This window comes from Pyrgilauda ruficollis, unplaced genomic scaffold (genome assembly GCF_017590135.1).
Source record: "Pyrgilauda ruficollis isolate IOZ18807 unplaced genomic scaffold, ASM1759013v1 scaffold43, whole genome shotgun sequence".
In the NCBI taxonomy this organism is placed as follows: Eukaryota; Metazoa; Chordata; class Aves; order Passeriformes; family Passeridae; genus Pyrgilauda; species Pyrgilauda ruficollis.
Genome location: NW_024525823.1, coordinates 11,170,049 through 11,283,635, shown reverse-complemented (window position 1 = coordinate 11,283,635; position 113,587 = coordinate 11,170,049). Strand labels below are relative to the sequence as shown.

General features: G+C 40.6%; 2 protein-coding genes across 12 annotated transcripts; one reads left to right on the top strand and one right to left on the bottom strand.

Moving 5' to 3' along the window:
- Window positions 1-13,881: 13,881 nt before the first annotated feature.
- Window positions 13,882-84,003, top strand: ROS1 (ROS proto-oncogene 1, receptor tyrosine kinase). The gene is made up of 44 exons (XM_041478101.1): window positions 13,882-14,004; window positions 15,697-15,750; window positions 17,636-17,695; window positions 18,372-18,398; window positions 21,153-21,213; window positions 21,770-21,918; window positions 23,122-23,260; window positions 23,738-23,939; window positions 24,613-24,689; window positions 26,870-26,992; window positions 27,940-28,124; window positions 29,209-29,306; window positions 29,831-30,342; window positions 30,952-31,164; window positions 32,021-32,131; window positions 32,636-32,817; window positions 33,769-33,960; window positions 38,424-38,524; window positions 40,089-40,303; window positions 40,681-40,845; window positions 41,412-41,573; window positions 42,357-42,619; window positions 43,425-43,488; window positions 44,137-44,339; window positions 44,820-45,031; window positions 45,437-45,723; window positions 46,648-46,824; window positions 48,672-48,889; window positions 49,301-49,442; window positions 53,481-53,713; window positions 54,538-54,714; window positions 55,721-55,895; window positions 56,369-56,486; window positions 58,457-58,644; window positions 59,263-59,355; window positions 59,702-59,837; window positions 60,247-60,409; window positions 60,678-60,742; window positions 63,442-63,571; window positions 64,416-64,513; window positions 65,127-65,330; window positions 66,467-66,601; window positions 71,720-71,883; window positions 81,971-84,003. Exons 1-44 carry the CDS (start codon window positions 13,882-13,884, stop codon window positions 82,114-82,116), a joined length of 6,942 nt encoding a protein of 2,313 aa, XP_041334035.1. The 3' UTR covers window positions 82,117-84,003.
- On the bottom strand, window positions 72,920-101,307 carry VGLL2 (vestigial like family member 2). Of its 11 annotated transcripts, none has more exons than XM_041478107.1 (6): window positions 101,184-101,307; window positions 98,700-98,991; window positions 96,469-96,984; window positions 92,211-95,545; window positions 79,859-79,999; window positions 72,920-75,753 (listed from the first exon to the last, which is right to left on the bottom strand). In XM_041478107.1, exons 1-4 carry the CDS (start codon window positions 101,262-101,264, stop codon window positions 95,502-95,504), a joined length of 933 nt encoding a protein of 310 aa, XP_041334041.1. In that variant the 5' UTR covers window positions 101,265-101,307; the 3' UTR covers window positions 72,920-75,753; window positions 79,859-79,999; window positions 92,211-95,501. The 11 variants fall into 11 exon arrangements, with proteins under 11 accessions (XP_041334041.1, XP_041334042.1, XP_041334040.1 ...); XM_041478108.1 differs by having other exon boundaries at window positions 92,211-95,383; XM_041478106.1 differs by lacking the exon at window positions 101,184-101,307 and adding an exon at window positions 100,983-101,141.
- Between the last annotated feature and the right edge of the window lie 12,280 nt (window positions 101,308-113,587).

The window sequence follows — 113,587 nt, the reverse complement described above, 5'->3', positions numbered from 1 at the left end:
GGAAAAACACACCGAAGGGTTCTCCTAAGCTTATCTTGCAAGCTTGACACTGTATATATTCTTCCTTTCAAAAGCATCTTGTTCTGTACAGGTTCTGGGGGAAAAATAATAGAAACCAAAAGCTTAATTTATACAAAGGGGTTTAAGTTTCATCTTAATGGAGCAGTCTTGCCTTTGTGCAGCTAACAGGAAAGTTCCTGCTCTTAGTAAGAGGAAAGCTTTTTCTTTGCATAGAAGAAGGGGGAGTAATTGAAAACACAATGAAGTGGAGAGGACCCGAGGTTACAAATTACCAAACAGCAAGAACAATTCTAGACATTGAGAGGTATGTTAATCTCTTCATTAGCAGAAGGATAGCTTGCAGATTGAGAGGCCTTTTAGCAGTCTTTATATATGGGCCAAGTTTTGCATTTTCACTGGGGCAAAAGAAAATGGTATAGTGGATTTACAGGATAAAGCTGAGAACACAATGCTGTGTTTGCCGATCTCCGTGTATTCAGGGATTGTGTTCTGCCAGAAGTGTATGTGGTGGCTATATAAAAAATTCAGAAAATAAAACACACAAGGTAAAATCGTTAAATGTGTCTAGATGCAATATTTGTATAAACTGCATGAGGAGTCCTCTCTGTTCAAAATGATTAGACTACAGCAAAGCAAAGGCCACAAGGCTGTGGCATGGCTTAGGAAGTTTAGCAAATTCCTTGAGATACACATGAATTATTCTGTGGATGTAGAGTATTTTATGGACACAATGCTCTGTGCTTTGTTTTCATCATTGGAATCTAAGGCCCTGCCCATGGAACTGCACGGACATTTCAGCCTGTAAAACACCACCCTCCACCAAGATCTGCATACCATTAAACCGTGAGGAGATGGACTGACCTCCAGGACTCCTCGGGATATTTACCTAGCTACTGTTGCAAAAAACTTTGCAACTTGCTCGTCGGAATTAGAAAAAATCTACCCATTTGTAGTAGACTGTGGGGCTGTGCCCTCCTCCTCAGAGCCAGCCTGGGTTCTGGTGAAGTTCATGTTACCAGCTTCCCTCCTTGCTTAATGTAAGCATCTCTCTCCAGGTGTGGAAATGCCCAGGAGGGAAGGAGTCAGTAAAATAACATTTCCATTTTTCAAGTAGCTTTGAGCCGGTAGCTAAGAGGATAGGATGACCGAATGCTTCATTAGCACTTTAAGGCAAACATGAGGCAAGAATCAGACGGGGGAAAAAAAAAAAATCTTCTGATAGAAGAAACAATTTAACTTGCACTAGTTCTGGTCACTGCCGGCACTCATATGGATGAGTCGGAACCATGTAGTGTCATTATGTAATTACACTGGTAGCAAGAATCCCCAGGGGGCAGAGACCATAAATATTCTTACACCTGAAGAACATGGAAAAAGAAATTCCAGGCAATAAATTCCGGGAGAGAAAACGATACAGCAGCAGGCTTCAAGGCCTTTGTCTTACCCATAGGTCTTGTCTGAGCGGGGGTGATAGCAGGGCTCTTCCCAGCACTGGTAGGGAATGTCTATGGGATAATTGGATGCTAAGAGATAAGCAGCCTCATTCACTGCAATAGCAGCAGTTGGGTGTAACTCTAATGAGAGTCATATAGGGGATGAATGTGCACTTTTCATCACTTTAATTGCTGTAACCTATCCAATCATGTCACCTATTATGATGTAATTATGAGATCAAGTTGAAGACTAATCATTTGTCCCACTGCCACATATTTTGCAGTTTCTCACAGCTGCTTGGTCGTCTTAGGTCATAATTTTTCATACTTTCAAGGAAAAAGAAATAAAGTTGCTAATCATCTGGGTTTTGAAGACAATCAACCAAACATACTATGCTGCTGTCAAGAAATATGGGGCAGAATGTTCCTTTTCATTTACACATATTGTTTTAAGGTTGCCTTGAAAAATATTATGATCTAGAGATTCATGACACTTTTTGTCAAAAGAGAGCCTACTGTTTTATAATTTACTAGTTTGGCAGCATCCTTAGGCATTGTCAGTGACAAAGCTCTGATTGTTTTTTATAGGTCTTTTAAAGAGTTTTTTTTGATGCTGCCAGTATTAGTCCTCATACTTTTAAAAAAGGTCAAAGTTTGCCCATTAGTACATGTGTAATTATTAACAGTAGCATGTTTGGGATTTTCAAAAGGGAATTCACAGCTGAATTTGCACAGTCTGCTTTTTTTTTTTTTTTTTTTTTTTTTTTTTTTTTTTTTTTTTCCCATGGGAAACAAGTAGTCTTAATCATTTACTCATGTTTATGGGGTTGCATCCAAGTAGGAGCTAAGAAATTACTTGTGCAAAATATGAAGCAATCCAGCGGTCACTTCCAGGATAACCAACTATGTTTGAATCACATGTCTTTTAAATAAAGTTAGCAATTGATCTAGTTATAATCTTTCCCAAAAGGTGTGGAGTAATGGGAGATGAATGCAAATAAGCAGGACTTGATAATTTCTCATATAAGTGTGTTCCACTTAAGTACACTGGAGAGGGCAGTTTATATGCTGGTTTATTAATCATGATATGACTAAGAGAGCTGAAAGCAAATGTAAGTATGAGCTGAGTGACTGCTTGGTTTAAAAGAAGTCATCCTGTTTACTCCAGATCTAGCTTGTCTTCCTAATTGCAAGGGTTATGATGCCATGTTGCAGTTTTCCTGCAGGGTATGATATGAACTTAGTCTCAGGAGTAGAAAAGTAAGGCCTTCTTTCTCTTCAGTTCACTTGTTTCAAGAGAGAGGGATGGGAATCATGCTTATTAATTTAGCAATTATGATGTGTGGGAATGTGGTCCCTCCCCCCTCCCTGTGCTCTGTACAGGCCCTGTGGAAGTCTGCACAGCAGTAAGCCAGTTATACATAGTGGAAGCATCGCTCATAAATCTGCAATAATCATTATGTATGGAGAAAAATCTTCTTGTGGAACTTTTCTGCATAGCATTGGGCCACTACGCCAATGAATCACAAGGTCAAATTCTTGTAATTCATACTGACACAGCTGTGGATCACAACTATATATACAGTTTAAGGATTCACTGTGAATTGCTTTTGAAGCCAAGCTATTTATTGAATGTAAAAGCCTGATCAAATGTAATCTGTCTCTGTAAAAAACTTTTTGCCTTTTTGCAAATAATTGGAAACATCTGAGTTTGAATGAATATTTTCTCATATTTTAATTACTTTAATTACATTAATGTACTATCATGCCTGTTTATGAAATACAAAAAAATTAGAGCCTGCTTTAGGTTCCTTGTCAAAGATAATTGCACAACAGAAAGTAAATATATCATGTTGGTGAACACTCAAATCAGTTTTGAACATTCTTTCTTCATAAGATAATAAAAGAACAATAATTCATATTTGTTGCCACCTAAAGTTAGGTTTGTGTGGACAATATAATTTCTCAGATATTCTTTCCCAAAGCAAGAACTTTTAGCTTTCTTCTGCCTTCTTTTCATTAAAGGTACTGTGTTCTTAGTTATGTCATAACTCATGCATGCTGGTAGTTGTTCTTCGCCCTGGGGTTCGTAAATTGTCCTAAAGGCCTTTTTCCAAATGTGATATACATAGTTGAGCTCGAGTTAGGTCTGCATCCCAGCCTCAAATTCAGCCTGTATTTAAATTTTTTGCTCTATATCCAGTCTGGTATTTGTCCACCCAAATTAGATGTTCTTACACTCCTTCCCTTGAGCATGATGAAGGTTTTGGTGCAGGGTGGTGGGGCTGGGCTGACTGTCCATGTGGATTCAGCCCAGGCATGCTCCTTCTGTGGGCTTGCTTGCCTGCACAGGTGAGAAATATAAGGGCCAGGGCCAGGTATTCACTGCATGAGCAGCTCTGCTGCCCAACCTTAGTTTCCATCTCCTGCTGCATGGGCGTGTTGAGTTCCCACAATAACATTTATTTATTTCATACACATTTGTCCTCAATAGCTTAAAAAGTTTGAGTGAACCCTTCATGGCTTCATTCTCCAGTGGATGAACAGAGCATCTGGGAACAAGAAAATCTTCATGCGGCATGAGCAGCCATGGCAGAGAACAACTGTTTGTGGCCAAAGTCCCTCTAATAACCCCCACCATCCAGCCACAGTTCCTCATGTGCACAAATAATCAGGCACCTTCACAGAGGAGATGCCTTGGGACAGCGGGGATTAGTCTGGCACAAAAGGATTCAGGATGCACACCCAGAATGCCAAATGGTGAGCATGGTGTTGGTGAAGCCAGCCACAGCTAAGACTGTTATCCACTGCTCCAACCAGGCCAAAACTGACCCTGACAATAATTACCTGCTCAGGCTCTGCAGTTACCTCTGCTCTCCAGAGAAGGTCTGAGTCCCTGCCATTTCTGGCTTTCTCATGCAGCACCCTGCTCCTGAGTGATTTACGGGGACTCAGCACCTTTTCAGGAGTTACCATAATCTTTTAGGCTCAGACTTCTGCTGTGCACATTTGAATACTGTATCTTCTAGGCATTTATAGGTATTTGACTCACTGTTTCAATAAAGATGAGCATGATATATTAATCAATCATTGGGATTCATGTTAGCATGTGTAACTGCTTTCTAGCTGACTTTGTAACTTTTCCTTGGAAAAGAGAACAATCAAATGGATTTTGATTCATTCTCATGGCATTATCTAATTCCTCTCCCACTCTCCCACCACTCCTGTTACCAGGGATCTAGAGAGGCAAATCCTATCCTCTAAATGAGCAGGAGCAGGAAGCCCAGATGCTCTTCAGCCTCCTCTCAGTTACAAACCACTCTGGAGCACATGTAGGTAATTTCACATTGGCTTCTGCTGGTTGCAGCCTGGATTTGGTGGACCATGAACTTTCACTTACTTCCTTGCATCTTATGCCCAGTAATTTTTCTTGATGTTCCTTGTTCTGTGTTACTGTCCCAGGGTTTGTTGTTGTTGTTGTTGTTGCTTTGATGTGTAGAATTACATTAATGCAATAAAATAGCAAACACTGAAGCAAAGGAAACAAAAACAGCATGACAGAGATACCATAGTCAGAAAATAATTATAACATTCACAGGCAGCCATTCTACCAAGTAAAGGCTAACTTGTTGCTACATAAAGAAAATATTTATAGCTGTTTTGTTTTACTAGTCTTATAATGACATACTTATAGACAATTTCTCATATGTATTACATTTACCTGAAAAACTTGGGTGAAAATGCAGTGAGCTATTTATACTGGCATACAGACATTGGAGTAGATCTACCTGGGCACTCTGTGCACCTGGAATCTCCACTAAATGAAACATTACTGCTTAGCAGTCCTGTTTGGGCAGAGCCTCTTTCTTCAGATTAGTTCTTAGGCCTAATCTGAAGTACCATGAAATTACTGGGGGAGTCTCTCTTGACAGCAGTGCCAAGTGCTCCTCTGGGCCCATGCTTTCTAGACTCTAGTGCTGTAACATTTCAAGATGTTGCTGTATCCATAGCTCTTCACTCTGCTCAACTTCTGCAGCATGCAGAGCAATGGAAGACAGCATGTGTATGCACCTAATTTAAATTGCTGCTAGGATGGATATTCCCCAGTGCACTGGACTGAGAACACAAATGCCCAGGGAGGTTGAAGGATATGGTCTTTACTTAACCTGTGCATTACTGCGAAAGGGCACACTAACCTTTTTTCAGAGAACAGTCTTTCTCTGATTTGTGATTTAGTAGAAATCCAAAACATGGGTGGAAAATAAATTCTAAAAGACCAAACAAAACAAAACAAAAAAAACCCAATCCCCCCCCCCCCAAAAAAACCAAACAACGTAACCAAGCCAAAAGAATCTTCTCAGAAATAATTGTTTTAGTTATTGTTTTAAAATAATTCATTCTCTTATATCCATTTTGATACAGAGATTTTCTCTTTTTAGTGCATCCCTTTCTTCTTTGAGCTCCACTGAGTCCTTTCAGCCTTAGAAAGGGCAAATAATTGTGCTTGTGCATGTAAATAATACTGGGAAAATAATGTACTTTTCATAAACCAATTTAGATCTTTAATCTTGGGAGCATATGAACCTGTGTGACATCCCTCGTTTAATGTTTCTCCTGTCTTAGCCTGCTTTACATTGTGAGGTAGTGTTTGTCATTACAGCTTAAGCATGTGATTGTTCTGCAAATCTTTTAGGAGTCCAGATGCACTCACAATTAAAAGCCACCTCTTACTATTTGTGTTATCATAATGCAGAGAGAGGTCACTGCTCTGTTGTGCAAGATCACATTCAAACATGTCATGAGCAGCAGACCCTGCTCCCCAGGCTTCCCTCTATTAAGGGACAATGATGTATCGGACCTAAATTTAGTTAACAATAGCAGCTGTTAGAGTGAAGGCTCAAACCATCTGGGTCAAAGGGTTCCTTTATTTGCCTCACTTCCCCTCTTCCTGGAGCTCACCTGATGTTGTGTTGAGCTAATTAAATTTGCTGAGGTAGCAGAACATTTTCTTGACAACAAGGTGGGCTTTCCTCTGTGCTGGGAACGTGAATTAGCTCAGTAGAGGTTCAAAACAGCGCCAGAGCTGGTGCAAGGGGGCGGGAGGGACTGCACTGCTGGGGCAGGAAAGGACAGGAAAGCAGGTCTGGGACCATGCCAGGACATGCCAGGGCTGATGTCCTTCACAGGTGATAAATCCTCTCGGCATCGGGATGCGCCCTCACCGGCAGTGTGCGGGTCTAGCTCTGTGTGCCTGTCCCCTCCTTGCTCTGGCATCTGCCTGACTTCTCAGTAAAGAAAACTTCCTGAGGAAGGAAAATTCCCTCAGCCTGAAGGAAATTTCCTCAGCAAAAGAAAATAAAAAAAGTGGTTTCACACCTAAACCACCATCTTGCTGTGATTCTGACAGTATGTCTGTGCCAGCTTGAGGGTCAGCACATATGGCTGTGGGCAGATAATACTCTGGGCTGTTTAAAGCATTGCAATTAATTTAAAATCAATACATCTAAATTCGAGTGACTGCTGCTGCAGTCAGTGGAATTGGCAGACTCAGATCAGTGGCCTTTTGAGATTCTTGGATGATCGCTCTGGATCTCAGCTACTGGTCCAGAAGGGTTGGGGTTCCCTTGCTCTGAGGTGACACTTCCCAGCCCCTGAAACCATCAGCCCCTGCCCCAGTGGTGCAACACCAGGGCCACTCTCCAGCCCTGGGCCCACATCCCAGCCTCGGCCTCTCTGTCCCCAGGAAGGTGCCTGATGACAGCCCTGGCTGCCCTGCTCTTGGCTGGGGGTGGGATGGGCTCTGCCCTGGGAACCTCCTACCACGGTACCTAAACACTGCTGGGCCTGGGTGAACATCTGGGGCTCCCTGCAACAGGGAGGGTGTCACTAGGGACCTGTGTTTAGGGGATGGGACCAAGCCCCATGTTCCCCATAACAGGGAATTGGGTGCCCAGTGGAGGAGCTCAGCAGGGGCTGGCCCCCATCAGGTTAATCTGAATTTGGGGGATGTGGAGCTCTGCTCAGGCCTTCCCCTGCACCCAGAAGGACAAGGAGCAGACTTGTCTAAAGTCATGGGAGCTGTTGGTGTTCCAGAGGGTTTTCTAACCCTTGGAGGATAAAGCCTGAAGCTGACTGGGCTGCCTGTGGTGTTGGTGCATGTTAGCAAGGTGAGACAAAGTGTTGTCTTGCCCTCAGCATTTACCTTCTTAGCAGTTATTGCAGGTGGAAATGATGTGCTGGATTACCATCCCCAGGATTTCTCCTGATGGTAGATCCCAGCTAATTATGGTCTTCCCAGGGAATATTTCCCTCTCCTTCAGAAAAGAAGGGATTAGCTATATCTCCAACTGTTTGCAACAAGCCTGTGTCTTAAAGAACATTTTTAATTTCCCCCCACCCTTCTGTGAGGAGGTTTGCTCTTGCTTGTGTGGAGAAAGGGATCTGCTTGTTCCTGCCACCAGTGCCAGTGCCTGTACCCAGGGGTACTGCTCAGTCAAGAAGAGGAGGGGTGGAATTTATGGCTGGAGAAGGACTGGGACTCTAGATACCTACCAAAAGGTTAGCGAGCAGTACATCCAAATAACAGTCCAGCAACACACTTTCTCAGGCTGGTGATTGAAATGATCAAATCCAGCCCCAGTTAATTCCTGTCTCCATAGTGGGCACTGTTTCTTCTCAATCTGTAAGGAGCTCAAGGCAGATGGGCTCTCTCCTGGATTGCTGGATAAGCAATTTCTTTTTATGGAACTACTGGGAGATGAAATGTTCAGGTATTTGGGAGTACCATGGAAACGAGGAAGTGTTAGAGGTAGAGACTTTTGTGGGAGATGTTTATGCAAACTGAATATCTGACAGTTCTGAAGATCTTTACAAAGATTGAAGGCTGTGTAATCTGCACTACTGCTTCTGCACCTTTTGTCTTTTTCTCCTAATCTTGATTTTATATCTTCTTACACACTGATCTACATGCTCAGAGTGATAAGTCACTCCCTCTGTGGAATGCAATCTTCTTTCCTTCTGTTTCCCTCTAAAGACCTTTGCACATCTTTTTCATGCAATCCTCTTCAGACATCCTGCATCAGGCCATTTTACTCTTATACTGTTGCACTGCCTGCTACTTGTGTATGTTGAAATTTAGTTTTCTTCAAATTTCAGACAGCACATTTGATTAGTAATAGTCAGGAGATATCTAATAGATAACACAGTTGAACAAATCACTAAATAGCTTTGCAAGTACCTTGCCAACTCAACCCCTTTAAAGCAATGCAAAAAGAAGTGCAAGCTTTACCTACTTAACAGCAAGGTTTTTATTGTTGCTTTGTGCTCACTGTCTCTCCTAATGTTGTGTATGATGATCACACAAACATAGTTTAATATATTATTTTTCTTTTAGATTTGATTTTTTTTAGCAATGTATTTATAGTTCCATGTTACCTTTTAGCATTCCTTATCTTTTCTATCCTGGCCTAGCTTTTACATCTCTTCCTGTTAATCTGCACAGCTCAAATTTGCTTAGTCTGAAATCCATCATTGTGCATCGTTTAATGAGACATTTCTCCAGTCATCATTACTGCAGATCAATAGAAGCAAATCCCTGTCTCCTGACTGGTTTAGCTAAGGATCTCATGCATGACTGTCTTTCCAATTTGATCCAGTTCAACAGTCTGTTTCTCCCCCCCCCTCCCCAACCCCACTTTTCTAATCTGCAGAGATAGATATAAATCTTGAGCCAGACTCCAGGGGGTTTCTCTTGTATGGCCTTCCCTCTGTTTGTGCACAGCCCTCCCTGACCGACTGGCTGCTGTTGCCAGACAAACAGCTGTCTTAACAGTTGCACCAACAAATAAAAGGGGAAGGAGGGAGGCCAGGGCAGTGGAGGGAAGCTTTTTGCCCTAAGGGTCCTTGTTCATTTACTTTACTAAGAAATTCAAAATCTAATGGGGGCCCATGGCTGGAGGCAAAATGAGAATAATCTATGATCTTTGGAAAAGAGTGAAAATCCATTATCACTTAGTACTTCACATCAGCATATCTTTTCACGATGACCTCCCCAAGACAAAGAAGGTAAAAACTGATAAGTAAAAACTGAGAGTTTCGTTTTCATTGCTCTGCCCTGTAGTCTAGTTGAGGGATTGACAGTCCCGCCTTTCTCACCTCTCCTAACTTTCCTTCCCATCAAGATAGGACTCATGAACGGTGCTCTATCTTCAAGGAATTTTTAGTGCTGTGTGAAAGGACACAAACAGCCCAGATTAGACAGGAACATCTGCGGGCTTTGGGTGCCCCTGCCTGCCTCCTCAGCCATCCCGTGTTCAGTTTTTGTTGTCCTGCCGATTCCTGCTGTGTGCTGCTGTTTTGTGAAACTTTGCACAGATGTGTTCAAGTAGCAGCACAGAGACAATTGTTTCATTTGATGAGATTTTAGGTGCCTAACTCAAACGTGGGAGGAGATTAAAATTAGATTGCTGGAGTGGGTATTATGTTGAGTTTTTTGGCCAAACTTTCTGATGGATGTTGCTGTCACAAGGGTGGGAATGATGGCACAACTCCAGGTCTGGATCAGCTGTGAGCTGACCATTTGAGAGCTTTTGTCCTGTACTATTAAAATAAGCTGAAGTTGCCATCGGTTTATGTTAATGTGTTGGGCTGTAACCTTTTGGCAGGCCAGAAGGTGTTTCCCAGCTGATCTTTCTGGCTGTATGTGCAACAGCCTGTGGCTGTGCACTGGGGTGAATGGTAGAGGAGGCTGCCAACCAACCTTGAGCCAATAATTTTAATCTTCTGCTGTAAGTGCAGAAAAGCACTAAAGCTCTGTGTCTTTGATCCTTGGTCTGCTTATATTGTACCATTCATGTGTACATGTGCACAGTCTTGTGAATGTCCATGTACAGGAAAGTTTTGTTTTTATTAATTATGATAATTTCAGGTATAAAGGAGCAGTTAGTTACTCATTTTACTGGCAGTAATAATGTACATGTTTCTCCTCAAGGTATGATAGCCCTTACTCATTGCTACCAGGGCTGACCATTTGTCTGTACATAGTTCTATTTCTCTTACAAGAGACCCAAAAGAACTTGAAAGATGAATCCATAGTTTGTAAAGAGCTCTGGTATGTATTTCTGTCCAAGTAGGGAATTGTGATCACGTTTTCTTTTCTCTATTTTTCTCTTAATTCTCAGTCTTCTCCCTTGCAGATGTGCTGGTCTGCAAGCATGTCTTCCTTCTGCTGCTCTTTGAGATAAAGGAAAATATATTCTGTAAGGAGATCTATAATATAAAGGATTAGGTTTATTAATGATATCTCACAAAATCTGGATCCCTACTTCCACATCAGGGTGCAGTGAAATGGAAGGGATGTACTTAAAAATTACACTTAATGCTTTGTTATTTACAGATATTGCAAACAGTCCTTTTAAAGTTCGTATTCTAAAGCCCATAAGTGCTCTCTTCTTGTAGAATTCCTGAAGTTCAGGTTAAAAATCTAAAGACTCAGGTGACTGTTACTATTTGTTTTCCCAATGTTTTCAAAGGAAGGTAAACAAGAAAGGAGATATTGCAGCACTTTTTTTCTTTGAAAGTCGTGGTTTATGGGATGTTACAGTGACACCTGGTGGAAAACGGTGCTGGAAGTTTAAGAAAAATTTCTGCACCATCTGAGTAGTTCGTTTGAACGGTGTCTTTAATATTACTATTTTATTTACTAACTGCAATGGTTAGAGCCCGTTTGTGCGAGGCATGTGTGCACTACCCCTATATGAATGTGCAAAAGCTCACTGACAAGAATTATCCAAATCAGTAACAACCAAGCTTTCTTGTTACAAAGAGTTCATTATGTCTATTTGACAGTAACCAAATTTCCTTGTCTGAAAAGCCAAATACTGTTTTGTTATTGTTACGGTGCTGTGGACTTTTTCTTCAGACTAAGATGCACCTTGATTATATCCCTCACCAGGAGTTAACCTGGTTCTTAACCTGGTGGAGTCACTGTGCCTGGAAGTATTCAAGAAACCCGTGGACATGGCATTTCGTGCTATGGTTTAGTTGGCATGGTGGTGTGCAGTCAAAGGTTGGACTCAGTGATCTTGGAAGTCTTTTCCAACTGTAATGATTCTATGATTCTGTGTTTCTCCTCTTCCAGTGCTTCTCTCTATACATCCTGAGAAAACACCCTAGATATCCTAACAATCAAACAGTTCCTTAAAAAAAAACACAAAACAATTTTTTTTTTAAAAAGTTGACTATTTAAATGCTATTAAAAGATTTTTAAAAAAGTTTGACCTTAGGCACATTTTTTTACCTGCGCTACATCTAAGTTAGTAATTTAAACTCATGCCAGACAGCATTCTTAATCCTGACTGACCACATAGATCAGTTGTTGAACTGTCTGATTTTGATCCACATCAGCACTAGCACAAATAATATCCAGGAACAGTTTGGGACATAGTAAATCCAAGAGCCATTGACCATAGGTATTTCAGCTGTGCCTATTCTCTCTTGGATTATGAGAGATTTTTAAAGTGTGGATGTGGGTTATCCCATGCCACTTGCTGGGGTACTGATGTGGGTACATTGAATTAATTAGTATAGACCTAAAAGTCCTAGAGACCAAATCCTAAAGGTCCTAAAAGTCCTAACTATCCAAAGCCAAAGTTCTTTGCTTCAGGAAGAAATTGCAGCCTCCATCTGCTTGTCACCAGCTTCCTCTTCAGTGTTGCTGGTCACGTGAGCTCTGACGAAACTTCAGCCAAGATGAGCTGGATTAGCAGAGACCTACTGTTTAAGCAGTCAGACTAAACTGGCTTATTTTGGCTGGATCTAAGGAGCTCCTTCTTGAGCAGCTTTGCTCATGGGCTGGAGTGGGGGCAGAGTCCTTCTGGAGTGGAGAAGTGACAAGCAAATTGGGCAGTAATTCCCCCACACCTGTGTAGCTGAAAGCCCTTAGCCGAAAGCAAATCTCACCCTAGATGAGCCTTAGTCTCATCTGGAAACTGCCTTGAATAGTGGTGAGGAGACTGAGATAATGCACAAGGAAACCCCCCAATGCTTCCCAGGGCAACTGGAAGAAAAGAAAGGAACCTGGTCCTAAAAGCCTTTCCTTCCTTGGACCATGTTGAGCCACGTGCTTCCCAATATTCATTGTCTGTCTCCATCCTGGCTTTCCCTTTCCTCCTGCCTTTGTGCATTTACTCCTTTCACTGCATGGACAGAACAGCACAGGGGATTCTACTAGAGCCTAAGCCAGAAAATACAGCATCAGGTTAATGCCCAACAAATCACCTCTGCTGTAGCTGGGTTAGTGTTATCTAGGTTCTCAGCCTGTTTTATTGCATGACTGCAGAAATATTTCCTTGGCAAGTAAATGGGCCTTGGAAAGGTATGGTGAGAAAGCAGGTACCCTTTCTAAGCAGCAATAACAGGATGTGCCAGCCTCAACTGATCATCAAAATGCTACATGATTTCTAAAGTAGTACATTTGGTTTATAATGAGTAATACATGCACAAAATGACTTAGTATTTGTTCATATATACATATATATGTGTGTGTGTGTAAGCTGGATCCATCTTCTACTGCAGAATTACTCTGTGGATGTCTCTGCTGGTACAGCACAGATGTGCCACAGACCAGAGCCTGGATTTGTCTTAAGCTTGACTTTCCATGGACCTCTTTAATGTGAGTCTTCAACTTTTAACTTCAACTCATGGCCACTCTTTAAATCAGACACACGATTTATCTATCAGCTTCATTTTTCTTCCATGATATGGACTCAAACTTACTTGTACAATTGTGCCTCCTCATCTAGAGAACCCCTAGCAAATTTGCTCTGGTTAATTTGTGTCTAGATTGCATCTGAAGGCAGACACAGGTCTGTTCTGCGTGGTATTTTGGGGTGGAAACAGAACATTTGGAAACAGTAATTTAAAAAAAGATTAATTAAAATTTTTGCCATGTCTGATATGACCAATGGTGTTCTAACAAAGTTATTTGTAATCACCAACAAATTTTCTTAGTTGCGTTCATGTACAAATACTTAGAAATAGCTTAATCTAGTAAAAATTAACATTATGCTGGTTTTTCCCTCTGTTTCCCTGTTTCCGTGTGGCTCAGAACACCTGATTAAGCATTGCCCTTAGTTTCCTTTTTACGTTAATGATATTTGTGTAAGTTGATACACTGACTTTCATTTGTCAACTCTTTTGTTTCAGTGGCTTAATAAGAAACTATGAAATAGTGGTTGCGTAACTTCAAGACAAGTGCTCCAGGAAGCTGAGAAGCTGTTGAAGGAGCGGAGTGTAAACAAGGATTCAGAAAATGTTTTAATGATCGGACATGCAGAAATTTCACAGTTGTATATCCGTATCAACCTAAACGTGACTCTGTCCCTAAGTCAAGGGAAGAGGCAGATTACCAGATGAAATTGTTTAAGTTATGAAGAACGCTTGCCTGTGGGTTTTCCCCCTAAAAAGGCTTGTTGCTCTTTGCTGTCTGTGGATTTCTGCAGTTTACTGTGCTTTCTCAAGGAACTGTCAAAACTTATGTGCAAGTAACCTGGTAAGTTTTCAAAACCTGTACCTAATCTTTTGAAATACAGATTGTTGTTAGCACTGTAAGAACTTCATATGACATATCAGTGTTTTCAAAATTTCTCTAAAGAATGTGTTTTATTAAGAGCAGAATTTGAGAATTAATGTTTAACATTTGAATTTGTGGAATCCGGTAAGGAGCAAATCCCACTGCTCTGACTGCATGCAATTACTATAAATGCTAAAGACCCTGGATGGTGGAGAAGATAAACTTTTATTCTTTCAGTTTATTCATTTTACTTATTAATTTCAGTCTAGTCCAGGGCTTTTGTTATATAATCGAGGAAAACTGTAAAGTCACAAGAAATTTTCTTTCTGTGACACACAGAGCTATCCTGAACCTAGCTGCAGCTTAATTTTTAAGTTAGCTGGTTTAAATTGTGGGTAATTCTGTAAGCATTAAAATTAGTGGTCACATCCTTAGTTTTATACTTTCTTGATACTGCTTGGAATAGTTTGCAAAACATTCTATGAATGCAAGAAAAAGATAAGCAAAACGTCTGAAATCTAGACAATTTATCTGCCTTCAGGTGTTGCCTCCTTGCTTCTCTTTGCCAGAAACGTGTTGATGTGTTTTAGAGCACTGTGTGTCTTTGCCTTTTTAAAAGGACATTTTGTGCCTTGGTGCTAATTGTGGAAACCTGCTGCAGAGGACTATCACCCGCTCTATTTTATTTCATACACTTCCCTGACAGTTCCTTTAAAACTATTTGGAGCTCTTGCACCAGTCAAAGAGTTAATTGCCTTCCCTGATGGAAACCTATCATGCAATGATAACTTTAATGGGGATCCTTTGATTTGAGTTTAAATTAATTCAGAGTAAGAAATAAGCTGCTCTTCCTTTCAGATTTGAAAGACAAGAAAATCACATTTATGTTCAGTGAATGTATTGATTCAGGTGTGAAAAATGTAATCTTTGAGTCCGAGAGTTGTAAATATTATTTTTCTTCTCTGGTCTACTTGTTGTGTTTGATTTTTTTTTTGTGACAGCTTTGATTCTCACTATTGTCATGGTGTACCCAGTGTGTTGAAAATTTCTTACTAAGAATTGTTTTATTAAGGTTGCACTTACCTGTTGTCAGGTCAAAAATTTAAGAGCTGCTATTCAGCTTCTCTAAGGTTGTTGCATACATCCTCAAATCATTTGCACTTCAGTGACAGTGATAGGTCTTGCACACTTTGGATGATGTGAAAAAGCAGGCACTTTCACTGGAGAGCACTTTTTTCGGGAGAGGAAGGGTGGTGGCGGTCACCATATGGCTGCGTAAAGCTCCTTCAAAAGGTGGCCAGACAAAAGGCATTTAGCTTGAAGGAAGGTCTTTCCGCTCCCAGGAGGTCAAAGCCACTTGGCTTTGTCATTTAAGCCCAACATATTTGTGAAGGATTTGTTATTGACTCAGTGAACCAGAATGGGCAGGCAAGAGCCAAATTCCTACCTCAGACAGTTTGACAAACACCATCTGATTCCACCAATGTCTTTGTTTGATGGTATCTCAGAAATCAAGTGAGAAGCTACTTATCAACAATAAATTTCTCCAGATGAGGAAATATCAGCCAAAGAAAATTTGGTTTACAAGAAGTCAATGACTTAATGTGTTTTAATCAAAGAATTTTGAGGAAATATTTTAATTCTTTTTAAAAAGGGTATATATTCCTACAGGAAGGAGAACTTGGAATTACTAACCTTTGCAATGTTAGTGACATCACTGGAGCGGTGAGTAATGGTTTACTTTGTTAATTACTGACATTGTATGTTCCTGCTCTTTGAATACAATGGATACAATGACCATATTTTCAAAGACTTCATGAAAATGTGCACAGTTGCCCATCCGGCATAAGTCACTAAGTCGAGTGGGTAGATTTGGTTCAAATTATTAGAGGCATGGCTATATTTTTTATTTAAAGAAATTGTGTAAAGGGTGATGATCTCTGCTGTGAGTTAGGTTCACATTTGTGATCTACAAAGTTCATAACCTCTCATTTTTGAGACAATGAGTCAAAAGTAGTGTTGCCTCCAACATACAGTCATTAAGACTGTCTTAATTCAGTTTCCTCTGTACAGTTGTTTATTTCATTTTCTCAGTGATTCAGTGTAAGAAAACTCTTTGAGTCCGAGAGTTGAACATTTAGAGTTCTCTGGGACTTCAAATGGTTGTGTCTGTCCTGGGGGCTTAACCTGAGCTTTTCATAGGAGTATTCTTGGAGGACTTTAGCTGATTTCCTAGTTCAGATTGCAAAGGCAGTTCAAGCTGGTGGTGATAAATAACATAGAGAATAAAAATTTTCAGCTCCCCTAAGGCTGTTGAATAGAGCTTAAACACTAACTGGAAAAAAAAGATAAAAGGATATAAAAGTATGCATGCAGGATGATAAACATGATTGGAACCAGTGGAGAAACAGATAAAGAGGACTATAGTGGGGTTTTTGCAAGTTATGTGACAAGAACCAACAGCTCATGCCCAAAGAAAAAGTTCAAGGAAAAGTCACCTTTAATATTGAAGCATTAGGTGAATATGGCCACCAGAGACCCCTCTTGATAAGCCTTCAGGACTATAACAGGACTTCCAGTAGGAGGCAGATGCATGGAAATTAGTTCTAGGACAGTGACGTTTATGTATTAAATAAGAAACACATTTAATATATATGATTATAGTGGATAAATAGTTTGTTGTAAAGTCTCAAAATACACACAGAAATAAGGAGATGTCCTTCTATGTGTCCTGTACAGACAAAGAATGCCTGCTTTCTAATGGCCCAGATTGTGTTAGGAAGTTTTTTCCTGCCAGTTCCAGTATCAGTGATTATACACATTCTTTGAAGAGTGGTGGAGAATTCAGTCTTCAGTATTCGCCACAGACTAGTGGCAAGCAACCTCTCAGCACCTGGTATTGAGTGAGGCTGGGCCATTTATGATACTGGGACCATAAAAACCTGTGTTGTCATGACAACACATAGCAAGGTTGATTCACCTGTTTAAGTTACTGAGTATCTTTGCTCAGTGTTATCAAGTTTTCACTATATTTTTCATGAGGCTTTGCAACACTCAGTATCAGTCTTCTGCTTATAAAGTTGTTCCAGCTTCCCTTTAAAAAGAAAAACTTTCAGAATCACTAAGAAGTAGACGAGACAGCATAAACAAGAGAGTCCAACATCAAAAATGAACAACTTGATATTGCTTCTGAACTGAACAATATATTGCTTCTGTGAAAACTCATAGTTTTAAAGCCAATGCCTGTTGGCATGCACATGTGGGAGGGCTTGTGCTGAACAGCTTTTCTGTGTGCTTTGCTGTCCTGCACACTGCATATCTGCTGTTTCTGCACAGAGAGTGAGTGGTAAAACAAAGCTGGGATGGTGGGAGCACTGGCCATGTCGTGGCTGGCTGAGTAAACTCATTCCCAGAACAAGACTGAATTTATTTTGTTTTGTATTTGGTTTTACATGGAGAAGGGCACTATACAACATAACTCTCTTACTGTAGGATCTGAGTACTTATAATACCCATGTGTCCCTTTAATGTATGGCTAGTGCTGGAGTAACCCTTGCCTTTGGAATTCTTCTTTCAAAGTAATTTTTAAAGCTATCTGCTGTCTTTGCAGTGTACACAGGGATGTCAGTTTTGGAATGCAACCGTGCAAACTGACTGTCCACTGAAATGTGTGAGTATTACCTGAGCTTTGGCTCTAGAGCACTTGTCTCTAGCCTGTCAAATATCCTCTCCAATGACAGGCGTTCAAAATCCAATCAGAGCAGTGTTTCTATGAAAAGATGTAATGCCTACATTTTTTCTCCATTCCTTATAAATTCTGTTTTGAAAAATTAATAGTTCTTGTTACGCAAATTGCATCTAATATCAAAGGTTTCCAATTAGTTTGTCAGAATATATGTATTTTGCAGCCCATTAAGCTCAACACAGATTTTTAGACAGTGAGAATGCACTAGCGCTTTTCAGGACTTTACTCTACTGGAGCTGTTTCAGAGTTGCATGCAGATGTAAATGAAGCACATGGCCCTCAGTAGATTGATTTCTTGTTTTTGCTAAACCAGATGTGTGAGAACTAGCATTGGTCTGGGAAAACTGCCATGATAGATTTTAAACTTCTAATTTTTCTGCATCTCTTGACACCTGAATCTTATTCAACCTTAGCATCACTCTAATGTTGACTTTCTGTTTTTCAAGGGTGGGTTTTCCTTCTTTCATTATTTGCCAGTGATAAGGTTTTGTAATGTACTTTCACTGTAAGAAATTCTAATAAATTGGTGTGCTATCTGTTTGAAATACTATGTGATTATATTTTGCTAACCCCACATTTTATTAATTTTTTTTCTTGGCAGAATGAGACATACACTAGAACATGTGAGGTAAGTTAAATGCCATCAGAGCAATACAAAAAAATCCCTATTTCAGTGATTGCCATGTCCACACAGTGCTAAGAAATACCATGTAGATACACAAACTTATCAATTCAGGTCTAATTGTTTTGTTCTCCCTAAAGCTGAAGAATGAGTTACGTGTACCTTTTCAGCATGGTGACCAAGGACAGGTTTGCATTAAGAACTGCTGTGTGACAAACATTGCTGTAAAGAAAGCAGACTAATCTCAGTATTATGAAACAGGACAGACCTATGTAAACCATGTTCTAGGCTCTCACAAGAGTGTTGTTCATCCAGTTTTTCATTAATTCCACCAAAGGCTATCCTGAGAGAATGCTTGTTAAGGCTGGTATGATATAGCTTGGCAAGAAGTGGAAACAGATTGGGAGCTAGAAGACAACACTCTTGCCTGGATAGAGTCTAAATGAAATAAATGCAATTCACAGGCAACACGTGGCCCCTGAGAAAGAGACCTCAAGTGGGGAGTGCTGTGGGTGGACTGGTGTTCACAGTGATGAGTTTGGGTCAACAAAGTGCTGGTAAAGAGATGGGCACTTTCAGCATGAACATAGAGTGCAGGATGGGATAGGATAGGATAGGATAGGATAGGATAGGATAAGGATGAGGTGATTGAAAGATTGTGTTTGGCCCTGTTGAGACCTCAGGATGAAGGCTGATCCCAGATGGAAGCAACACATTTCAAGGAGGAGATGGAGGAGTTGAAGAGAGTCATGGGTAGAATACAAACCCATTGGTAACCTGGAAATTTGATTGAAAGGATTTTTTTAAAAATGGTTTTTTAGTGTATCCAATTGTGATGATGACAAAAGTTTACTATTACACGAAATGGTGGGTTTGGACTGCAGGACCAGCCCAAGAAGTAACCAAATTACTTTTGTAGAAACATAAAATGAATGTGGGGTTTTTTTCTTTGCCTGTCTGGTCACACAATATGCCACTAAAATGTGTTGACTCTGCAAGGGCTTTTTTGGGATTATCTTTCCACTGGATCAGCTGACTGACTTGACTACCACATGTCAGGCACAAACTGTGTCACTGCATCCAGAGGACCAGGTTATTGCAGCCTGCAGAGCAAAGGAGTGGGAGTAAGAGTAGGGCTTTTTCTTTGGCATTAACTCAGTTCTGTTGTCCGAATACACCTTGTGACTGAAATCTGGTAGTATTTCTCCTTCCGCCTAGGAACAGGGGATTGCCACTGAATTTCATGGGAACAGTCACAAGAAAAGATATCAGACTGGGCTTATATTGCTGATGGATGGCGAAAATATGAGGATTTATTGTTCTCAAGTAGAGCAGCTGGCAAATTTCCCTCAAAATTTAAAGTTAGGAGCCTTAGCAATCCTCTTACCTTAAGGAAAAATTGGATTTATGGTTCAGGTTCAGACAAAAATCAGAAGAAAGTATAACACAACAAATAACAAATGTTCAGAAATACCTGTGTTCAATGAGGCAGAAGGTACTATGAATCAGCATGAAATCTGGGACACTACCCCTTAAAAAAAAAATTAGTCATAAATTAAAACTCCAGTATACACTAGACAACTACTAATACCTGAGTTTTCACCTGCTAACAGTGCTGATAATTTACCTGGAATTATTTTATTTCTCTGAATATGAAAATATTGGAAAAAATTATAAGTGGTGGCACTTGGCACTGAATGTCTAGATGTGACATAATGTATATAGGAATATACAGCTAAACAAATTTTGAAATCTGTCTTGGTTGCAACTGTGTTGTCTGAAATAACATGTCTTATCAGTTTCCATGGGGTGCTGGAAGTGTGTTTCCTCAAATCATAGAAAGAGCAACTAAAAAACTTCCCTCTGTTGCCATAATGAATTGCTTCTGAATGATCTAAAGGTTGATAATCACTTGAAAGGTTGCTGCTGTATGGAGCAAACTTCAAGATTTTAAAGGCTGAATGAACTTGAATAAAATGAGCCCAAATAAACCTCCTGCCTAGAAAAGATCAAATCTCCATTTCTCAAAAGTTTTGGATTTCCAGGAGACTCAGTCTTGCATGTAATTTTAAAGCTACTGAGACCCACCTAGAACATGTTCCTCCTTCTTCTTTAGTTCCCTACATAAAAAGCAGGATGACACTGTATTTATTTTCCCTACCTGAACCGGAATTTTCTGTTCTTAGGACGTCAGTGTGGAACTCACTGCCCTGGGGTATTTGTTATGTTTGCAGCTTGAAGGCACAACTGTAACAGAAAGAGTAGCTGCTGAAAAGGAAGTGTGAATTATGCATGGCTACTCCAAAAAATTGTTGATTTTGTATTTTGAAAATCCACTGGTAATACATTGTAAGAATGTGCCTCATTCATAGGGAATACATGAAGAAGGAAAAGGTGAAATGCAACATGTGGAATGTATTAGCAATAGTAAAAAACCTTGTCTTCCCAACTCTGTGGTCATCACTGAAGTCTATTTCCAGCTGTAAAGTAGCCCCATGTTCATGCTTTCCACAAAGGGACAGTGTGTAAGGAGGAAACCTTTCATTCAGGCCCAGTGAATTGATGAAAATGCTCTCAAGAAATCTTTGGAGTGAATTAATGGTAGTGCTGTTTTTTAGATTTAATATAATTATTTCCATAGGGTTTGTGTATATGCAAAATGTCCACAGAATTTGTATGCATTTAAAATGTGTCTGCATGATTCTGGAAGGAAATTTGCCTTCACACAAAGCTAACCAGTGAGTTCTGTGCCCTACACAGACAGTTTCCTGTAAGTTTGGCTGTAGCTGTGCAGAGGATGCATATGGAGTTGAAGCACTAAGTAAGTCTGAATAGAGTTCTGTGTCCAGTTGACAGTCTGATAAATTCATAGTCTTGTTCTATGATCTGGATCTATTTAAAGAGTATTTTCATTAATCAGAAAACTAGCATTCTTTTCTTTTAATAAATACACTGAAGTTTATCTTGGAGTAAAACATTTTTCCCTCCCTTTCATGAACATGAGACTTTTTGAATCCAGTCTCAACTGTTTAAGATGATACCTCAGGCTGATACAGTGCTACTGAAATAGTCCCCTTGAAAATATTTACAGGAGTCTCTTGTGCCTTCTCTATGTTTCTATTCAGAAAAATTTTGATAAGTAGCTGTAACTAAAAATGCATTTATAAAAGTGTGGGCTAGTAGTCACAACTACTCACATTGAACCTGGCCCATTTCTGTCTGACTTATCAAACTGTCTTTAAAATGCCATGTGAGTTACCCAGCAACGTTTTCGATATATTCTTTTATGTGTTTTTATGGGCTTTGCAGATTTTAGGTGTGTGAGGTAAAAGGTTTTTGAGATGCAAGGATACTTTTATATTGTATTTTCCCCTCAGGCTACTTGAACAAACCTAGTGCTCCATTTGCATCTGCCATTGGAAACCACAGCATCACATTAGGGTGGAAGGCAGCTAACATCTCTGGGGTGAAATATGTTATCCAGTGGAAGTTCAACAAGCTCCCTGGTGACTGGAGGTACACAGAGGTAAGGGAGGACACCTCCTTTTACTTTGCAAGGAAATTGGCTCTTCTCTGCTCTTTATATATATATATATATATATTTTTTTTTTTTTTAAAGATATTGGATAATATGTTAGAAAACATGAAAGAGATTTTCAAAATCATGAGTGGCATGGGGAAACTGAAAAGCAGTGGATGATTCCCCATTTCCTCCAACACAGGAACTAGGAACCTTGATGGAAACTAGGAGGTAGCAGGTTCAAATCTAGCAAGATGTCTTTCCTCGCAGAATGGGTCATTAAAATGTTCAGCTACTTCCTGGCATGTGTGGATGTTAAATTGTTAAATTTAAACTCCTGAATATTAAAATTGCTAAAATTACTAAACCGGGTTTGAAAAGTGACTGGAAAAATTAGCAGAAGAAAAAATTGTGTTCTACTACATGCAAATATTCCCATTGTTTCATGTTGAGTCATGCTTGTGAAATGCCAATGAGAATATTCAGGAGAAGTATGGCTGTAGGCTTTCTTCTCTCTTTCTTTTTTTTTTTTTTTTTTTTTAAATACCTTTCCCTAGAGAACTTTTTTTGGTTCTTGTCAAAGCACAGTACTTGGCTAGAAAGACCTTTGTTCTGACTCAGTCGAGTTATTCTCATAATTTGTTCTTTTGCGTCAGCTGTACACTTGTTATCTTGCCATCATCTCTATTGGACAATTTACAGGGCATGACAAGTTGGTGCCACAAATCAAAGGTAAAGATAATTTGCTAAGCAGGAAGTTATTCTGAATGAATCATTGATGAAATAATAGGGAGCAATTACTTCAGACAATAAATATTTCAATGTAACTAGGATCCTTTGTATCTGAAACCTGTGGTATACATTTAAATTACATTGCATGTAATATGCTTCTATTTCAGCTTTTTTTTTACTTTTTTCTTAAAATTTACTATTGTATTGCATCAATCCTTTGATCTACATGCTCATTGCTGAGATTTGGTGCTGTGTTCTGAGGAAACAGAAGAGAAAATGTTTTGAGGTGACGGAAAATCAACGTCTATGCTGAAAATAACTTTCAGAATTTCCTCTTAATTAAACTTAGGATGCTGCCCTTTTTTATTCTGAAATATGTATATTGTTGTATGAAACCTCTTTTGCCCTCATAACATCCTACACAGTAGCTGCAGCTGGAAGAAGGAGAAGCCCAATTGTGTTTGTGCATTAATCTAGGTGGTGTCTGAAACTTCATATAGCATCAAAGACCTTCAGGCCTTCACAGAATACGTGTTTCAAGTGGTTTGGATCATTACATCTCAGCTGCAGCTCCATTCTCCACCCAGCCCCAGCTACCGGACACATGCTTGTGGAGGTAATGAATTGCACTGTTAAGTCCATCTTTCAGGACTTTCACAGATACATTTGAGTTTCATTGTTGTTTCTTTGGCAGAAGACATTGATGATAATCTTTAGAATCACGTGTATGTTGTCTCTTGGGTAGCTGCAGAAGACCAAACTAAAAAAACTATAGGTTCTTTTGGCTTGACCTAGAAGAATTGAGGCTTCTCCCTGCCTTTGGTTTTAGAAACAAGCACAGAAACCAGGACAAAATTGTGAGGGCACATGGGATACTTTTGTACATAATTATGCATGTATTTGATTGAAACATGGTCCTGTTTTCCTGAACATCATAAAAAAAGCTGAAATGCCACTGGAATGTTAACTGTCCCTAATAATACTTGTTGGTGTATAAATGAATTAACAAGTGTGGAACCTAAAAATGTATTTAAAAATTAAAATAAATTAATGTCTTAATCAAGTGCCGCAGTCAGATATTTCTCTCTTGCAGCTCCTGCAACAGCTCCTGTCATTAAAGACATTCAGAGTTCAAGTCCAAACACTGTTGAAGTTAGTTGGTCTCCACCACTTTTTCCGAACGGATTGATTATTGGATATAACTTGCTCCTGACCAGTGAGAATCATGAATTGCTGAGATCCTCAAGAAGGCACAGCTTTCAGTTCTACTCCACCTTCCCAAACACAACTTACAGGTACAAAAAGAAAAGATACCAACCTGGTCAAGTATGAGGTCACGCTTCTTGCCCAGATAGCACCAAGTATGCCTTAACACCACTTCTGCACAATTTTGTTATTTACTTACATCCTTGCCAAAAGCCAGGGCACATTCCTTGAGGTAACAGAGTTATCCCAGGTAACTTGGCTGCTTTTGCAGAAGTCAGATGGTGAGGAAGGAAAAGCAACTGGATATAGATCTGGGAGGCTGCATTTTCTTAGCTGCTGTTTTTAATTTTTTAGGCTTGTGTGGCATGTTTTTATTATAGCTGGAGAAACATAGAGTGGCCTTCTCTACCTCTGTAAGCATCTGGAAAAATGTCTTCATTTTTATTAAATGCAGATGTCAGCATTCTTCTTGCACTGGTAAATGCAGATCTTCCTTGGAAATGAAGTTGAATTGTTCTTCTGAGTCTGAAAATATATTTTAAATTGAAATTTAGAAGATTGTGTTGTTGTTTTGCCTTTGAACAATCCAGACTTTTGTTGGTTTTGTTTTTATTCTAAATTTTCCCAGAGCATTATATTTAAATGGGCATTTTCTGAAAGTCGAGCACTTCTGTAGCAGCTTCCCTACTGGGTAAAATATTTCCCAGGCAATCTTTCAAAAGGAACCTGCCAACCAAAACCTGTCTCTTTGGTGTGCTATAGGTTCAGTATTGTGGCAGTTAATGAGGTCGGCGCTGGACCCCCTGCTGAAGCCAACATCACCACCCCAGCATCCAAAGGTAAAAGAGCAGCAGAGTCCTTACCACTGTTCCTGGGAACAAACTCATCTTCCCTGGCCTGCCACATTCCTGGCAGGAGTACAAATATTTAGACTGTGAACATGTCAAGGAGGTGTACACTGAGGAGTCAATAGCACATCAGAGAGGGTCCTGTTCTTCAGCTGTGGATGTGATAAGGCAGCACAGCACGCGAACGGTCACTTAATGTGAAACCCTTTTGTCAAAAATTCTCAGTTATCTCAAGACAAGTATGTGAAATCATGCCAATTTTTTTTTTTTTCTCTTTCACGGAGGTATTTGTTTTACCATATCAACTAATTAATATTGAATGTAATGATGCGCTATAGCTATTACTCAAAGAATTGCAGAATTATTAATTAATTGGCAGAGAAAGATACACGTTGAGATAGAACACAAATAAGAGTGAAATCGATGTTATCAAAATGCTCTTTTAGGAAAGAAAATAAAAGACCTTCCCTTCTCATGAAAAGATTCAGTTGTCAAACACCTGGAAATGCTTCAGCTTTATAAAAACACTTCAAGACTGTCTCTGAATTGCCATTGGTTAGAGAAACTGAACTTGTTTCTCTAGTGCTTTTTAAAATATTGTTTTTGTTTTTTGTTTTTTGTTTTTTGTTTTTTTTTTTTTTTTTTTTTTTTTTGTTTTTTTTTTTTTTTTTTTTTTTTTTTTGTCTGTGTGTATTAGCTCAGACACACTAATGTTTCCTTACTTACAACTCCACAGAGGCTACCTCTGCTTACCTTTGCTGTAGGGCTGGCTGACCCTGAGTTATAAATATTTGTGTCATTTTTGAAAAGTCTGGACTGCATTCACTATGTCAATCCAATTGCCAAGCAATTAATTTAAAGCAGAAAACAAACAAAAAAATAAACAAACAAATAAACCCTATTGCCCCCCCAAACCCCTGCCTTATGGGGGTGGGGAACACAAACAGGAGCAGCCCTTTGTCATGTGTCATGTCCAGAAATGGTGCTGCTGCATCAGCCACTGAGCTGTGTAGATCTGAGCCCTGAGAAGGGTAGGGAAAAGAATCAGATTGCTGCTGTAGATTGAGAGAAACATTACTTGAAAAGAGATAAAGAGGTAATATTGGCCTCTTGTACTTTGCTCTGAAGGCATCATTATTGAAATTACTCACAGTGCACCATGTGAGAAATTCACAGCAGCTCAACCTATGCAGATTATCTGGAAATAAATTAAGACAGCATTTGATCACAGTTTTGTGATATCCATATGAGGAAATGATACCTGATTGCAGACAGCTGCTTAAGCTGAAGAGGAGAAAAAAAAGGCAAGGATTGTTTGCTGATGGAAATTAGCCAAAATCATACTTGAAATAATACACCACCTTTAAAAAGGAAGGTAACAATCAATTTAGCAGGGTTTCCAAGGATATGAGATTCAGAAGCAAGGCAAGCTATCTTTCCCAGGGTTATGTATAGCCCAGACAGAAGGTACAGATTTATTGAAGTGGTTTTGATGTAAACTACTTGGACCTTTATAAGCATGAAATCAGTTTATGTGACCAAAGCTATCCTTGTTGACTTTAAATTCTGTGACTTTATTAGAAAAAAAAATTAATAAGTTTATCACCTTTAAAACAGATAATATTATCCCATTGTCATCTTTATCTGTAATAGGTACTTGGTTTTTGAATAAATCACTAATCATTACAATAAAACACCTGAAATAAATATACTTACCTTGCTTTTCTCCAGCTCTGTGGGACAATATTTTAGTTTGACTGGGGTTATCAAAGAAGTCCAGAGGGGTTATATGTCCTATTTCTGCTGGATCTTGAAGTCACATATATGTCTTAGTGCCTTCATTTCCTTGACTCAGTAAGGCTTCATTTGCTCCAGCTTACTTTCCCTCACTAGGGAACTGACTATTGTTGCAGGAATGATGGTGTGAAATTCACATGTCTTGTTCTCACCCTGTGTGAGGAGCCAGAATCAACTGTAATGGTGAATAACTCCATATACTTTCAGCACTCAAAGAGTTTAAGTTTTGGTCTGTCACTGCTAATGTAAGGATGTATTCATACCTGCAGACACACATACGTTTGGGCACACGTGCACATACATGTCTGTTAATGATGTGTCTGAGTTAGTGACGTGCTGTGGTCATCTAAATTCTGAATTTCTCTGTTTGCTAGTTAAGGAAAAAGCAGCATGGCTCTTCCTTTCCAGAAAAGAGTCTTTAAGGAAGAGATACACAGGACATTTCCTTGAAGCTGCTCAGTGCCTGCCAAATGGTGTTGTACACCACAACATCACAGGTAAAATCGGACTGGGCTCTCTCTTTTTCTGTCAAGTGTCACTAAGACCTCTTTATACCAAGGACAGAATGCACCTCACATAGCTTGAGACAGTGTCTAGTCTCCCTTTATAGTCAATCAGAAGAAATAGGAACTTTCAGTACATGATTTGATGTATTTGAAGTGACAGGCATTAGGAAGCGATAAATGGTTCTCCCCAGTGCAACTGTTTCTTCGCTGTATCTAGGCAGCTGGTTCATTTTTTACATTGTAGGTATCTAAATTGAGATAAGATGAATCCACGTTTCTCTGTGATCAATTTCTACTTTTTCTCAACATGAATATGGGGAAATGAAGCGGGTTCAAACTTCTGAGTAAAATAATAGCAAGAGCTAAAAGATAGTGCTAGTGTGTTAGCATACTAAAGAATTGAGGCATTTAGCAGCCAAAGTCGCCAGATAACCATGTTATCTCAAATTACTCACTGCTTCAATGTTTCTTATCTACGCTGGTCCTTGGTGACAGTGTGGAAATCTGAATTTATCTACCAAATTACTCAGAGGCACAAAAGCTCCAGAGAAAGAATGTTGCCCCTGACTAAATAACCTTTGCTAGTGCAGAGGTGGCACAGATTATCTCAAACTTGAATTCTAGAGTGAATTTGCCGGCTGCAACTGTTTGACCTGTAGAGGGGCAATCAGTGTCGGTTTGCATATTACATGTCTTCTCTTTGTCTGATTACCTTTCTGAAGGGCAATTCTCTATAATAATGTCACTTACATAGCAAATGGGAATGTTTCCTTATTAACTGAAAGACTAGAAGTGAGAAGAAAAAACCAGTTAACTTTTCTCTGATGATGATGGGTTGCAGACTGAAAAATACATGTTTTTAAGGCAAGGAGAAAAATTAACTGAAAAATGGAAACTTTTCTTATATTATCTGTGTGCACATATCTTTCTGTTTTTAGGTATTTCTGTGAATATTTATCAGCAAGTTGTCTATTTTTCTGAAGGGAATTCTATCTGGGTGAAAGGAGTTGCAAATATGTCTGATGTATCTGACCTAATGCTCTTTTATGCTGGCTGGGGGAATATTGTGTCCATCTCAGTAGACTGGCTTTACCAGAGGATATACTTTGTCATGAATGAAAAGGTAATGCTTTAGTGCTTAATCAATTTCTTGCTTAATTTGAACCATTGCATGATTAATTTTACATGAGAAAAATATGATTTATGTATAGATATGTATGCAAAAATATAATTATAGAAATATATTTTAATATGACATTAACATTCACATATTTAGTAATTTAGAAAAGAAGAAATGCTTGACTATCAGGTCATATTTAAAGTAAACATCCTATATGGAACTCTGGCTCCTTGCCTTATTTTACTCCTTAGTACATAAGTGTTTTGGTTTTAATTTGTTTTTGAGACTGACTTCACACCCTCTTCAAACCCAGTATTGACACACTGTTTCTCTTGGTTACCCATCTACTCTGTTCATTTCCTACTCTGCCTCAGGAAGGTGGTCAGATAACTAGATAGTGATTTTACTGTCTGTCATAATTGACAAAATATATTAAGTATTTCATACAATAGCAACAGCTCAGATTACAGCTGCTTCAGTTTGAAGTGAAAATGGAGAATAACACTGCACTGGATTTCCTACTCATAAAACATCAGTTACACTAATGGTCAGGCTTTGCATGAAGCCATGTAATCCTCTAATGTACAAAGGACTAGAAACCTGCCCATAATGGTTAGTGGGGATTTTTATTTTTTTAATCCTCTTGCCATGTTTACTGCACAGGGAACAGGGAGCAGGAAAAGCAGTAGTGATTAAAATATACAAATGAGCTGTAGATGAACAGACCGATGGTAGAGATGTCTGAATTCCAAGGTATTGCTTCCAGGACCAGAAAGGCACTTCCCTTCCCTGCCAGATCATTTTCAACGTACAGTTTGACTATGCCTTCCAAATTGAGTACAGGCAGTTAGATATACAATTTTCTCTCCACCTTAGAGGTATGACTGACAGCTTCAGGGTAAGCTGTCGTGGCTTTGTGTACAAGGGTTATACTTGGCTGGCTGAACACTCAGGAGCCCAGAAGGACCTGGGACTGTGAGAGAGGTGTTTCACTCTCCCCATCCCCTGAAGGAATCTCAAGTCAGCTTGTCTGCTCCTTAGCAAACACCCTATGAATGCATCACCTGTTTTTCTTCTTATTCCCCAGATACATGTGTGCCACTTAGAGAACTGCACAGTAGCTAAAGACATCACTCCTCTTTACGTGACATCCCCTAGGCAGGTTATAGCTGATCCCTATAATGGGTAAGTGAACTCCTGTGAGCACTTGGTGCCAAAGGTGCTATAAAGCTCCTCTCTAATTTCCTCCACTTCATTAGTCATCTAGGTTCCTGTTTCAAGCACTTAAGTTAAAAAAACAAAAGTGCAACAAAAAACAAGCTACAAAACAATTGGAAAAAGAGAGATGCCATGCAGTATTTTTTTGTGCATTTTCTTCTTTAGGAGATTAGCAGAAGAGATAAAGCTCCAATAAGAAATTTGAGTTTCAGAAATTTCATGCTTTCATGAATTTGAAGCTCTATGAATTTTAAATGTTCATGCTTAGCATTTAAAGTATTATAGAAGAATATTCTCCAACAATGTGCTATGCAAATTCCCAGAAGGTAAAAACTGATGTGTCTACTTCCCCATCATACATATACTAATAGTGCCAAAAGCATTTTTCTATTGTTCATAAAGACAGGTACATGTCTTACCTGCTAAAATATTTGTGGCTCTACAGACTTCTTGCACTGTATTTATTTGGGTTTATTTTTCTCTATGGCCAGTTATATTTTCTGTCTCCTGGAGGATGGCATATACAGAGCAAACCTTCCTCTCTTTCCTGGCACTGCCTCCGCAGCTTCACTGGTGGTGGGATCCAGTGCTCTGAGAACCTTCACGATTGACTTCCAATCTAAGAGACTCATTTTCTTCAACAAAACAGAACAGGCCTTTGTGTCAGGTTTTCTTGATGGTTCAGAGTTTCACACACTGAGATCACACGTGCCATTTAATGACATGGAGAGCTTCATTTACAAGGATGACTCATTTACAGTCACAGATGGCTCAGCAGTTTTCCATGAGGAGGTCTCTCCAGTGGGAAGTTCTAGCTTCAATGAGTACATTGTGGACTGCAATTTGCTGTACCCAGAGTATTTTGGCATTGGCAACTTGGTTTTCTATGGGCCATCAACTCAGCCTTTTCCTTTACCAACTGCTCCTCACCTTGTCACGGCTCTATTTGGATTGGACCGAGCTGTGATCAGCTGGAGACCGCCTGAACACACCATTGGAACCAGTAAGTTCAGCCAATTATCCCTGAAGGTCCACTTATTTTCTTTCTAGAGGAATAACTTTCTGGTTTCCCTTTTCTTGATTTGGACTTTAATGACTTCAATAGCAAATCCTGATGGAAGTTATGGAATTACCTCTGCTTCAAAAATTTAGCCCATAATTTGTCAGTAAAAGAGCTAAATTGTCTAAATTAACACAAGTTTGTGTTGGCAACTCATATGCCCCCTGCAAGGATTTTAAACAAAGCTTTATCTTAAGTATGTTTTGGAGTAGCAGTAATGCTGGGTACTGGTATCACATAGGAAAGCATGGCAGAGATGTAATGACTTTTGATCAGTTATTGAGCTATGGTTTCTACCCTCGGTGCATGTGCCTTTGAATACCAGAAAATCACTTGGCCAGGGAAAATTTCTAATTTCTAATTTCATTCTTCCTGGGGGATTGAAGCATGGGGCCAGAGGGCAAAAGTGTAAATTTTTAATGTATCCCTTTCCTAATTCCACTGATATTGGCATTTTTGAAAGGAGTCTCCTATATACAGCTTTCTCAAAGGACGTGTATCACCAGTTACAACCATTTACTCTTTGCTAACACAATTATTTGCTTCACACAGGTTTATCTGCTTGGCAGAACTGGACCTATGATGTGAAAGTGTCACCTCAGCACCCATTTGAGGAGGAATGGGTTGTCTCAAATATTAGTAACACAAGGCTTACAGTGAAGGAGCTGGCCAGCTTCACAGCATACGAGGTGTCAGTCAGAGCTGTGTCTCCTGCTGGTGCAGGGCCATGGTCAGAGTCGTTTAGAGGTACAACTTTAGAAGAAGGTGAGAATTGCTTTGTCACACAGAAAAAATGAAGAACAAAATGTGTATAAACCTTTCCACCTAGTGAGGCACACACTTTGGGCAAAGACTGCAAAATAAGGGGCACAAAAAGTTTTTTCTTAGAAATATTAAAGAACACAGGATAAATAAATTTGCTTTTATTTAAAGTAGTAAGATTTTCAAACTGGAATAATGATATTACATATTAAATACGCATTAACATTGGTACTTACCTACATTTTTCTAATGCAAATACTCCATCAAAAATATTTTTTGATATGGTAAAAGAGGTGTTATCCATTTTCTTTGCTCTGTAAAGAACTTTCTATGATGAAGTGGTTTGTGCAATGCCCTGAGGGTAAATGACAATTCATGGAAAAGTGCAGCTCGCCAAGTGCTGAAAATCCTTGGTTTGAGCTTACATAATCAGGGGAAATGAATGTGTGCAGAATGTCTGAAATTTCCATGTCTTTGGAATGCTTTTTGAAACTTTGTTCACCCAAACTAACCTAAGTCTGAGGGGAAAATATCTTCCAGTTTAAGGTGCTGAACTGGCTTAGGGGTGACTTTTACCTGGCGTTGGTAAGAACAGGTCCAAACCCAGAGTGTTTTTTCAGCATCTAATAGGATTCCAAATTGCCTTATTGTTCTGGATCTGAAGCTGCCCTGAATCTCTGAATTTCTCAAATTATGATATTTTCATACCTTTCTTCTTTGTCCTTTTTTCCTTAGGACAGGGACAGTTTTAAAGGTGCTTTTGTAACTTTCCAGAAACAGGAACTGGTGCTATTGAAATACAAATATTATAGATATATTGCTTGTTGGTGTGCACAACTGCAGTTTTCTTTCTTTGTAGCTGAAGAAGAACCCTACATATTGGCTGTGGGCCCTGAGGGTCTCTGGAAGCAGCGATTGGATAGCTACAGGCAAGGAGAACTCCTCTATCCTCATATAAGAAATGTTTCAGGTACATACTAAACAAATTGCATGCTGCTGCTACAGTCTTTTTGGCATTTGTTAGCTCTCCATAAATTTCACCAACAGCACTGAAAGACAAGAGTTCTCTAGACTTGAATGTTGTGCAGTGCAGTACAGCAGCTTCACTGAGCCAACACTTTGGGTTCATCCCCTTTCTTCTATTTTACGAGTCAAATTAATCCTTAGTGAAACTCTTCTGACATCACCACAGTTACAGCAGAGCTAAAATCAACCCTCTGAACTAAATAGGTCTGTCTCCAGCATCCCAATATATGTCATACATTTATAATAATCAGGGTTATATATGTACAATACATGTACATTATTTCCTATAACGAAGCATCTACCTTCATATTAGCTGAGCCTAATTGTGCATTTGTATTAATTTTTAAAAAGATGAAGTGCCTGAATGCTCTTTATTCTCTAAAAAAATTTTTTGGGCTTTTTTTTATTTATATGTTTGCGTAATGCTTAACATCTTTCTTTCTTCGAGACCTCGACTGGTATAATAACACTCTTTATTGGATTAATTCCATGGGGGAAGTTCAGACCTGGACATTGAACAAAAGAAAGGATACCAGTGAGAACACTTATGTATCTGACGTCAGAAATGCAAGGATGTTGGCCTTTGATTGGTTGGGTCAATGCTTTTATTGGGCTGGCAAAGCAAATACGGTAGGTATAGCTGCGTTTCTTAAAAGAAAAAAATCCCTTAAGTCAACAATAAGCACTGTAAGGCAGTATTTGGGAAAATAATCCCTACTTCTTGCAACCTGAGATACATTTGGACCTTTGCTATTACAGTGTAGAACAAGGAGGCCTTTCTTTACTTAAGTGGTTTTCCACAGTTATACAAAAGTTTGGGGTAAAATATTCACTAACATTCACTAATGCAGGATACTGAATTCACCAGGTGCAAAACAGGCAAATCAACAGTTTGTTGGATTCAACATTGTGAAAATAAACGAAGATAGTGAAAATGGAGGCTGCCCTATTGATCTCAGCCAAGAAGTAGATGGACTTTATTTTAATCAAATTTGGCACTATTTGTTTACACAGAGATTTTCAAGGTTGACCTCTGCTCTGTGATATTTTGCAGATCATTGCAGTTAAAAAATAATTACAATTGCACTTTGTACACTCTCATATCAGGAACACTGACATGTGAATTATTTAAAAGGTATCTGACTTCAAAATTGTAGTGCTAATTTATGCAGTGCTGTCAAATTATGCCTTTCATTTCTTGTAAGTGCAAAGTCAGAAGCTGTTTTAAAAACTGGAGCTAGGAGGCCAGATTTCACACTGCCTTGCACCCTCATTTACACTTGTGAATAGTGAGTATGAAGTGGGTGAGAAGTTCTGTCAGACAGAAGGCTGCCAAAACTGGGAAAGCGAAGGGGAAAAGCTATTTCAGCTTTTTTCTTTTGTTAGTTTCTGGCAAAAATGAACTAATAATTTTGCATTATTCTTCATCCTTTTACTTTGAATGCAAAAGGTTTAGGCTTTGAAAGCTGAAGGCTTGCACAGTCTTTTGATAAACAGCTGTGGAAAAGTCACTAATGTACACTCAGCTGATCATAGCTGATGATTTAGATGTGATGCTAAAGTGAATTCTTTTGTCCCTAGATCTACAGAAAATCACTGTGGGGAGGCCATATTGATGTTGTAGCTCATGTTGTGTTCCCAGTGAAGGATCTAGTTGTGGATTCAGTAAATGGCTATTTGTACTGGGCCACAATGTATTCAGTGGAGAGCACAAGATTGAATGGAGAGGAGTACCTCATGTTACAAGAGCAGCTACAGTTTTCTGGTAAACAGGTGATTGATTTTTTGCTTTTCTTTCTTTCTGTGAGACATAGGGTGGAGGGGTGGTGTGTGTTTTAATATTTAGATCTCTTGAATATAGTCTGTGTTTGTTAGCTGTCAAAATTGTGATTGTAATGCTGCTCCTTCCCACATTTGAAAGGTTCTTTTTTTTCCGAATGATCTAAGTCTAATGGTCACTTCTGACTTTCACATCAAAATATGGACCCAGAGCTCCATAGCATCCTGCCTCTTTCATGCTGATCCCCAGCTTACAGCACCTGACAGGACCAGTTTTGAGGTTTAGCACTTGCCAGGGTTGCGTTTAAGGTTGCAGAAGTGCGGTTACAGAAACAGGTTTTACCCGTGGTGTTGAGAGAGGGGGAATGGCATCTGCCCCTGCTGCAGCCTGGCACAGCTTACTGCTGCTGCTCCTGCCACCGTGCTGGCAAAGATGCCACATCTGCCACCAACAGTCTCCATCCTGCCTGATCCTGTCCCTCATGTGGTGGCAGGAGCAGCAAGTTCAACACCCTGAGCATTGTCAAGGCTCTTCGTCTTCCCCATCCTGTCTTTATCCCTTGCCCAAGTCAGACACAGGCCTGGTCCCAGCTTGGCCACTTTTGCTGTGACCCAGGCTCACGAGGAGCTCCAGAGGGCTGTGAAGAGGCTGGTGCTGAGCAGAGCAGCTCCTCAGAGAGAAGGGAGCTTCTTGAAAGAGTGGGTAAAGATACTGGGCAGCACAGGGGAAAAAAAGAGACAGAACATCATTGTTTAGCTGTATTAGGGTGGAGAAGGGGTCCCATGCAGAAGAAGAAAGAAGAGGGAAAACAGAGATGCCATTTCCACCAATAGCTCAACAAAGATCCTGTAGTATACGTGGAAGCTCATTAGCTCCCTTTTCTTACCTGGAAACATTTTGTTATGCTCTGAGACCTGCACAGAAAACCTCCATATTTCTGCTGACCTCTCCACTGCCTTTCTTCTACATTCACTCCTCTCTGATGTCCTATCAAGTCTCTTAAAAACTTAGTTCTCTGCTGGCTCCTCATAGATCATCGTGATCTTCTCCAAATCCATCCTGCCTCTGCCGCCACGTGAGATTTGACCTCATTCTTGGTAGGCGGAATTTGGTGTTGCCTACACAATGGAAGCACTCTGAAACTGAGTATTCTCCTCATGAAAAGATTTGTCTTTTCATATTTCAAGCATATTCCTTCCTCCCTCCCCCCCTACCTCTCTCCCTTCCTTCCTTCCTTTAAAACACAGCCTTTGTTTTTATTCCACCTGTCATACAAATTGTACTCCCATTTAACCTGAAGCCAAGTTGTCCACTCAAGACCCTTTCCAGTTTTAGAGATCTGTCTCTCTAAGTTAGCTTTGTATCATTCCCAGAACATTAACTTTCCTTTCCTGAAAGAAAAGAATTTGGTGTTTCTCCGATTATAAAAAAAAGCCAAGCCTAGTATAGTCCATGAAAGGGAATTAATATTCTGACAGGCCAGCTAATCTCACAGGTGTTTTACTTCCATGAAGGCTTGGGAAGAAGGAAGGTAGGTTCTGGTGTGCCACCTGCTGTACTTGTAATCCTGCATACAGAGGAACTGCAAAACTTTTGTACACGAGAGAAAGGTCTGTGCTGCAAAGGGCCAATCTATCTTCCAGTACTAGCCTCCCTACGTCTCTGTGGAAGCTGGTGTGGACTGTCTCCATGGAAAGATATATGTTGTCCAGGCTCAGCAGCACACTTGGACTTAGCACATATCTTCTGGATGATCTATGGCAAAGGACTGACATGTTCCAATTTATTCTAAGTGGCAAACCTCAACTTCCTTGCCCTTTTCTTTTGATTCCCTACTTGCTTCTCTGGATCGCCTTATGCTAACCTCAGATTTCTTGTTCTTGCTTTCAGGAACCTTGGCAGCAGTAGGACTGCTTGTCTGGTCCTGTCATTTTATTTTCTGCACCTTTCTCTATGTCAGTGATACCAGCCTTCAACCATTCACTTATTCACACCTCCTACAAACAAACATCTCCTCTCCTGCTTCTCTGCTGCCCTAATCTATGCACTGACTCCTGAACTCAGCCTCCTGCTGTGATGCACACAGGCAAAAAGCCAAGTACAAATGTCTAGATTGAGAAGTGACCAGTTGTAGCTGACAGGTGTTTCTTTATTAAAATAAAAGGAATAAAACTATCAGAAAAAAAAAAAGTGCAGCACAACTTTCTGTAATGGTGGAATTGTTCAGCTGGTTGTTATTGTCTCCATATCAAGAAGCAAATATATGTTTGCACAGGTACTAATATGTATCTTCCTCACACAATGAAGTCCTTTACCTGAAAAGAGCTTGTCTTACCTCAGTATTAAAGCACATATATCATAGGTAATTGCTGATATCCAACAGTTAAGTATGTTCTCCACGTAAGTGGTTCCTACTGGTATTCACCATTCGTTTTTCTAATAAAGAATTGCTGTTCAGCTGGATCTTCAGCAATTTGTAGCTGTACTTCCTTTTAGCTGGAAATCTGAATGCTAGGAATAGTAATAGAAGAACCTACGGTAAAAATGGCAGGTTTCCTAAATAAATACAAAGTCAGAGCTTTGAAAGTCTAATTTCTTTGGCAGGAACTAAATCCTTGTATGGCAATTATTTTATTTTCTGATCAGTTGTTTAGCTCAGCTGGTGTGTATTGGCAGATCTTGATTGATTTGAGCAGAGCTCCTCTGATTTATTCCAACTTAGGATCTGGCATAGAATTTCCAAAGCTCTTAGTAAGTTGTTTACACTGTACAGTATGACTAGAACAAAAGTATTTTTATAAGGGAGCAGCAAAGTGCATTATGTGGAAGTGGGGCCAGGACCCTTTAGGTGCGGTTTCAATATTTTTAGTCAAAGGGTATTTCAAATAGCTAAGTTTATCTTGCATCTCATGATGCTCAGTTACAGTGCACCATCACAAATACATGCTGTGCCCAGAAACTGGTACCTGTCAAGAGCTGGGAAATGCTTGCCTGTTTTTGAAGCATCACAGAAGGGTGGTGTTAAACTGCTGCCTGATTCCTGAAACTAAATAGTACCAATATTTATTTGCCTTTTAATAATGCTGATACAGGGGTCAGGATAAAGAAGATGGACACATCTATAGGAAAATGTAATAGCTGCAGAAAAAAAAATGGGGCAAGGAAGAAGGACCCAAATGTTCAAAAAAGCAACATAAATTCAGGAATATGTCATTTAGTGTGGAGCATGGGAGGGAGAATAGGTAAATGGGATAGAATATAGCACGGCTGACTAAATATACACTTGGGCACATACACGCTGTGAGATATTTTTAACAGGACAACCTACAGGAGCAATCATTCAAACCTTGATTTTCTGACATACAATGTCAACAGAAATATGTCAAGAATGTGATTACATAAGGAGCAACAGACAACTAAGTGATATAGCATTTGCTTTCCTGTCATCATCTTCTGCAGTTTATTAATGAAGAGTTAGAGGAAAAAAAGGCTGTTCCACTTACATACATAATGGAAATTTAATCTTATAAGAGAATAGTTATGACTAGTGTTTGCATGAGAAGTTTGAGAGCTGCTGGAAAACATGTTCAGAGAGGCCCCAAACAACTTGTTAGCTGTGCTAATGATATAAAATAGACTAAACTTGATAACATTTAGCAGACTAACTTATGGAAGCAAATTCACAGAACAGATTATTAAATATCTGATTTTTATTACTGTTGCATATGGTATTGAATCTGTTGTTTACTGCAGAAACAAGAAAAGTCTATTTTGAATATTAAAACCTATTAAAAAGAAACAGCAAATCTTTCACCTCCCTTTAAGGAAGATGAAACATTGAAGTAATGAACAGGAAGATAGTTTAATTTCCTCCCCCACTTTATTTAATAACAAATTATTTACAAAAATTTAAATATTCAAATTTCCTGCTTAATCAAATAAATGAATTAAAATTTTGCATCTATTTTCCATAAGTAATGCAATATTTTAACTGTTTATTTATAAAATCAAAGCTGGAAAACAAAGACAAAAGACCTGAAATGTTTTTTTCAAAAGGTGATTCTGACTTTCAGACTGGATATCACCCACATGTTTCAGACAAAGAATGTTGAAATACCAGAGGTATTTTGGAGATTTTGATAGGTAGTTCCACTAAGCACTTGATATGCTATTGCCATCATATTTGAGGTACTCAGATACTCCAGGGATGAACACTGTGACAGGTGTTAAAAAATGTTATCTAGAAAATCATCAGCTGCTATAAATAGGTGTCCACCAAGGACCTGATTATTTTCTAGTCCTATCTCTTTTTGTGTTAGAATAAAAATTAATGGTACTAATTCTATTTTTGCCAATAAAAAGGTACTCATGTTGTCTAGACAACTGTTATGCCTAAGGGCTCTTATCTCAGAAGTGAAGATGTGTTCAAATTGCTATTTGGACTGTTTTTTCTTAGGTGGTTGGTGTAACTTTGGATCTCACCTATGGTTTTCTTTACTGGCTTGTGCGAGACAGTCTATGTCTAAACCTATACAGAGCTCCTCTCTGCAAAGAAGGGTAAGTAAACATATAGCAGAGATAAGAAAGTCCGTATTCTCTAGTTTTTGTCATACTCTTTAAGAAAAAAATGTTGTCCAGTGCTGGGCACACTATTTACCAATTTAACAATAAACAAAAAGAAGAGATAATGATCACAGCTTGGTGATGGCAAACTACATATTGCGGTGGTTGGTAACACAGTTTTACAGGGAGAGAAACAAGGTATTGAACCTTGGTGACCTGAATTGAGGTCATCAATTTTTAGACTTAGCTTTAGGAAATAATTGCTGCTTATTGTCTGTTTTATCTTGGCATTTACAACACTTGACAGTTTCCAAGTGCCTGCAGCTCTGTAAATGGCTCATCTTTCATGAATCTCAGGACTTGAGCTGACACCACTTTCTCACCTGAGCAAACAGTACTCAGCAGGCTTTCCTCTTGATCATCCTGAAAGTGAAATGGCTGCATAACTCCAGACAGGCAAAGTTTAATAAGACAAAACGTAGCGAACAGTGTTATGGGTTAGCTTGATTATATACTAAAGCCTTGAGAAAAATGGTGTTTTTTCTCTAAGTGCAAAGTGTATAATGCATAGTAGTTTGTGAAACTATGTTTTTGCTCTCTTCCATGTGGAGAATGTGATTATATTAATTTTTTTTCAAGCATCAGATTAAACTGCTTAAACTTAATTGAGCAGCATCTGTATTTACATGTGCCCATAATGTTGCGGGCTAGCTTTGTGTGGAATTAGATGAATTTTCTAGACTGGCTTAAGACTTGCTATGATTAATAGTAAACAATTAAAGAACAAAAATATGTTGATTAGTTTTAGCTGGAGCTCCATTATGAATCAATCGGCAGCCATAAATCATTGTCCCTGGCATGCCAGAATACAGAGGTTAGAAATGATCCATCCTAATGGACCTGATGGTGTGTCAGATCTTTTCCAAATTCGTTTTGGATGGCATGTGTCTAAGCTCAAAGACATTTCTGAGATGGCAAAATGACACCTCTTACAACATATTTAATCTCTTACCAAGATAAATTGGGACCTAAAAAGGCCTGTAAGTTTTGGCATACAATATACAAGACAGATTAAATCACCAGTGATCCCAGTGAGGAAAAATGTTAATGGATCTTAGTACATAATGGAAGGAAACTAGCAGAGTCAAATAAATCTGGGTTCCTGATGTAGTGAAGTAGAATGAAACTCATGCACTGAAGTAGACTTCATTGTTTCATTGGAATGGCTGAGAGAAGGTGGGCTGATTTTTCAACATACTGCATTTTTCTGCATCCATGCACCAGAATTTTAAATCATTTTATAATTGCTTTCCAATGAAATAAAGGGAATGAAGGCCTTTTTCTTCTTTCTGCAATGTCTCATATTCTGAAAAGTGTTCTGCTTTAAAGAGCTTAAAGAAAAAATTTTATTTGATTTCCTGCCTCCTACATTTTAGAATTTGAATTATAAGTATTAAGTACTTGAATAATAAGAAACTTAACAATATATCAAACCTTGCATAAACCTGTTCCCTCTACACGTGAGCTATCAGTTTGCTAATTTCATACATTTCCACAGTTGTAGTAATGCCATCATCACGGAATTTGCAGCATGGAGTACTTCAGAAATATCTCAAGGTGCACTGGAATACTACAGTGGTCGCCTCTTCTGGATTAATCGGCTTCAGTTCATTACAGTCCAGGAAGTCAATCAGAGCCTTAGCATTCCCTTCTCACAACCAGCACAGTTTACAGCCTTTACCCTTGTTCAGGCATCACTTAAACCTTTGCCAGGTACATTATTTTCTTTTTCTAAACTCCTCAATCAAGATATTCATTGTCAGCCTGCAGTTCTTCATTCTTGAAATTCTTTAGCCATTTGATCAGAGATAAGGATAAGAGCAACTTATTAATAAATATATTAATAACTTATTAATAAATATATTAGGATACACCCAATAAATGTATATATGTATCACCTGATAAATGTAACAAGATAATGTGCAATTATAAAAGCTGATGGTATATGTATGGATAAAAAGAATATGTGTTGTTGTTATTTATTGTTTCTATTTAATGTTGGCTTACTTTCATGTTCTAGGTGGTGTCTGAATAGTCTACCTATTCCTCACATTCCTTAGATTATTATTATTTCTTGTGTTTATGGACAGGAAATTTTACTTCTACACCAAAAGTGATTCCAGATTCAGTGCCAGAGTCTTCTTTCAGAGTTAAAGGAAATTCTACAAGTTTTCACATCACTTGGAGTCCCTCCACAAAGGTGGAATGGGGAACTGTCTTTTACTGCGTGGGATCAAAAGCTCTACAAGTGAGGATATTGATGCAATCCCTCTGTATCATCTACATATATTATTGCATCTACTTTCTGATACATCTATTTTTAAAAAGAAATGGAGTTTGTTTCTTCTCTGGCATTTACAAATTGGTCAAGAACTAAACTAAATTGCAAACACAATGCAAGTTGTCCAGTTTTTCCACCACTGCAGCCAGTAGTGGCTCTGAGCTAGTGGCTGGGATGTGAATAGACAGGCAAGGCGATCACAGTGATCAAAAATTCATGAGAAAGCCTCTCACAGTAAATCAGAGAAAGAAGTGCTCTGTGAGATGACAGTGGGACAGGCTTTACCTGCATGTGAAGTCTAGCCTTCATCCCCCCTTTAGTGCATTTGGCAAGCTTTACTTTAAGTTCAAAGGGCAGATTGCTGGCACATCACTACCCATCACTACAGTGCCACAAGAGCTGGTGAAACAATGACCACTCACAGGAAGAGAAGTGGTCTTATTTAGGTGACCAGTTTGGTGAGGGAATTTTGGAAAACTGAAGGCCTTTTGAGAAGGAAAAAATGTCTTGCTTTTTGTTCTGTTTAATTTCATTTGCAGCCTCTGGAGAGTGAAGGATGCCTTCACCCCCATAATCTGACAGTGCCATCCTACCGAGTGGATTGGCTGGAACCATTTGCACTCTTTGATTTTACCGTCACTCCGTACACATACTGGGGCAAGGCACCAATGACATCTGTATCCCTTCGGGCCCCTGAAGGAGGTACTAAAATTTTACATCCTGTTCCTCATGTGTAATGGGTCCTGGGAGCAACTCAATGTCAGCAAGTGAAACCCTGGTGAAGGATGAGCAGCTTTCAGAGCTAGTTAGCTGCAGGCAGTGTTGCAAGGACATGTTTCTGAGTATCTTTGGCAATCATCTATTGCATACATAAATGCAGACAATTGAAGTAATTGAATTCAGAACAGAAAATGCAGGACAATATATCCAGCATGTGTCTGTGACTACGAGCAAGAGAAAGAAACTGAATTCATTACAATGAACACGAAAGGTTTCATGCAATTTCTTAACCACTTAGTAGGTTTTAAAAAAATGTTATGCACATTTTACTCTTGCTTCAGTGTTTATTTTTGCTCTTATGCATGTCAAAATTAAGATAGCTAAAATTTAGTCTTGAGTGACTGAGACTGAAGCACTGAGAAAGCTTATGAGATGCAGTAGATTTTGAAGTGAATAGGAGAGGGAATAGAATATGCTCTCTGTTGTGAAAATTTTTACAGCCCCATAGTTACATACAGGACTTGGCTAAATATATTTGTCCCAATCTCAGTGCAGGAGTGCATTTTTTTTCTATTTATACAGCTCTTTCTTTTGGCTAGGCAAGTTAAAATCAGATAGCTTCACATCAATGAAAAGCAGAAAGGAATAACCATTAAGTTTTAGATAATCTGTAGAGTTAGTTATGAGGTAGGGTTTGTGTTTTAACAGGAGTATTTTGTTCTGTGTATTTTATCTTTTTTTTTTTTTTTTTTTTTTTTTATACAGTTCCTTCAGCACCTAGGAACCCTAGAATATATGTGTTACAAAATAACCTACATGGAAGTGATGGGAAAGTCCTTGTGGAGTTCAGGTGGGACAGACCTGAAAGGGATAATGGAATATTATTGCAGTTCAGGGTTTACTATCAGTTAGTGAATCACAGCAGCACTGCTGGCACTTTCATGGAGTGGATTGAAAGCAATGTTAAACCCACCCAGATGCAGTTTTTTCTCAAGGATGTGCTTCCCAGCCTCACAGTAAGGTTTCAGGTATGAAAAATTACTAAACTTGTCTCGTGCTAGATGGTAGATGTTATCTGTGCAGTCTGATGTGTTTGCCCGGGAGATGTTTTTTTGGCTTGGGGCAAGAGCTTGTGGTTTCTGCTTATAGAACTGCTGATTTGCTGACTCACCCATGGATACCTGGCTTCACCTCTCTTAGTATCATGTTGTTCACTAAATGGTGAAGCCCAAAAGAAACTGTTCTAGAGCCATTGCTAGGAACTGCAAGTTGAACACAGCTTCAACTGATCTGGTGAAGAGTGAGAGGCCTGTTGAACAGGGCCACAGTTTGAGAAATTCAGGGACTCATGTGACTTCCATGGAAAGAGACTTCCAGTTCAAAACTTGTCAAGAAGTCATATGTTCATTGGGACAGGAGTTTTGGAAGAGACAGAATGTGTGCTTGAAAGATGAGTTAAAAGCAAGAGAGCATATAATAGACCAGATACTAATAAGAGAGAACAACCATGTTGGTTGCAAGGTCAGCAAATAGCAGGAATTGTTCCAGTCTGGGGAAGGAAACAAAAAGACTGTCTGGAGTCCTTTGAACTCTAGCTGTTAGATGCAGCATGGATTGTCAATCTCTGGGCCACTGGTTAAAGATCTCTTCATAGCCACAGTCCCAGCCTGAATGTAGCCTTTGAACTGACCAGCACAGCCTTGTGTCAAACAGAGCACACACTTATGTTCCTAGATGAGCAGACAGGGGTTTTGTCTCTATTGACTCTACAGGTTCTCAAATGCAGTCATTTATGTTGTTAGTAAACACAAGTATCAATCTCCTGCCCCACAGGTGCAGGCCTTCACCTCTGTAGGTCCAGGACCTTTGTCTGATATGGCAGAGAGGAATTCATCAGGTATGGTCGATTTAGCTGTCATCTCATTGTGTGAAATGGCTGGTGAAATGACAGTACAAGAATTTGGCAATCTGATAGATAGCCTCCAACATTTTATGTAACATACAGCAGACACAACGGGGGAAATGTTACATCCTCTGATACAAAAGATTAACACATTCCTTATCATTTGACTGAATTTTGGGAATTTCAAGCCTTTCCTCAAAACTATGCTAAATTAGCTTTTTTGTGCAACTCCAGGTTAGCATGGAACAGTAGGTTTTCACCTGTAACCTGTTTACTGCTAGAGATCATAATATATTTCATTATATTAATTCATTATATATATTCATTGTATTAATTATATATATTCATTATATATATTCGTTATATTCATTCATTACAGTTTGGCTGTTAAAGGTAATTAAATGAGAAAATCTGTTTCAGTGTGCTTAAATTTGTTAGGTAAGCATGCACAATGCCACTGAAAATATCTTAGTAGTTTGACTGTGATGACAAGAGGGCATCTCATTACTTATTTACTGTTGCAAATACAATAAGTTCAGACCCACCATTTATTTGTATCTTGTACTTGCTCTCCTTATGAACGACTGTGTTTATCTAGGATGGGGTTTTTTTGTTAATTGAGTTGTGCCCTTTTCCTTCCAGATCTTTTCCCTATCCCAACTCTAATAACCATTTCTGCCAGCAAGTTGTTTCTTACTGACATAGACAGTGGTCATACCACCTGGGAACTGTCAGCCAAGACTAATGTAAAGGACATCTGTTATACTGCTAGTGATGACAAAGCATACCATATCACTGAAGATTCTCTTTTTATTCTCGATATACAGAATGCTTCAATGTTTCAGGTACTTCTTTGGTCACTCCCTTACTTGAGAGAATCTAGGAAAATGATCATTATGTGACCATTATTTCCATTATTTTATAGCCAACTGTGTTTTTGAAAAAGTAAAAATGACCAGAGTATGCCATTGTTAAAGTTGTCCTATTAATCATAAATGGTTTACTGATATCTGCTTTGCTGATATTTTTATCAGATGTTCAGTTTAAAATTCCTACTAATAAATACAATAAATGTGTATTTGTATCACATTTAATTTAATTTTATTTTATTGACATCATTCTAGTTTAAAGAATATGGAAGCAACAAGTGATATTTGTGAAACAATTGTTTTGATTTTTCTAAAAATATTTCCAATCCATGACACATCTTTGTATTTTGACTTCTACTTCTGAAGCAGACATTTTTCTTTCAGAAACAAATTGATTTTCATAATGTCTTAACATCAGGTTGGAAAATTCTGTCCTTTTAATTTTTTTTTCTTAAGTTTTTCAAAGATGTGCGCCTTCACAATGTCACAGCCATCACAGTTGACTGGATTGCAAGACATCTCTTTGTTGCCCTGAAAACATCACAGAATGAAACTCAAATATTTTTTATTGATCTTGAGCTCAAGAAAAAATCTCTAAAAGCCTTGAACAAGCAGCTCAGCAAAAGTAATTCAACTGTATCATCTCTGTTGTCATATCCTTTCTTAAGGTAAGGCACATACTACTAATACCCCTTTTTAAAGCAAATTTTAGACAAGATTTTCATTAAAACTTGAACTGCTAAGGACCAAAAATGACTTTTTATGGTGGATGGGTTTTGACATTATGTAACTCAGAAATTTTTGGATGTAGTGCCACTTTGGTACTGCTAGTTGAGCTTGGACGTATCTAATTTCAAAGAGATGTCTGTGTTTGAGTAAAACTTTCAAATTTTGCTTAAATACTGATAAGTTCTTCTATATGAGTAATGCAAATGAAAGTCAGCACCAGACAAAAAATTTTTTTACAGTAACCATTTTATCCAGAATAGCCAGTTATTGTGTCAGACTAGGATTGCATTTAGATTGGTCAGGTTGAAGTTTTCCTACTGAAAGCAGTGCATTTTCTTTACTAGCCGCTTGTACTGGCTGGAAGAGTTTGATAATGGCAGTCACGTGTTTTATTATGATATTCTGAACAACACCATGCACCACATCTTGGGACATGGATTAATAGAAAAACAGATGAGGAACTACTGCACCTGTAACGTCACAGAAGCAGAGCTGGGAAGACCTATGAGTATAGATCTGTCTGACTCCAAGAATCCCCAGCTGCTTTTCATCAGAGGAAGAGATGAAATATGGGCCTCAGATGTGGATGGTTGCCACTGCTGGAGAACCCTCAGAATACCAAGTATTGAAGGTCTGAGTGTCTTTTATTTTTCTAGGTAGTTCTTGTTTTCTAGGCGATTCTTGTTGTCTCTTACTTCAAACAACATTCATTTCAGAAAATAGCATTCATGAAGCACTTTGTTTATAGAACTCATTCATCTATAGCCAATATGGACAAAATGTGCTCTGTGTTTCCAGTTGTATACCCTCTTCATACGGACTAGAAGAGCAGTGTGAAGATGTTTACTGATGCAAGTGTGTACTCTAGTAAGATTTAAAAGAAATGCTATGGCCTCAAGTGCTACTTGTTAATAGATTTCACTTAGAATACTATCACATTATTTTGCTAGGGTTTTGTATTAGCTACACCCATTGCAGTTTATCTCAATGAAAAGATATACTAACAACTTACGCCTGAAAATGGCATTGCAGACTTCATCATGTGGGGAAGGTACTTAATGCAGGTAGTGTCTTGTATGACAAATTATCCATGTTTCACTTGTGATAACAACACTTACTCTGGTTGCTCAGTTTTCAGCTCAGTTCTGGAGGTGTGCTGGTAAAGCTGCTCTGTTACCAGATGAGCTGTCTTAGTTGTTCCTGAGAGATGGCAGATCATGGTGGTTTTCATCTTGGAAAAAAGAGCAAAATTTCTTTAGACAGCTCTTGCATTCATGTTTTATTTCTTGTGTTTATTAATTGAATAGCAGTTTTTATAATTATGGGTAATTAAACACCTTCCAATCTACACCTGTAAACTGGAAGAGCAGTGTCTCAGCTTCATGAGACCTGCTGGAAAATATCAGAAATCTCTTCTCAAGGGGAGGTCATTGAGGACATGGTATGGCCAAGATGGCTATATTGACTCACTGTGAATACAAGCACCCTTCTGCTCTTTTAAAATCATCTGCTCAGGGTTGACTATAAAACTTATTTATGCAGTGTTTTCCTACAGGTAATAAAATTGGCAGCTTGACTGCTGAGAAGAAATTTATATACTGGACTGCTGAAACAAAGGAATACACTGAAATTTGGCTAACAGATAAAGAAAGCAGAAGACACTTTCTTTACAAGAGAGCAAACCACGTGCTGAAAATCTTAGCTTACGGCTCAGCAGCACAATCATATCCAGGTAGAGGGAATTTGGGTTGTTTTGTGAATGTAACCAGTTTCCTCAGAGCATGTATTTAAGTTGCAGATGTGTATTTATGTAAAGTATGCTTCATGGGTTCAGATACCTTCTACAGAGAAATAATTTGCACATTTAAAAAAGAATGAATATAAGGACTGTCCTTGTGTTGGATACAATGGAAGGTCACAATGATGAGTATTTCCCTGATTGTTAATGCCAAACTATGCCTATTTTCAAAGTTGTGTCAGACATGGAGATTTAGAAAAGGTGGTGCATGTTGCAGCACAGAAAAAGAGCAAATATGTTCCACAGTGTTGTAGCAAGAGTTTGATAGTGAGTAACCCCTGTTGTGACACAGATTTCTGAGTTTGTTCACAAGTGTATAAAACTAAAACAAAAGTCTCTCCTTCCTAAGATAAAGACATAAGAACTCTGCTTATTAAAGTGATTTATAATGAAGTACCCAAGAGACAGCTACAGGTTACATTATGGTAGACCCAGGCATCACTTAAAACTCCTAATATTTTAAACAAACCATTGTAGAGTGATAATGAAATAAATAAAACATTAGATTTAATAGAAAATTAGGATTCATGGTATCTATAGGGATTATCTTTGTAAATGCAGATGTTTAGGACAGCTACTAACATGATGAATATATTCAAAATAGTTATTGAACTCCAATTTTGCATAAAAAACCTGGTAAATGTACAAATGAATATTTTAACAAGATGAACTTCTTTGGAATAAAAAAAATTCACATTCTTTTGAGTAGCTGGTACAGTCATGCCTGCCTGTGGCTGCTCTGACCAATGCTGGGGCTACTCTTGCCAACACTCTGGGCATGTTTGTTCTCATGAGATCTGTGTGGGCTTGGCTTTGATGTAGGAGCCTGGTTTGGCCCTGGTACAGAATGTGCCAATCCCTATCCCCAGGGACAGGTTTCCTGCAAGAGCCCCAGACTTGGCTGGTGCAGAAAGGGAAGAACCAAATTTCAGTCCAAACGGATTGTTTCTATCCAGAGATCCCCATGGAGATTTTCTAATTTACATTGACAGCTGCAAATACATTCGGAGGAATATGCATGAACCTGACTTTGGTAACAATGGCAGGGTTGCTCACTTTGGGAGAAAAGATCTTAACTATGAGGTCAGTTGTTGTGGCCTAAAAGCAAGAATTGGTCCTTATCCCTTCTTCCCTGTGCACATGCCTAAATTTCTTCCTTCTTAGCAGGAAGTCCATGTAATATATTTTTATTTTGTTTTGGAAAATACACCAAGTGATGAGGAATTTTCTTTTGTTACTTTTCAGTAACTGTCAGTGTAGTTTTCTATTGTTTTCTCCCTCCAACTCTTTTTCTACCTCCCAGATTTCTCTCCTATTATCTGTTGTTGCATTACACATGGAAAGCTGTTTGGAAGAAAAAGCAGATAACATTTAATTGCTAGAGAAAGGCAATGTCTATGCAGCATATCTGTATTTGCTGTGACAGGCAAGTTTGGGCTCATCAATATGCGCTGCCCTGAAACACAGCAATTACACATCTTCTACAAAGATGCAGCAAATCTAGAAACTACATCTTCTACTTCAAGAAAAACCTAAATTATTTATTAAAGTCGTATCTTGTCAAAGAGAAATAAGAGTTTCTCTGAGGACCACTATTTTTGTGTCCATAAGGGTAATCAAATAAAGTAGTTTCAGGTGGAATTTTCTTTTGTTTCTCTTTGTGAGAGCAGAAAGAATACTTTGTAGCTATGCTTTCCCATATGAATAGTGGCAGAATCCCATGCAAGTTTAGGCTGGTCCAGTGATAATTTTAATTTTTAATCTTTTAATATCTTTCCTAGATAAAAGATGCCTGATTCTCTTGCCAGACACTGAGAAACCTACTATCCTTGCTACGACCAACACCAGTTTTACTTTAAGTTTGCCATCTGTCACACCACAGCAGCTCTGCCCTGGCATATCCCAGCCTACGCCAACGTACCTGGTGTTTTCCAGACAAATGACAAACATCTGCAGGAACTCAAGACAATGTTTGTCTGCTCCACAGCAAACAATATTGGTATGGCTACTTCACACAGAAATGCATGTGATATCGTCTATAAACAGGGAATGTGATGTCACTTTTAGTGATTTTATGAAACATACTCTAGCTTTCTGTCATTGAGTTTTTCCATTTCTACATCCCAGCAGTAACTGTCATTTCTCTGTGGTATTTGGTAAGCGGTAGATTCCTTAGTTTTCCTTTGTGCAAGAACCCCCCCCCAGTTTTTTGTCATGTTTTTTGGTATGTGCTTTCTTTTCTTTAGGGACCTATTACCAAAACTGTGATTCTAACATTTTTTTTAAACACTAAAATGCAAAACCACTACCGTATTACTTTTTAACCATATGTTTCACTGACAGATGATTGGGTTGACATATGACTCTCTTTTCTAAGAATGTATGTATATTATCTGATTTTCACTTACAGGAATATCAGGGTCCTATTGCTGTCTTAGAGAACCTACAGCCATTTTCGAGTTATGCCATACAAGTTGCAGTGAAAAACTACTATTCAGATGAGGAAGTGCTGCCTGTGGGAGAAGGAACAGTTGGCACAACTCTGTATGGAGGTCTGTTTCATATTTTACTCTGAATTTGAACAGAGTTCTCATCTCAGTTAGAGGAAGATGTACGGAAGTTTGGGTTGTAAATCAGAAAGTGGACAAATAGTCTGCTTAAAATATAACCTGGGTAGATCTTCACAAGGTTTTGGCAAGAAGACTTGATGAATTTGAAAGTTTCATTCAATATATTTGTATATATTCTTTAATGCTGTGGCTTATTTGCTTCCTGAGGAAAGATAAATTATGATTAAAAATGGTTAAACAGTTGCAGTTTCTGCTTTGGACCACATCCTTAAGAAAGTTGTACTTGAATGTATGTGTGGTTATGTATGTTTAAATATCTGTGTTATGCATTCAACCAGCATTAAGATTTTTTCCCTTGGCTTGATGGCACTCTCATTTGTTTGAGATTGCTGTTTCTAAGAGTAATGCAGATTTGTTTTGTTGTGAACCAGGCTGAAAAAGCAACATTTCATTTTTACTTTTGGCCTGAATGAAAACAGCTCATTTTCAGTAGATTTCAAGAATTTTGATGTGCCCTTTCAGTCCTTGTTCTTTGAGAATACTACAGTCTGAGCTGGATGCCTCCCGGGCTTGTAAATAACTCAGGGCAGGAAGACGTTTCTACTCATTCCCTGCTTCACTCTACCTCTTTGCAGCTGTGGGGCAGCTACTGTCCCAGTTTCCTTGAAGCTCTTGATGTCTTCCAGAAAGAGAAGGATAATGCAAAAGGTGCATGTTATTCTTTTGCATGTGTTGCAGCCCAGCCCAATAGAACCACCTTGCCCAGCACATTTCTTGTTTTGCATGTGCAATTTTGCACATGAACACTTGTCTTTAGAGGAGCTGCCTTTGTACATGAACACTTGTCATTATGAGGAGCTGCCTTTGTGCTCCTCTTCAGATCACTTTCTCTGTGCTTCTGCTGAACTCCCTTGCTGAAAACATGGAAAGCCATTAGGAGGGGTAGCTATTCCCCATAGTACACACAGTGCTTGCTCTTCTGTTTTGTCAGTTTTGCTCTGTTGTGCCTGGTGTCACCAGCTGGTGTCAGCGTGATCCACTCTCGATAAACTCTTCACTTGCAAAGCCATCAGTCACCTCTCTTAATTCCTAAGTCAGAGAGTCAGAATTATAGCCAAGGCTACATGACAGCATATTTGTGTTTTGCTGAAAGACTGCAGAGGTGATACCTAGGGATACTTGGTGTTGAAATCACTGGGATGTGGGAATGCTGTGGCCCTCATCTTCATTAGTTTTCTTGCTTGGGTCTTGTCTGGCAGAGTTGCAGCAGTTCTTTTTTTGAGAGAAAGAGAGTGAAACTGAGAGGCACAGCAGCCTCTGGCCCTTGGGCACTGGCTCCCTTCGCCTGGCTGCATCAGGGCTGGCTGTGGCTGGCACAGAGCCGTGCAGCCTGCACAGCTGTGCGTGTGGATATTGCTCTGACATGCAGTGAGTGAGCCACAGTGGGACTCCTAAGGTTTTCTTTTACCTCTTTTTACCTCTCCTTGGATTTTGGCTACTTCAGAAGTTGATGGAATAACTGGAATTAATGTACGAACAGCCACCACTGAGTTTTTCTTACTTTCCTCAATGTCTCTTTCCCCTAGTGATCAACTTTGCCCAAGAAAACATTTTATCCAGAATACCTGGCAACAAGTACACGCCAGGAGTCCTGATTTCCCTTTTTCTTTCCTTAGGGACTCTTTAAAGGTTTCTTTAAGGGTTCATTTATAGAATAATCAGCCTCTCTTTTTGCCACCATTGTCCAGAGGAGAGCACCACCTGTGAGCTACTAGTGGTTTCTCTTATGCAGAGATCATTCACTGTTTTTTATCCTGGCAGCAGTCACATTTTTCCCCTTAAAATTCCTCTGTTTAAGGTGAGCTTCTTTTCATCTTTCAAATGGAAGTGAAACAAGAGGTGCAGGCATATTACTACCCTTCTCATGGAATCCAGACATCCTATACTTTTGAGAGTTCTCTAGTTCAACTATGCTGGGTATTTTTCTCTTAACAGTAAGATCCCTTAGCATCTGCACCATCAAGCAAATAGGCTCCCATCCTATGTGGATCCCTGAATATTGTGGGCTGGTCTCTTCTACCATGCCTGCAGTGAAAGGACTCTAGGCAATGCCCTTTATCTGAGATGGGAGATTCAGATTAGATATCAGAAAAAATGTTTACACTGTTCAGGCGTTCAGGCACTGGAATAGGTTTCCCAGGGAGGTGGTGGAGTCACCATCCCTGGAGGTGTTTAAGAGGCACCTGGTGTTGTGTGATATGGTTTAGAGGTTTAGGGGTTACAGTGGTAGTTCTGGTTGACAGCTGGACTTAATGATCTGAAAGGTCTCTTCCAACCTTGATGATTCAACCTTCCTATGTAGTAAAACAAACAAACAAACAGACAAAAACCCCCAAACACCCAACAATTCTAGCCTTCTATCAGCAGATTTCAATTCTTTGCATGGGATTCCACATCTGTAATATAAAATTTGTGTGATACAATGATTTAATAACATTAAATGCTATTGGGATGTGGAAAGAATTGACACAATTACTTTTTATATGGTAAACTGTGCTATCCTGCAGCAATGTGCATCCTTTCAGTGATGAAACATAAAGGTAGAGTTATGAAATAGGAGACTGGATTGCTCCACTCAAACAGAATTTTTTAGTCCCATGTTAAAATGAAATATGAAACTCAGAACAGACTTCTCCAGTTGGGACAAAACAAGAAATCTGGATGAAAATCAAGTCTTAGACAAAAAGCAGAGCAAACCAACAAAAACCCCTCACCCCACTCAGCCTACAAACTCTGAGTATTTTGAATAGATATTTGTATCAGCATTCAGAGCTTTTCAAATTTGTTGAAAAACTTCCAGCCAGCTGTAAATAGAAGGTATATGTGTCCTGACACTTATGTTCTCAATTTCATGAATGTAACTGCCAGTTTAAATTGTAATCAGATGCTGCTAGAGCCTCTTGAAGTGTGTAAACTATTTAACACCTCTGAAGCTGTGTGAATTCCCTCAATGTCTTTTTCTCAATTCTCTAATGAAGTGAAAGAAGCTTGGAATAATTTGTGCTTTCCATCAAATAGCAAGATAGAGGGAAGGAAAAAAAGAGGAAGACAATGCATTGCTCTTGCCACAGAGTGTCACTCTTACCCCATGTATGTTTTAGCTAGACAAATAAGAAATTTGTCCTTTCCTAGTCTAGTTTCTGTATATTTCATTAAATAATCTGTAGTCTTGCTACTAGGATATGAATTAAAACATATGGACTTGTCATTTTGATATGTTGGGAACATAAATAGTGTAATGACTTTTTAACTTTTTAACTCCCTGGACAGCCCAATAGGAAATAAATAATTTTTTATACAGAGTAGGGACATGCCATTTACCAAAGTCTGTGATCTTAAAGCTGCAAAGGAAGGGTTGATTTTTCCAGAACTATTAGTGAGTAACCAGCTGGTATGGACATCTGACCAGCAACCCAATTTCTTCCTTACACAGCTCAGCCAGACTCTATTTCTGAGAAAAAAAATTATATTATAGGAAATTATGCTTAGTTTTGGATTTTCTTCTCTCATAAGTTTCTGTTCAAGAAAAGATTTTCCAATTGGAATAGTGCACAGTTTTAATTTTTTTTTTTAATATTCATATTAAAAAAAAAAAGCATATTCAAGTAAGCACCATATTAAATTCACATCTGAGACCCCAATTAGGAAAGTAAGAGGGAGCAGGAATTCAGTGATATGACTATAAATGTAGAGGTATAGGACACTGTTTTTCTGTTGTTGTTCAGTTTTTTGGGTTTTTTGTCTGCTTGTGTATTAGGATAGCCAAGAAGATACTAAAAGTCCCTCAAAATACTTTGAATTTGTTTGCAGCTGACTGACTATCCAGAATATGAGTTTTACATGTGTAGAGTTTCAGTCCTGTGAATGAATCATATTAATACACTTACATCCTTCTTTTCTTTCTTTGGTGACATTTCTTGACTACTCTAAAAGGAAGATTAATTTTTCTTTCTGTTTCAGTACCAGAGGCAGTTAACACTATTAAAACATTAGTTTTGTCCGACACTACCATCAACATATCCTGGAGTGAACCTCTGAAGCCAAATGGACCTCTTGAATCCATCCGTTATCAAATCTCTGTCAATTTATTGCCTCCTATCCCGGCGGCACCTTTGCGAAAAAGTGAATTTTCAAATGGGATGCTTGCCTGGTCTGTCAGTGGGCTCCAGCCTGGAACAAATAATTCATTCAAGGTATAATTGCAAGTAGTTTTACTAGTTTGCTCAACCTGCAAATCTTTAGATTTCTCTTCTGCAAAGTAGACAAATAAAAGTATGCAACGTGGATTCATAAAGACAAAATGTACTGTTTCTCCCTTTATGGATGAAGGCCTAAAAAATAATAAATGATGTATCTGGACAGCAAGTCTATGATCAGAGTGACATTTTCAAAAGTGACCAAGTAAACGTGTTGTCTGCAAAATGTGCACTGGGTATCACAAATATAGTGATTTACACAAGTTGGGAGAACCTAGATGATGGCAGGAGGGGATCTGTAGGTCCTAATTTGATTTTGGGCTTCTTTAATAATTTGGATAATATAATGGGTAATATATATACACACACATACCTAAATACCTATATGTATTTATGCAAGTATGCATACCTAACAGGTCATATTTGCCAGTGGCTTAGTGAAAAGCAATGTGCTAAGGCACTTCTTGACTTTGTGTTTCTGTGGTTCTAAAACACTGCCTAATATGTGATGTGACATCTGCATGTCTGTGTAAGAGGTGTGGCATTTAAGAAAGATCTAGAAAGAGAAGGGACTCGGTAGAAATCTGAGATGAGAAACTAAGAAGAGTCTCTGAGGAAGGGTGCTCCTGGACATGAACTTTCAGCCTGAAGGTATATAACCTTGCAGCAATGAGGGGCAAAAATATTTCTATAACTTAATCTCTATTGCCTGAAATACTGTCTTGTTTGAAATGCTGGTCTTCCAAACACTTGGTGCTGCTAAAGCAAAGCTGCCTTTCCAACTGTGCTGGTATCGTACAGTTCATCCATTGCCTTACTAGGTTCTTGCTTTTCATCCTGATGAGAACTGGTTTTCTGAAAGTGTCCCTGTCATTGCAAAAACTTTTGAGACTCCAGCTACACCTATCAACATAGTCCCCAGAAACACCAGTTTCCAGCTAGAATGGAGAGCTCCTCTGCACATCAGTGAAACCAGCTTCTGGTTTGAGCTGCATAAGGTAAAAATACCTCTAAGTTTTGGGGTGGGGTTTTTTCAGATCAGAGAAAATTTAACCTACTCTGGCTGGGTGGTAAGTAGGACAGGGTGGGTGGCAGGATGTACATGAAGAGTCTCAGTGGATAATTTGGGCATGGTGATGTCAGTCTTAGCTGCTCAGCAGGGGCAGGATGGAGTCAGCATTTGCCAGGAACAAGGAGGAGTGCAGCTGTAGCATTTAGTACTCCATAGCGCCAAAGGACATCCTGGATGACCTCACCAGAATTCCTTCTGAGTCTCCTGTTTCAGCAGTCCTATCCCTGTTTCCTCGCTGCTCTGCCCCAACTGGGTTTGCAGTTGCAAATCCTATGTCTGCCCTGCACAAGGAAAAGAAGACAAGGGTTTCAGCAGTAAATATTAGCTACAACCTAGTATCTGGATTTATTTTCCTGTGATAGAGGTTAGGAGAATATGCCAGAGAGAAGACCAGGTCCAAGGAGTAAGAAGTAAGGGCTGCAGTGAGAGCAGCGTACATGGAAACTTCAGACTTCAACACCTGAACCATTGGATGCAGAAAAAGTCATGTCCTAAACTGGATCATGCAGATTCTTTACTACAGAATCAGATTCAACAGACCTACACCAAACATTTCCCTGCCCTAAAATAAATGTCACATCACAATTCCACTAACCCACCTCCCTTCAATTGCATCATGGCAAGCTGAACTCATGGGCACGATGATCCAGAAATATAAGGGGAAGGCTCCTTTTGGCTGTGTAAAGCAGGCACTTAATCTACTGTTCTTTGTTACTGCCAAGACTTGCAGGTCTCCTGAAAACAAAGAAGAAAATTAGGGTTTGTGTCCTTGCTCTCTGAGAGGACAAAGTCCATGGTTGAAAAAGCACCTGCGTCATATTTCCACTATGATATTAGGAGGTGGCAAAGTAGTTAATCTAGCCAGGAATAGAACTGTGACACACTTTCAGCAGGGCAAGAAAGTTGACCATAATGATATTTTATTTCTCTAGTGGCCAACAAAAAGTGACTGGTTTTCTCCTGCAAACACTACATGCGTAGGAAATCTTGTTTACAAATGCAACCTCACAGGAACTCTTCCTTGGACCAACTACTTTGTAAGAGTAACAGTAGTTTACATTACAGGAGTGAAAAGCACTTCCTCTTCGACAAGCTTTAAAACTACAGGTAAGCACTTAACACAGCATAACAAGATTTTAAGACTTTGCAGAATGTGAACATTAGACATTATATTTTCAAAAATTTAGCAGGGAATTTGCTTATACTAAGACCCAATAGTTCTGTTTGTTTGAAAAATGAATAACACAATATCATACCTTCAGAAGTAATAGGGGGAAAGAAATGAGCTTAATTTCCAAGTGGAGGAGAGGAAAGAGTGAGGGGAACTAAAATGAAATGCCTATAACACAAGTGAACTCATTACTGGTGAAAGGCTGCATGTGAGTAAAAATATTGGAATTTATCCATCACAAAGAGAAGGCCAGGGATTTATTCTCTATGAGTATTATTAATATAGATCCTCCTTTCTTTTGTATGTCTAAATATCCATGCGTGCATCAGATTTTTCTCTGTGCCTGTTGGCCCTTTGTCATGCTATAACACATTTTAAGGGTTCTGTTTCTTCCCCTGTTTGGCTTAAGCTGGTGTTCCCAGTAAGCCAGGAGTTCCTAAAAGAGCCGAAGACTCCAAAAACTCTCTACAGTGGGAAAAGGCTGATGACAATGGAAGCAAACTGTCCTACTACATCTTAGAGAGCAGGTAAGCAATGCATGAGGCACTCTTCCTGCAGGTAGCAGCGCAGAACAAATCTGGGTGTGCAGGACTTTTCAGGTTGGCTCTGATGGAAAGAATGAAATATATATGATATATTCACTGGGATCTCTTTCTTTGATAAACCAAGTACCATAATTTCCAGAAATTCTGGAAAACACAGAAGGAAGGAAAACACTAACAACACTTTCAGAGCAATCTTGAAATACAATTATATATTTGGATCTATGTCAGTGAACTAGATGATTTGGAGAGAATTTCAAATCACAAATCTCAACTTACATGTAGTATGTATTTTTGGCTAAAATATATACATAAACATATTAGTGTTCAGAGGACTCAAAGAAGGTGTTGTAATATTGCCAGAAATAGTGTTCCTACCCACATGGGATGACTGTATGATTTTTAAAGTCCTCTGTCATCAAATACCGATTGCCTGAGCTATCGATGTCACACTAGAGTGCCAGCTCACTCTTATTCCTGCACTGGCATTGATGGGGCTGATTGGGTAGGTTAGAGTATATTGCTGTGGGCAGTGACTTTGAACTTCTAATTTTTTGACCATGACTCTGGAGAGATTCCTTTAAAGCAGTCAGTGCAAAGTTTAATTAATGCATTATTTTAAAATTAGGAGAGCCCATCTTCTGAAATATTCCAGTGATTGTTGGAATATAAGCGCAGTTTCTCTGTGCTTATGAAAGTTAAGGGCTGACAACACTCAGGAGCTGGAAACGCTTTACCTATATAAGTTTTCACCCAGACATATTTTCCTGGTGCTGTAAGCTTCCTACAGTTCTGTGAGCATGCAGGAGCGCTGACCTGCATGCTCTGAGAAAACAGTGATTTTGATATGCCAGGAGACAATCTGTACCTGACTTGCTGCAGATGGGTAAGGAAAGGTCAATCCCTTGGTCTGTGCCAGGGCTGTGCATTAGCTGCTGTGCTCTCCAGCTTCTTATTCATCTCTGGAATCATAATACATCACTGAGGTGGTCTTTTAATGCAGTCAGCTTTTCTCTTGCAGTTTGAATGTACACAGGCTGGTGGTTTTGACTGAATTTCGTACCATGTAGAAAAATGCTAGGTCAGTTGCACAGCATTCTAGAAAATGTTTGCCTAGCCCAATTAAACAACCTCTGTTTTTCATACAGCTCTAGTGGTAGCATGTACACACCAAGGGCATGAGTTTTCCCGTGTCTCTTTGGTTTAGAAGTGTTTGGCCTTTTTTCTTCTTTAAAGTGTGTAGGGGGAATGAGTGACTTGCTCATGAAGGTCATTTCACATGATGTATTACGGTGTTGTGTGACATGAAATGATATTTCAGATATGGCCTTTCAAGTTTAAGTATGTGGTCTTCTTTTGGTTGGTGAATAATCAGCTCTGAATTTATTGTGAGCAATCAATCTCAGTCCAATGGGGAAAGGAAGAAATACACCCAGCAGCCAGCAGATACTATTGGAAAGTGGCTAGCTAAAGAATGGTATCTTCACTGCCAATGACTTGCTTCCTATTTAGCTTGTGAAACCTGGTGCACAGAGACACTGAATTACTCTTGGTCTGGAAGGGCAAAAAGCTCTAGCACAGTAGAAATTTTTTTATTATTATTATTATTTTTTTTTTTGCTAGAAAGGTAAATAAGAACATGTTGAAATCTTGGCTGTGAGGCATATACTGAAACAGGTGAATCAGGCATATATTGAACAGCTTTTCATGTTTAAATGGTCTAGTATTTAATTTCCAATGCCAAGATAAAGATGTTTGGTTCCTAGCACAGCTGAAATGGCTTGGCACAATTTTCTTCTCTGTAGCCAGAATCCCATGACCAGATTGAGCTTTTATGCATGCAGAGAAATGCTGTGAAAACCATGAAACTGAGGCAAAGAATGGGCTGGGGGTGAAGCAGTAAACTGCCCTTGTGGCATTAATGACTTTCTTGTGTCATGCTGTGCATACTGCAGGAAACATTCTGGCAACAGCAGCGATGTGAAGTCCATGTGGGAGGTGGTTTACAATGGCTCCTGTGGCAGTATTTGCACATGGAAGGCCAAGAACTTGGAAGGAACTTTCCAGTTCAGAGCAGCAGCTGCAAATGTGCTGGGACTTGGTGAATACAGTGACATTAGCATGGATATAATTTTGAGTGAAGGTATGTCTTGTACTTCTGTATTCTGTTAATCCTTTTTTTGTTATTTTAAATAGTCATACCAAGTTAGAAACAGAGACTGGCTATTTTAATAACAATATTCCTGCAAAGGTAAAGTAATGCCTCTAATAGGTAACAAATAGTGATGTTTATATGGTGATCCCTGCTGCTAGTGCTCATCCAGGCTCTTTTGCTCATAACAGTGGGCCTGAAAAGTGCTTCTCCTCATTTATAACACTTTGTCTGTGTGGCTCTGCCCCTCTGCTTTATGATGTGATTCTTGAAAAAAGGCAAGCTCGCACACTGGGTAAAGATGTCAGAATTACTTCTTGCCTTCAGCCAGAATGTTAGACTTACACTTTGTGAGTGCTTTTGGAAATCCCATTTTGAGTAGTCAAACAGTTCAGCATTTTCTATTTCTGCATGCACATTAGGTCACAGGAATGGCCCAAGTCTGGGGGAGAAGGATTAGTCCACATAGAGCCTACAAGAGAACTTTGTGCAGTAGAAGACTTTTACATAGCAGGGAGCTGAAGGGTTCTCTCAGGTGTGCTCCACTCCATGGGATTGACATTGCATGCATACACAGTAATTAAACAAATTTCCTTTTCTCTCTAACAGATAAAATGATGCCCATGGGCACCATCATTGCCATTGCTTCTGTGGCTGGAGTTGTTGTGCTGTGTTTGGGTGTGGTCACACTCTTCGGTTTTGGTATGTGATTTTTTGTTTACCCTTGGTTTGCCAAGTCTTGGCGAGAGGCAGTTCAGATGGTGGGAAATGATTGGCCTCCAGATTTAGGGAAATGCTCCCTCCCTGGGATGGGAGCTGGGAGAAATTTGTATGTTCTCATTCTTCGAGACCCTAGAGATGGCTTATTATATTTTTGGTATGAAGGAGAGGATAGAAATTCACTCCATCCTCAGGCATTTCTTGCTGTCGATTACCTGCAGGGAGAGCACAGGAGTGCTTAAAGAACTCTAATACTTGTTTGTATCCTTATAAAAACTTGACCTTACTTTCAGAGTGAAACACTTAATGGTCTCCTTTTCTATTCCAGTATGGAAACAAAGATTGAAATCCAGAAAACCGGCCTTGCCTGGACAGATAGTGTTTATCAAGGAAGACAAAGAACTAGCTCAACTCAGGGGGATGGCTGAGACAGTGGGACTAGCCAATGCCTGTTATGCCATACGGTATGTCCTCAAAGCAAATGTATTTTCAGGACAAAAACATCAAAGAGGTCTTCCCTGGACCAGTTTACATCAGGGTGCTCGTCCCTGAAACCCCAAGGTAGAGTTAAGAGCTGCATGTTTGCTGCAGGGCAGGTCTGCTCCAAAGGATGCCCTGCGATGCTGCCCTTCTGGCACACAGCCCAGCCTGGAACCCCCCAGCCCATCCTTCATGTCACTCTGGCAAGAAATACAAATGCACAGGGAAGGAAGAAGACCTGGTGTTTTCCAGTAACTTCCAAAACATCCAGGCCTCACCTGAGCTCCCCCTAAATATACCTGATGAGACAAATAGTACCAGCCTTGTTTGAATTTTGATAGAATTTCAGAGATCCTTAGGCATGAACAAGTGACTAGTATTGCTGTTTTGTAGCACTCTTCCTTCTCAAGCAGAGATTGAATTACTGCCATCTTTCCCTCGGGACAAACTCAATTTACACAAATTGTTAGGAAGTGGAGCATTTGGAGAGGTGTATGAAGGGACTGCAGTAGATATCCTGGCAGATGGAAGTGGAGAATCCAAAGTAGCAGTCAAGGTAATCACAACAATCTGTTCTCTTGCAACAGAATGGGATGGGCAGAGAGATCTGTGTCAGAGGTTTTATCTGAAAAATGGGTTTTGGGCTGATCTGGGTATTTCCTTGTAGTGTTTCTTACAAATCTCTTAAAGTTCAGCCCTGTAATGGTTTCTGGAAAATAATGTTTCTTTAAGGCCACATCTATGTCTGATTGTTTTACTTAAGCACGATGTGGTAACAGTGATGATGACCAAATGTTTCTACGCTTCTGCTTTCTGTTGAGCAGACTTTGAAGAAGGGTGCGACAGACCACGAGAAGAGCGAGTTCTTGAAGGAGGCACACTTAATGAGGTAAGGGACAGCGTTGTCCCTGGGCACACTTCAAAGCTGGTGTCATCTGAGGGCGGTGGCTTTCCAGGGGAATGAAAGTACCACTTTCCTCTAAACAGAATATTGTGGCATTTTTGGAGTGTTCTCATGTTTCTGTCAAACAAGTAAATCATTACTGATGAATATCATGTAGCTAAAGATATAAATCTGATAAGCAACATTTAAGATATAGACTGCAAGTTCAATATGCTCATATCATGGATTTATTTGGGATTGTACTGGTGTATTTCAGTATCTTTGCTCCCCTAAACCAAGTTAGTTGTTAAAGGCATTGGTCAGAATTCAACTTATCCCATTTTACTGAAGTAAACAAATCAGAATAAACTGATGCATTGAAGCTGTAATTTACAGTGGAAAATATTTTTTAAAAATGTGCCGCTAGGGGCTGCCACATACCCCTTCTATTGAGGTAGTGTTAAATTATGCATCTGCCACCACTGCAAGAATTTCACATAACAACGTTTGTGTTTCAGCTGAAAATCTTGTTTTCCAAATTGTTCCCAGAAACCAGAAGTTCAACTGAAGTTTTCAACTGGTACTATAAGACTGAGAGTGTAGTTTAGTTTTCAGATGCACTTTCGCACTCCTTTGACTTTTGTTTCATCCGTGCAGAAGTAAAAGCAAATTTTAAAAATTTAAAAATGAATGATTTTATTTTTGTGCAGAAAATATGGTGTTATTAAACTGGAAAGTGATTTTTACAGCATTCCAATTTTTTTTTGTGGTTACACACTTAAAAAATATAGCTTGCATTTTTTGCCTTTTATGACACACTGTAACTGAATGAGGTAAAAGGCTTGTTAAAACCAAATTTGACTAAGTCATTAAAGTGCAAATTAATGATAAAGAGTAAGAGTTGTGTGTAAACTCCTCATAATCAATCTTCAGTCTACCTAGCAGTAATAAACACAGTTAAGGTGTTTTTTTTCTGTGTAGTACGGAAATTATATTAACCCATATATATATTAAAGTTTCTGAGACTCTCTCAATTCTTGTTGCAGATAATAACCCAAATCCAGAAATCCTGGAAGAGTATATAGTTGAAAATTTTTTGCATTTAAATGTAAACATTGACATGGGCCCATATGTACACCAATACAATGAATCAGAAATGAAGAGAATAGAAAAGTTTAAGTATTATGTAATCCCCATAGTCATTAAAAACACCACCAGTAGCAGCAACAACAAAACCAACAACAATAATAATGTTTATTTTATATTATTTGAATATTTCATTTTTAATATTAAAAAAAATTATTTCATTCCTTCATGGAGGGTTTAATGATTTCACTTGATATTCATCTGTGAGGTCTCATAAATGAAACCAAGGGTGGAAAGAAAAAACAAGTGCATCTGACTGCTTACAAACAGATAAGGTATATGAGATACAAGTTGCAAGATATGTAACAGCAACTTTTATTTTGCTTGCCTTTTTGGATGTTCATTAAAGTTTGGCTTGTAATGTTGTGCGTGTTGGCTCAGTTAAGCCAGGACTATGTGTTCCTTTTTATTGCTATGCAGCAAAGGGAAAATTGAGTTGCTTCTATTTCAAAAAGTCATTTGATGTTGGTTATTGATGAGTAATTTGTGTGCAAATACATGTAGGAAATTCTTGCGTCTGTCCCATCCTTCGGGAAGTAAGGCATGACAGCTCAGTGGAGAAAGGTCTCCACTGAAGGAAAGTGCCAGGTGTTCCTTCCCCTCTTTTTGTTCCTGAAAGTGCCAAAGTTTGTCTTATTGAGAGGTATGTGCTAGGGGCCAGGGGGAACTGTCAAATTCTAAATCGCACTTTTTTGCAAGAGTCTTTGCCCACACCTGAGATTAGGTGAATTGACAGAGATTAGAAGGAAAATGTCCCTCTCTTGTTTGTTTACACTGCTGCATTTGACAGCATTTTGGACACCATCAATTCTCTCAATAGAGTCAAATTTCTCTGACTGCTTGTGCAAGTGCTTTCATGCAGCATGAGAGGGGAGAACCATTTTCTAACACAAGTGAAGTGATTTGAAAAACACAGGCACTGTCAGAGGCAATAAATATTCTTCTCTTAATTCTTTGAAGAATACTTGCAGTACTGAGAGTACTGATTGCTTTGTGGTAATTCCTGTCTTAGACACACACACAAATGATTGCTGGTATACTTAGAAGTATTACTCATATGTATTTTTTTCCTCTTGCAAATGTACTGTGAAAAACTGTCCCCTGCTGAACTGTGAAAATAATATATTGCACCTTGTGCTTTTACCTTTGTGTATTTTTCTGAATCAGCAGTTCTACTGTGAATATAGTAGTAAAAATACTCTATTAAAATAATGTAGATGCCTTTAATGTACCGGTGATAAATCATATTCCTAGAAGAAATTGCCATTTGGCTACCTTTCTTTGCTTCCTGGAAATATGATGAAGTGTGCTTTTTAATATGTGTGCATGCATTAGAGTACCTGTCAAAGACAGTGTAAGCTTGTGTTTTGGAAGGATGTCTCTGAACTCTCCTCATGACTGAGCAAATCCAGGCACCGAGAGCTACTGAATCATGTTCATAGAAGCAGGATTGTAAAGGCCAAACTGCTCATTCACTGTTTGCAACTATAAGCACTCTGCTAGCTATCAACCAGCTGAATTTCTTATACGTGATCTTACACATGTTTCCTTCTGTTTAGCAAATTTGATCATCCTCACATTCTGAAGTTACTTGGTGTGTGTCTGTTAAATGAACCTCAGTATCTTATACTGGAGCTGATGGAAGGAGGGGATCTACTTAGCTATTTACGAGGAGCCAGAAAGAAAAAGGTGAAGACAATAAGAATCATATTTTTAATCTGTAGCTGCCCACAGCTTCTCAGTTTTTCCCTTTCTAAAAGTCCATGCTGATGTTCAGCTGTTTCTATACAAAGCAAGGTCTGACCGGGCTTTTCCTTAATACCCTGGGACCTGAGTGTTCAGTGCTGACCTTGCAATCAGTGATGCTGTGAAGAGATTGAATGTCATTAGATCACTGACCAAAATTGTGGTTTCAGTCATGAGATGTCTGCTGATTTCTCACTATGAAAATCATAAACTGTCCTTTTGAAAGTGGTAAAAAAATAATGGTGGTCATGTATGTGGTTTATTAGGAATCATAGACTTTTTTTTTTTGTCTTTGAATAACAACAGTATCCTTAATGTGAGAGGCATAGTCCAAGCATATAAGAATATGCTGTCCCTGTGCCTATGTCCTCAAATTCTTTAGAAGGAAAGAAAAGAATAAACGATCTAACGACTTCAAGTAAATTTTTCTTCAGTTAGTATGTGGATTTGGAATGTGCATGGTATTATGCGAGGACAAAATGAAATTTTATAGCATTGTAGCAATTGCATAGGTCATTTACATAACCAGATCAAATCTGCAGTCAGTGTTGAATTCTACTGAAATGCATATACACGTGTTCTACTAGAAAAAATCATTACACTGATTAATACAGCTATACATTTCAAATGGGGAAATACATTGCAAATGGGGAAATACATTGCAAATGGGGAAATACATTTCAAATGGGGAAATACATTTCAGTGAGGAAATCTTCCATGGGGAGTTTGTCATTCTGAGCTGGTAAAACTGGAAGAAGTAGCTAACTTCTGTCTTTGTTTCTTGTAGCTCCAGAGCCCTTTACTGAGAGTCACTGACCTCTTGGATATATGTTTGGATGTTTGCAAAGGCTGCGTCTATTTAGAGAAAATGCATTTTATACACAGGTACAGAACGTACTTCCTTAGTCTTCCCAGGTTTACCCACAGTATTGAGAGTCATTACCTTACCCAGGAAAAAAGGTCTAGAAAAATGTCACAATGTAACATGACAGGAGAGAGCACTGGAGTAAAATCTAAGGCTCTGCTTTTCTGCTAAATGTTACGCACAGTTCTTTCCCAAAGTAGTGGGCTACTCTAAGGTCTGAACCAAGGACTTACTGCACCCTAGGCAAGAATCATATCCTGTGCAACAGAGAGAAGGACAAGTGGAAGATCCATGTACTGTATTTGCCTAATGGGTATCTTTAGAGGATGCAGAGCAGACTTTTCTCAGAGAGGTACAGGGAAAAAATGAGAAGCAACAGGCACAAATTACAGCAAAGGACATTAGATAATATTGTTCACAACACTCCAGAGCAATCACTGAAACAGGTTGTCCAGAAGGGCTGTGTCATCTCCAGATGAAGACATGCCAAATTTAACTGGGTGAGGCCCTAAATCACTTGATCCAACCTTGGAGCTGGCACTGTTCTGAAGAGAATGTTGAGCCAGATGACTTACAGACCTGGGTTTTTCTGCAATGCTAAATCCATCCTCTTTTCTTTGCCTCACAAATCAGGGACTTGGCTGCTCGCAACTGTCTTGTGTCTGAGAAGGAATATGGGCGTTCATCCCGGATAGTAAAGATCGGTGATTTTGGACTTGCCAGAGACATCTATAAAAATGATTATTACAGAAAAAGAGGAGAAGGTCTACTCCCTGTCAGATGGATGGCTCCTGAAAGCCTTATTGATGGTGTCTTTACGAGTCGCTCTGATGTCTGGTGAGTTACAGCAGCCACAAAGCTGTGGTGATAACCATACTGAATTCTGCAGCAAGAAAATATTGGTTTAGAGGAGGAATTACAGGGTTGTATATTGTCATCTCTAATAATTTTTTGGCTCTGGCAGAGTTCCTCCTAAGTGGAATTTTAAGGCTCTAATGAAATATTTGACACCATGACAGTACATTTCATGGTTATATTTCTTTATGCTTTAAGATCTTTGGATTTTGGCTGGAAGGAACTAGTGTCACTCAAATAATTTTACAGTTGCACCAGGCCCACAATGTGGTTTTTGGTTGATTGGGCAGTGAATTGACTGCCTGCATGCTGTTCCATTTTGTTTTCCATTAGTTTTATTGAGATTTCTTTCCAACAGCCCTTACAACTTTGCCCTTACAGTTTCACCCTCTTGTAGTGACTTCTTTATTTTGCAGACTAGACTTTGCAGCATAGTCAGGAGAAGGTCACAGTACTTTTTTTGTGGAGATTAGCTAAAAGTGTGCTTTTAGTGGCTTTGAGTTTATTGTGAAGAAGCAGAGATCCACTGACAGGAGACATGGAAAAAAACCCACAGACTAAACCAGATCCATGAAACCTGATATTCACACAAGTTTAGATTTCGGTGGCCACGTGTACTCAGCCTGTGGGTCTTGTTCAAGTCCCCAGAGTCTTTACCTATCTATTTGACTGCTACTCTTGCACTTATCTAAGAAAGTAGTTTAGTACTCTGTGCCAAACCAAAGGAGATGCTGATTGCTCCACGAGTGGTGCTTAAAAGAACTTGTGTTTCTCCATTTTTAACCACACCTCTAGAGATTTCAGAACACTTGTTTATATGAGAACATGCTCAACCTGAGTGTTCCCAGGGAAGATGTGGGCAGTCAGTGTCTTCTGAGCTGCATCTCAGTGAGTCTGGGAAAGAAGCTCAGTTCTACACATTTATTTTAGCTATTCAAAGGTTGGCTTAGGGACAAAACCAAATTATGTCTTCTTACTCCTAATTTTTCTGAGTCTTATTCTTAGGTTAGACACAATCTGACTGTTAATAGGGTGATTTCGTGATTGCCATGGTTATGAATTTTTCTCTATTTATTTATTTATTTATTTATTTATTTATTTTTAATGGCTTTTCTCAGGGCTTTTGGAGTACTAGTGTGGGAAACATTAACTTTGGGTCAACAGCCATATCCAGGTTTCTCCAACACAGAAGTTTTACACCATGTACGATCAGGAGGAAGGCTGGAATCTCCAAACAATTGTCCTGATGACCTGTAAGTTACTTTTGTTTAAATGTTGTTGATAATATTTGTAAGAAGCAAGAGGCTTTTTGCCAGTTGGTTATCATTTTGAAGGTTGGTCATGTCCATGAAGAGCCCAACATCCTCCACTTTCATTTCCAATAAAACTGGCCAACCTGTTACTAATTCATCCAGTAGACCAGGCTGTGAATAAGAATTTAAGGCATGGATCTGGTAGTAGTGTGAGAACAGGCTGAGAGTACCTGAAGGTATTGGTTAGAAGTTAAGATGGCTCCACGAAAAACTTTACCTCTATACATCATGTGTCTGTGACTGTGGATAAAACTCTCTTTCTTGATGGTAGGTGCAGGAATAGGCTAATATTAGAACAAAAGTGAAAAATAAACTCTGCCTTTTGTAGAGAGAATTCAAAAAAGCCAATAAGAAAAGCTGAAGCAGTACAGGAAAAAGGAAGTCTGCACCTCTGGTTAGTCTTTATCTGGACTGGATAAGTAAATCCTTAATTTCTGTTTGTGTCTTGAGCACAAAACTCGGGTTTAATTGCAAAATTCCTGCAATTCAGAGAATAAAATAAATACATCCTGTGGATCAAACCCACACTGTCCAGAGGTATATGAAAGATATACCTACATATACCTCTGTTCTGAGGAAGCAGAACATGAGCTTAACAATCACTCAGTATTGTCTAATTTCATGTCTCAATTTCTTTATCACCCACTCAGCAAAAGCAGTCACAGCAATGCACTTGACAGATGGTCCTACAAATAGGAGAGGCTACTGGAAGAGAGCAATTCTTACTCCCAGGGCTGAGGAAAAGACTTGAGAATAATTCTGTGTATGGCAAGCCAATACCTCCATGATAGATCTTACACCAGTAACCATGTTCTGAGCTTAAAAGAAGGTGATTATTTATGTAGATATAGCTGAAATACCATGTTAGAAATAAAATGCACAGAAAAACCCCAAACCAAGATTTAGCACTTGGAGGAACTGAAGAACAGAAGAGATTAGAATTTTACTTTATTAACAGAGGGAGAACTGGAAGTCACAGAACAAATGAAAGCCCAAAGAAATTTTAATTGCAATATTTTCTGCTGAGAAAGGTTTCCTCAAAAAATTTCTGACATCTGTCCTGTGAATAAAAAAGCACAGGAGGCAGCTATATCCGTGGACTAGTTTGACATTCAAACTTAAGCAAAGGCTCAAAAATTGCCCTAAAACAAGTGACTAGATCTTCAGAAAAATCAAGAAAACTTTGCTTGAAATAATTTTTAAGGTCCCAGATCTTGAATTTAGCACAGGAGATAGGTCCTACATACTAGTCTGCCTGTTGTAACTTGTAGGATCAGTGCCTAATAGTAGTTTCTGAAAGCCAAAGAGCTGATGAGCTTAGACTCTTGTACCATCTTTTATCTCATTTGGTGAACACTCAGCACCTGCATGCAGCTTCTGTCAGTAGCATAAACAGCTTTTTGCTGCTTTGCTAGGTCATTAATGGCATGCCGGGATTCTTGACATTCCTGCTTCCCTCCTTGTGGTTTTGAACCTGCATCAGGACATCAGCAGTCAGTAATTGTCTCCTCAGCACTTTGGCTTGCTCATTGTCATTTGACAAAACAAACCATCACTGATAGGAAGAGAGTTCAAAGGCCAAAGTACTTCAGCTGAGAAGTGTTTAGGAAACTGTGATAGGTTTACACTGCAAGTGCAAGTAGGGCTGGCACAGAAACCTTAGGGTGTAAAAGCATGAAGGAAGTGGGTTGTTTGTTTGGTTTTTTATTTGGAAGGCGGGAAAAATTCTTCCCCTTGCCTCCATAAATTGCTACTCCAGGAACTACTTTTCCCCAGAGAACTGTGGCTAGGTAAAGCTTGGTAAGGAATTGAAAAAGGGTCTTGGAGATGTATAAATGAGACACATATATTGAAACATGAATTAGATCTATGAATGTAAATACATTTGCAGTCAGAAATCCACATCTGGCACAGCCACGTGGGTATGAGGCTTGCATGCAAGAGAATGCCAAGGTTTGGACTGAACTGAGCTAATTTAACAAATCCTCAAAGGCCGTGGATTACAGTCTACAGAACTTGTATAAGCACCAGGACGTTTGCTGACTTGAAATTGCAGTTTCAGGAATGCTCAGTCCTTTTCAAACTTACACAAGCAACTTTGATAAGAAATTTTAATTTGGTAACTAACAGCTTTTTGCTATTTGTTTCTGGCAATGATCCCCTGGAAGGATTAAGACAGTGAGAGAGAAGAAGGCCTTGCACAGAATGCATTAGGTGAAATCAAGGGCTTTTTATAATGATAAATTTTCTCATTTTCTAAGATAATCACACATAAATTGTATTTCCCATTTCACGTGAGAAAAGAATTGGTAATGCTTGTAGCTTCTGTGCACTATAGTGAATTTCAGGAATGTTCACATTCTGCCTCCAATATCCAACACTGAATATTAATTCTTTACTTTTCCAGGCTCTCAAATTCTAACCAGCCCTACATAAGCAGCTCTGTTGGACATTTGGTTGTTGCCCCCAGATAAAACACTGGTGTGAAGTGTGAGTTTGTAGGTGTACATCTAGTGTAAATGTTAGCTCTTGAACCCAACATAATCCTTTAGCCAATGTTGTGTTTGGAACTGTAATTTTCCATTTCTTCCTGACAGGATTTCCCCATGAATAGGGGAATCCTCTGGGTCTCTTTCTCATGCTGAAGTGATGCACTATTTGCTAGCCCATGTTTGGCTCCCCAAAAATATAAGAATATGTTCAATCTGTCACTTATATGTATTTTGGCATGTTAAGCTCTCTTTCTCCCTCTTGACTGGTCTCATACTCATGCATTTTGGAGCTAATGAAAGTTTGTGCCATATGACTTAAAACTTTGGATGTCACAGCATGCCTCAAAAGCTAAATGTCGTGCCACAAATAGCTGTACACGTAAAATTTGCAGATATATTCTGAGAGAGCATGAAAGTTTTTGCCATTAGAAACCTAAAGCCTATCTGAATTAACCACTTAGTGAAAAATACCAGTACTGATACTTTAAGCCAATCACCAAATAATTTGATTTAGGAAATAAAAACATAGAATATAATTAAAATGAGAAGATTACAGTACTGAATTACAGTTTTGGCAGAAGTTAATATCCTGACTCCACAGCAAAACTGAATGGCTTTATAAAGCAGATTGTCCAATAAAAATAGTTATTTAGAAAGGCAGAGATTGGTCATAGGAAACAAAACAAAAAAATTCATATTCCACACTTGCGATGTTCTTGTTACATAAATGAAAAGATGGTAAATTTAGATTGTGTATAAGAAAGAATTATTTTACAATAAGGGTGGTGAAACACTGAAAATATTGCCCAGAGAAGCTGTGGATACCCCATCCCTGGAGCTGTTCAAGGCCAGGTTGGGTGGGGCTTTGAGCAACTGATGCAGTGGAAGATGTCCCTGCACATGGCTGGTGGGTTGGTCTAGATGATCCTTGAAGGTCCCTTCTGACCCAAAACATTCTATGAGTCTATGATTTCTGTATCATTTTCTGTTTCTTTCCTGGTCAGTGGCTGGCTGTTTCTTCCACAAGGCTCTGCTCATGAGAGCCCAAGTGCAAACCTGATGAAACACAGCACCTGAACTCATGGTTTTTTGCCTGGATATCCTACCAACAAGCATGACCAGAAAGAAGATTGTTTGGCTTCCAGAATCCAAGGCTGGAATTCAGTGTGACAGACACTTTGCTGGCAGCAGAAGGAAAACCAGTTATTTAACCTTATTTTGAGACCTATTCAGTTCTTTTCCTTCTATATTTCCAGTGTCATCAATAACCAGTACACCTAAAAGTTATCAGATGAAGTGATTCAGAGTGTTAGGAAGCCAATACCACTTTTTAAATTCTTAAAATGGATTTTCAAAATTTCATGGAATCCTTTTGAAAAAAAACATAGTTACTCTGTTCAACTTGAAAACCACAAGAATACAGGTTGATGAAAAGCGGCTTTGAAACAATTTATACTAACATTTTAATGAAAAATACCATTGAAAAATCAGAAGACAAGTGACTCCTCCCAGCTGTCATTAAGGGCTTTTTAAGATGCCCAGTTGTGGTGAAGGACAGCAGTCATCTTTTTAAGACAGATAAGCGAGGATCTGAGCAAGGCAATTCATTTCACATAACAGATTAACGCCTGGTATCACATAGCAGCAGGTCTGGGGAGATGTTTGTCAGGGGAGGGTTTGAACTTAAGGCTTAGAGGTAAATGCTCCACATTCCAGATGCAGCTTCCTGAACCAGCCTTTCACTGGCTGCTCTCTGGTTTTGAGACTCTGAGACCTCTTTCCACTCCCAACAATTAGCATGTCCAGGTGTTGGCTGTGTTTTGGTTTTCAGCCTGTCTTTCCCCGGCTTTTGTAGGATTTGGTTTTGTGCAGCATAAACTCACCTTGAGCAAGGAATAAAAACCAGCCCTATCATTTAGATAAACAAGAGGTAAATTTTCCACTAAGTGGTAGTGATAGTATTGTACAAGGTGGGCTAGAATCCCTGTACACAGAGGTAATTCTTACCATGTTTGCCTTTGGAAGACTTATTCCTATTTGTTTTGATCTGGAGGTAAAAGTTGGAATTAACTCTCCCTGTGCTGGAGGGTTTGCCTTGAACTTCTCCTGAAGTGAGGTAGCCTGAGATGAAGAAGGATTAAATAAGTTGAAAACTTCACATTAATTTCTGATTTTACACTTCCCCCCTTTTTTTTTAATTATTAAAAATTTTTTATATAATTTTTTTTTCTGTGAGAGAATTTCTTCCTTGTCTGCTTTCTTAGAAAGTATTCCTAACTTCTTCAGGGAGAGTAGATATTCATGGCAAATGTGTATTTTTTTAAAATGTTATATCTGCTTCCAATCTCAAAAATATCCATCTCAAAAAAATTAAAATGTTTAAAAGTAATTATTCTCAACTTTGATTTGATCTTTAATTTGTTTTTCATTGCCTCAGCAGCTGATGATGATCTTTGTACCACACAGAAAGTTTTCAGACCAAACATTGCTCACAGATGTTTAATGGTAATTGCTGAGATGAATGACTCTTATCATCATTTTTGTTTGCATTTAAATTTTTGTTCAGATGTGATTTAATGACAAGATGCTGGTCCCAAGAACCTCACAACAGACCTACTTTCTCTTGTATTCATGACAAACTGCAAGAGATAAGACACTCTCCACTGTCCTTCATCTGCTGCCCTGAAAACAGAGAGGCATCAGCTGGAGTCATCAATGAAGCTTTTGAAGGTGAGTCTGGGCCAGCACCTGCTATTCTTGTGGCCTCTGCCCTATAAGCAAAGTGCTTTTCCTTGCATTTGTCACTGCCTCAAATCCTCTGTCTGTTACATGGAAACAGCAAAGATTTATTTCTGTCATACTGAACTTGTAAAGGTTCATTCTGTGCCTGGGAGCTACAACGAATTAGATGAAGGATGTACAAGATTAGCTAGCAAAAGGCCCAGATGAGGCTGAGTAATTAAGCCTGACTCACGGAGACATCCAATTCGCACCTGAATTCTTAGTATTTCACAACACTGTTCCTCTAAAATAGATGCCTAAGTTCCTTGCAGAGCAAGGAGAGTCTTAGAAATCTTCCATGTGGAAATCTGTCAAAATTTCAAAGACATCAATGTCCTCTCCATGAGCTAAACATGGCCATTAGGCACCTCCTGTAGGAGTACTGGCTCAGCAGCCACCTGCAAGTGAGGCATCATTTAGGCACCCCAGTAAGGCAGCCTCTATCCAAGCCCAAGCCCCGATCGATTCAGGTCTTGCCAATGCTCTGCGCGCTGTGAACAAATAAACTAAGTGATGTTAGGGAAGACACGCAAAAGATATGGGACACAACACAGCTCAGTTGTATAAGAACATTATTAAGGTTGTGAAGGCAGGGATTAAGAAAAAAGGTAATGCTAAATTTGGAGTTGTCTGTGCAGCTGGGATGTAAATAATCTAAATATGAAAATTGACATCCTGGCTGGGCCTGAATAGTGATCTAGACACATCCTGCGGTAATTCTTGACTAATGAAATATTGAGAAAAATGAACAATATTAGTAAAAATGTGATCTGGATTCTACAAAAAAGAAAGTTTTTATCACTTGAAATATTTCACTTTTATTTCACAGATTATTTTTTTCATTTATTCTGTTTGCATGCTATGGTTTTATAATGAAAATATTGAATGGTAAAATAACTAATTTTTTCAGGTTTAGAAACCTGACTGTTTTTAAAATATCTAAAGATTTTGTGTTTTGGAGGTGATTTTTGTGGTTTTTTTTTTCTTTTCCTTCACAAATTATTACTGAACTAGGAACTGACCCTGATTCACAAACAGTTTTGATACTTCAGTACTTCATGTTTTCCTGAAAACTTTCTGATCCATCCCAGGAATTACACAACCACATAGACATTTTTCTTCAGGATACTATCTATATTCAATTCACTGGCATTGTTCAATTGTCACTTAATTTGATATTTTGTTAATCTTTATCATTTGGTGAAGCTTTACAAATGTCAGTTTATTTCCATTGTGATTTCTCTTTATGTCAAATCCAGTCTGTTCATGGCATGTTTACATTGCAAGACTAAAAATTGTATAAAGACATGAAGAGTCTAGCACAGATAATCTATCATTTCATGTTTTTTAGCAGCTTATTTTGCACTCTTATGCAATAATGAAAAACAATTTGCATATAGTGTAATTCTTTAGTTTCTTTAAGGGTATCTTAGCTCTCAATAATGACATTCAGGAAAGAGATACTCAGTCTGGCACAAATGTAAGCCTGGCATTAGCTCAGGAAAGGACTACAGCCAATTAATTAGGCACTATGCCCAAGCTAATAGGTCTTACATTTTGGATGGACTTTATCTCACCTAAATGCAGCTGTCTACAGGCTAGGAGCCTCATCTAGGATACTCTTCTATGTAGCTCTGCAGTCAGAAGCAGAAAGTGACAGCTCCTGTTTTTTGGGCATGTATCACAGCAGGAAAGGGGTCACCTTTTGCCTTACTCTTCACTGATGGTGGCTGGCATCCAGGTGACTTGCCATATTTAATTTGGTTCACAAAGAATCACAGGGTGGGTGAGACTGGAAGGGACCACTGGAAGTGACATCCCTGCTCCAACATCCCTGCTCAAGCAGGGTCCCCCCAAACACATTACTCAGGATAGTGTCCGAAATACAACATTTCAGTTATAGTATCTCAGACCAGATGTTTCATTTTCAGATGGCTAGAGGAGCACAGCATCCACTGGACACAGGGCTGTACTGATTCCATTGCTTGCACCCACTCCTGAGCTACTTTGGTTTCCTCACTTAGACATCTCTGTGCTCCCTAACTCCACAGGCAACAGAGACATGAAAACTAACAGAGTTAAGAAGTTCTTGTGGCATTACATCAATATCTGTCAAAATCTTTAGCAGGGCTGAAATTTCTGGAGAAACCTACCTTTCTGCTGCTTGGAACTGGGGAAAGGGGCTGGAAGATTGGTTACTGTGTTTGTGGTGGAATAGACCTGGCACAGATGTAACATGAATGAGTTTCAGTTTCAGAGCAAGTCTCTGCTTAGCATGTGTCAGATAAGCCTGATCTTTCTCCAGCCGTTAACTTGCTCAATCTAAGCTAATAATTACTTTCACTGGGATGACAAATACACATTCTTAATGTAAGAAACATTATTTTGCCAAAATTTCAGGTTCTGCCACACAGCAGAGGTCCTAGAAAAAAGACCATTGTTTTGTTTATTTGCCAGGAGCAAAAGATGCATTCTTAGAAATTACTAAGTTGCAAAGGAAAACATGGATTGAGGCTTCCATAAAAGTGTCAGTTTGAAGGACAAAAATTTGAAAAAAATCAGTTTAGTGCAGAAAATATGGTCGTATATGGTCATGGACTTTAAGGGTGGTTTTAATAATAGCTCTGTACTCCGTAACGTAATTTCAGTCAGAGAATCTGTTCACAGCAGTCACTTTTAAAATCAGACTCCATTAAACCCTGCTTATAACTCCTTGGTTGGTAAAATCTGGCCCACTGTGGTAAGCAGGGCAATTCAGAGTAGGCAGAGCTTTGGCTGTCAGAACTTCTACTTGGCACACTCTCTTCCTGAGCCTTGGACCTTTCCCCACCAGCTGTCATGTTCCCTCTTCTGGTTTCCTCTCATTCTCCCCTTTCCATAGGTTCTGCCCAGCTGCAGCTGGTCAGTTGCCACAGACCCATTGCTGGATCTGCATTGGGAGGAGAAGACAGAGCAACTGTTTTCATGCTCCCATTCAATGTTTTCATGCTTCAGTTCTCAAAAGTCCTTCTTAACTTCTCCTCAGGTTCATTTGGTGATTCTCATATAGGAAATACCCTTCAGGAAACAGGGTAGCTTGAATTTTATTCATCTGCATATCATCCTTCCATTTAAATGTATTTTAAAAGACTAAACAATTGACAAGCCCTTTACATGTAAAATGCCATACTTATTTTCCTGTATATTTATAATTCACCTGTAGGTTGTCTCCCTCTTTGCCCAAGCACAGTCTTAATAAGCCCATTAAAATGTTATGCTGTTTACTTGATTGAAGCTCTAGATTCCTCGTGATGTCTTATTGTTGCTGGATTTTCTGATCAAGGACACATGCATGTCAATTTTCTATAGCTCTCCAGCCTTGAATTAATTTTCTGCCTTTTTCTGCCTGCCATGTAAATCTCATGTGGTGGAATTCAGTAAGACGTGGACTCCAGAAGTGAGATTGATTTAAGCAAAAAAAGGCCATTCAGGTTCTACTTGAGTTTCCAGACTAAAATGTGTGCTCCACTATGACCCTGTCAAAAACAGTTTGGGGCATGGAATATGTCTCAGACTGTAAATTGTAACACATTGTATAATAAGTTAGTGATTTTTAAAATTTGTATTCATTTCTAGCTGGGACTAAGTAAAGTATTTCTTGTGTTCACAGTAGTAGTAGTAGAAAGATGACAACCAAAACAAATAGTCCAAAAGTCTGTTCCATGATGGATTGTTCTCAACAATATTTTCCAAAAATGCTACACGGTCATTGGCCTTTGTGTGTAATGAAACTCCAGCCAGGAGCCTCCAGCCAAGAAATGCTTGCTCTCACCAGGTGACCTAGTTTCAAAAGAAAGAGTCAAATGTCAAGCAAAGTGAAATTACATGCCTCAAAATAGCTAAGATACTTAGCCTTACAGAGAATCATACGTCTTCCAAATTCTGTTGAGTCTTACCTACCCATGGGTAGCCACACTTCTAGCAGGTCCCTGCATGCTGTTGGTGATTTTCATATGTGGGAGAGCTGAAAAACTTTAGATTTTCCCCATAACCTTAATGCCAGTGCGGTATGACACAGAGATGGCAAGTGTGGGTAAACCAATACAGACAGGCTGCTAGTGGACAGCATGCTAGCAGGGTAGCATGGGGATGGCAAAAGCAGCACATGCTGTGTTATTGCAAGAGTTACCCTTCTAAAGCAGGCATCAAGTGTCAATAAACACGCCTGAGCAATACCAGCACCTCCTGGCGCTGCTGCATTGGAAGGGAGGGAAGTAAACTTGGGACCAGGACCTGCCAGTTTAGAGTTTTTCCTTCTTGCTCTGACAGGCTTTCCCGAGACATTGATTTTGGGTTTAAAGTAGCAGTAACAATATTTATTTGAGTGAGGGCAGCACTATCGAGCCAGAGGACTGAGACACCAGTGGGTTTTGAATTCAATGGGAATTTCCTGAGCCCAGGCCCTGTCACCAGAGTTCCTGCTCATTGCTGAAAGTTAGTCCATTCTTCCCCCAGTTCCAAGAAGGGCAGCATGCTAGAAGGATGGCCCTGCATTGCTGTAAAAATAACTGGACCATCTATTTTCAGACGTCAGTTTTTACATTTGCACATATAAGACAGCACTATAGTTTTTCAGGTCCCGTGAATGCCCCCTTACAGATGGAAACACCTGTTTGATTTGGCAAACGCCTTTCCTGACATCAGACAACTGGGCATTAAGCAGCTGGAGAGACTTCTTGCCTTTATGACCTAGAAGGACTATTCTTATCAGGGCTACTCCTCACAGTGCCTTTTGGACCTATATGGAAAAGATGTCCAATTGGTCAGAAAAAGAAGCTCCTCTGGCAAGAGATGATACCAGGCAGTTGGAGAAAATCCAGGGTAAAAGACAAAAAACTGAAAGGAAACATATTTGGCTTCAAAACCTTAGTTTTAAAATTCCTAAACTGGAGATATTGCTTGAAAAATGTGGCAAGACACAAGAGTTAGAATATAATAATGTTTCTTTTTTTCATTTTTCTTTCCAAAGTCAGTGTATTTATTTCTTCAGCAGTTCAGGTACTTGCTAAAATTGTCATTTGTATATTTTTTTTAATTTCTGTGCAATATTTTGCACTGAGAGGGCTTGATATTAAAGCTAGAATCAGCGATTTCATAATTAATTATATGTGTGCACTCTGTGCTGGCTGAGTACCTGTTTTCTGTTTCCCATGCAAGAGTAATCAGTTTATTTTCCTAAACTCAAACAACTACTTTTAAAAACTACTCCACACACCTCTCTGAATGTAAATAAATCACTTGGGCAAATGGAAGCTTCTCTAAAGCAGATGTGTTGATAAGCAACATTTTTAGAACCTTGTATCTAGTCTCCTTTGTATTTTTCTGAAATTCAGTAATCCTCTTCCCCACTTAGCTTAGTGAGTGGCTGACCCAAAACCTGCAGAGGTCAGAGAAAAGGCTGCTTCCAAAAAAGAGTGAGTGGCTATGACAATGCAAGAAAAGGGGAACTTGGTGGTGTAATCATTTCTTATTTGTGCTCCAGACAAATGGTGTTTGATTCCAGAGGGTGCACATGAGCCTTATGAGGCTGCAAGTGAAGTTATGCCAATACTTTACCATAGACCAAAGGAAAAATCAGATGGTGTAAGACTGTAAGAGCTGACATTTGTGTAGGCAGATGTGGATAGATATAGGCAACTAAAACATAAAAACTGCATTTGCACTGGGTGTCTAGGCTGTTTGACAGTCACCAGAGACTTGTAGGCATGCTCAGGGGATGTTAATGTGTAAAGGCAAGGATGTGGATTAAGCATCTCCACAAAGTGATTCATTCCTCCTTTCTCTGTTGACTGTAAAGACAGCTTAGGCAAGGAGCTTAAATTGGGCATGTAAGACCTGAGTGGTTAAAACTTGGTAAAATGAATTGTGTTTCATAACCTGGAGAAAGGGAGTGCTTTCCTATTTCTATAGTCCAGCAAATGTGAAACTAGGGTTTTTTTTTAATGCATTTCTATTATAAATTTTAATAAACTAGGTAAGGAGCAGGTTTATATCTGTAATTACTAGGACACAGATTTCAGTACAGAGTTCTCTAAAAAATACATTAAAATAAAAAGAAAGTCACTGCTTCAAGCAGATTAGTGCAGGGGAAAGGCAGGTTGAACAAAATTCTCACTTTTAACACCTTTAGTGTCTGACAGAATAGCAAAGCTCAGTGAGTCACCCTCAAACCATGCAAGATCATATGCTTCATTAGGCAGGAAACACAGATATATCTCCACTGATATATAATACAGAGTGGAGTATTAAAACGGATATATATTTGTTCTATTTATATTCTTACTGGCTATGTGCAGAAACTGAAACACAGCTCCTCCAGCTCCAGGTGGCCATCAGGTATCAGAAAAATACTCTCTACACAGGAGTTGTCTCCTTGAGCTAACCAACATGGCTGAGGTGAAGAAGTCAAGGTTCAATAGCCACTGTTTTCACCCTTAACAAAGATATGTCATCAGGTGTTTCTCTTGAATGTGTTTCCTGGGGGGTATATCTTTCATCCATGCCAGTAAGTCAGCCAGTCTCTTGTTTACTGCCACATACATTGTGTAGCAGTGACAAAGGACAGAGTATGTACCAGAAAAAGAGGAGGGTATTACTGAGAAACAGGAAATGTGGCTGGACTTCTAAATACCTTACCATACTGAAGGTGCTAAGCATCATATGGGATTATGTCACCCGGAATTAGTAACGTCTCAGGCTGGCTACTTAGCTGGTGTAAATTGGTGACACCCCACTGGTTTCAATGGAACTTCATTAATTTATGCTAGCTGAGGGTCTGGCCCTGAAATAGCTGTAATATAAGATCAGCATCTCTAGATCAGTTTATTCAGTCTCAACCAATCAGCTTTTCTACTGACATTCTTTCTCTTCTTAAATGTTGTCACCTTCTGGAATTTAAACACCAAAACCCTCTCGTCTGCTTATCAAGACATCACAAAAATTTGCACCCTTCCAGGCAGGACTTCAAAACATGTTGTGAGCCCCCAGAGTTTACCAAGCAGGCAAGGACAGGCACTCTGCGATTGTGAGGCAGGACCCACGGCTCGGCTCGGCACGGCGGCTGCCCTGTGACGGGAAGCAGCCAGCCGAGGTTCTGGGATGGGGAAGGGGAAAGCACAGATTTTATCAGGTCAGGGCTGGTCTTCTCAGAGGAGGCTAAGCAAGCAAACTCTATTTCTCTATAGTATGAGTCAGGCGATCGTTGTTTCGTGTGTCAATTTACGTGGGGCTCTCCAGAGTAAGCTTCTGCCTATCCCTGGAGAGAGGTTGTTGTAATTAGTTTACCTGCAGTTTGGCTCACATGTGCTTTATGCACAAGTTCTAAGCACAGGTTTTAAGCTTTAAGCCTGGCTCTACTAGGAAAAGCATCCAGCAAGGTCAAAGCCACATGCATTTAGGACCTGAGACGTGTCTATGCAAGTACAATGCTGAGTTTTGAACTTGCCATTTTAGCTGTAGGAAGCAGCCTGGGATAGCACAGAGCTCAGTGGAATCCTGCTTCTCAGTGGGGTACTTCTCAGCCTGTACAAAGCTCAGGACTGACAGAGCAAGACTGCCTCGTGCCCTGAGGTTGGTTGTTTAAAGCAAATCTGGGTAACTCTACACTATGCAGCAGTTTGCAGTGTAGACAACCCCTCAGAATTCAAGTCTGCCGAGCTGACTCTCCGGCTTGACTTCAGATTTCATGAAGGTGCTCCTTGGACGTCTCCTCTTGGTGTGTTTTGTTGACTCAGCCCAGCTTTGCTTGTGAAATCTGAGGGGATCACATCACATGGTTTATCCTGCATTTACTCACGTATAACCCAGCATGACTGTACATCAATCAACTAATTTTAGCGATGTTAAAACTGAAAAGAAAATAGTGATATCTTATAAATATACTGACCTGCCTCTCCACTCCAGTTTCTCTCTATCTTCCTTCAATTTCTTAACATTTTTTGGGAGGGCCTTCCAAAGGTTATTCAGAATTCTCTGAACTGACTTATGGCTTCCCAGGGTGCTGGTGGTGCTTCTAGTCCTCACATTTCTGGGGGAATTTCACAACATATCATGAATTTTTTCTTCAATCACTCATTTTTAGTATTTTGTGTCTCCATCCATTCTTCTGCTCCAACTAAATGAGCAAAAATAATTTACTTGCTTTGTTGACTTACATAACAATCAAGCATTGTACTACATAACTTGAGATCTTTGTGTAGCTTTGCCTTGTACAGCAGAATGGTGCTAAACTTTCATCAGTGCTGAACACTGCACTGAGATGACTCAACAGTGACGGAAAGGGCGCTTACAGTCAAAAATGTCACAGTCAAAGTGGAAATGTATCTTACACATGTCATGTCATAAGAGAAAGGTCATCAATATTATATTCTTCCTCCATCATTGGATATGATAAGAATATTCTGCAAAAATAGTATTTCTTCCTTATTGCATTCCCATAGCTCAAAAAGTAAAACCAAGGCAAGGTGTCTGATTTTTTAGCTCTTTTTTTCTGTAATGAGAAACACAGTGGCGCATAAGCTGAAAAAGGATTATAAAATTTTATATATTCTCTAGTTCTTCAGACCTGTTGGGGAAAGAATTAGTAATGTATCTATATATCTGGTAAAAATATCTCAGTGACCTCATACTCACATTTGTGTAAACATCACCTCATCAGTTCCAGATACTTATACAGGAAACAAATCTGAATGCTCCTCTAGTGTTCTATACTTAGGCAGGTCAGCCGGCATATGTCTGGTCTGTAAATACCCAGTTTTACTTGGGTCCTTATTTTAAGGTTTCCCTCTTAAGAGTTTGCTGCAAATGTTCCCTCAGCATTTGCCTGTGTGTCTTTTCCAAAGCAACTTGTCCCTGAATGTTGTCATTAAATGAAACAAAAAAACAATTACAAAAAAGCGCTGAACTGGTTAGTAAAGGCTTAGTTGGAACTGAATTACTAAATATGGCCATAATAGCCCTGAACTGACAAAGTGAGTATCAAATGATTTCTCATTGCTGTCAGACTCTGTGGTATGTGACCACAGTTTGCTCTGTGTCCCAAACCCCACCTTGCTAACCGGTTTCTAAAATCAAAATTCTCTTTCAGGCTTTTCCTGATAATATTTCCTATGCTAATGGGCTCTAGCATGTGGAACAAATTTCTGACTTTATAGCTTGGGGAGATGTGTGATTATAGTGACATAATAAATTTTGTATTGCCTGGTGGAATGGCACATTGCTTGTGATTCCTTTGAACAGATAACCCTGAATGTCACATGCTTAATTTTTCTGTTATGAAGTAAAATAAGGAGGGAGTGTAATAAAAGAAGTTACGCATTACAAAAATAAATGCAAAAAATAGTAGCAGTTACAGCTTGAGCCCTTAGTTAACAATTTTTTTATTTTTAAAAATTTATATTCCCTGCAATAAATTTCAAGCAACAATGTATAGATAAGCTGCATCAAATTAAGGAAAAATGGAAAGCTTTTTAAAACATGAAAAACACAGTGAATTGCCAAGTTTTAGCTTCTGGAAGAGCAGAATACTAGAGAGACAGAAGTCTAGACTAGTCCTCTAGAGAGAGAGTATATAATGATTTTGTAGATAGAAAACTGCCAATGTTACAGAACTGTTTAGCAGTATTATTAGCAGGGTTACTACAGAGGTTCAGATTTAAAATCACTTTTGCTTTATGCTTCTTTAGAAGAGAAAGAAGCAAGTCCTGCATTCATGACAGTATTGCTGCCTCTGGAGGTATGAACACTGATAAGCAGCCTTTCCCAAGTGATTTACCTAAAGTTCTGGTCCACACAGATAATAGGAGAAAATAAAATTGAATCATCATTCTTATGAGGTCACTAGATCAACTTTCTCCAGCAGCTGTCTAGTTTTGTTTGCTTTCTAATACTACATGTATATTACTGGGTTGTTGTATTTTCTTTTTTCTTTTTTCTTTTTTTTTTTTTTAATGTTTCCCTTTTGTTTTCTTTTCTCTTTCTTTTTTTTCTTTTAATGCAGATAATGATATCCCACGTGCAGATTCAGACAGCATTCTTTCAGCCACACTAATGGAAACAAGGAATCAAGAGGGCTTAAATTATTTGGTACTAGTTAAAGAAGTCAACCCAGATGAAGAAAGCATCAATTCTGCTGAAATTAGTTAAGTCTGGTTACCACTGCTTAAGAGACTGAAGGAAGAGAAAAAATTCTTCAAAGAAGACATAGGCCAAGGAATATATTCTGCATGTCATCATACTTACAGGGGTGTCTGAAAAAAAACCAAACCCAAAAAAATTCTTTAATAAAACTAGCAGAAAACATAATAAGGCGTTGAATGGTGTGTATCAGCATACGACAGCGATTACATAGCCTTTGATTTTCTACTTGTCATGGTTTGGGTGCTTCACAGGAGATAGTTTAAAGCACAAAAACTTGTATCAGACAGTAAAGGATTTTACTGTGGTAAGTTTATGCACTCACACGTGCCTCAGCCACAAGGCAGTCCTTCCAAAAAGGGAGTACTGGTATGCTGCTTTAAAGAACAGACCACTTATTTGTGAATAAAACCAAACAGTTGAAGTCTAGCTTCACTGTGCACAAACAGGATTTTGCAAACTGAAAAAAACAACAAAAATATCAAACTCCAAATCAGAAATCAGCTGAAGAAGGGTGACCAGGTTGTCCGCTGCTGCAGGTGGTCTGTTTCCCTAATTAATTTAAACAAATGTTTGTAATCATCTTGCATATTAAGTTGCATAGCAATCTGACAGTCTGGACAGTCCTGTTTTCTTACATTTCTTGTCCTTTCCTTTTTGAATGTTCATCATCCTTGTTTATTTTTTATCATACTGGGTAAAAGGAGGTAATCTTCCTTGGAGTGTTTGGAGATCAACTCAAAGTATATAATAAAATTTCATACAAGTAGTCACTGAATAAAAGTCAGCAATAAGCTTTTTCTAACCTTTCATCATGAGCAGTAGTTTGCAAATTATACAGAGCTATTCACTGACATATTTCAGGAAGCTAAAAACATGCTATAATTTTATGCAAATATTTTATAATGGGGCACACTGGAGAGTAGTAAAGGTTCCATCTGATGTCAGAATGTGTATATTTGTAAGAAGCAACTTCACTGCAATCAAACTTCAAAAGTTTCTTAAACGGAGACTCAACACAAATGAAAAAAATTTTGGAGTCTCAACATTTTACTGAAATGAAATAGAAATTCCTAATTTTGAATTAGGATTCTTCAAAGTCCCTGAAAAAGCTCTTTCAAGAATTATATAAATATTTTTCTTCATCTACAAATTAGTGTAAAAGACAGATTTGCTAATAAATACAACTTCAGCACTTCGCTATGCTCACCAGACCGTGAGCAATGGATAAACAAATAAATACTGTATTATGTTTCCTTCCTCTTTGAGTGCTGCTTGATTGGTTGTACAGTGATTCCTTCCATTTCAGTAATTTAAAAATTACTAATGTTTGCTAACCTATGGCATGTGCTGGCCAGAAACCAGGAGGATCCCTTTTCTGTAGCCACCACGCCTGAATGTGTTCTGAGTGCATAGCTTAAGTCAGGAAGACTGCTCCGTCAGCAAGCCACAGACAAAGGTTTTGAACAACAGGACTCCATACAATAGCTTTTTCTTTAGCAGGAGAAATCTTCAATCCTCCCAAAATTTTGTCAAGACAATACCATTGACAGGCCTCATGAGCACCTGTGATGTGATATCCCAAGTCAATTCGGTTTTGTGTAGGTCTGCATTAAAAAAGAATTATGGAAGAGCCTAACCAACATGTGTAAACTGGGTTGGTGGGAAAGATGAGCATCAGGGACAGACAGCAGTCAGGAGTAATGCCCTCCAGGTCTTGAAGCAGTCACAAATACACAAAAGAGTACAGAAGGAAAAAGGGGAAGGTAATTCTTGTTATGCTCACATTTTGCTAGTGTTGCAGGGCAAACCTAGTTTTAATGAAAAAAATTAGCACAACAGGGTGAGAAAGAAGTGTCAAGTTTAATATGCTGCCAATAAATGCAATCTTAGAATATTGACCAGCTATCTATGCCTTTTGTACGTGTTCACATTTTGCTAGTGTTGCAAGGCAAACCTAGTTTTAATGAAAAAATTAGCACAGCAGGGTGGGAAAGAAGTGTCAAGTTTAATATGCTGCCAATAAATGCAATCTTAGAATATTGACCAGCTATCTATGCCTTTTGTACCTGATAGTATGAAAAATGTTTTGGACAGGATAAAAAATTAACTTGTTGATCCAAATTTCAGGTGAATTCACTTGTTGAATTCAGTGGAAGACACAATACCTACCCTTCCCAGTAGCTGCAGTCATCTGAGTCATGCTCAGTGATACAGTGTGAGCTCTGAGCATGGCCCTACCCATACACTGGCCAAAACTCTATTGTCCCTCACTCCTTTTCCTGCCTTAGAGAAGTAAGCATGCAAATGCAACTATTCCATTGAGTTATGGTAAAGCTGAATTTGATGCAGGCAAACTTAGCCTCCACCCATGCATCCACCAATGATTCTACTTGAAGAGAGTTTCTTAATCCCTCATACTTCTGTTTCACCCTTCTCCTAACACATCTTCATGATTTTACCTTCTCTGTATTATTGAGGTGTTGCTTCCTCTCCTCATTCAGACTCTTCTTGATTATTCATGTATTTCTCAGCAACACTTAGTCACTATCAGGAGGTCACTGCTTGCCTTCCAGCAGACAGGTCTGATGGCAGTTTTCATGCTGCTTTTTTTGCCAGAGTAGGAATGAAAGACCGCTTAAACACATTCTCTCTTGGGCAGGGAAATGGGTACTATCTGGCCTGTGTTAGCCTCTAGTTTTTACCTCCTCCTATCACAGGTCAAGTGAAAGAGTAAAAAAACCTTTGAGTTCAAATGTCTTGACTTGCTTGGCTACAGATTTTAAATAAGTATAGATGGATTTAAAGATGCTAACATCATTTAAAGGAAAGGGTGGTATAAGACATGTGGACCCAGTTTTCAGCTGCTGTAAATCAGGTTAGATATGTTAAGCTAAGCTGATTTTATACAGCAGTATAAAATCTGTCTCCAAGTGTTTAGCTTAAATTTGTCCTGAGACAGGTAGGCCCATGCCCAGCCAGTTCCTAAAAAAAGGAGGACTAATCTCTTTAAGTCTCCTCCATTTTATTGCTGAGCATGACATTTCATGGCATGGAATACCTCTTTGGTTAATTTGAGTCATCTGCCTGGTTGTGTCCCCCCCCAATGTCAGTCTATTCACTGGGGAGGGAGCACAGAGTGAGAAGCAGAGAAGGCTTTGATTTTGTGCAAGCATTTTTCAGCAATATCTAAAATATTATTGTGTTATCAGTATTGTTTTGGTTGCAAATCTAAACTACAACACAAAATGAGCTGCTGTAAATAAACTCCAACCTGGTACAGTCTCTAAGCTGCTGGGCAGAAAAGATATGTACTCCCAGGCACGGACCAGGAGATGCCCCAGGTGAGTCTCTGGGCCATAGCCGATTCCTGTCTCAGGCTCTTCAGTGTTCCTTGATGCCAGCACAAACTCTGAGCAACAGTGGTGAGCACGCTGCACGCAAATGATGCCACACACACAACCCGGGAGTGCTGGGCTCCCAAACGGCCATGGCTGAACTCTGAGCTGTGCTTGGATAGACATGGGTATATCATGTCTCTGTAGCTGGTTTGTCTACATACTTGACATGCATATGAATAGGTGAAAAATATTCTACTTCTGGCTGTAATCAGAATTTCCTACAACCCAACACAAATGCTGTGGTTATTAATTAATGTTTGCAAATTATTTTGTAAATGTGAAGGGCCATGGCAGATGTTACTGATTTACTAAGTCAGAATTTTCAGTCTTCTGAATTTTAAGTCTTCTCTCTTCAGGTCTACAGCAAGTGGTAACACCCAGCCATCAGTGCATTTCTGTTTTTCAGGGTTGATTGCAAGAGCTTTTGAGCTGGCACATACTGATGACCAGAGCTATCCAAAACCCATGTACCTCATGCTTTCTATTTGGCATCCATGATCAGGATACTATGAAAGAAAAAGAATTTTTTATGACAAGAATATTGAGTTCTTATTAGATCAAAGATAAAATTATGGAAATGTCCATGTAACTGAGAGATATGCCAGGCTCTAGCAGGATCATTCTCTGATTCCCATGTGCCACAGAGGGAGTGCCCAGTGACATAAGCTATGGGAATGTGGCTGTCAAGAGGTCTGAAAGGAAAATTTATACAGCTTGAAAGGATGATTTGTTGAGATATGAAAGGCAAAAGACATCCTTGGTTTTGTCACTTTGGACAAAAAAACTTGGGGTGTCAAGACGATTTCTTTGCCTTTTATATATTTAACATTCAGGTCTCATCTTCTCCAGGAAACTTTACTGTCATTCATTCAATGGCATCATCACAGGATTTGGGAAACAAAAATGACCACCAGAAAAGCAGCAGGTTGTATAGCTACACTGCTAACACAAGTTTTTTTTTTTTATGTTAGTCTTTGTTAGTTGCAGAAACTCAAAAGTGGTGAGGACAAGAAAGTCAAGGACTAAATTCACCTCAGCTTAGCTCTTCTGAGAACTACAAGCCAGGGTTCAGCACTGAGACTAAAGTTGTTGTTCCTCAGCTTTCCTGGTACCCTAGATAACAGAGCCCAGTAATACCCTCTGGATCACCACGTCCCTCAAAATTTGCTTCTCTCATCCCTTGTATAGAAGGGCACAAATATACTGACAGCAGAGTCACTGCACCCTTGCATGATGATTTTCAGCAAAGTTTAACTATCTATTTGAATTGACTAATGTCTCCAGGTTATTTTCTCTTTTAAAAAAATTTCTTTGCCATCTGTGGCATGCTGTCTGTGATGAGTTGAGTCCTCAGGTGTGGCTTTACTGAGCATAACCAGGTGAAATTGATCCTTTTTAATTTGGGTTTAGGACTATGCATTTTAATGGTGAAGGCAAGATTTAGATTCAAATTTACCTCTTTCTACACAGAGTTGATATTAATTCAGCTACGCCTGAAAAAGGATGTTGCTGAAAAGTATGTCTGTGAAATAGCCCTGGCAGGTCTGTTAATGGTTAAAAAATTCTAACTCACTTTCATTTAATTAGTTCTTGAAAACCTTTGTTATACACACAATTCTAGTTGCAGAAGCTTGCAAATCAGCTGGATTTTTCAAACAATCATGGCTCTATTTATAATGACACTGAGCAACTCTAACTGTTATTATGTTTTAACTCTAAAAAATAGCCAGAAACCCAGGGTATCAAAGCCAAGTGAAGATGCCAAAATATTGTTGTTATTGCTACTGACATAACTGATACTGCTGTATAAATAACCTTTTTATGATGTGTTAACTTCTTTGTGTGACATCTTCAGTTTGGAGGATGTTTATCGCTGCCTTCTATCTTTCACTGTATGAACAGATTGTAAAATAACCACTCCCTGTCTGGGTATTAATTCCCTTTTTAATTCTGTTGACATAGGTGGATTTTCTTTCTGGAATAGAATAGAATCATTTAGGTTGGAAAAGACTTCTAAGATCATCAAGTTCAGCCTCAACCCAGCACTCCCAAATGCACCAGTAGACCATGTCCCTAAACACCACATCTACAAGTCTTTTAAATACATCCAGGGTTGCTGAATCCATCATTTCCCTGGGCAGCCTGTTCCAATGCTTGACAGCCTTTTTTGAGAAGAGCTGTGCCATAAAACCCAACCTAAACCTCCCCTGGTGCAACTTGAGGCTGTTTGCTCTCATTCTGTCACTTGTTACTTAGGAGAAGAGACAGATCTCCACCTTCTTACAACCTCCTTTCAGGTAGTCATAGAGAATGATGAAGTTACTCTTGAGCCTCCTTTCCTCCAGGCTAAACAACCCCAGTTCCCTCAGCTGCTCCACATAAAATTTGTGCTCAAGACCCTTCACCAGCTCTGATGCCCTTCACAGATTCACAGAATCAAGGCTGGAAATTATCTCCAAGATCATGGAGTCCAACTTTTGACCAATCACCACTTTGTCAACTAAACCATAGCACTAAGTACCATGTCCAGTCATTTCTTGGACACTTCCAGGGACAGTGACTCTGCCACCACATCAATCCATTGCTTGACAACCTTTTCCATGAAGAAATTCTTCCTAATAACCAACCTGAACCTCCCTTTGCACAGCTTGAAGATATGTCTCCTTGTCCTGCTACTTGTTGCCTGGCACTTCACTACAACTTCCTTTCAGGCAGTTGTAGAGAGTGATAAAGTCTCCTCTGTCTCCTTTTCTCCAGTCCAAGCAATCCCAGCTCCCTCAGCTGCTCCTTATAAGACTTGTGCTCCAGACCCTTCACCAGCTCTGCTGCCCTTCTCTGGTCATGCTCCAGCACTTCAATGTCCTTCTTGTCCTGAGGGGCCCAGAACTGGATGTATGACTCCAGGTGTGGCCTCACCAGTGTTGGATACAGAGGGACAATCCCTTCCCTGGTTCTGCTGGCCACACAATTTCTGACACAAGCCAGGATGTCATTGGCCTCCTTGGCCACCTGGGCACAGCTGGATCGTGTTCAGTTGGACACCAACCAGCACTCCCAGGTCCTTTTCCTCTGGTCACTCTTCCCCCAGCCTGCAGTGCTGCCTGGGGTTGTTGTGACCCAAGGGCAGGGCATGACACTTGGCCATGTTGAACCTCATCCCACTGGCCTTGGCCCATGGATCCGGCCTGTCCAGGTCCCTCTGCAAAGCCTTCCTGCCCTCCAACAGATTAACATTCCTGCCCAGCTTGGTATTGCCTGCAAAGTGACTGAGGCAACACTCAATTCCCTCCTCCATATCACTGATAAAGATATTAAACAGGACTGGACTCAGTACTGAGCCTTGGGGGTCACCACTTGTGTCTGCTGACCTCTGAATGTAACCCCACTGACCACTACTCTCTGGGGCTGGTCATCCAGCAGATTTTTACCCAGGGAGCTGGGTGAAACCCCAGCCAAGCCATGAGCACCAGATTCTTCAGGAGAATGCTGTGGGGAACAGTGTAAAAGACTTTACTGAAGCCCAGATAAACAACATCTACAGCCTTTTCCTCATCCACTAAGTGGGACATCTTGCCATAGAAGGAGATCAGTCGAGCAAGACCTGCCTTTTGTAAGTTTGAGCCTGACCCCCGACTGTCCTGCATGCCCTGCGTGATGGCCCTCAAGGTGATCTGATCCATTCAGATCTTTTCTTCAGGGAATGCTTTCTGGAATGCCTACCTATCTACAAACAGAAATAAATTTATGGGTAAAAGTTTTACTAAAAATCTCTTTAGAATTCTTTGATTCAGCTTTATATTATGAGTAAAATACTCAATCTTGATGGAAGCAGTATAAGAATAAGTAGTGACAAAGTGACTATAGCTGCAAACACCCTACAGTTACCATGTTTTCACAGTTGTGTTTTGGCTCAGATCACAGAGTCCTGCAGGTCCTAAGTGGAATATGTGTTACTGGGGCATGGAAAGCAATAAAAGATATATGAGTTATAGGATGGCCTTTGAAAAACAAGCCTATGTGCAAGGAGGTTGGACTGTGAATTGTCTTGTGACTGGTACTCTAAGGACTAAACAAATATAAAAATTGCAAATTCTTACCTATCTACTTTTTTTTTTTTAATGGCAGAAGGGTCAAGTTAAGCGGCAAAGGAAGATAATAGCATTCTCTTGGAAATACATTCCCAAAGAGTGTAAACAAAATCAAATAAAAGTGCTGTCTTAAATATAGGATTTGTATTTTCTGAGCAGAATAAACTCTCTGCCTTGACTCTCTGTGCACTCACTGAAGTGGAGGTCATGGCTAGTGACAACTGGGAGCTGTTCCTGGAGGCTTTCTTGCCTTTTTAGGTTATGAGGGTCTCTGTGTGTTTAGGATAATATGATTGACGGCTCCACTCCGGCCCCAATTAGCACCCTATAATTTATTAGCTTCTGCTTTCAGATTATGCGCTAACTTCACAAATATTTCAACCACGGAAACAGCAGCTATCAAGTGTCTCTTTCCTGATCCAGCTCACTTGGACTGCAGTTAAATACAAGGAGGGAGCTGTGTAGGTCTGTCAAGAGAGAATAATCATTTGTGTCTGTGTGTAACTGGGGCTGTCACAGTTCTTTAGGACCCAGCTTCTGGAAAAAAAGAGTTGTTCCACTGGATCAGAATCAGGGGTTAGGACTTGGTTCCTGCCTCAGAGGTTTGGTGCAGCATTGAGACCAATGCACTGGTTCTTCCTGAAAAGGCCTGTGTTTGTTCAATTCTGTTTATCATGTAAATACTGACTCCATGCAAACAACATTGGCAGGAAAGTTTGTGTCCCTCCTTTCTCCTTGCTGCTGTGGTGTGGTGTTTCTTTTCTCCTTGCTGCTGTGGTGTGGAGCCAGAGTACTAAATGCGGGAGGGAAGAGCCTGGGTGAGGCAGGAGAACAGAGAGGAACTGGAATGCAGGATCCAGGCTGAGGAACAGAAGTCAAGGAGAGGAGAAGTGGAGAAATTGGGTGAGTATGATGAGGGAGGAGGGGCAACTTGCAGCTGTACCCAGGCCAGGTAGGGCAGAAAGAAATGTGCCATGCCACAGGGAGGTGGAGTACCCTCAGTAATATCCAATGTGGTATTACACCTCCTGATGGGACAGCACTCTTGCCAGGTGTTTATCCTGCCTTTACCATGAATGAATAAACAACTGGCACATACCTAAAGAAATGCTCCCGTCCTTGGCCAGCCTGTGCTTTTGTGAGCTGCAGCCTAGCATGGCAAGTGGAAGTGCCCATGCACGGGACTGGGGCCCAGGAGAGTGCACACCTGTATCCTGCAGCCCAGTGCTCCTCTACCTCTGCACCCCTGCACCTCTGCACCCTGCACACCTGCACATCTGCATTTGCACTCTCTGCATCCCTGCACTCCTACACTCCTGCACTCCTGAACTGGTTCTTCCAGCACCTTCCCTATGCTGGACCTGATGCAGAGAGGGCAGGGGCAGGAGGATGTGATATAGCACCCCAGAGCCTCTGCTACAATTTGCATTTACAGCTTTGATGCACATTATTCCTGGGTTATACCTGGCTAAGGAGGCAATAGAAGGTGCACTGCAAAAGTAACTCCTCCTTTAAGACTAGAAATGGACATGAAGAACCCAGGCTAAGTCGCTTGTCACTACACTCAGATTAGATAATAGTGTTACCTTGCTGGCAACTAAATTAAAAGCATGGTTCCCTAGGCTGTAGTCCCAAAGCTTGGGAAGTGACTGAAGGAAAACTTTTTTTTCTCTTTTTTCTTTTTCTTTTTCTTTTTCTTTTTCTTTTTCTTTTTCTTTTTCTTTTTCTTTTTCTTTTTCTCCTTTTTTGTCTTCTTTTTCCCCTACTCCTTTTTTTAAAATTATCTTCTACTTGCACTTCCCTATGCAAAATTGCCTAGCATACAAAATCAATGTTTCACTCCTGAAAATAACTATAGGACTCTCTCCTTTCCCTGCTGCAACTGCTCCTCTGGGTGGCAGGCCCGGGAAGACAGCCAGGACACTACAATCCTCCACAGGAGCTGGCTCATCCTTCTGTAATCAAAAGGGCACGGTAATTACAACACTTGCCCAGAAAAAGATGCACAGCAACTGTCAGTTAGAGAACGCTGTTGCATCCAAAGCCACCAGCAGCACTTTCCTCCCTTCCAAGAAGGGCCCAACATTTAAGCCCTAGCTAGAGCTTGTCTTGTGAGCCTAAATATGACTTCAAAGGGAAGGCGAGAAGGGTCGGCAGCTCCTGACCCAAGGAGGAGGCAGGGCAGATACATTTCCCCAGAGCCAGCAGCACACGGTCTAGGGGACGCAAAAGGGATTATTCAACCTCTCTTCCACCCTCTGTCCTCTCCCTTCCTCCTTCCTCCTCCTCTGCTGGAGGCTCCTATGGCAGACACACTGGAAAAGTAGGTAAGAAATAAGCAACACTACCCTAAAGCTCTCCAACATTAAACTCTTAAGTGTAAAGGCACATATATGCATTTAGGCATTTTATGCTTCATTCTTGCGACTGCAGCCATACTAAAGCAAAGACATCTCATTAAAATAAAGTGGAGACTGCACGCACAAATCCCATGCTCTATCCCCACCTCCATCCTTCCCTTGACAGATCACTTTTAACCTCAGAGATCATCAAAACAGTATACTCCTTCATGCTTTGCTAATTTTCAGCTATTTTCAGAAAGAGAAATAAATACCTGTGGTGAATACATCCAGAACTCATTTTAGAAACTCCTTGTGGAGAGGACACTCTTGCTATTGGGCAGCAGCAAATACCCTTGCTATGTCCAGCACTGCCATGCTCTGCAGCAGATGCTGTCCCTCTGCCTCCTTCGCTGGACTCTGCACGAATGGGTCTGAAGCTGTTTGTGTCTGTTTGTCCGTCCCAGCTGGGCTGGTCTGTTTGTCAGGTGGGCAGCTAGAGAGCACGGTGTGGTGCATGACATTCAGAAAGGGACAGCAGGAGGAACTGCTGTCCAGGCTGCAGAGATGGGGACTCACATCCCCTTCAGTGTGTGACAAGCATGTGACAGGTAATATTTACGTAACATCTAAGAAGGGCTTCTTTTGTAATTCCAGATTTTCTACAAGCATTCATGACTAAGGGAGTAATGACCTATGATGCAAAGAGGAATAAAACAGACTTGAGAAATGGCACGGAGGTCACGTGCACTGTTACTGCATTAGGAGCTGTGGCCCCAGTCCTGCAAAGACTAATGCCCAGGCCTTAAAGTTTGGTGATCCTTCAGGAGTCAGAATAACACAGAGTGAGCAAAACTGCGAGGATTAGCCAAAACAGGGCGTGTGTGCTTTCAGGTTGCAGTCCACCCAGAGAAGGACCATTTTAAAAAAGTTGTTTGTATTTTTAGCACCTTGAGCCACTGTCTTGGCTTTTGTGTTTAGATGTTTTCATGATAAAGCAGTAAAAAATGTGCCCACAGAACAAATTCCAAAACCAATATTCATGGATTCATTGCACTAATTCTCGTGCTTGAATATATTCACAGTCAAAATTAATTGTAAATGCCAATGTAGCAAATGACTCATTAATGTTTACATTAATATTTCCAAATGTATTTGGGCTCTGTCACTCAGCCCTACTTGTTAAGAATTACAGAGAAGAGGGGAGAAAAAAAGAAAGAAAAAATAAATAATTGTGGTGAAGCACAGCCAATCTTAGACTCAGATTTATCTTTAAAAAAAAAAAATCTTAAAAAACAGCCTGGAAAAGCCCTCAGGAAAATGCTCACAAAATGACCCTGCTAACTTTAAGCTTCTGCAGTCAAACTGTTTTTAATTACTTTTCTGCTGCAAAAAGCTGGTGCCTTCTTCCTTGATAAACACCTTGTAAGGCTTTTGGTTTAACAAATAATGTAAATTCTGGGGTCACTCCCTTGCTCTTCACAGCTTGCCTGGGCTCTGGCTATTTGGAGGCTGTGAGAAAAATGCCCATGAGTTTGTCTGGCTGAGGAAATCACTGCAAGTCCCCCCTGCCATTTGCTAACCTCTGGCTGGAGGAGCTCCTGGTCAGCTTCTCACAGTGTGTACTTGCACTGCTTTGTCAAAATCTTTCTGTTAGGATTCCCATTCTTTCCCAGATACTGAGTTATCACCAAACCTAGGAGAAGCAAGCTTGTGTTATTCATAACTCCACTCCTGACAAACAGTGAGCATTATGCCAAATTTTGTGAGAGGTTGGAAGGTAAAATCTCTGGTCGCAGCACGAAAGTTCATTTTCTACTGCTTCTCTCAGTGTCAGGGGGCAATGTTAGGAATTTCCTACTATACATTTTAAAATTTGTCAGCTTCAAAGACATTACAAAAAGGAAAAAAAAAAAACAAAGAGAAAAAAACCAAAAGCACAATAGTATTAGGATCAGATGTTTTGTCTGTAAAAAAGTCAGCTTTTAAGTATAGAGTAAGTGCCATTTCTACCCTGTTTCATTCATTATTCATCACCTGGTAGTAACATTTTAATTTACCACCTCAATAGCAGCTCTATACGCTATTGAGTCCCCTCTTTTAGCCAAAGAAATGTGAAGCAGCTCCCTTACTTTAACAAATCTTACAGCCACACCATACTCTAAAATGGTCTCATATCTCATATTTTCTTTTCTTTTGTATTTATCACTGTGTATTTTACTCACCAAGAAAATATTTTCAGCTGTTTTCAACTGGATTTCTATCTATCTTTCATGCAAAATAATAAAATAACTCACTTCATCCACATGAGATATATGTTCTCTGCTTCATCCTGAAGTCTCCAGTTTGCCTCATTTCTCTTATTTAGCTTTAATTCTTCATTAAAGTACACAGGGTGAAAGAAGGAGATACCTTTAATACAGCTTTGCTACTGTTAAATATCTATTTCCCCCTTTCAAAAAACCCCAAACAAAAGAGCTACTAAAGTGGCAAAATGACAGAAACAAGTAGACAAAGGGAAGTGTTAGAGGCAACTCAGAACTAATGTCCATCACATGCTTTTTGTTCTGGTGTTCCCTTTAAAGGCTGTTGGGTTGGAGGTGAGCCATTCTTCATCAGATTCCTTTCTCCCCCTGCTTTAAGAGGGTTTAACTGTCACCAGAAAAAGTTTATTGTAAAAAGAAAAAAAAAAAAAAAAAAAAAAAAAAAAAAAAAAAAACCCCAACAAAACCAACCAAAACCAAACAAACAACCCCACCCCCAACCAAACAACTGTTATACAGCCAATGCAATGTGCCAAACTCTGAGAAGTGCCACCTTGATTTTCGTCTTTCTGGGATTTAAGCAGTTGTGAGGGGAACAGCTGCATATCTGTAAGTCCAGGGCAGGTGGCCCCAGTCAGACACTTGCCACTCACAACCACAAAGCTGAAAAATCTGACCAGTTCCTTGATAGTCTGAAAATGTTCATGAGTTCCAGTTTCTTCTCCTTTTACTTTTCTATAATGCAAAATAAAAATCCAGTTAAAAACTGCTGAGTAGCTTCCACATGGTTGCACTCAAGAAAACTTTCACTGCCATAAAAAAATATTCACACCACTAAAAAAACCCCACAATTTCCTCTGTTGCCTGTATGAAGGCCAGTGGTTTTGCATCGCCATCCATGATATGATTTGACTCTTTCAGAGTAGTCTGGCTGCAGGTCTGGGTGTGGGGTCTGCTTAAATAGAAGTTCAATGTCTTTGGCTCTCCTCTTGCAACAGAACGACTTTCGTCTCCGAAATAGTCTAAAGTACCACCCTTGCAGTGCCAGGTCCTTTTAAATCCCGTTGTCTTCCCCCGAGCAGCAGGGCCACGGTGGGCTTGGAAAAGGGCAAGGGGGGATCTGAGAGTCTTTGAGTCAGCACATCAGCTCAGAAGGGATCCACCACAGAAGGAGTAACGGCGAGCTGCAAACCAAGATCAGAAGCTGTTACAAACTGACCCGATTTCAGCTCTGAATGCCACCATGTCTAACGGGTAGAGAGCTACAGGGGAGAGCCAGGGGAAGAAGAGTGAAGGACAGCTCTAAAACCAGTACAGATCCTTGCTTTTATCCTGAGGTTGCAAACCTGAGAATGGAGAGAAGAAAAAAAAAAAAAAAAAGGAAGAAGAAAAATAGGTACAGGCATTTAAGAATAGAGGAAAACAAATTTCATTTCTTGCCAGCTGAGATCAGTCTAATGCATAGGATCTCCAGAGGCCCAGAAGGCTGTGAAACAAGGAGAAGACCTCAAGCCAGATTGGAGAAAGTCCCTCCTGTTTAAAGTGAGGACACCATAAGGAGCCATTAGTGGCTGCAATAATGAAACCAGCATGGAGCAGACTTTCCTCTCCTTCACAATCACCGACTCAGGATCTGTCACTGCTGACTGTGCCTGTGCACCTATTTTTGTCAGCACTACAGCCACAGCCTTGGTTCCAGACACCCCAACAGGCACCACCAGGGGAAGACCACTGGCTTTTTTGCTCAGCAAATGCAATTGTGCTTTCATCTCAAAAACTGGAAGGAGAAGCTAATTAAGGAGAGGAGCTAGTTCATGGACCTGCATGGTGTCTAGAAATGACCCCTCAGGGCAGCACATGGATGGGGCCAAGCAGTGACCTCTGGGGCTGCTCCATTCTGCTCCTAGCTCTCGCTGCTCAATGCAGAAGCAAGACCAGGGCCAGGACAAAAGTACCTTAAAGCAACCTGTAGCCTCAGGGAATGTTTGAGGGCATCAGAAATTCAATTAATGATGTGGAGATGTGATGTGTTGGCCTGTCCCATCCTTGCTCTCCATTCTTCACTTGCCTGGCCTGAGAGCCCCAAGAAGATCACCCAGGACAGAGCTCAGGTGTCACACATGGGGCTTCCACCCTCACTTCATTCCCCCACAGCCGAACCTCTGCCACCCCCTCTGAGTCCTTCCCTACTGCTATGGACGATGTGGAATCAGGGAGCAGGGGTGCAGCTGAGCCAGGGGACCTGGAGGGACCGAGGGCAGCTCGTTACCTGTGTCCACATTGAGGCCAATGCTCTGTGCCATGTCTCCTGTTGGACTGGGGAAGGGGCCCGGTGTCGTCCAGGCCGCAGCAGCACCCGCTTCACTCTTGCCCAGTTCACAGGGGGGGCTGACTGGTGTGGATACGGAGGCGGGGGTGAGGCGGTGGGGGCGGACGGAGGCTGTGGGCACCAGGAGCGAGCCGTAGCGGGGGTCAAAGTGGGGCCCGTAGACCTCGTGCATGGCGGTGGGGCGGGGGTAGGCAGTGCCCTGTGTCCCAATGTAAGGGTGGTGGTGGTGGTGGTGGTGGTGGTGGTGCGCGTGGTGCCAGGGCTCGGGGCCGCCCTGGTGCAGGTGGCCGTGCAGAGAGGCGGGCGCGTAGGGGTCGGTGGCAGCGGCGAAGGGCAGCTCGCTGTGGGCAGCAGCTGCCAGGGGGCTGCTCAGGCTGGCCGGGACCGAGGAGGGCTGGTACGTGCTGTTCCAGAAGGACGGCGGGAAGATGCGCTGGCTCATTGGGAAGGATCCATCTGGGTGAAGGAAGTGGGAAAGAAAAACAGCAATGAGCACACCCCACAAGACTTGATCTCCTTTCTCTAAGGCTCTGTCCCTCCCTGATCCACCCAAACAAGTCCTTTCCTTCCCTTTATTCCACGAAAAGCTGGCAATCATAAGAACTTGTTCCAAACAAATACAGATTCCTCTCCAACTAAACATCCAACACACCTATCTTATGGCTTATCCATGAAGTTGCAACTATGCTCTCCAGCTTTTTCATACTATGTAGTTGGGAGAAGGTTGTTACTTAAGGCAAAAGAAACATCTCTTTCCTTCAGTAGTGGAAACTGAGAGCTACTATATACCACTTAAATTTTCAGGTTTGGGTTTTTCTTGTTTGTTTTTGTAATAATCTCCTTTATGTCTAAGATTTATGTCCAATGTTTCCTGGAAAGCGGCTGCTGCCTCAGTGCAGCAGCAAAGTAGGCAGGAACAGTGAGAGATGTGACTAAAGGCAAGTTTGAATTACTCAAATATCTGGGTGCAATTCTCCATCTGTTACAGCTGTCTGTTTCTTAGGTATATTGTCAGCCTGTTTGGGAAGCCCTCAGCAGAACTTTGGAGATTGGCAGGGCAAAGACAAAGACCCTACATTTCTTAGCCCAGCTAGCAACATGCAAGATGGACTGGTGATTATTAATATCACAAATAGATGTTACACATGATTAATTGGGAATGCACACTGTTCTTGAAAGAAATAAAACTATGTTCCTAATACTTCTTTGCCAGGGAAGCATGTCAGCTCTGAGGCTTGGCATTGCCTGGGAGAAGGGGAAGCAGCTTGTGATGAGAAAAAACCTCCTCTACTGCCACCAATTCCAGCACTGAATATCTCTCACTCATGAAATATTCTTAGACACTACAGACAGCAATCCGTGCAAGGTCTGGGAAACCAGCCCTGGCCGAGCAGGTGGCCCTGTGAGGGAGGGTTACTAAGACTGCCCACAAGGAAGTGCCAGCCCTAACTCTCTGGCAGACGGAGTGCGGAGAAGATTATTCCTCTCTGCCCTGACTACCCTCATGAGCCTGTCCGGTGTGAATCAAGGCATGGATACGGAGAGCTGTGCATAAGCCATGGCCTTGGCCTTGACAGCACATGGCCATGGGTAGATCTGCAAGCCCTTGTTTTCAGAAACTTAAGAGTCCTTGTCAGCACTCCAGCAACAATCAGGGTGGTGATACACGCAGGACAAGATACAGGGACACACACAATCGTTTCTTTTAGAGGTGGGAAGCTGATCAGATTGTTCCCACATTTGCTTTTTGCTTTGCTCCCATCACTATCACCACTCTAAACTGAAAGCTAGGGTCAACAGGGAATATACTGGTTACAGTCTACTTTCGGAGTCACTCTGTGGCTAGTTGGCTGGTAGCCCTCTCAAGGTAAAGCAACTGCAGCAAAAAGACAATTTGTTTCCCCCAACCGCCTCTCAGGCTACTTTCCCCCGGGTCATGCCCCTCTGCATAATCTGAAGGGATTTATTCTTTCCTTTTCACCCTAAAAGGGCCAAGCAGCTGGCAGCTCCCAGCCTCGGATCCCAGGGGATGCCCGCCGGGCACCAGCCGCTGGTGGGAGGGAGGAGGGAGCCGGGATGCGGAGCCGAGGCGGGGACGAGGTGCCGACCCAGAGGGTGCCTCAGCAGCCCCCCGCGCCCCCCGCATCCCCCGCGCCGCGCCGGGCGCTCACCGCGCCAGGAGCCCGCGTTCCGCGCCGCCTTCGCGCTGCCGAGGGAGAAGCTGCTGGGCTGGCTGAGCGCCCGGCTGAAGTGCTCATCCACCACGGCGCTGATGTCCCCCTGGAAGTAGGTGAAGAGGACACAGCGGGAGCTGATGTACTCGGCCTCGGGGGGTCGCTCCTTCTCGGGGCTGCAGTCCTCCTCCTTGATGCTGGCCGCGGCGTGGCTGGAGAAGGAGCTGCCGGCGCTGGCGCTGCTGCCGCTCTCCGGGGCTTCCTGCATTTTGGAGTAAAGGGCGAGTTTCTGCAGGGAAGGAAAGAAAACGGAGCCGGTCACGCAGCACACCAAGGCGCGCTGGCCCGCCCTGTGCCATCGGCGTGCAGTGCCGAGCCCTCTCCCGTGGTCCTTCCGAGAGGATGCCAAAGTCTGGTCCTCGGCTGCCCGTCGTTCCCTCAGCATACACCACAATCCCCACATCCCCGTATCGCCCTCTGTAGTCCGGGGGCAGCGAAGGGACTGCAAATAGGGCTGGGGGACCGAAACCCACAGGTGCCGAACGGGATGGAGCAAGAAGGCAGCCGGGTGGGGAAGGCACGGCCGGGCGGGTGTCACACCGCCGGGTCCCCCGCACCAAGCCCCGCAAAAAAAAAAAAAAGAAGCTCTTTGCAGCTGGTTTCGGAGCGGACGGCGGCTGCCAAGGGGCTGCAATGCGGGGGCACGGGCGGGCGACGGCCGAGCACCCAAGGAGCAGCGCCGGCAGCTGGGAGAAGGCGAAAACCCCTCGAAAATCTATTTGGTGCAAAGAGTGTCCTGTAACCCACAGGGGCGAAGTAGAAGCAAAGAGTGGGGAGAAAAGACTGACAGTCTCAAACACAATTCAGGGCAAAACTCAGCATTTCCCTGGACATCAAGAAGCTCCAGGTATTTACTACAAGATTCATCTCCTTTTACTGTATTCCACCGAGTGGGAAAACAGCGGGCGTTGTGAAGTTTGCCGGATGTTTCCCGTCTTCATAGGCGCGTTAGCCTGTCTGCAGCTGCTGAGAGTTTCTTAGCAATAGCGCTGGGACGCGGAGCCCGGGCTTGGCCGCCGCCAGTAGAGCCTTGGGGCGGCCGGCGGGGGAAGAACCGAGAGGACGGGGCAGAGTCTTGGACCAAGACACGAGGTATATTTGATAATGTCACTCGTCGCGACGACCGCCTTTCCTCTTGGCTCCCTGTTCGGCCATTGAGGTAATGATCATCCCCCTTAATAATGTCATAAGCTGAGGGTTGAGAGGGTGGTGGGAGGGAAGGCAAGGCGGGGAAAGACATTATCTGCTGTTTGTGACGGGTCCTGGGCCCCGCTGCCGGGCGCTGGAGGGGACACAGGGACCGCCACGCCACTGGCCCCGGCCCGCGGCACGGCGGGGGCTGCGCCCGCCTCGGGCCCGGAGCGTCGTTCTCTGTATCCATCCCTTTTTTAGTTATGCTGAGGGATGAAGGAATTAATTTCTGGAAGGGGTAAGGGCGAGGAAAAAAATGGGCACGCAGCGGGGTTAAAAGGAAAGCGGTGTGCAGCAGGTGCAGCCGGGGGAGCCGAGCCTGACCCACGCGGGACCGTGCGCGCCCCGGCGCCAGCAGATCCCCGCGCACCACGGGCAGTGCGTGCCCAAAACATACCCGCGCCCGAGCGATCCTATTCTTAAAACCTCGGGATTAGCTGATATCCGCGACCTCCCGGGCGGAGCTACACGCAGGAGGCGGCGGGACGCGGCTGCCGCTCGCGAAGCACCCGCGGGTCCCGCAGGCGACAGCCGCAGGGGGGGACGGGGGGACGTGCCGGGGTCCCGCCGCCACCGAGAGCGCCCCGGGAGAAGGGAGCATCCTGTAGCCCCTTGCTCCCCTTCGCCGCCGAGGTTTCCTCCGCCATCGCCAAGCCAGGCAAACCCCGCAACATCCCTTCTCTCTCTTCTCCCCTACTTCCAGAGCGCAACTCCGGAGCACCCCTCCGAGGCGGCTGTAAAAGTCTCTGCACCAAGAGGCTTCCGTGGCTGCGGCCGGGATGCCGGCGCGCCGGGGTGAGCGATGCCCCGGGAAGCCCGGCCCCGCAACTCCCGACGGTCCCTACACACATCGCTGCCCCGACCAGCCGCTCTCGGAAGCAGCCCGTCCCGGTAAAGAAAACAAACAAGCAAACATTTCAAAACAAACAAACAAGCAAACAAACCCCCTAAAAATCCTTCTGAGGGTTAAAATAGTCCCGTCTCTGCAAAGGCATCCCGTAGCCCGTCGTTTGCCGCCGGCGTACGTACCCTGTCGAGCCCCGCGCCAAGGTGGGATGCGGTTCTGCTCCGCTCACCATCGCAGGCTCCCAGATCTGCCCCCCTCCCGCCCCCCCCTTTCCCCTCCCCTTCTCCTTTTCCCTTTTTCCCTTTGGTGAGGCCCCAGATGGCCATCCTCCAGACGATACCCCTCCCACCTTCTGCCTCTTCACCGCTGTCCCCTAAGCGTACCTGGTGGTAGGGGCTGTAGGCTGCTGCGAAGTAGGGCTGGGAAGGACCGTAGACTTGGTACATAACATCCAAACAGCTCATGACTGGCCGCTGCCGAGAAGTATTTTTTTTTTTTTCATCAACTCCTGTTCTGCAAAGTGGAGTAATGCTTCGGGGGAGGGAGGTTCCCGGGGGTTAAGAGGCACCACGCACTGGTGGGAGGAGTGAGGGGGGATGAGGCCGCGCTGGGCTGTGCTGACAACCCCTCCCTGCCTTCTCTCCCTGCCTTCCGCCCTTCCTATAGCGTGGCTCCCTCCCGCAAACACGCCGGGGCTGGAGGGGCTCCCCGGCCGCCGGGGGAATTCAGCCCCGGCTCCGGCTGGTGGCAGAGGCGGAGGGAGCAGGGAGACCCCGGTTCCGCAGCCGGGACTGCCCGGGAGCAGCGGGGCTCGAGGCGCAGGGCGAGCTCCGGCCACGCAGGAGGCTGGCGGGATGCGGGGGGAACCGGGGGTCGGCGAAAGATGGGGGCTTACCCAGGGAGTCAACCCATCTTCCGCTGCTTTTGATTTTATTTGATTTCTTTCATTACACTCCACGTGTCTCCTGTGCCGGGTGCTGCCCCGCTGCTCCCGGGGAGGATGTCGCCCACCCCGTCGGCCCCCGCTCCTGGCCCTGGCGAAGTGGAACTCCGGGAAAGGCAGGGATCTGGGTGACCCCATCCAAATTCCACCAAGTCCGGCGTCGGCCGGAAAATGCCACCTCCAAAGCCACAGGAGCTGAGAGGTCTGATAAATCGGAGGAGGAAAAACCAGTTGCTCCCGAGGAGGAATCTCCCCAGAAACTTTTAAATCATTACAAATCCCGGGAACGGCGATGCTTTTGCATTTAATAGAAACTAAAACAACGCCGAGGGCAAAGTCACGTCAAAACAACAAATTATCGTGAAGGTAAACTGGATTTACTCCCTGCCTTTCTGCTGAGTATGACACGCGAAGTTGTAAATAGGTGAATGTATCGCCACTGTTCATTTTAAAGGTGTTGCATAGGAGGCAGATTTTTTTTTTTTTTTTTTTTTTAACAGAGATGTAAGTTCTCATTTCAATATCAGCTCTTTGAAATGTTCAGCTTCATGGTACAGGTCACAACTACTGTGAGAAGAGACCCATCTTGTTTTATTTTAAGCACCTGTAATAAAGCAGAAAAAATATAGGAAATGCAAGGGAAATAATATTACTCATTTTTCAAATGCTGATTGGTTACAAAAGTATTGGGAGAAATCTGAAAAGAATGAACACTTTGAATTTTGAAGACCTGCAAATATTTAAACTAATTTTAGCAGAAAGACATCATATTTAAAACAAAACGTTGACTCTATTTTGTTTTCTTCAAAATGCAATTTTTATATTTCAAGTGCTAGAAATTGTTTTGAATGCCTGTCATTCACCAAAATCATATTTCAGGGCCTGATGATCATGTTTCAATGTTTTCTGCACCAGGTGCAAGATTTAAAATTCATATTTAAACAAATTTCTTTCTCCGTATTCTTGGGAGTATGGAAAATTCATTTTTTGTACTGCAGTGCAGCCTGAAGCATTGTGGCTGTGGGTTCTTCCTCAATGTTGTTCCTTCCCCCATCAGAGCCAATTTTGTGTTAGCGGTCAAGAAAATGAGGGGTTGGTCAAGAAAATGAGGCTTTAAAATAAGAAATGTAACTTATAGTCTATATTTTTATTTATCCTGAGCAATAAGCAAAATAATCACAGAACAGGGAAGGACTCACTCTGTGGTTGATGTCCAAATGAAAGCAGTCAGCTAAAGAACAGCCCCTCCCTCCTCACAGTGAGAGACCGAGGGATCTCACTTGGGACAACAGGATCTCACTTCTCCTCTGTGTCCCTGTGTGTGAGAGGCAGGGAGCTTTCCCAGCACACACAGACCTGTGCCTGTTTCAAAGGTAATATTGTGCTGGGCAAGGTACCAAAAAAAGCCCATTTCTCAGAGGGTAAGTCCAATGAACACCTGCTCCAAAGACACAGCATGCCCTCCTGCTCTTCAGTCCCTTCAGTGGGACTCTGTGCCATAGCAAAGGTAGGACCTGACACTGGCCAAAGCTGAGCTTTCACTTGTGTGGAAAAACCCAAAGTGTAACAGCAACCTGTGTGACTGGGTGCTGTGATGTGGCAGATCTCCTCCTGGAGAATCTGTCCTTGGGGGCTGAATTCAGGGGTTTTACCTCATGCTCAAGTACATGCTAGGAGAATTGGGACTGATGTGGCTTGGTATGAATTAGGTTTCTTTTACAGACAGTTATTTGGCTGTAAAACTGTGCAGTGTAAGACACAAGTAAACTTCAGTGTCTTAATGCAGAGCAATAAAAACATTAATGCAAAAATGCTGGCAGTATTTTGCCTCTTTGGTGAGTCTGTGAAATTTGTCCTGGTATAGGAAATTACCCTGGGAACCTAGGGTCAGAAACTATATTCACTAATGATCTCACTGTGCATTTACAATTATATAAAAACAATCTTCCTTGGTCTTAACTAAAGAATTTTAGGTGGGTTGAGTCACATAAGGAATTACAAAAACTTGGAAAGAAACAGCTGAGTTGCCTCAGAGAGAAAATTATGACAGCAGTAAAGGAAAGCACAATTTTAGAAAGGACATGGGTTAAGAACTGGCTGTGTCCCATCACAGCACTGGCATGGGCCTACTCCTAAGCCATACACTGGTAAATATTTCACGACAGTAGTATGAAAAGAAAATCTTGTTTGGAATAAAGAATGATACATTCTGATAAACAGCGAGATGCAGAAAGTTACAACTTGCCTCAGAAAACATTCCTATAAAGCAAGTCAGTGTTATCTTCCAGCTAGGCTGGAACTTTCTACAACGCAAGGATTGGGTCCTACAATGAATGGTTCACCAGACAAGCAAACAGATCATGAAACAAAACATCAACATTCAGAAAGACTGGGTCAAAAACATGGTAGCACTGACCGCATTAGTTGCTCATCTTCCCTGGAAATCCTACATCCAGTGCTAGCCTGCCAGCCCCTGGTGTGTGAAGGTTTGAGCACTGAGTATCACATTCAATTAAAGGATTAAGTGTTTATCATCCAGAAGGGACATTTCTGGTTTTTCAATCACACCACATATATCATTCTTGCTGTTCATAATATACTTCTTTAGAAGCTCAGGGAGACTGTCACTGTTTCCAGTAAGGCATGCTTTTACAAATAGAAGATACCTTGAGGTGGGTGGAGAATCCAGCCCTCGCTGCAGCAATTTGCCGCTCTGATTAGCCTTCAGTATTTTTCTCTTCCAGCTTGGGTTGGCTTGGCTTCAGCCTCCAGCTGTTGGTTCATGTAGTGACTTAGTTCACTTATCTAAACAGTCCTTTTGTACATAATATTTTCTCTTATGAAATTGATTTTATTTCATATAATATTTTTTCCTGCCAAAATAGATGGAGCTCCTTAACTTTCTACTGCAACTCCTCTAATAGTTTTTGTACCATTTATTTACAACCTATGTAATTTTTCAACATTGTTCTAAAAATTTTGAGGCGATAATTTGTTATCTTTCTAATGTTTTTCTTGCTGAGAAGTGTCTTTGCAACTGATGCTTATAACTATTGGGTTTTTTTGCCATAACACAATTTTAAAGACATGACACTGATGTGCTCTCCCACTGTGATGACCACTGTATTTTCAGTTTTGATACTACAAGTACATAAAAGACATGGACTGCTCGGTGTTGAGAAGCCGATGGCATTGGGAACCTCCTGGAATTTCTTCTAAACTCTTACATATCTGACTGAGATTGCAAGTAACTAGGCTGAAAACTGCAACGATCCCATGTGAGCCTATGACATCTGCTCGTGATGTCTTGGTACAGTCGTCCTTTCTAAGACATTTTCCATCACTTGTCTTCCCTGGCTGTAGATGTGCAACTCTTCAAACAGCTCCCTTCACGTGCTGTTTGCTCTTGGGAGTGCCAAGAGGCTCAGCAATGGGCTCAGGTATTGCCAAATGTACCAATTCTCATTCTGTTCATCAGCCTTCTTGTTACTATGTTACCTACTAAATTTATTGGTGTGTTTTCATATCAACTTTCAATTTACTGATGATCTTCTTGCACAGTCCACAAATGAACTAATACGAATATTCCTATACAGTGTTCATATACTGTACTCCTATGTGGCAGCAGTCTTATTTCTAAATACTGAAGATTGTGTGTTGACTTGTTTCTTGCATTTTTTTGTCTATTTGCTGTGTGTATCACTTATATTGAGCAGTGCCTCCTTCATGAGATGATAAGTTCAGTTTCACTAGTCTTCCTATTCCTGCTCTCTACTTTACTCTCTAATGCCTCAGTCTGCCTGCAGGACTCAGCACATACTTTACTTATAGCTGAATGCACTTCTTGTGAGTTTACACAGGTCAAATTTGGCTGAAATGAATTCAGATAGATAATGCTGTTCCTCTTTCTTGTCTTGTCAGTCTTTGTGCTCCACATCCCTAAAAGCTTTTTGTTTTTTAGGACTTGGCAACTGTTACCATGGTGTTCTCAGGGATGTTTCTGAGGTCCAGCCTCTGGGTCTGTGTTAATGCAGAAGACTTTAGGCTCAAGAGCTTCTGGCTTGGTAGTTTTGTGGATACTGAATTAACTGACATTAAAGATAAAAATTAGTATTATAAATAAAGTAAACCCCAAAGTAAAAACCAGGGGACACATATCACTGACTTCATTGTCTCTTTCACTGTCCTGAAAAAAACTGTGTTTCAGTCTCAGAGAGCTTGTATAGTTAATTTTGATCTTCCTTTGAAGGAATGATTTTTTTCCCCTTTTCCTTTTTTCCCCCTACTCCTCTAAGAACTAACTGTTAGCTGCTAATTAACCCCAGGCTGGGATACGATTTGGTGTGTGTCTGTACACGTGACAGCGCGTCTGCTCCAGTGACACGCTGTGCAGCAGCTGGAACGTACGCCGTGATTTTTACTCCATGATGTATTTCCAGGGGAGCTGCAGCCCAGCTCAGGGTGCAGCATCTGGCACATGTCACTCACCCGTCCTGACGGGCCAGAGGCATCACCTGTCTCTCCTCTACTGATGGCGGCAGATGAAGAGATCATTATGCAGGGCTGGAAGGGAAATCCAGAGCTGTCATGAGGGAATACATCCACACGCGTGAGAACACACTGAATGCATTGAATTTAGGGCTTGATTTTGTGACAGGAAAGTTCATGGAAGTTTTTTTTTTCCCAAGTCAGCATAGGAACAGACCCCAGTTTGCCCTCAGAGGCAGAGGCAGCAGCTTTTCTGATGCAGGTGCTTTGCCACATTCAGACCTGAGCTGAATCAGTGTGAACCTCTTTCCCCCTCTCAGCACTGCCCCACCAGAAAACGAATCTGGCTTGTTCTGAGATTCATTCACCAAGACATATATTTTTTGTATTTGTATATAGTATCTACAACATATATTTTTTCTCAACTCAGAGCAGGAAGGTAAGTTCAGTGAAAATTTTCCTTAAAAATCACCTCCATGAACAAAATAGGGGAGACTTATGTTTTATTTTACTTTTTTAAAAATTACTTTCATGTGAAAGAAGAAAAAGGTTGTGTCTGCACTCTTTTGAGGTTTCTTAAGCACCAGCCCTATTAATACAGGCACTAAACTCCTGATGTAATTGTGATATATAGATCCCCTGCAATGTCCAGTCTCAGTGATTTTGATTGCACAGTCATATCTTTGCACATTTTGTTTTGAAAAAGAAAGTGGTTTTCGACAAAGGCTTTAATTCCTGTAAATGCTTTCATTTTAGAAGCATCTTTCTTTCCACTCTTTTAGACAATATTTCAGACAGAGGGAGGTAGGTGGCAGAGGAAGACTGCAGCTTGAGAGAGTAAGTGGCTCGATGCAAGGAGCAACAAGAAAATCAGGTTTTCAGCAGAGCACAAACAGGTAAGGTATCTGTCTTTTAATGTATGTACAGACTTTAGCATACTGCCAGCAATATGAAACAGGGGTGAGGAAAAGAAAAGCTCCATTTACTTCTGTGATTAAGTCTTCCTGAAGTAGAAACTTCAATTGCTCAGGGTGGGCAATGTTATATCATAAAGAAGGGGCTCACTGCTTCTCTTCTGTTTTATTCAGTGTGTATTTGTCTAAGCTTTGAGAGAATGCCACTAGAAAATGGTAACAGACTATATTTTAAGCAACAAAATTGGAAAATAAAATAAAAAGAAAATTCATAGCAAAATACTGGAGGTGGAGCCATGCTACAGGGAATTGTGTCCTCATTGCCTGGAATTGCCCCAAATAATGTAGCTCCTGGGTTAAGTGTAAATAGGGGTGATTTCAGGGCCTGGAAAATATCCTGACTTTTTGAAACTGCACAGAGCCTACATTTAATTTTATTTAAATGGTTATATTTAATAGAGAACTTAGTCCTCACAGCTGCAAAATCCAACTCCATCTTCAGAAGTAAGCATGGAAAAACGAACCAGAAGGAGTGAGGAAAACAATAAAACAATGAACAAACATACTGACACTACAAGTAGGAAGTAAGCATGGAAAAACAAACCAGAAGGAGTGAGGAAAACAATAAGAAAACAATGAACAAACATACTGACACTACAAGTATGTAGTGTGTGAGGGATAAGGGGACAAAATAATATGCTATTTGATTTTCATAATATCTAGATAGATATTGCAGTCCAGTCCACTGAAAAACAGTGTATACATAGTCATATTGTAGCTCAGATGGGAATTCTGACTTAGTTTTGTATTTGCATCTGTGTAAATTTACCTTTTTTATCATGGAAAGATAAGATATTGGTATGCAGATTATTTATTTGTAATAAATAGCAATGCTCCAGACTCTATTGAGGACATGTGCCCCATGCCCATGCTTGCACACAAAATTATTAGAATAAGTATGAATTAAATTAAATCCCACACCAGAAGCAGACCCTCAAAGGCAAATCATAATGCTCATATCAGGGCTCATGTCCTGGGATCTTCATGCAGGATGGTCCTACTTTTTAAAGAAGAATCTCTTCTCATGCTGAGGTGAGAACTGAACTGTCAAGAGTTTTACACATACATATGAATCAGTATCAGAATCTTACCTGGCACAGCAGGTAAGAGCCATGAGCTCAGAGAAAGGAAGCCATTCTTGTTTACCACCTCTGCTGAAGAAGGCTTGTGTTCATTAAAGAACTTTTTGTCTACTGAATAAATAGATGGAGATACTATTCTAACAAATCAGGTTTTTGAAATGCAGATCTAGTTTTATAGCAAGGTGACGGAGTGCAATTTTCATTTCAGAAAGATAATCCAACTGAGGAAAACATTAAAAATTGCTTTTCAATTTTGGTTGAGGTTCTGTATATAGCTGGTAACAGCACATGGTTTGGCACATACTTGGAGCTGCCACTTTACAAGAAATTAATAGACAGGACTCATTTAACCTCAGAATCTGGCATAATTTTTGAATGACATTTTCCAGAAATTGATACAGACAGTTCTCTGGTGAGATGGGAGCATGGTTTATTGTAAAGGAGAATATGAAAGCTGAAGAGCTGACCAAATGCAGAGGGCAAGAGGAAGGTAGCTCAAAGCTATTTCTGCATGCCTATCTGTTGAAACAATACAACTGCTACATTAAATAAACTGGCTTGTCTACCATTAAGACATCAATTTTTGTTGTACTGTCTATTGCTGGTCAAAGGGACAATTTTACCAGTCTGTGTGCCTCTTGTCCTGATTTGCTCCTTTACTTCCAACCTGGGAACAAGCTGGGACCTGGCTTTAGTGGTTTTGCTGTGCAGGGATGCTGCTGCCTACAGGAGCCCTTGTGCACCTTCCTGGGGAAGGCAGGTAGTTGATGAAGCAGCGGCTGAGGGTGATTTCCAGGGCAACAAGAAACACTCAAGAAAAAGCTGTTGGGGAAAGCCTGCCATCAGCTCCACTCTCCAGAGGAAGATCAGTGTACTCAGGACCCCTTACAGCTCTTTTCTCTCCCACGTGCAGTGTGCCTTGTCCCAGCCCCCTGCACGCCCAAGGACAGGAGCTTGTCTTTCAGCGTGTGGCTCCAGCCGGCACGTGCCAAACCATATTTCAGTCTCTTGCCTTCCAGCACCGAGCAAACTCCACAGTCCTCGCATTCCTGCCGCATGGGACACCCTGCTCCTCCTCTTCCCACATGTAGCACAGCTTGCTGCCATGCTCCATGGGAAACCACACACCCCTTATTGGGTGTTGTGCTCTTTCCCAGGTGTGTGTTCTCATGGTGGTGGACAAGTTTTATCATCCAGCAGAACGCACCAGGTGCCACGCTCCAACAACCTGCAAATGCATTTACAGTGTTTGAAGCCAGTGTCAGAAAAGATGTCATATAACCTGTTTGCTGCTATGTTCTCTCTTGTCCTGCAAGAGAGAACATAGCAGAATGTTCTAAATTCTGTTCTAAATGTGCAGAATTAGATTAAATTTAGAATTCTGTTCTAAATGTGCAGAATTATGGTTACACTGCTTCTTTTCTGCTTGCAGCCAGGTTGGGATGTGTGTTCTGCTCTTCGCTGGAGCTTCAGAAGTTGGTTGCAAGTTCTGTCTCGTGTTACTTTTGTGCATTGCCCTGACACAGTGTCAAAAGTCAGTTGCCCCAGAGAAACAGGGTCCATCAGTTCATCAGTCCTCCAGTTTGCCCCACTCAGGGATCCTTCCACCAGGATCCTAAAAGCAACTGTCTTGTGGCACCTTTTTGTATGCTCCTCTTACATGAGAAAAGCAAGATGACTCCTACTCCATGAATTGTATGTGTTAATCTCCTAAATCAGTAATGCTGCCTCACAGCTTTTGCATAGATGAGAGAAAGCTGGCACAAGGGTAAAATGAATTTTCCAAAGGGTATTCAGGGCATCCTGACACTGCATGGTTTTATCCAACTAGCTTTATGTGCTTTAGCCAGAACTGTTTTTTTCTGCATCTCAGAGAACACATGCTAAAGTAGCGATTTCACACATACATGAAACATTAAGCAAAAAAAATTACCATCCTCACTGACTTAGTACAAATGCAATTATCTCTTTACCAACACATTTATTTCTTCAGCTGTGTTCTTCTGTACTCACAATTTGTTCTAAAACACAAATCAGTTACAGGTTTCTTTATCAATAGAGTCAATAATTTTGCTTTTAAGAAAGAATAAAAAATATTTAAAGTATGTGTGAAAATACACCCAAAATATATAGTGTTTTTCACACTGAAGAGCTCCAAATGTTTTGAAAGGTGTCGTTTACATGTGTGCTAGACTATTCCTACCAAGATCATTTATTCATTTAATATCTACCTACCTACCTACCTACCAGCTTATTGTACAAATTCCTCAAAATTATCAAATACCTAAGCAGAGACAATTTGAGAGGGATATCATGGAAAGAGAAGCCGAGCATCTAACATCTGTAAGCCAAACCTTCAAATCTAAGGGATATGATTGGGAAACTTCTAAATCAAGGACTGGAAAGAGCATTTTGTCCTTTGGGGGCGTTGGGTAGCCTGAAAGATAATTTGTAGCAGTTTCATGGACAAAATTCACCTCCAGTCTCTTAGAGGGCTTCTTAATGTCTCCAGGTTGCTGTTGTCTTTTGTAGAAACACTTGATCAAAACCTAAGACATTAATTTCCCACAGCTCAATTGAGTTAATACTTTTCTCTCATTTTTTAAAATTCATGTTCAAGAAGGACTGGAAATCTACTGTATTTGGAACTTTTGGAACACCCTTAAAAATGCCTATCACATGTTAGTTAATATAAGTACTGTAACTGATCACCCTTTAGTTCTGTTGTATTTGATAGTTTTGACAGAAATTTCCCTGATGTTGTTGCTTTTTGGTGATGATCCTTCTATCACAGGGAGGAACTTTTGGCTTATGTCTCCCTTCTCAGCCAGAGTCCTCCTTTCCACCCTTTTTTTGCTGGAGCCAGCTGGTGATCCCAGTGGTTCCTTCAGTTTCTGTGGTGAGACTTCACTCTGTGTGCGCCTTCAGCAGGTGTGCTTCACTCCTGCAGGCCCAGTTTGGATTTGGACATTTTCCTAGGAAGCTGCACTCTCATCTCAGCCCTGCATAAGCAACATTCCTGGTGTGGATGGCCAGCTGGCTGTTGCAACCTTTTTTCACACCATGCTATGTAAAACTACACAGGGCAGGTCTTGTTGATGTGTGAAAAATGCTTCTAACAGCCTGCTCCCATGTGCTCTGAGGTTTCCAGCTTCACAGACTCCCTGACCCCCAGTGAGCAGCAGTGCTGCAAACAAGGAAATGCTTTGCTATAGGCAGGGAAGGGAGAAGAAAATGAGTGCAGGAATAGGCTTGGTTTTCAGAAGAAGTTTCCAGAAGCATGCTGATTGAGAGTTGGCACTGTGGGCCAACAGCACGAGCAGTAAGAATGAGCTTAAAGAAGCACTTTTTATATGCACAGCTCTTTTAAAAGACTGTTTTACTGATTGGTTTACACGTATTGACTACTTTCCACTGATCATGTACATTTGGCTTTTCTGGGTGAATGGGGCTTGTGAGTGCTCAGAATGGCACACCACTGGTGTATCAGTCACATGGGATGTAACATATGCCAGATAAACATATTCTGACATGCTGTCACAGAGGGACAGTTGGTTGTGAAGTTAAAGTGGTTAAAAAGTGCATGCATGTTCATGTATGCAAATACACATGCACACACATTTGTGTATAGAAACATGATAGATAGATAGATAGATAGATAGATATACACACAAATATTCTTTTTCCTTCTCTGACAACCATAATGAAAGTCTGAAGACGAAGATTTTCAGAAATTATGAAATTATTCACTAAAAACTGGGAAAGGGGTGCTTTTCTTAAAAAAATTGTAAAACATGATATTCAGTTGAAGAATATTGAAGTTGAAGACTGAACTCAACACAAACAGTATGGCCAGGCCAGCAGCTGACACTTCTCTGAAACTAGAAGATGCCAGAAGCAAGTCTTTCTTTCTTTCCTAGAGGTTATGGAAAGTAGGTGCTCCTAGAAAGTTCCTGCAAGGGAACACTTCCAATCCCCTTAGATTGCAGCTGCTCCTGCACTACAAACTGGATTATTGGAGACTTTGGACAAAACCTGTGTGGAAAAACCCAAAAGCACTGCTCATGTTCATGTGGCAATGTCTGGTGGAAGTGTAACAGTGGCACATACTTTGGAGGAAATCTAGTCTCTGTCTATTTTTTACAAATCAAATCAGATGTCTATGCCATAAAAAATTCAATCCCAAAATCAAATTTATTGTTATTACAAAATCTAAGGCAGCTGGGGCCAGAAATATTTGCATCTGTTCATGAATATTCTGGATATTAAAAGGTCACTAATCTGTCATGATAAATTTTTGGGGTTTTTTCTTTAGTTTTTACTTACCTCTAGAGCAGGTTGGAATGCTTCAGGTTTTTTCTTGGGCCAATTTTTTGAACAAATAGGAAAATATTGAGCAAATATGGAAATATTGAGGAAAAAATATTCCACACTCATTTCACCTCTGGAAAACTCTTTCACTAATCAGTCTCACCTGTGCTAGAAGATTACATCTGTTAGTGTGTGAAGTTTTTGTAAATAAACTCTCAGTGCATATGGCACAACCTTAATCTAAAAATGAACTGTTAATTGAGACAAGCACGGGGGAACAAGGTTAGGAAAGAAATGGGATTCATTGGGAAAGGGATAATTTATAGTTAATGTGGTGGAAGTTCATCCAGCTATAAAAATAGTTTTTAGTCACTTCTCCTTACTATACTTTTCTGAACATGCTTGTTTGCCTCTGGTGTGCTGTGAGTGGGGTATGAACAAATCTCTGGATGCAAAACAGAGTGGCTGGGCAATTGGTCATGGCATGGGACAGCCCTCAGGGAACTGTTCCTCTGGCTAAGCTTGTTGGAGAGAATATGTTTGGATTACAACCTCTCATGGTTTATGGTAGCACTCTTGACTGGATCTCAGCTGCTTCTCATGGTGGGAAAACCATCAGATCCAAAGAAGATCTATGTTTTTGCAGACCTCCCAGGTCCAAAGGAGGCTTTGGTAGGGTAAAGGATCTATTCCAGTCATCAGGCATCTTTAAATACTCACATATCAACTAGAAGCTGTGAAACACGATCCTGTTAGATTTGGATATGCAGTGGAGACAGACCTATGAAGGATTGATAGGTAATACACTGTATGCACCATAGTTGTGCCTTGCTATAGGCTTTTAAAATATTATTATGAGATTTCATTACTGGTTTGGAGATGTTGAGAATAAAAATATTTTGACTCTCTGCTCTGTTTTTGCCATTGGGGCAAAATCAAGAGCAAAGGGAAAAAAATTAATCTATATTTACTTTAATTCTAAATACCAT

Bases quoted from the DNA above. Each gene is read 5' to 3' on its own strand.
- VGLL2 (XM_041478104.1), bottom strand. From the start codon at position 99,165: ATGTGGGGATTGTGGTGTATGCTGAGGGAACGACGGGCAGCCGAGGAC. The intron at 96,985-98,699 runs GTGAGCGCCCGG...TCCTTCACCCAG, and splicing joins GAACGCGGGCTCCTGGCGCG to ATGGATCCTTCCCAATGAGC. The intron at 95,546-96,468 runs GTAACGAGCTGC...CTCCATTCTCAG, and splicing joins TGGCCTCAATGTGGACACAG to GTTTGCAACCTCAGGATAAA.
- ROS1 (XM_041478101.1), top strand. From the start codon at position 13,882: ATGAAGAACGCTTGCCTGTGGGTTTTCCCCCTAAAAAGGCTTGTTGCT. The intron at 42,620-43,424 runs GTATGAAAAATT...CCTGCCCCACAG, and splicing joins GCCTCACAGTAAGGTTTCAG to GTGCAGGCCTTCACCTCTGT. The intron at 59,838-60,246 runs GTATGTCCTCAA...GCTGTTTTGTAG, and splicing joins AATGCCTGTTATGCCATACG to CACTCTTCCTTCTCAAGCAG.